Source organism: Schistosoma mansoni, chromosome 4 (genome assembly GCF_000237925.1).
Source record: "Schistosoma mansoni strain Puerto Rico chromosome 4, complete genome".
Lineage (NCBI taxonomy): Eukaryota > Metazoa > Platyhelminthes > Trematoda > Strigeidida > Schistosomatidae > Schistosoma > Schistosoma mansoni.
Genome location: NC_031498.1, coordinates 19,291,439 through 19,418,874, shown reverse-complemented (window position 1 = coordinate 19,418,874; position 127,436 = coordinate 19,291,439). Strand labels below are relative to the sequence as shown.

At 36.1% G+C, this 127,436-nt stretch overlaps 6 protein-coding genes and 1 non-coding gene across 7 annotated transcripts; 4 read left to right on the top strand and 3 right to left on the bottom strand.

The window, feature by feature from the left end:
* The first annotated feature begins 130 nt into the window (after positions 1-130).
* On the top strand, positions 131-197 carry Smp_tRNA_00726_Gln_TTG.1.1. The gene has a single exon. It is a non-coding gene (tRNA).
* A 13,703-nt stretch (positions 198-13,900) lies between these two features.
* Smp_169610 (putative zinc finger protein) lies at positions 13,901-38,660 on the bottom strand. The gene is made up of 9 exons (XM_018797100.1): positions 38,450-38,660; positions 38,385-38,411; positions 38,260-38,354; positions 36,718-36,917; positions 34,578-34,610; positions 31,775-31,895; positions 29,763-29,895; positions 26,833-26,962; positions 13,901-14,592 (listed from the first exon to the last, which is right to left on the bottom strand). Exons 1-9 carry the CDS (start codon positions 38,574-38,576, stop codon positions 14,454-14,456), a joined length of 1,005 nt encoding a protein of 334 aa, XP_018652175.1. The 5' UTR covers positions 38,577-38,660; the 3' UTR covers positions 13,901-14,453.
* A 14,037-nt stretch (positions 38,661-52,697) lies between these two features.
* Smp_087220 (hypothetical protein) lies at positions 52,698-76,339 on the top strand (the record flags this gene model as incomplete). Its single annotated transcript, XM_018797099.1, has 11 exons — positions 52,698-52,736; positions 52,778-52,925; positions 56,164-56,396; positions 58,614-59,076; positions 60,856-61,094; positions 64,771-64,869; positions 70,465-70,537; positions 72,233-72,433; positions 72,738-73,036; positions 73,956-74,195; positions 76,178-76,339. The coding sequence occupies 11 exons, from the start codon at positions 52,698-52,700 to the stop codon at positions 76,337-76,339; spliced, it is 2,196 nt and encodes a 731-aa protein (XP_018652174.1).
* Positions 76,340-86,919: 10,580 nt separating this feature from the next.
* Smp_087230 (putative 5-formyltetrahydrofolate cyclo-ligase) lies at positions 86,920-88,875 on the bottom strand (the record flags this gene model as incomplete). The annotated part of the gene is made up of 3 exons (XM_018797097.1): positions 86,920-87,149; positions 88,507-88,789; positions 88,843-88,875. The coding sequence occupies 3 exons, from the start codon at positions 88,873-88,875 to the stop codon at positions 86,920-86,922; spliced, it is 546 nt and encodes a 181-aa protein (XP_018652173.1).
* Positions 88,876-89,731: 856 nt separating this feature from the next.
* On the bottom strand, positions 89,732-95,210 carry Smp_169620 (hypothetical protein; the record flags this gene model as incomplete). Its single annotated transcript, XM_018797096.1, has 5 exons — positions 89,732-90,047; positions 90,093-90,224; positions 90,285-90,347; positions 93,020-93,087; positions 95,172-95,210. The coding sequence occupies 4 exons, from the start codon at positions 95,208-95,210 to the stop codon at positions 90,098-90,100; spliced, it is 297 nt and encodes a 98-aa protein (XP_018652172.1). The 3' UTR covers positions 89,732-90,047; positions 90,093-90,097.
* Positions 95,211-96,879: 1,669 nt separating this feature from the next.
* Smp_202710 (uncharacterized protein) lies at positions 96,880-97,102 on the top strand (the record flags this gene model as incomplete). The annotated part of the gene is made up of 2 exons (XM_018797095.1): positions 96,880-96,947; positions 96,973-97,102. The coding sequence occupies 2 exons, from the start codon at positions 96,880-96,882 to the stop codon at positions 97,100-97,102; spliced, it is 198 nt and encodes a 65-aa protein (XP_018652171.1).
* Positions 97,103-110,683: 13,581 nt separating this feature from the next.
* Smp_169630 (hypothetical protein) lies at positions 110,684-119,952 on the top strand (the record flags this gene model as incomplete). The annotated part of the gene is made up of 2 exons (XM_018797094.1): positions 110,684-113,902; positions 119,899-119,952. The coding sequence occupies 2 exons, from the start codon at positions 110,684-110,686 to the stop codon at positions 119,950-119,952; spliced, it is 3,273 nt and encodes a 1,090-aa protein (XP_018652170.1).
* Between the last annotated feature and the right edge of the window lie 7,484 nt (positions 119,953-127,436).

Here is a 127,436-nt window from a genome sequence, read left to right as displayed (position 1 = left end):
GCGTACTACAAAGGAAACACTATGCAGGGTCTTCATTTGTTTTCCTAAGCACCAACGTGAATATTCACACAAACAATAGTAAGTTAATTCAAACTTCACCCCATTGCACAAGCAAGTGGCTATCAGGACTCAGTGGCCGAGTGGATAACGCGATGGCGTTTGAAGCGAAAGGTACTGGGTTCGAGTCCCAGAATGAACATCAACTCTGAGATGCAGGTACATCCAGCTGACAAGTCCCGAATAGGACGAAACGCGCGTCAAACTGGATTCCACTGCTAGCCATTATCCATCTTTGCTTACCATGAATATCATTGTTATATGATTAACAGTAGTGTTAGAGATGCCATATCCTCAGAACTCACTTGGTAGACGTCTTATTTTTTTAAAATTTTATTTTAGGGATTTGAATTTTTCGCTTTCGCCCCAAAAACGCTGATTTTTATCTTCACATTGCATTTCCCACTTGGAAAGACCCTTATTGTCATTGGTTCGTTGTCTCATTTAATATGCTATTTTGCGACATTTCTCAAGAACATTCTTATGTTATATATATACGCTTGAGTTATATTTGTTGTTTGTTCGTGCTTGTGGGATATAATTTTCTTCACCTGAACCATAAATTCTCCCTCTAGTTAGCTGGGCTGGGACGCATTGGAATAATTCAGCTTTCTTGTTATTGTGTCACTGAGTCTTCGTTTCGTTCGCTGACATAGGTGATCACGTAATCCCATCAAATATAGCACTGTGCCTAAATATACTACCCATATGTTCGGCAAGAGTAAATAAAGACAAATATGAATCTTAAATAACAATGTTTAGTAAAGTTTAATGATTTATTTGAAGTAATTATTGACAACTACCAAACTCAACTTTTAAGCTAACTACACACACTTCACTTTATTGTTTCCTATTTCTAAACATATATTATGGCTCAAAGCTAAATACATAAACCTGTTAAATGATTGGAGGTAATCAGAAGGAAACTATGATCCTAAGTCTCGTGCTAGCCACCTTACGTCATGAAAACGTATTGGTAATCTTGGGGAGATTAATGTTTCTTATGTTATTTGAACGTGCGTCACCCCCAGCTTCATATTTTCAGACGTCAATAAAATATGTTGAGGCAAGAAGACCAATATCCATATCTCAACTTGATCAACAGAATTTATTCAGTACTAAGGGCTAGATAAACATGGAATCGGTCACTGCTCAAAAATCAATTAGTGTAAGTAAACTTGTAACTGGCTATTTATTTACATTTATTATTTACTAGCTGTGGTTGAAATTATTTGCTTGACTCAGTGTAATATCATCTACAAATATTTACGTATTATTACACACGTATTATTCCATATCAAATGGCATAAAGCAGAATCTAAGCAATCATATGAGGAATTTATCAAAATCTCAGAATACTTTATTACTTTTCCATATATATTTAAACTATGATACCTTAAAATAAGTAGTTGAAGCGTATACCTTTTAAGAGTTGAATAAATCTGTTACATCCTTGATTTGTCTACTCAATAACACACAAGAGAAAACTTGCCTCTATATAGGTTAGGGTCTTGATACAACGGGCTAACTGGTTCAACCTTGAGTCTAGAAATGCGTGAGTCCGAAGTAAGACTAAAAACCATGAGTAGAGAAACGAAAACAATTCTATCACCTGATTGGTTGACAAAAGAGAGGACGAGAGAAGGTGAGTCAACTAGAACAATGCTCTATTTCTGATGCCCTATTCCTAGATTCGATTAACGTTAGTGCAAAAAGACAAATGAATAAATAGATGACTAACATGATCACAAAACAGAAAAAATTAGAAAAATACAATTGTGTCCAAACTGGGCTTTAGGATTAAAAAAAAAGAGTACCAAAGGTTACCTTTAAAATACAATAGCTTTGGAAAAGAAAAGAGTATGACAGTAACTCATACATCAAACAAAAACTTATGGTTTATAGAAAAACCTGGGGACTAAACTATATGTTAGTAATTTACAAACTATGAATTCAGTGAAATAACGTCTCCAAAAATAGCTATCGTTGTTTCTGTGTTCACATCAAATTCGATACTCAATAAGTTAGTAATACGTTTTACTATATGCAAAAATTATTAAATTATTCATTAAATATTAATAATTACTTCCATGATAGCCAATGGCAGCTTTACATAACTTGTTTGATGATGATAAATTGGATATTTTTATTTAATATAAAATTCTGTGGATTAAAGTAGTTGACCGGAACTCTTGTGTTCAAATGCTTTACTAGTCAAAAACAATAACAAGAAGTGTGTAAATTTGAAGCAACTGACTATGTACGAGCGAATTTTAAGTCAAATCCTATCAAAATCCGGTCATTACGACTTAATCTCATGAATAACTAATTCCATCTGGTAATCAATTGTTTTTATTTGTTAACAATATTGAGCTGTCCTCAATAGCGAGTAGTCAGTTTTGCAACGCGACTCGACAACGTGATGCATTTGTAAGACATTAAATAGGAAGAAGGAATATATCTTTGTAAAATCTCAGCGAAGTGAATTTGAAATAAATCCAACGTTTCGCCCTGGCAATCTGGTTCAAGCTTTCACATTCATTTCCCTCCTATTCAGTTGAAGTTATAAGCAAAGATGGATAATGGCTAGCAGTGGAATCCAGTTTGACGCGCGTTTCGTCCTATTCGGGACTTGTCAGCTGGATGTACCTGCATCTCAGAGTTGATGTTCATTCTGGGACTCGAACCCAGTACCTTTCGCTTCAAACGCCATCGCGTTATCCACTCGGCCACTGAGTCCTGATAGCCACTTGCTTGTGCAATGGGGTGAAGTTTGAATTAACTTAGTATTGTTTGTTTGAATCTTCACATTGATGCTTAGGACTGCAACTGGTCAGTCTCTTATTGGCACATTTGCATACTGTGCGTATTGCCTTTTTTTTTGTTTGTCTCAGTTTTGTTGTTGTTATTAGTTCAATTTTGGTTAATATTCAGTTTTTTTTTATTATACCAAATTCTTAAACCACCCTTTCTCTCACACATTTCCGCTCATTTGTCTCTCCTAATTATATGAACTATCCAAATCTTATTCAATTATTACGTAACCCACCCTAATTGTTTTCAACTACCTCTATAAATTATTCAATTATTACGTAACCCACCCTAATTGTTTTCAACTACCTCTAAAATAATCACATTTTTGATTTTATCTGTCTCTGAACTCCACTCAACTATTACGCCACCCTTGATTTCAATACCTAATAACCTCTGACCTTTCCTTGCCCATATATATAGTTATCATCGATGACTTTTGTTATTTCAATCCTTTACATTCAATTATGTCAATTGTTCCACATTATTTATAACCCCAATGATAAAACTCTAATGCATATTTGGTTGTAAGCAGCTGATGAGAAACCACGAAATATAATGAATTCATATTATTCTGCATCAATATTTTTTCTGTCTTTATTTAAATTCATAAAGGGAACTAACTGCATGAATGCCTTAATATAGCCTTGATTCACAAGCATTATAAATAAATAGGACGAAACGCGCGTCAAACTGGATTCCACTGCTAGCCACTATCCATCTCTGCTTACCATGCTTGTGAATTATAGAAATATCGAGGCAATACGCACAGTGTGCACATATGCCAATAAGAGACTGACCAGTTGCAGTCCGAAACATCAACGGGAAGATTCAAACAAACAATACTAAGTGACTTCATAGTTGAAGTTAGTTCGAATAATGATTAGATCATGAATAGTGTGTAAATGGAAATGTTTTATGTGAAACACAAATTATTCCAATTAAAAAAGAGTAAATGCTATTGTCTGTCTAATAAGAGTAAATGTAGTTTCTTAAACCTCTCCAGAACTAATTAAGTCACAAATGATTCCGATGTGTATGATGTTAAACATTTACTTTTGTATAAAAGTATTAAGTCGTTTATTGTTTTTAACTTGATTTTTGGACACTAGAAAACATTTCGCTAGTTGAAAAGAACTTGCATATTCATTGTCTTAATTTAGTTACGCTAATAGCTACTTGTAAAAGACGAATTCCCAAAAAAATTTTAAAAAATCTGAGTATTTTTGGAATTTGTTTTGTCATATTTAGTTACGAACAAAAGTGTAATTAATGTACTTGTCAACTGTTAAGAAGGATTGATTATATAACTCAATAAATTAGTAATATTTATTGATTCTAACAGTTTAATCTTAGTGTATTGTTAAATTGTGTTTATAAATTGTGCCACTGATCATTTAAAGCCCAATAATACTCAGTCAGTTTATTCAAGCTTGATTATTGACTAGTTTAAATCAAACATAAAGCTCAATGTATTCACACTATACTTTTGATTTATTTATAATGTGCAACAAATTTTGATCTATATTCTTTACCTGCTTTCTTGTGTTGAGTTATATCAGTTTTCATTCAATCATTTACCCATTTTCGCATCGTAATACTTGGTAAATACAATCATGCTGACACTTATTAGGGCAAAAGACTTACTTATTTACGCCTGTTACTCCCAATGAAGCATAGGTCACCAACCAGCATTCTCCGACCCACTCTGTCATGGGCCTTCCTTCCTAGTTCTAGCCAATTCTTGTTCATTCTTCTCATGTGTGTATCCACTTCTCAGCGTAATGTGTTTTTTGGTCTTCCTCTTCTCCTTCGGCATTCAGGATTCCATTGAGGGCTTGTCTTGTGACGCATTTAGGTGATTTCCTCAATATGTGTCCTATCCACTTCCAGGAAATTACCCAACTGCGTTACAAGACAAATCCTCACATGGAATCCTGAAGGCCAAAGGAGAAGAGGAAGACCAAAGAACACATTACGCCGAGAAGTGGATACAGACATGAGAAGAATGAACAAGAATTGGGTAGAACTAGGAAGGAATGCCCAGGACGCTGGCCATGGCAAAGAACACTAAGTATTTTAATAATCGCTGTCATTGTTACACCCTTCAAAATAAATACATATTACTTTTGTATTGGGTTAGAAATATGTGTTTACTACACAAATGATAGTTTTGAGCACTTTTAAACAATTAGAAAAGTATCAATAATTTAATCCGACAATCAAAATAATGAAGTAAGCAATTACAGGTTACAGGTCAACAATAACCACTCAAGATCGAAGTCCATAGAACAAGCCGTGTATCATATGTGGAGAAATTCGAACACTTCACTTCTACTTGAAGTTTGTGCTGATGATGTTGCTCACAAGAATAATGAAAGCTTCGTGACCAAATCATCCAGTTGTGAGAACAAAACTTCACTAAAATCGTATTGTATATTACATCATTCATTAAGAAAAATATCAGATCGGCAATATTTTGGCACCATAGAAGACACCATAATTTAATTACACACAGTATAACTTTCATAAATTATTTTGATAGGCATAGACATAGTAAACAGTGATTATTGATTACTAACGAAAAAAAGACCAAAATAAGAATAACACCAAGTAAACTGAAGAAGCTCAAAACTCGCTTTCAAATCCACTTGTTAACTACTTCACGTGATTTTAAAACCGCTTAAATCACTTGATTCGATTAAAAAAGTATTCACTTGTAAAAAGTTTTTTCTCATTCCTCATAAAGTATGGTTCATGTGTATGACGAAAGTCATTGTAGTTTATTTGTAGGTTTATAGTGGAGTATAGAAATGTTTCTTCACTTAAACATGTGAAATAGCTCTCAAAGAAAAGTATTAACTATTTTCACTGTTGAAATCATGAGTCAATTGAAGCTAGACCACCATCGAAAACCTGGAAGCACTATTTATCAAGAAATGGAACCATTTTGTTATGGAACAGAAAACATTTCTTTTAATATTTGTACTACATTTCATTACTTGAAATCAATCTCTGAAAATACAAGAGATAGGGGTATACTGGATTCTGCTTATTTCGACTGTCAAGTAGATACATGAAATACAGATTATTAGTTACCATTTGTACCAATCAAATATTTTTAGGATTGTTTGGAACAACTGCAATCAAAATGAGAAATATTTATCAAATAAGTTTGTAATTGTTATTCAATAGACTGTAATATTGGACAAAACTATATTTTTTTGATTAATGTATTGACAGATTAGGTGCATTTCCAATTAAGAAAGCTTACTACTAAAATATCTGATTTTTAATGCTTGTTAAATTATTTTCAGATTAGCTATAGAAACTAAATAAGTATATGTTAGGTTGAAAGAAATAGTTGACGGAGTGAGTATCACCTTTTCATACGTGGTAGTTGGAGGAGATCTGCAGGATGCCTTGTGCCCAAGTTTCGCGACACCTATCTAGTGCCAATATATCACGTGGGGTTCCTAACTCATCACAGGGTAGTATCACTCCATTCGATATTGTAGATATGCATAACTAACGAATGTAAAGCAGCACCAAACTCAAGTCCATGACTTTCTATCGGTGGGTTTTTACCACCTAGTCCAATTTGTATAAATATCACTAGACTACAAGGTATCCTGTACTTGGATAGATTGTGTGCATTACGTCTACAAAATATCGAAATATCCGAGGTTTTGCTCCGTATTATCTTTCCTAACATCCTCCAACACCAGCAAACATAATGTTAAGGTATACAGTAGTTACGTATACATATTACATTTCATAAACCACATCAGTTGATGAGGACCTTTTGGTATAATTTTATTTTATTTTAAATCACTTTAGCAGTATGTATGCTAGTGTAAAAATACAAGTTGACAGTTCATCGGTTTCCACAATAGTTCTAAAGATTAAAAAACAAACTAACCTTCAAATAAACAACTTTCTTTTCATTGGTCAGATAAAAATATTATTTGATTAAGTTTCTTTTATAGTGAAGGGGTACAAAGCTTAAGAAGTCTGTGTACCGGCTTGATGAAGAACTTTTCCTAATGACAATATTAAGATTATAAACAGTTAACAAACTCTTAGTATATACACTTAATAAATGGATTTCAATCCTATCAAACTTCAAATTATGTTGATAATCTGATTTACATTTTAATCAATATATAATTAGAAGGTATTTATTAATATTATTTATAAAAGTATTCTGTAATATACATATAAACTAAGTTTACTTAATGTATTCATAACAATTTCGATAATACATAATTATATTGTCATGCGACTTATAATAAAACTACAATATCATTGTTGCTATGCAAAAACACATTCCATCTCTGCTTATCTTGTTCTGTTTTTTTCTTTCTTTTTTTTGTTTTTTTTTCAAAGTAAAATTCCGAAAGAGCATTCATTAATTTGTAATTGATTATTTTCAATAAGAAGGCAAAAGTAAATTCAATTGTTTTCCTTTAGCTTATAGAAGAAAATAAAAGATAGTAAAAGAACAGTACTAGAAAAATTGTATCAGACTAGATAAACTAATTTGTGGGTTTGAGGGTTAATTTAAATAAATGGGAACAAATATTACTTTATAATATATGAAACGGGTAGTACAAGTGTGGTATGGGTTACTGATATCCACATAAGTAGTATATGGTGATGGTCAGACATAGAATGTATTTTGGCAGAAGATCGATAAGACGAGAAAGGGAACGGCAAGCAGGTGGTACGAAAATGCATAAACAATTATAATCGGAGACTATAGACGGATATTTGCAGAAGAAACAGTCAAATTGAGACAATTGATTTTCGTTTTGTAAATTAACTGTTCACTATATGGTTCTCATATTTTAATGAAATATTCTGTAATGTTGTGCTGAAATACATTTGATTGTCCCCACTCGTGTTTTGTTCACTACACAAGTATCTTTGTATTGAACTTAAAGAATTTAAATGATATTGAAAAATTATTGTCTGCCATTACAGAATAAAAATGATAGTGTTGAATGTATCAAATATTCAATTTTTTGTCATGCAGATAGTGTATAACATATGAGTCAGTTCTATCACCTACACTCTTGATTCTGACCCAAACCTAACCTTAGACCTTCAATCCTAATCCTCAGTTACTAATCAAGAACAATGTTAGAACTCCTTCATATGAGGGTTCAAGAAGATGGGCAACCTATATCCTTGTGGAAGAAATTATATATCGTCACTGTTTCGATTAACAGACGTAATCGCCTGTAGAAAACTTCAACAGATTACTAATTTATGTAAAATAAGTTTACTTTTAGTGATATTATTGCTTTTTTTCCATGAACTATTCATTAGCAATGGTTGTTTTCTGTTTGGATAACAATAGGCTGAAATTCGTCACGGTTGTATTAAACTCATACTTATGCTATCGTATACTCTTGCCATAAAAAAATACGGATGCTTAATAGGCAAAACATATTCATCATGATTTATTTTCTTAGTATACAAGCTATACACGTCCTACTAGTCTATTTTTATTTGAAATGTTTGGCAAATGGAGAAGTACTGTTTTTTCCTAATTTTATTTATATGATTATCAACACATACATGGAATTGTCAGCTGTTTGGGCTACATAATCTTCTTTTGATTGTTCTTGATGAAATGAGTTAAACCTTTTGCATTAAAGGAATCACAGTATGAGATGATAAACACAACACATATGTATCACTTCAAATGAGTATTGACTGTTAAACCGGTAAGAAAGTTTTGTTATGCCTTTAAAATACTTAATTGGCTTGTACTATTTACTGGGACCGTGAATCCGACGACGAGTAATGAGAACACAAAGACTAGTGATATTGATTTGTTTGACTACAAAAATAAATCAAAGTAACACTTGAATGTACTAATTTTTCTACGATCTATTTATATATATCTTTATCCCTTTATAAGTTCAAATAAAACAAGAATAAGGTTCACAGAATAGCATGAATTCATCATATTTCTAGACTTCTCATCATCTGCAAACAGATTGAATTCATTTTATTAATATTATTGAAAAAACTTTTTGTTACATACATTAATCAATGAAGTTTAGTTCAAAACGACTTAAGAAACAAATGGAAGAAATATATTTAACATAACAGTTAAGATTGACCAATATTTATATGCTGAATATAAGATTATAAAAAAGGAGAACGATTCATTTCTTATAGGGGTGCTTCTTGAGACCCAGAACCTCCGGACACATTGAAATTAGTGATTCTTTTATCCCTTTCCAGTTGTCCTTCATAATAGTTTCTTCTTCTGAGAGTAGATCTTGTAAGGCTTGGAACCTGTTGTTGAGAGATATCTTGATTTCGTTCAGTTTGTCAGTATCTTGGATGAAGGCTGTATTAAACCATTATAATGCTGTTTCTCCGGTTGTCTATTAATTCTTTAGCTTCAGTTTGATCTCGACAACCACCAGCTAGTGGTGATCTGAATTTATGTCAACTTCTTTCTTTGTTCCCACGCCTTCCACTTACCTTCTGAACTTTTTAGTGTTTCAAATATGACCGGTCTATTTCTCTGTAGTGTGATCCGGTGAGGCTCATGTAGCTTTTTGTATGCACTTGTGGGGGAATATAGTGCCATCTATAACCATTTTGTTGAATGTATATAATTTTGTAAATCTGTCACCATTCTTGTTCCTTTCTTCCAGTCAGTCCATGTTGTCCTATGATATCTTCATACGAGGTGTTGTCTATTCAGATTTTGGCGTTTAGGTCTCCCATCAGGATGATCAGGTCCTTTCCTGAAGAATTCACTATGATTTATTTCAGCCCCTCATAAAACTGACCTTTATCGTCATTGCTATCATTGTTGATTGCTTAACATTGGATTACATTCATTGTGATTCCCTTCTCCTTTGTTTTGAAAGACGCTTTGATGATCCTGGGTCCTTTAGATATTCATCGTATGAGTGCTTTTCATGTTTCATTGGAAAGCATCAGTGCAACTCCTCGTGTATACGAAACATCCTTAGTTCATGACCAGAATACAACAGCATCTTTCCAAAACCGAATCTTTCTTGTCCAGATTGGGTCCAATAGGTTTCACTGATTCCGAGCGCCATCAAGTTGTATCTCCTCATTTCCGAAGCTATTTAAATGGTCCTCCCAGTCTTCCGAATTGTCGGGATATTCTGTGTACATATATTAATTGTAGATCTGACTGTCAGAAGGGGCATCGGCCTCGCGATTTTCGAAAAGTCTCGGCTTTCACTATGAGGCGTCATAATTCCTTTGAAAGATCCTTCAACCCGGAGAGCAGAGTTCAAAGTGTTTAATTTATCTATTCTGGATAGTGTTTTTTAGCAAGGTCGCTGACCCCATGCCCAATTATCCTCTTTTATCCAGGCTCGGGACCGACAGTAATCTTAAAAGGGCTACCGGTGGTGTTTTGTAAATGATAATAAGGAGATAATAAATAAAAACATATTGTGAACAAATGAGTGATGATCAAGGCCTCTATTTAGTATGAAATTAAAGCTAAAGTCATGGGCAAACGTCAAAGGGGTATTTTACTATAAGTTATAAAACGTAATATACAGATAATGTAACCGACAAGTGTTATAACGATATTACTATCTTACAGTGGTAATGAGAGATTTGCCACACTTTCTTTCTGTATACAAAGGTCAGATCGGAAGCACCTGATGGAAATGACCACTGCAAAGCTGAATAAAAGTAGTTTATATTGCCTGTTATTGATTTTAAAACCTTTTGAAATATGCATTTTGTGTCCACCATACACTAAATGTTTATAGATCAACTTATTTCATTCCTTCCTATATACTTAATTCCACAAGTACATGTGAATTCGTAAATACACTCGTCAGTGACCTCAGAAAGAATCGATCTGCCTTTAATTGATTTAAGGAACATCTGGTGTAATACACCGAAAATAGCTGGGAAGCTTCTCCATTAAGTTGCCTCAATTCCTTTATCGATCCTGCTTGAAATCTCCTTACTTTTGAAAGCAAAACAGATGAAGACAAGTTTTCGGTTAACAGTTGTTTGGTTTTTCCGTACCTCATAATAAATTTTTTTGGATATCCGTTTTTCATAACACACTCTTCAATTTATGCTGTTTTGTCCTGTATTTTCTTGGTCAAATACAACTTTCTAACGCTATGAAATAAGGTTTTGAAAAAACATTTGGAACTAACAGGACAACTGTTTTCTTTACTGGATATGAACTCGGTTCTTCCATTGTTTTCTCTTCAGATCTAGCTAGTTGAATTTATTATTATGTTCATACTCCATCATGAATTTCATGTTAATATATGGTGTATCAAACTGGTGGAACAACTGTGAGGGATAACTCTTACAATTACAAACAACAAATGCATCGTCAACATACCTTCTGTAGGATTTTATATATCTTCGATTTCTCATTTAAGTTTCGTTTGTTCAAGATTAACCACAAAGATTTCAGCCAAAATAGGCCCTAGTGGTAATTCCATAGCCAACTCAACTTATCCGAATAACTGATTATCGAATTTGAATTGAACACTTTTCGTGCATAGTAGTAGTAATTTTCCTCAACTTCTTTTGGAGCAAAGGAGGTAATTCAGAATGCTAGCATTTCTTATTAATATTTTCGCCTATTGGTAAATTTGTAAATAATGAACAAACATCAAATGATATCACAAATTTATCTGATATATCCACATGATCAATTTCTTCAGAGAATTAAAATGTGCCTTGTAAAGCATGAGTTGCCATTTTTCTGCAAACAGGTTCCAATAATTTCGCTAACCATCGAGCCAGATTATGATACAGTCAGTCAGCTACAACGTAGGACCAGGCACACATATGCATCAGTCCAAGTTGCCATACCTAATTAACATAACCAGATGAACACCAAATTCATAATAGTTGATTTAGTGGTGTTAATATATCGAAGAAAGGTTGTTTATAAGGATATAGTACAGGAAGAAAGACAGATATCAAGCAGTTTTAATCTCAAGGTTTAAGGGAAGATAAAGAGTGTATACACCTGCGTCATTTTGATCAATTCTGAGCCATATAACACATAGCCTCCAACCATTGGTTATGATAGTCACGCGGACCCCAATCAACTAGTCTGCATCTACTAACATGGCTCACACTAGAAGTTAGTGACTTCAAGAACTGATGCCACGTTTTCGTTTGGCCACCACTAACTATCTTCCAACCCTCTCCAATACTAGTCAGCATAGCACGTAGTGGTAATCGGCGTTCGGGTATACGTAACATGTGGCCCGACCATCTCAGTCGGTGAAGATTTACAACCCCACCAACTGGTTTGACATCATTCCCTAATACCCTGTGTCTAACCTCACTATTACTTACCCAGTGATCCCAGCAGATGCGAGCAATATTTCTAAGAAATCTGTGGTCAAATACTAGTAACTTGCGACTATCTTCTACTCTTAATGGCCATGTTTCACAGCCGTAAAGTAGAACAGAGCGAACTGCTGCGCAGTATACTCGTCCCCTAATTGATAGAGGGATATCTCGCCTTCGCCATAGGTGACGTAAGTTGGTGAAACGAGCTTTTCGAATCCATGTTGAGATTTCGTCAGACACCAACCCATTATAGTTGATCAGACTTGCAAGTTAAGTGAAGTCGTCGACGCGTTCGACTACTTCACTCCCTATCCTTAGTTCAGGTGTTGACGTAAGCCAGTCCTGGAGTAAAAATAAACATTTAGAGGGGGAGAAATGCATCCCAAAGATCCTGGCATTATTACTTAGTTCTAACAGAAGACTGAATTTTGTCAGCGTCTTCACCAAACAGGACTATGTCATCTGCGTATTCTAAGTCGATAAATGGATATCCTGATAGATCAATTCCTGAAAATTCAGTCGATGAGAGTGTTATTTACAGCAATAGGTCTATAATGAAGTTAAATAAGAATGGGGATAGTGAACAGTCTTGTCGGACACCATTTGAGGTTGCAAAATCAATATTATGATACGGTGAATTAATCATTGAAATAACCGGTCGTAAGGAGATATTTGATTTGTGGACTTTAGAAAGACCATACATGAAAGGCAAGCACGCTCCTTTAGCTTTAAGCTTGATCATCAATTAACTTCTTTCTTAAGTCGCCACAGTGAAATCTTTCTTAGATATATCAACATGAAATCTCCATAAATCATTTAAAACCTGAAGCATATTCTGCACGTAGTCATTTCGACTCAGTATGACGACATCCGAACTTTTGTCTGGTCTTAATACAACCTTATCATTCTTTTGCAAATATTTCAGTACTGACTTGTACTGCTTAGTCAAAGTCTTTGAATGTAGCATTGAAGAAATTACATACTACATCTAAAATATCAACTAGCTTGCATTCAAACCAATCGAGTGGTATTTATCACCAATTAATCAATAGTTTACTGTGTAAACACATTTACAATATCATATAATTAGGAATCTATAACAAACAGATATAACTCATTGAGTAAGTCCATACAATCATGCCTTCGCAAACTGTAACTATATATCATATATCAATCGCGCTACAATCGATTAAGTCAACGCTCACCATATGAAGTTACGCACTGAACTCCGTGTTATTCACAAACATACACATACTCCATGTTCCCTGATCTGAAAGCTTTTATTGAAAACATATACTTATCAGGACAAAAGTGCAGTAACATCCAGATAAATCATCTCAAAGACGATTAGACGCACCTAATCAACCATCAACGGTGGAGAAGCGGCTTAGTGATTAAGGCGTTTGACGTGCAACCAATAAATCTCAGGTTCAAACGTCAGTCCACCTCCTTCAGTTTAGTTAACCGGGTAGTATCACCAATCTTTACATTTAAAGTGTGGCTCATAGACAATTTTAAAGAGCATAATACGGTGAATTTGTGGAATTACTCAAACTACAAGCTAACACTTATAAAAGGGATAGATATGATAAGAGTCTTGTAATCTAATAATTGAAACTATGAAATCTAAATAAAAATCCAACTAATACAAATAATCCTTGTAAGAAAACCAAGTAGAGATATAAGATTATATATATTTAATAACTTCTCATGAAATATTAGGGTTGATTTATATGAGCCAAAATAGTTTATAATAATTTAGGCACATAGGATCTTAAATAAATGTTTATTCTCATAAAAAATATAAATGTATACAAAAAGAATAATGAAGCTGAAGCCAACAATAATCCATCTGTATCAGATGTAATATCAGCCAGATTATTGAAGAAATGAATTCAAAACAAGGAAGATACAAAAAATATGTGCAATGAATAATAAAAGAAATTGATTGGTTAGATAACATTAATCATGATTTTGATGTAGAATGATAATGAATAGAATAAAGGGTAAGATTTAAAGAAGAAACAGAATAATTATTTTCAAGAAGCTAAAATAATGAAAAAGACCTTAGTTACTATTACAATCTAATTGGGTAATTAAAGAGAAGATCTTCACAATGAGAGTTTATAGGTGAAGAGAAAAATAAAGACACAAAAAAAACAACTAAGTATAACAAAGTTACACAATTTTTTTCTTCAGCAGTATTATATTAAAATTACTTTGTTTATTTACTCGTCCCGATTACTACTATTATTATTTGTTATTTTTGATGTCAACAGTACAGATGAATTTGTATGACCAACTTCTAAATTATTATTTTGTAAATCCTGATCCACTCGATAACGCCAATTTACACCATCTCCAGGACTAAAGGGTGAAAGAAGAGGACATGTTTTTAAATGAAAATTAATCAATACTATATATATATATATATATATATATATATATATATTTCATCGCGCCGGCGTCCCGACCGTTGCTGCTACCTTGACGTGGTGGTCGGGCTTGCCTATCGTGATGAACCAAACGAGCTATACTGGCTGGAACAATCGTTCCTCAAGGTCCTACCATGCCAGACAGGTCGGTTGAAGAGCGGTAAGAATAAAAGCAGCAAACCCAAGGTCCGAAGGCGAAGTCGTACTGCTGACTGTACAGAGGTGTGACAGCAGTAAGGTGTTTCCTTCAGACAACCAGCATGACAGCGATGCTGCATTCCCACAAGGAGGAGTGGGGTTAGAAAAGGTCGACCCTAAAAATGAACACCTCGCCTTATCCCACGGAATTCCGTCTCCGGTGGTAAGGTCCTTTAAAGAACGGAGCTAACACAAAAAGTTCGTGTGTGACCGACCTCAAGCAGTTGTCCCTTGGGCACTGCAACTGCTTCATTTTTAAATGCTATTTCGATCTAATATAGTTTGCAAATTATTTATTATACAAACGATTTGTATAAACATAAACGAACACAGTAAAAACTCTCTTGAAAAAGGTCAACTTTCCATTCTTTTTACAATCCAATTGGATGGAGAACAACTTAAGTGTTGTTACAAACACTGTTATTTCACATTAGCTTAGCAAAAGTCGTACAGCTTGAAAGTAATGTCAATCTCTCATAAATACAAAGTATAACAGATTAAACAAATCCACAGTTGGAAGAAATGTGACTAGGTTCATTATGTAAAAGTATACTATCTGGTAGGTTCGAAGCCAGAGTTATCTACTCTAGTTTGAGAAGTACGGCAGTACCGTTAGCTCACATATGAACAATGTGGCTCAAAGTCGAGTTACATAAAATTATACATAGTAAATGAGTAACTTTACTTATGTGACTGTCTCAAAGAGTAAAGGTTTTATTCTCAATGGTTTTCGTCCAAAAGCCTTTGGTAAGAATACACATAAATACATGGCATTATACTGAAGTCGAACAAAAGAATGAGTACAAAAAAGCGTGTAATACAACTATCGAAAAAGATGAGTTTGAAAACAAAACTAGTGAGTCAGTAATGTAAGAAACTTTAAGTATATTTGTCAACAAAAAGATACAAGTATTATCCCTAACATTGTCACTTACGTAGTTAAGCCTATATTATACGTTACATAACAGTAAAACCATTTTAGCGGTTAGAAACTAACTACAAGATAATTGATCTGCCTAAGATGTGTATTAACAAAAGTTAGCTATGCTCAGCTGATTGGTCAACGAGAAATTGATCAATTATAGATGTTAAATATTATAATATAATTGAATTAGATACTGTAGCCATGGTTACACTGCATGACCATCGATATATTCGTTTACCAACCAAGTGGATAAAACTGAGTTCATTTATTTCAAGTGAATTATTACACACCATAAAACTCCTAGAGAATGAGCTTATTTAGACAGGTACACACACATAAGAATAGAATAAAAAAATTTAATTAACAATACAATTAAGATACACTAATCTTTTACAGTGATATACAAATGACAAAATATGGGATTTGGACAGGAGATATTGGCAACTGCTTGTTATGGAAAGGTTAAATGTAAGGCAACCCAACCAAATAGGATAAAATTACAACTATAGTCCAATTTAAGGGTTGGAATGAAACCTTTAGTGAAAATTACATTCTAATATTCAACAACAACTAAATGAATGGAAAAATAATCGAAAACAAAGGATACAATAAACTCAACGAATATAAGAACCTTTCGGATAAACTCAATGGAAATTTAAGAGCATGACAGTGATAAGTTTTCAAATCAAATGAATTTACCTACACAATTATAACTAAGTTCTTATCTATTATCAATCCCTCAATAAGTGGTTTATAATGTGCATCAAATTGCTTATTTACGTTAATTCTGGTTGCAATTTGAAATCTACTACAATGTACAATAACCAAGTATTCATTTTCTAATGGACTTCTAAATACGGATGAAACACAAATTTTCATCAACGAAATAAAAGTGATTATCATTCATCACCTACCTAACAGATCGAAAATTAAATTATATCCAGTATATACTTCACAGTTTACTGAAAACTGTATTCTAATACTTTTACAAACTATTCACTTTTCTTAAAATTGAGTTCTTTAAGCTGGGTGTTAGTTTAGTCGTGGAACATTTATTGACCTTTTCGATAACATCACCGCCAAAAACTTAAGATAGTAGTGAGTTATCATAATTTCTCCACAAGTAAATAACCACTTATTTTGTCGACGCGTAAATTAACTTGACGTTGTCAACACTGTAGATTATCTGATTGTTTATCATTAACATTTTACTCTCCTGAAATGCTAACTTTCATCCTTTTTTCAAGGACATTGTAATCTTTCGTATTGTTAATGGAAAGCACTTATACTGTTTAACAACAGAGTTGGTATTAATCTACTTGTTTTAATTAAAAGTCTTAAAAACTATATAGCGCGTGAAAGATTTATAAATCATAAAATATGAATAACGATCAAATTCTACCAATTTTTTATCGATGAATTAGTGACTAACTTGACCTACTTATTACTTTTATTGACCTTTTTTATTACGTGATCACTATCTATTAACACTTGATTACTGTGTAGAAATGATTACTCTCTAGGTGAAACTTAAAAAATCAAGCGAACCACAAGTTGAGGTAAAAAAAAATAGAAACCTATTTACAAATATTAGTAAATCTGAGTAACAGGCATTCTCGAATTAGGTTATATGACCTTTGACATTCAACATGGAGAGGACTCAATATAAAAATTGGATTCCCTAAGAGATTGTGCAAAAGTTACCAATAGGGGCCGAAAAAAGTCTGTTTTGTTCTAATGTACCGGATTACATAATTACTTAATTAATCGATTGTTACGTTGATAAATGATGTTAGTTCAGTGATGCCTACAAACAACAGTACAAACTATTGTCTAAACCAAGTGGAATTTTGCTTTTCATAAAAAAACTAAATTACCATTGTAGTCCGGATTCTTCAATTCCACGAAACGCATGTGCTTGTAAGCATGAATGAGATAATTTTACGGAAATTTGCTGATATGAATAAATTGAAGCGCATCCACGACCACGCCTCGCGAGATTCGAATCCAGGATGCGCACTGCTGAGGAGTCCCACAATAGGACGAAATGGCCGTCCAGTGCTTCCAGGTTTTCCCTGGTGGTCTAGCTTCAATTGACTCACGCTTTCAACTATGAAAATACTAAATCTCCACAAAAACCTCTTCTAATAATGATATGAATAAATGTTTGACTAATGAAAATTCAAAACTCTAATTGATGAATTGTTTAATAAACTCTTTATTTTACGGAACATTCGAAGGTATCTTTTGTTATACATCTAGTTTGTCAGCTGTTAACCAACTGTATCCTATCATCAATGTGAAAATACAACAATAAACTCGTTAGATTAAACGTTTTTAAACTCATATTTGACTTATGGATTAACCTTGTATATGTTCACTAGTTCTCAACTTTCACGTGTAGTTATACTAAAAGAAATCTTAATGTCAATATCAAATATAATGTCAATCAAGAATGAGTTAATTTTCTGGGTGTGTATATTAATAATACAACAAACCGCAAAAAGTTGACCATAGTAGGTATCAAACTTCAATGACTAATAATTACATGGTTGATTTAGGATAGCTGTTTCTTTTTATTGGTTCAAATCTATTAAAAAGCGCCGAATTAAAAGTAAGTGAATAAACCCGAAACAAATAGTTCCAACAAATTTAAAGCTTAAATTATTGTCATCAAGATGTGATAAGTTTGAAAACATTCATTTATTGTCAACATATCCATATTTAATGTCCAACTGGTTACAACTGAATACATGCCAATCACTCTTTTATTTAAAACAGCTTGATTATTCTATATCGAAGCAAATAAATCATAACTTTATGTTAAATTTGCTACAAACAAGGTTAGATTATTTACTTTCTACGCATCAGTCTCACTGTTGTTTTAAAATAATTATAAGTTAATTATGATACAATTGTTCAACAACAACTACTACCAATGTGGTGTACGCTACTTATGTTAACAGATATAAATATTATGTAGCATCGATCGGAGATGGAATGCCTGCCAATAGAAGCTTGAATTGAGAAGAACAGGAAGGGGAACAGAGAACAATTGGGATGGCAACAGAACTGGAACAATCATGAAGCATGTAAACGACAACTGAAGGAAGATATGCAAATAATGTATTTGATGTATGGTTTTCATATTTAACCATGATATTGTGTAATTTCACATGAAGAAATAAATTGGTTGACCCTAACAAGTCTTCGTTCACTACATCACTACTGAATGAATGAAAATATTTCGCTTTCAAAAGTGTTCCACTAATCACTTATTACTTAAAAGTATTTAATAATTTACATGAATTTTCTAAAAATGTACCATACATATATATAACAATGAATTAAAACTTGATCGTTTCGAATTGTCAATTCATCAATTTCATCATAAATATTACCTTTACAATAAATTGTGTACAATTAGTTTAAATTAAATAATGAATAAAAATGTATAGTTACTAGTAAATATCGAATTGTAATACAATTCTCAGCAAGGAATACTCAATACAACTGAAAATCATAATATCACCTTGTTATTTAAAAGAAAACGTATATAATGTTTTATTTACAGTCGGTTAACGGATTCTTTACCAAATTTGCCAAGTATTCAAATGTAACAACTGAGCACAACATATTAAGCGATTGCATTTCATTATATTTATCTTAATTCTATAATAAGTAGTACATGAATAAATAAACAAGTCATTTGCTAGAAAAAAACACTAAATACATAGAAAAGATGAAAGAACTATTACGTAGAATTACGCATCAAAGAATAGATCACTTGTGTATATGTATGGAAATAATTCTTTATAACTATCATCAGTATTCAGTGTATTGAAGAGAAAATATTGAAAATAAGGCAAATATCTAACTATACATATGTTCAGTCAGTCAGCTACAACGTAGGACGAGGCACATATATGTATAGGTCCAAGTTGCCATACCTCATTAGCAAAACAAGATGAACACCGAATTCATAGTAGTTAATTTAATGGTGGTAATATATAAAAGAAAAATTGAATATAAGGATATAGTACAGGAAGAAAGATAGATATTAAGCTATTTTAACCTCACGGTTGAGGGGAAAACAAAGAGTGTATACACCTGCACCACTGTGACCGATTCTGAGCCATGCAATACAAATATTACAATAACACGCACTCCCTATTTGTACTACTTCGGGATTTGATCTAGCTGTGCTAATGAGATGTGACAAGTTGAAAAGATAATCATATGTGCCAGGTTCCACACTAAGTATGATTAACTGACTAACAGAAGTTGATCAACCATCTACTGCGATGTATAATGATGGTTAACAAGGAAGCAGTTTAAAAGAATACTGGTGGTGCCCAAGTTAAGATGTGATACTAGTTGGTGAAGCCATTGACTGCTTTTGGCAAGTGTATTGGAAAGCGAAAAGTTTCTGGTGATATATATATATATATATATATATATATATATCAATTTACGGTCAGTGCTAAGACAAAATCTGCCAGATTTCACATTGCTTATATTAGGCTGACTGATACAGAATAAATGTTATGATAGTAGTGACAATAAAACGTACAATTCGTCAATACATAGTAATTAAGGTCGTTTCCATCTATGAGTAATGCTAACTGATACATCTCAATTAGCACAAGGGGGTTTTGTGGAGATTTTAGTAATTTTATATAGTTAAGATCAGGAGTCAGTTGAAGCTCCACAAACCCCCCTTGTGATAATGATCATATGCTCACTAGTGACTGGCTCCATGAGGTAATTCCTGGAGTTCTAGTGAGAAGTCGTGGCCAGTGGAGCAAATCCATGTCAGGTAGAGACAGGTATCTACCTCAGTACAATGGAAGTTGGCCGCGCAATTTCGTGGATTGGTTGAGGTTAGACATTAACACCGCTGGATGCCGGCTCAGTGGTCTATCGGTTAAGGGCTCTCGCTCGAGATTGGTAGGTCCTGGGTCCGAATCTCGCGAGAGCGGGATCGTGGATGCGCACTGCTGAGGAGTTCCATAATAGGACGAAACGACCGTCCAGTGCTTCCAGGTTTTCGATGGTGGTCTAGCTTCAACTGACTCCTGATCTTAACTATATAAAACATCTCAATGAGACTTAGTATTCATATCCTTATAGAAGAGTCTACCGACAGAAAACCTTCAATCTACACTCCATAACTACAAAAAAATAAGTAAACTGCATATAAAACTCTAAAGAAATGGTAATCCATTTTGTTTCACTTCATTTTTTATCATCACTGATTTTTCATTTACTAACTGGCAGGCCCCCAAATGCCCTGGTACGGCCGAGAGTGGGGAGAGTCCGCTCTCCCTCTCCAAATGCTCTCACATGGCCACGCGTATACAGCCACTGCCACACAAGTCCTACTCACTGCCTTCTCGTGCCACAGGTGTTGTTTACGAAATTGAGAGGACGAAAAGCGAATGTCCGGCGCTTTAACCGGGTTGGTGGACACGGAGGGTTCACCTAGGGGAGTTGGAAAACCCTGATTCCAAACCAATGGTGTACATGGGCTCCAGGATCCTGAAGGAACAAATGGCGTACGAACCAATCGTTGGTCACCGGCTACCATGGGACTGCATCTCCCCACGATGCTCCACTGCCTTGTGGGTCAGACCTTAGGTCAAAGGCTCGGGGTGTGGCCCCCTAAGAGAACCACCTGCTTCGGTTTGGGCACCCGGGCAGTACCACAGCCCACACACAAATGAAATGAAATGACGCACTCCACTGTCTACACTGCTCTCGCTCCTAATAGAAGAAAGACGAATTACATTATCATTATTATTATTACTATTATTATTATTACTATTATTACTATTATTTACTACGTCGCTTTTTCACTCCCTTTATTCCCAAATTGTGTATCCTTCCTTTCCAACTTATGCAGTAGCTCGCCCACGGTGGAAACTCTGTCCTATCTAAACGATCTCCAGTCACTGTCTGGTTGAAAGTGAATGCTTCCACCGATTATGAATACTGAAGCAGTCTTTCTGAAACCACGTACACCGTTCAAGCTGGCTTCCTTCAACGTTCGCACACTAATGCAGATCGGACAACAGATGGGGCTGGCTATATCTTTAGAAAGTCTTAATGTCGATGTCTGTTGTCTATCCGAGACCCGTATTCAAGACTCTAGTGAAGTACTACAAATTCGCTCTCCATCTGTCACCTCGAAAAGCTTGTTTCACGTGCGCTTATCCGGGGACTCTGTGGCATCTTCGTCCGGTCTTGCTGGCGTTGGTGTTGCACTAAGCGCTAGAGCTGAGGCAGCACTAATCGATTGGATTCCCATTAACAGTCGGTTATGTGCTGTTAGATTAGAAAGTTCCATCAAAGTGAGAAATCGGCGTGAGAAACGGTGTCTTTTCGTCATCTCCGCCTATGCCCCGACAGATTGCAGCCCGGATGCAATCAAGGACGAGTTCTACCACCAGTTAACTGTTCTTCTCCAGAAAGCGCGTTCGACAGATATTGTAGTATTAGCCGGAGACTTGAATGCACAGGTTGGGCGTCTAGGCACAGAAGAGAGTCGTTTAGGTGGCCGATGGGGACTTGTTGGTCGCAGGACAGATAACGGGGATTGTTTGCTGCAACTGTGCATAGACCACAACCTGTTTCTGGCCAGCACTAACTTCCGGCACAGTCATCGCCGGTGTGCCACCTGGCGTCCTCCCTCTGCATCCCAAGCCTGGACTCAGATTGATCACATCGCGATCAGCTACCGCTGGCGTGGTTGTGTACAAGACTGCCGCTCCTTTTGGAGTTCCTATCTGGAGTCTGATCATGCCCTGGTCTGCGCCAATCTCACCTTACTTTTCAGTGGCCGAAGGATTGATCACCACCAACGGGTCGACGTTAGTAAACTGGCTGCAACTTCTGTTGCAAGCAAGTATCGAGCGGAGCTAGCTTCTAGGCTAGCTACCATCCCACCGAAAAGTATAGATGAGCATTGGTTGCATCTTCACGACGCCATGAAAATGGCGAGTAAAACCGCTTGCGGCTTCGCGAAACGTCCCGCTTACAAGCACTGGTTTTCTTCTGGCGCCTAACAACTGATGGAAGCCCGTCGGTCTACTCCGGGTGACCGTGAGTTTGACCACAAACGAAGGCTGTTACGTAGTGAAATTGGGCAAAGCTTGCGTAAGGACCGAGAAGCCTGGTGGTCGGAGCGTGCTAATGAGATGGAAGCAGCAGCTGCATCTGGTAACTGCCGGAAGCTCTTCCAACTCATCCGAGCCACTGGCAGCAAGAAGTCCGGTGTGAATGAAACAATCTACGAGGATGACGGGATGCCAATCACTAACATCTGTCGACGTCTTGGACGATGGGCGGAATTTTTCGAAGGGCAGTTCAACTGGCCTGCTGCTCCGGCAACATCAACCAGTTTGTCCTGCCCCCCATGGCCGGTGACGACTGATCCGCCAAACGAGGCGGAAGTCCGCAAAGAACTCCAAATCCTGAAGCGCTACAAATCACTGGGCCCAGTTGACTTACCTCCAGCTCTTTTTAAAGATGGTGGTGACTTTCTGACTAAGGAATTGACTATGTTGTTTACAAGGGTTTGGGAGCAAGAAAGTGTTCCAACATCATGGAATGAGTCGATAGTCGTCCCTATCTTTAAAAAGAGTTCACTTTGTTCCTGTAACAACTATCGGGGGATAAGTCTACTTCCGATTGCGTCCAAATTATTGGCTTCTGTCATTCTTCGTAGGTTGTTTAAAACCCGAGAACGATTGACTCGCGAGGAGCAGGCTGGTTTTTGTTCTGGTCGAGGATGCATTGATCACATCTTCACCCTCCGCCAAATGTTAGAACACCGTCATACTTATCGCAGGCCAACAATCGTAGTGTTTCTTGATATCAGGGCCGCCTTCGATTCGTTGGACAGGACTGTTCTCTGGGATTGTCTATTGAAGAAGGGTGTGCCTGAGAAGTTCATTAACATCTTAAAGGCCCTGTATACGAACACCTCAGGCAGAGTGAGGGCATACAACCACCTTTCTCCCTTGTTCCATTCAAGCAATGGGGTTAGGCAGGGTTGCCCAATCTCACCATTCCTCTTCAACTTTGCCATCGACGACATCCTGGAAACAGCTCTGATGAATGTAAGTAATGGCGGTGTGGATCTGCTGCCTGGAGAACGACTTCTCGACCTCGAACATGCGGATGATATTGTCTTACTGTGCGATAATGCCCAAGGCATGTAATCCGCACTTAATCAGTTGGCAATCAGTGTCCGCAGGTACGGCATGTGCTTTGCACCCTCCAAATGCAACGTACTCCTACAAGACTGGCAGGATTCTCATCCTGTACTCACCCTAGATGGTGAGCAGATTGAAGTAGTTGAGAAGTTCGTGTATCTAGGTAGCTACACAAGTGCTGGTGGTGGCGTGAGTGATGAGATTGATGCAGGTATAATGAAAGCCAGAGCGGCTTATACCAATCTGGGCCATCTTTGGCGCCTTCGTGATGTTAGTCTGGCTGTAAAAGGTCGGATCTACAACGCGTCGGTGAGAGCAGTTCTGCTCTATGCTTGTGAAACCTGGCCTCTCCGAGTTGAGGATGTTAGACGACTCTCCGTGTTCGATCATCGTTGTCTCCGAAGGATTACTGACATTCAGTGGCAACACCATGTTAGTAATGCAGAGGTTCGGCATCGTGTGTTCGGGCGCAGAGACGATAATTCAATTGGTGTCACCATCTTGAAACACCGACTTTGGTGGCTTGGACATGTTTTACGAATGTCGTCCAAGAGAATTCCACGTCGTGCATTATTTGCCGACTCTGGGACTGGTTGGAAAAAGCGGAGAGGTGGTCAGTGTATGACATGGTATCGTGGTATGAAAGAAAGTTGCAAAGGGCTAGCTTCTGTTGGACCTTCACGACTCCCTGGCTGGGGTCCGAGAGATGGTGCAACACAGTGGCTAGGGACGTTATCAGATATGGCTCAGAATAGAAGCCAGTGGCGATCCTGCTGTAACCTTCTTTTACTTTCTTCATAAAGAGTGGTTCTAACTTTCTTAGCTGAAAGAGTCTTCCGGTTGTACAGTTCAGTCCTCCTTATCTTTTCATCCTTTCTCTTCCTATTTTCATTATTTTGTGTGGCGCATATATATCTGGTGCCCTTATGTACCAATATGTAAATAAATAAATAAATAAATAAATAAATAAACTAATTATAGTTTTTAGGTTGGATATTTCATTCTAATCATTTATAAGTTTAATTTCCTAATATATATTCAAATGCCCAACCATTTGTTAGTGATTTCATCTTTTAAAATCTATTTGACTAAGATATAGGGATCAGTTATGCTAATGAACCAGCAACTGAAGGTAACTACTTCAGTTGTACAAATAATTTAATTAATTAACTAAGCCGCTACATTTCCGAATTTCAGTATGTTGTAATAACCATCTGACTATTTGAGAAATGACCAACCGAATTAACTGTGAAAGAATGTGTTCATAAAATGAATACATAAATTAAACAAACGTTACACTGTAGCAAGCCCATTCAACTACTGTATTTTTTGTGTGCTCTCTGTAATCCCAACATTAATCCACTTTGTAAATTTATGTGTAGATGCGCACTGCTGAGGAGTCCCATAATAGGACGAAACGGCCGTCCAGTGTTTCCAGGTTTTCCATGGTGGTCTAGCTTCAATTGACTCACGCTTTCAACTATGAAAAATTTATGTGTGAGTCTGATTGAGCGCATGCTGCACATCAATCTTAATCTGTTCTCTCATTGGTTACAAACAAGGACAATCAATAATTTATCCACAACCATTAACACTCATAAATATACATGGATTTTCAACACTCACACACACACACACTCGTTTTCCCGGTGTGCTTGCTATCTGTACGCTTGCGGATTTTACCGAGCTTCAACAATAAACTATCTCTATAACTGGTGTTCAGGCTTTTGAATAATCTCGAGTAAACCCGTAATTCTACTAGGAGATTTAGCCTGCAGTAAATATTCAGTTAGCGGGATATTATTTATCTATTGGAGTCAGATATAGAGGAATTAATCCTCTACAACACAATAAAGATATACTGACGAGCTGGATGCGAGACTTTCTGATAACAAACATAAATAGTACTTGTAAACACTTGATAACTATAACAGCGAACTACAGTCAAATAGTATTGTATGATTAAACCAAACTTGATATTCAATGTTTACTAGCATATCGACTTAAGAATCAAATGAAAATGAATTGTTTCAAAGATTTGTTTAACTTTTAATGAAGTCTTTACAATTGGTTGATCACTCAGTGAGTAGTGACCACTTTTATGTAGTTTTTTTACTGCAGATCGATAGAATTCAACATACAGGAAGTAATCGACATAAAACATCAGACCTACGTTTTATCCTGGTTGGCATTCATCAGTAGTGTGAACTTGTAATTTTGCTCCCTAGCGTACTCGATCCCGTGTCACCCAGCTTCACAGTCAGAGACATTACACTAAGCTAGTCGGACCGTGACTAACTGTTATATCCCGATAACAATAGTGAATGGTAACTTTGGGATCCATTTATGGACGGAGATGTATTTACAGTTGACTGATCACTGGGTAATGAATAACATCACGCTGTTTAAACGGCCATTAGAGACCAGGAAGCATTCGAAAGCTGTTTCGTCCTAGTGTGGGGCTCATAAGGAGTGAGCATCCACAGCACCACTTAAGACCGAACCTAAGACCTTCAGGTCTCACGGCAAGTGCTTAACATCGAGATCACTGCGTTAAAATCCAGTACTTCAAATTTAATTACTTTCCTTAATTGTAGACAAATAGTTTAAATATATAAAATAATATTGAGAACGAATAGTTGATATAGTTTTTGAACTGAACATAACCCATGAAAAATAATGCATAACGAATAACAAGTTTCAATCTTTTTTCATTCCTAACAAAAATTCAGTTTCAGATCAAATAACTGAGACAACAGTATTCCCGATAAACATACTAAGACTATGGTAAAGAACTTTGAATAATCCAACAAGAAGAATATCAACTCACGTAGTGAATACTGGTAGTATAGCTAACTGAAAAGGAGATCCGAAAGTTTCACGGAAATTTTCTCTTATCCCCAAATTGAATAAAGTTTTATCAGGTTGACCGCCACGTAATCTTGGATAGTGGAAAGTTTCTATTGGATAGTAAGAAAAATGTAGTGTTACAGAATCAATGACCAACTATATTGAATAACAGCAAAAAACATACAGTTTAAGAACCATCTACTTCAACCGAATATTCACAGATAAACAAAAAACATGCTACTAAGACATTCAGAGATATTAAATAGAAACTTAAAAGGCAAGAACAACACACTTTGTGGAATGAATACGCAATTCATTTCATCTTCCACATACACATTGATTTGAATAAATCAATAAAATGTTTCATAAAGGGTAATTAGTTCACTAATCAAAAATAATTATCACTACGCTTTATATTCACATCAGTTAATCTGTAAACTGAACTTGTATAAATATCTTATGATGTTTGTTCGTTTTGCCTTATAAACGTTAAAATGTTCATTGAGCTGATTACTTAAACAAACAATCAAATAAAAAAAGTCAATTAACATAGAGTATTCAAACAAGCTTGTATCTTTATCCTTGAAATTAAACACAAAGTATGAATGTTAATAGTTTACTTTTCTTCAAAAATATTTTCTTATTGTATATAAAGTCATTTCTGGTCACAACTTTGTGAATCACCTTAGTTAAAATCAATGTTTTAAAATTATCTTAATGAAAAGAAACAAACAACGTAATCCTTATGTCTTTTTTTCTTGGCATCATCTTAGACCTCGCCGAACAAAAACTTGATTGAGTATTACATGTAAACTAACAGCTGTATATCTATGTTCATTTAGAGGAAATCATTAAACTGCTCAATGAGCTAATGATCTATACTTAACACACATTAGTTTGATTTATGTTTATCAAGGTCGTTCGATTACTTTTCTTTCTAGTGTCAAAAAAAAGCTTATTGATGTCTTATACATTTTCTATCGGTTACCACATTATGTTTACACATATTTGGTTTAAATGGAAAAGAAGTAAACACAAATAAAGATAGTAGATGTTAAGCATTAGTTTTGATTATTAACCAATTCCATGTAAATTTGTATTTTGTTTCTTCACAATTAGAAATACGATTTACAGATTCGCATTCTTTTTGCGAACCTATTACCATAACTGTCATACAATGTTTAATTGGATAAACAAGAAAACAAGTGATCCGTTCAGGATTATCTAATTATAGAATCACGTTTCACTTCAAACAATAGCACAAAAGGCAACAGTAACCGTATACCACAAAAACAGTCTTACTAACAATACATTTAATGTGACGATAATCTAATTTATCAATACAATACTTGAGAAGAGCTCATTTTCAGGCGTTTATTTATTTAAACACATATATATTGGTACAAAAGGGCACCAGGTACATATGCGCCACACTATTTGTGTGTGTGGGCTGTGATACTGCCCGGGTGCCCAAACCGAAGCAGGCGTAAAACAATCCTGCAGAATAAACACTGCGCTTCTTTGAGCTACTCCCCTAATTTCTGACTGACGATATATATATCGTGAAGTATTCCTCATAAGTTTAACACAATACAACTAAAATGGATTTAAAAGATCAAAACCTCCTATATTGTAGATGAAAACAACTCATGTAAAAGAACAATCTTGTTATTAATTAAATTCTCACCACATTTTACTCTAATATACAATAATAGTTATATTCATATATGAAAGATGGATTAACATAGCTAGTCGTAAAAGCAAATTATCAATCAATAACGAATTAGTTGTGTGCAAGATGAAAGAAATTAAAGATTAAAATTTTAAGAGTAGGTTTTTTTCATGATTGCTTAAAGTGATAGTTTTAGAATAATAAAATAATTTTCTAAGGTAATCTAACACAAAAATTTAGAAGTTTGGAAAGGAAAGAAGAATGTGTTATTGAAACGATAATCCGTTATTTCTCTGAAAACCTTTTTCTAACAAAAAACAAGTAGATTTGTCTATGATATATATGATCCATTCTTCATGGTAGGGTGTACCCAATGCTCGACATCCCATTTTAGTTGCATGACACCATGTAATGATTACAGTGCGTCAACGATGGGACTTGGAATAAATTTGAGATAATCACTTATAAAAGGAATAAACTTAACATGCACTAATATCAACATAATAATCTACTTGAGCAGAAAAAAGACAGCTATCAAATGAAGAACAAAAAATAAAGAAAACTGAGCGAAATTATGGTATATTTTAATTAAGAAATCGAACAGTCTACTGTTTTTCAATAAATCATAAATATATGAATAAGTTTCCACACTGGGATGTTTATTGTAAAGACAATTCTACATAATATATTCAAATACTGGACGTGGTTAGAAGATTGGAAGTATATGAATGAGGAAATCTGACATGATTTCAAAATAAATCAATCACAATATACTCAGGGAGTATAACTGTAGCTTATAGGTTAAAGCACCCGATTATTAACCAATCAAGAGCAAAAGTTCGAATCCGGCCTCAACTAATTTAGTTCGGATAGTTGGTTAATAGCATTATAACCTTCACATATACAGTATGGCTTAAAAATAAGTAAACAAATGTATACTCCGTAATTGAGTTACATTAAATGAGCCAAATCACATGTTTTTGAATTAAAGCTAAATTACTCACTAGTGATGCGAATTTTAGCACACAGATTCTAGTTTAATCAATAACCTAATTGAACAACTTGATTAAGTTTTCAGTGAGTACCTTTTTCTTTGTTAAATTATCCGAAGTTTCTTAAGTGAATGGAATATTTTCATTGTCTTGAATGAGAAACAAAATCTTAAAGGATTTTATTTTGAACAAATAAAAATATAACACTTAATTGCATTGTATAGTTTGCACAAATTAACTACTTACCTAAGGTTGATAGATTTATTCCAACTAAATACATATGATATGAAGCTAAGCCGAGTTGACAAAGACCAAACATAGCAGCCACAATAAAAAGGAATAACACTTGAAATCGATCAACTGAGATATTATTTGGATACTGAAAACAAAAAATAATCAAAACATCAACAAATTAACTTACTACTAATTAAAATTTACGGAAGTAATTATATGAACAGATAGCTACGACATACAAGTCTCTCAATCGGAGACTTGGTACAGACGAACATCTGTTTAAGTTGCTACACTGTAAAATATCAAAGTAAGAAGGAATTAGCAAGATGCAAAGTAAAGGAATCTAATTTGTATGAACTAAATATATAAATTATAGTTTGGAAGGAAAGAATGAAATGTAATGTTGAAAAAAAAGTTATGTAATAACAGTTATAATGACAAAAAGAATTCAAAATTTAGAGTAAGATAAAGAATAAGTACATAGTCATCACTGCTACCAGTTATGAGGCATTTTGATGAATTATTTAACCGGCTTTCAGTTATACTGTTTATAATGAGGATCTACTAATGCTACTTGGTTGCTGAAGCTGAAGTAGGTGGTACAGAGTTTAAACCAACTACCTCAATAGTTGGAAGTTAAATAGCTTAACCACTATATAAAATGTAGTTCATTTAAAAAACAGAAATAATTTCCAACTCTTTATTTACATGAACACCAAAGATGTTTAATAAGTCTATACAAAGAATCTGTCGCCGCATTTATGAAGACCAAAATTACTATCAAAATAATGGAGATAATTGCCAACTCAAATCGTCTTCTGATATGAGGAGAGGAATAAAGAAGCAATGACGAACGATGGAAGCCATTTTCTCGAGAAAATGTCTCACTTAATTCAAAGTCGGTAAAATACTAACATTTAGTTTCCATCTCTTTTTTATTCCATGACAAGATGATCTCGGGTAATGTCAGAGTTACACGGGTATGAGTGGTGATAATTTAAAAAAATTATGGTTAGTTAAAACCTTATGTCCACGCGGCTACCAGTACCTGATTCCATTTGTTTCAAAAAAAGGCAAAGAAAACTAACCAATAAAAATAGAATATAAAGTCGATGTTTTTTTCAAAATGAGTATGAAATTAATGAACTATAGAAAAAAAGGATGAAACAAAATAAATGTTGATCCACATGCATTTGCACATACACCTTTCTATTTCCATGACTTTAAAATATTCCGTCTGATACTTCATAAACGAGCACTAATTCTAACAATGATCTGTGACTTCTCCCTCTTTCTCATTTTCTATCTCTGTATTATCTTACACGAATCACCAACTGCCTGTTACATCAAATAGATTTTTTTCTATTAAATGTACATCGTTTATCTATTTTTTTTTTTCTTTAAAAGTTTTTATAACTGCTTTTATTTAAAACAAATTCAGATCGTAATAAAAATTATTTCTAAGACAGTTTTGTAAAACCATGTATCAGTAAGATAACCGGTAAATATATACATACGATATTTATATTTAAATATGAATGAAGAGTATGATTTTTAATAAATTCTCATTAGGCTCTAGAAATGTAAATCTAAATTAGTATTCCAAAACGAAACCCAAGTTCAAGGTAAAAACATTGTATGAAACTATCGAACATGAATTCGATTTGAGAATACGAATATTTAAACCCTCTTTATGTGTTTAAAAGCAGCTTGCTGCCACCATAAACCTGCTCTGGTAATATCGTTTTGTTATCCAGAGTAGCGAGTTTCACTTTGTTTTATTTTCCTTTTTATCCTTGTTTCCTCTTACCTTCCGTGTTTCTAGCTGATCTTCTAATTTTTCATACACGAATGTTCTTAACAAGTATATGTGTGATTACATTATTCAAAATGCATTGCGTTAATATATCACACACATCTGATAATCTTATTACACTATCTAAATGATGAAAGGACAAAAATGATATAAATCACCTAAAAGCAAATCATACACAGTGAAAATGAAGCTAATTTCAATAACTTACTCTCCAAAACTCTGCAAAATACGACGCTGACGTACAAATAATAAAAAAACAGTATACGACACCCCATGATAGAAAGACAATAAAGTATTTGTGATTATGAAATCCAATACAATTATTCGTCCTGGAGTAAGAAGTAAACAGAAAAGACATAAAATAAAGAAACATACATATGAAGAGAAAGAACAATAACTGGGTAATAACCATGTAAACCATTGGCATTTGGTTTAAGACATTTCTTTTTGTTAGAGCTGGTGATACTACCTGACGGCCTAGACCTTAGTAGATAAAGCGTGTCCATCATGATCTCTATCGACTTTTATTCTGAGCCATTCCTATCAAAACGGTATAACCAGGGAAAATTAATAAAATTCTTACTGTTTAGGCAACAGGTTACTGTATCTTTCAGTATATTAAACGATCATGATTTTTTTATCATAAGGAAAATCCTATTCTGTAAACTTAATACACTCTAAACAGAGGATGAAATAACGAATAAGATCTTCGTTACAGCTCTTAATAAACACGGATAGACAATCAAAAAACTCCAATTTACACTACCAGTTATTCGGTAAGTGAATTAAATGTCACAATTGTGGTGCGAGGCATTAAATGCTCAACTTATTTGTCACTTAACATAATTTTTTCCAAGTAATACTAACTATCGTCAACCCTTACGTAACGCAAAATTTCGGATGTTCATTGAGCTTCAATAGTAAGAATAATACTATAAGACCATTTACAATGGTATTTATTGATTTTGTAACTGCACTAAGATAACTAGTGAAATTGTGTTGACAAAAGGCAATGCATAAAAGAAAGGCATATTATTATACTACCACGAGTTATTGAAAACAAATCTGCTCGGGAAAATAATCAGAAAACCAACTTTTTAGAAGATAACTTCATTAATTATAATCTCCCAGTAGTCTCATCATTTAATCCTAACAAGTATAGTCAGGCATGCTTAAATATTAAGGAACTTTAATTGTCAATTTTCAGTTGATAAGTAATCGCTTATATTCTACTGGCTACAATCAATCGGCTGACAATATGATATACAGATAACTACTGGCAACCGTTTCTAGGCGATGTGAATGTCAAGAATTCAAGAAATCCAAGTGAAATACAATATGGATTCATCGAGCTACTCCAAAATACGTATTAATAAATAAGTAAATCAGCCTTCATTATCATACATACGTATTTAGCATATAATTATCTCAATCATCACCGATCTGTAAAAAATTGGTACAACTACTAAACACATGAATTCTAGGACTAGCACCACAGTAAACAAAAAATATTTTTTTAAGACTGAAGAATACATACGCATTTATTTAATAAGCCAATCCACAGGTTTTTGTATACAAAACTTTAAATATAATATAGGAAATGTGATTCATGTCTTTTCACTTCGATATAAAATATTATACAGTACGGATATGAAGAGTTAGTGAAAACAAACTATTGAAGTCTGCGGAGCACAAAAGCCGATATAACTGCATCAACAAGTATAAACCACAGATTTATCACCGATTTACCTAGTCTCGAAGACCCCATTGTACATTCTACAGTTGACATATATCCAGAAAAACTATAAACGCTATATTTTCATTAACTTCATAAGACCTCATTGAACCTAATCACTGACATGAATATCCCTTGTGATAGATGGGGATATGTGAGCGAATTAGCTACTATTCTCAATGACGGAAGTTAATTACTTTGTCTGATGATTTGCTCACTTAGCCTTATATTTGGCTAAGCAAAACTGTTCATTCGACAACGCTAACAGATCTCAGCAGTTCTTCAAAGAGATAACTGTCAAGCAAAAATACTAATTTCACATCCTCAGTGCGCGTAGTATTTCATAACCACCTGACACTAAACACTGAGTCAATAAACCGAAAATAAATGAAAGTTCGGGTAAGATTTATTCTTAGCTTTCTTGCGTGTCAATAAAAAATAAAATGTAAAAACTCGGTAGTTTTGACAATATAGTGAATCATAATCCTTGAATATATATATCATGGTTGAAAATTAAGACTGAGGCATTCAGTGTTAAAATAACACTATCGGATAATCATAAACACATGTCAATGTTACACAATGGCAACTGCTGACCAACAAATCAAAACACGGTCCCATCTATACTATTTTGTTTAGATTCCTCTCCAATTACTTTAAATTTAGCATTAAAACCTATCTCTGATAGTTGGTTGATAATAATCAATCAACATAAACTTTACTCATATATACTTTTAATTGTACAATAAACAAAATGATGCTTCATTTATCTTTAGCCGTAGCCAGTGGCCCCTTCCGGTCCCTGAATTTTGATAACAGTAGTATATATCATGCATATATATGTCACATTCTGAATGTCTAATATGCTTACTTTTCACAAAATTAAAACTTGAACAAGATTGGACGAGTGTTCACATAGACTTGTTGTAAAGATAAATTTTTGATATTTAGATTTCAAACATTTTTCCGAAGGAGCCCGGACCTGTTTGCCGGGCGAAACGTTAAAACTAACTTCGATATAATCACTGAGATTATTTCAAACATAGTTTTTACATCTAATGTCTTGTATGTACTTATTACCCGATTTCTGTCAATTTGTTAGTTCAAATGTTGACGAATTTTCATGTAAGTATACACTTGATTAAAAAGTGCCAAGTAAAATTTGCCTACAATCTATGATAACTTAAAAATTTACATTGCCTTGAAACGTAATATCTAGGATAACCATTGAAAACACTTTGAAGACACGAAAATTATTACTACAGAAGTTACTTACCATGGACAATGATGATCCATTTTTAATAAGCATCTAAAATAGGAAAAACGGAGGACACAAAATAAAAAATCACTGACAGAAATCTGGATTTACTTTTGAATAGTAAAAGGATAGTTTCAAAACGTAACCTAACTTATTCAGGCTTTTGTTTACTCAGCATAGATGATCAAGGATGCTATTCCACACAAATGTTTGAAATTACCTAAAATATCAGGTATAACTGAATTCGGTCAATTCATTTTAAGATGTCTAGCATTTTTTATTAATCATATTATTTTGTTATGACCCTTTCATGATAACTCCCAGAAATGCGAAAATAACCTAATTGCAAATACGTCCTTTTACTTTTAATATAACTCAAATATCGAACACAAGTTTGTGTATCCTGCCTTATGTGTGAACCCTGCCGACCTAGTTGTGTGAAATGGGTTTTCAAACTGTGATAAACATATCCATCTTCCAAGTACAAAAATTTAACAATAATAATGTATAAATTGAAGTCCAAAAAGTTATTTTATAGACCAACTGGTCCAGATGGATTGGCTCCAGAGGTCTTTAAGGATGGTGGTCCGGTTTTAGTGATGAGGTCAACTAATATTTTAGCTAAAATCTGGGAACTGAATGTAATCACATCTGACGGGTCGCAATCGCTGACTGTCCCAATATATCGACATCATCCTATGATAACCATAGAGGGATTAGTTTGACTAGTATAGCGTCTAAAATACTAGCCTCAGTAACTATCGGGCGCCTAACTAAGACTCGTGAAATGCAAACATGAGAAAATCAAACTGGTCTCAGACTTGGTCGTGGCTGTATCGACCACATATTCACTATTCGTCAGGTTTTAGAACACAGGCATGCTTATTGGCGTCCAACAAAGATAGTTTTTCTTGACTTAAAAGTAGCATTTGACTCTGTAGACCGAGAGGTTCTGTGGCAGTGTCTGTCATTGGAAGGTGTACCTCAGAAGTACATAAACCTTGTGAAGGCTCTTTACTCGGTCATTACCAGTCGAGTGAGAGCTTATGGAGAACTTTCATCTGATCTTGCAATCTCAGGTTCTGTCCGACAAGGTTATCCACTTTCTCCATATTTGTTTAATTTCATTGTGAACCTATTGATGGAAATGACACTCGTCGACTGAATTTTCAGGAATTGATCTCCTACCAGGATGTCCACTTATCGACTTAGATACGCAGATGACATAGTCTTGTTTGGTGAAGATGCTGATAAAATGCTGAGTCTTTTGGTAGCACTGAGTAACAATGCAAAGATGTTTTGGATGCTCTTCTTCCCTTGCAAATGTAAATTGTTGCTTCAGGACTGGCCTGCGTCAACATATGAACTAAGGATAAGGAGTGAAGTAGTCGAGCACATAAAGGACACTCGTAAGTTACTAGTATTTGACCACAGATGTCTTAGAAATATTGCTCATATCTGCTGTGGTCACCGGGTAAGTAATAGTAAGGTTAGACATAGGGTTTCAGGGAATGATGGTAAATCAGTTGATGATGTTGTAAATCTTCATCGACTGAGATGGTTGGGTCACGTATTACGCATGCCCAACCACCGACTGCTACTGTGTGCAATGCTGACTAGTTATGGAGATGGCTAGAAGAAAATTAGGGGCGACCAAACCAAAATGTGGCATCAGTGCTTGAAGTCACTAACTTCTTGTCCGAGCCATGTTAGTAGATGCAGACTAGTTGGTTGGAGTCCGTGCGACTATCATAGTCAATGGTTGGAGACCGTGGGTGACATGGCTCAGAATCGATCACAATGGCGTAGGTGCATGCGCTCTTTGTTTTCCCCTAAACCGTGAGATTAAAACTGTTTCATACCTTTCTTTCTACGAACCAATTTTTTATTCTGTACTATATCCTTATACTTAATCTTTCTTTTATATATTACTAACATTGAAGTAACTGCTTCTATGAATTTGGTGTTCATCTGATTATGCTAATGAGGTGTGGCAACTTGTGCCGATGCATGTATGTGCCTGGTCCTACGTTGTAGGTGACTAACTATAAAAGGAACTAAACCGACGGTGTTGTGTTGACATGAGTTCAGCATAGCGCACATACGATAGATGTCTCATAACCTATAGAAAATAGACGTTATCAAATACTAAACTCACACTCCACAGGTAGAACAGTGATGTGAACGATCGGGTTTTATTAGGGCACATACGTTGCACACACGAATCTTCCCATCGGAACCGGAAAGATAAACTGGTAGGTTTCGTTCTGTTACTATGGCTTCTAATATTGCATTTTGTTCAGATTCCTTCCCGACAGCAGCATTCAATGACTCCCATTCACTACTTGTTAGGTGGAACTATAGTAAGCAAACAAAACAAGTGGACAGAAATTTAACGAAAAACGGAGTTTCTAACCACCACATAAAAGAACAGACAGGACGACACCAAAGAAACTTATCTAATGAAATTCTGTTAAGGTTAATGTGTGTAAGCTTTATCTAGAAATATAAGATGACACTCACGAATCAAATTCCCAGTCGAGCTGTCCACTACCTATGAATTCCTTAAACAAACACTACACATTACTATTATCAAGCAACTTTCGTATTTCATAACTAAAAATATAAGCAATTGGATAGAAATGAGAGAAAACTGTCACTAAGCAACCAAACTGACGAGTCGTAGTCCAGTACTATAGGTATTTGACGTTAAGAGAATATGTCGTGAGTTTTAATACGTCCTACCCAACTAGGTGTCGAGTCTTGCAGTATTGATGGAGTATGAGTGGGTTGAGAGAAAATGGTCAAGCCAAAACAATCCCAATCCATAAAATCCCTAACAACTGGATGAGCCGTGTTGGCAGATATAGACTATTTGACTAAGGTTTTAGCAATGATCGTGGGAAAGTTAAACTTGGAGAAATTGCTTTAATGCATGAGATATTTGTAAAGGACTTTAAAAATACTGCTGACTTCACTGGGCAATTGGCATGGAAGAAAGCCGCAAATGACTGGCTTCTTTTAGTCCTTCATGACTCCCTGGCTGGGGTCCAAGAGATGGTGCAATACAGTGGCTACAGACGTTATCAGAAATGGCCCAGAATAGAAGCCAGAGGCGATCCTGCTGTAACCTCCTCTTACTTTCTTCATAAAGTGATCATCTTACCTCTTTTCTCTTTTCATTTTCATTGTTTTGTGTGGTGCATGTATATCTGGTGCCCGTTGTACCAATATTTATGTTTAAATAAATAAATAAAATCTGGGCAATTAAACTACAACCGTGTTTCGTAACAAAGAGTCAGGGTGAAAACTTATTAACACACTCAGATAACTGGCAGAAATTCAGATTCCAAAATTAAAGTCCTTTTTCTCAGTTTTTGATTACCAAATATAAGTAAAATATTTACTGAAAACCTTAATACGAAATGCATTCAGTCTAATCAGCTGACTGACACTATTAAAGCAAGATTTACAGTCAAAATAAGACATAGAGTTAGGGTGTTAAAAATGACTAATAAATTAGTAAAATCTACCAAAGCAATCCTAATCCGGCAAACAATATAATTTGTGCGTCTACAATGATGGGAACACATGTAGCCCTACCGAATTACCAACGCATAAATCGGCAGTTTACAGATATAAAGTACATTAAATCAAACCTTGGTTGGAAAGGCACAAAAGGGGTGTGATAGACACTGACCTGTTTCGGAGGCTGAATAGGAGGCACTAGGATAGCCTTTAAGTATGACCAGCAAAACAATATCAGGAACAAGTGAAAAAATATCAGAAAAAACACTAAAAGTAGAACTCAGCGTATTAAATTACCTTTTTCTACCACGGAAGTAACCTGTACTAAATTAAAGTAGTGAAATATAGCTTAGGCGAGTTACCTATACAAAGTGAATACACATACGCATAATACGACCACCCAGCAACTAAAAGTATAAACACCACAGGGACCCATCCGAAAATCTTTTGGCATTTGTTAATAGCGCCTTTATTGTTACAACATGCCATCTCTAGACCGATAGATAACTAGAAAACCCAATCCCTTGCATTGGCACTCAAGGTCATATATTTCAAATAGCACTCGAAAACAAGTGACCTATTGAGTTCATAAAATCAGTATCAAATCTCAAAATTTTCTTTTAGAAAAGTCAGAAACCTTTCCGTCGCTTGAAGTCTGTTACTGAGTAGTAGGAGAGAAATCCTAGTTACCGAGAGGCACAATTCCTCTTATGCCTCATTTGAAGATCTAGATTTGTATCGTAAGAACAGAAGGCCTAGGGCCTACGTTAATCCTTTTCTAGTAAGCTTCAATGAGTAACTAGTCTTTTCTTGAATTAGTAAGTTGAAGGTACGGACACCATTGCTTCGAGTTCACATTCCAAGAATTAGTTACTCGGTGTAAAATCTGTATGTCACGGGTATTTTTTTCGTTCTCGATTCTCCTATTCGCCTGCTATGTCCTCTGAGTCGTCCCACTCTGGTAGAAAGAAAAAGAGGAGATATATTAGGTTCAAAATCACTTATTAGTACTCTGTTAACCAGAATCAGATTACCTCTTAATTCGCGGTATGACAGAGTGAGGACGTTGACCTTTTCAAGCCGCTCTTTGTATGGTAAATCCCAGAGTTCATAAATTGCACGGATGGCTGCCCACTGTATGTTTTCCAGGATATCTGAGTCACCTTTCAAACAGGGGCTTGCAGCCTTAACTTAGTTTCCAAGTTCTAATCTCATTAGGGTTGTGTATACTGTAGTGAATAAAGTAGTATCTAACTTGGTAAATGTCCATCTTGAAGCCAATAGAGTTCCATACGACGATTTGACTGGTTAGTTATAGACATAACTAACGTGTTGTCCGCTTTTTAACGAGTTGTCTTTCGTAAAATGTCATTTTGGTCTTTTTGACTATCTTTTCCAGTATTTTAACCATGAAACTTGTGAGGATGACAGTACTGTAGCTTGATGGAAGTTGTCTTGATCCTGTTTTATGTATTGGAGTGACAATTGCATCCTTCCAGTACGTAGGCAACTCGCCTCGGTCAAGTGACATATTTAATTTCACTGTCAATGAGACATCAATATATTGTGCAATTAGTCTCAAAACTTTATAGTGCAGTCCATCCAGTTCTGCTGATTTTTCTGTATCAAACGTGATAACAGCCTTAAATACATCGTGTCAAACAATGTTCACAGTGAGCAGACGTCTTATAGACTTTGTATTTGGGTCTAGGTTTTCGTCTAGAAGAGACTCCTGAGTGAAAAAGTTTCCCATAGCCCCTGCTTTCTCCTGATCATCCTCCATCTTTTAAGATCCACTCCCGTAATTAGGTCGGAAAGCCAATGCTGTTTCTTTGTCCTGTAATTTGTGTGCGATAACAGTCACTTAGATCTCTCGACTACAGGTTGGACCAATTGCTTTTCATATTTTCGCTGAGCTTCCTGAATTGTAATTATATACTTATTTCTTACCGACCTGCAGCGTTCCATCGTACATGCCGTGCCAAGGCTTATGATGACGTTCCAACATTTCTTCTATCATCTTAATAAACGTCGAATATCCAGATCTATCCACGGATGACCGTGCTGCTCCTTCTTTGGGACTATTCAGGGTATAAATGGTTGGATAACTTGATTGTACAACTGATGGAAATGGGCCCATGCCTCTTCTGATGACGCCTTTGAGTCGACCATCCAGTTTTCAGCCGAGGTTGCAGAGTTGACCGCCTTTATGTCCGCCTTCTTTACGTTAGGATGGGCCAGCGCAACTGTTTTACAGGCCATCTCAGTCATGAACTTGAATAAGATGACCTAAAAGTGGGAGGAGACTTATTCGACTAACTTATGTGTGAAGATTAGGTTCAAGAGAGATGAGGATTTTCGCAGGTCAAATCTAGTTGGATTGTAGTTGTATTGATCCCTAACCACATGGTCTTCGAGACTGAACATATAAACACTTAGAAGATTCACTTTCAACATGCAACACTAAGAGAAGGTCAACAATCATGAACACGAGGATAATTAAATTAATCGGAAGGCATGGCTCAGTCTTGTAGGCGTGGTCATCCTTGTGTAACATATCTCTTATTCATATCAAATATATTGGCATATCTCCAACCTGAACGTGTTCTTTAGAAACGTTTAACATTGTATTACTGTTTGTTATGATACGACGAATCAGAATAGACAATGATTTGACTTCAGGGTAAGATTTTATAGATTGAGTTTTCACATCATGACAAACCTACAATTTCAGGATTAGGTCTATTCTAATAGAAGGACTAATAACGAACTAGACAATAGTTCTACATGGTCTCTAATGTGTTGGGACAAAAATGGGACGATCGTGGTTAATAACGACTCGCAATCAAGTGATGTTGTTGATGACCTTACTTCAAGGCCTTTCCAATTTAAAGACGGTGCATTGAAGTTGCTTACCATAGGGCTTTTCCCCTATTACACCGGAATTTAAGTTGACTTAGGAGGAAGTCATCGAATACAGACTCTGGAAAGCGGTATACTACAACTATTTCCATGTCTTGTTTACTAGACTTCAGCCGGAGACGCGCCAGTTTACATTTTCTTGAGTTCTATGCCACTATCTCTACAGTTAGCATAGTTAGAGTGCTTTTCATGTACAGGATAAAACCACCACCCCTAAGGTTTATTCTGTCAGCCCTACTATACAAGAACTCAAGCAATGTGATTTCACTGTCATACAATGCTGGCGTGAACCATGTTTCTGAGATGGCGATGAAATCAGGGTTCCCCGTGTCCACCAATGTTTTGATCTCCGCTGTTTCATTGGACGAACTGTGAGCATTGGCAAAGCATAACTTTAACTCTGTGGGAACTTCTCCTTACCACCCAGAGTGATTTGGAGATCATTTTACTCCGAACTTTTACGACTTAAAAACTCTTAAGTACGAGATTTCGTCAGCATTCCGGTGGCGCTCATTTACTCCTACCTCTGCCGATCGTCTTTTAATACGATGAACCAGGCTGAGAGCATCACGGACGGATATTCCGGATCCTATTAGTTGGTGTGAGTTTCTGAGTATTATATTGCTTTCTTCAGCTGAAGAAAAGATAACAATTTAAAGGCAGCTCTTCTGAGTACCGTGAGAATCCAATTTCTCTCGTATTCTTTGCAGCTTGTAGATCTCAAACTCCTGCTACTGTTTCTGGGGGCAGCTTGCTTATTGTAGTTTTAATGTGGCTGGGGTCTTGTTTAAATCTAGCCGTCTGTTCCTGTTCGGAAGATTCTCTTAGCTTATGAAAGATAACGCACCTGTCACACAGGTCCATTTTAACAAGCTGTAAACTTGTCTCCTGAAATCTCATTCCTGCAGTCCGACTTTACGCCGGATGAGAAGGTCCCACTCTGATTCCTTTCTTTTCTGAGAGAAACAGTGAGCCAAACGTCAGTCTCGATTTGTCTCTTGATCACATCATTCACACCTCCCAAGCTTTACTCCACCATAGTCTGTTTTGCGTTGACATATGAATCTGGAGCTGAAATCGTAGATTCACGTGTCTCAGTACTGCCCATAACTTGTTTCTTTTTAACTTACTTTTTTTACCCTTAAATCACGCCTACATCTTTGTGTTTGTTGTCCGTTGGGGTCCACCTTCATGGTCTCATTTAAATCTAGAGCTTGACTCAGGATAGCTCCACCTGCTTACCTGGGGACTGAAAGCTGCTCACCAGCTGCTGTCTGTTCATCTGAAGACTGCTTTATAATTATGTTCATCAGCCCAATATCTTCGAGAACTAGCAGAGATTTGTGTTACATTGTGCTCTGAGTAACCAACGCTACAGCGGCACGTAGCACCTTTAATTTGCAGCCGGCGTGAGTCCAGTACACACGTTATGATACCACGTGTTGCAGTTGTCACATTGCATTCCATTGTCGACCGATAAAGGGATGCTGGTCTACCACGATGATGTTATACCTGCGCCACTAAAGGTGTTGAGTGAGAGAACAGCCAAAAAACTAATCTCTAGAATAAGTGCTGTTTGAGGCCTCAAGGTGATCGACACTGAACACAAAACGCTAAGGATATATTTGCTGTGACTGAAACGAAAAAACCGAAGTTGGAAGTAAGATAGTTATTCATGTAATTTTAAAAGAACTGCAACAATTTAGCGCGTCCAATGATTTTTCAACTTCATAGTATTCATGTTTTAAAAATCAATCTAAACTAGTTCTTCAAATATCCTGGGCTAATACATAATTCATCATCAAATAGCCTAATTGGGACGACATCAGTCTTTATTCTTCTTCACTTCAAACGACGTGAATCAGCCTCTACCTATGCAAGACATGTTGAAGCTAGTTTTCCATGGTTAGGCTAATTAGCCATCCCTGACATTCCTACTTCATAATAATTATAAACTCGCCGTGGCTATTGATTGCCGTTTTTCCATGAATTATTTGCTCCTTGGTGCCAGCAAGCAATGTATGAAAACATTTCGAATAAGAACGTTGCTAATTGATAGGCGACTAAAACACGGCTTTTGTGTAGGTCACATATCAAAGCACTATTCGACAGTAAATAACCACTGAATAACTTTGTGCTCTTTGTAAAGGTTATTCGTAGGTAGTCGTAAAAACTTCTTACTAATTGTATACTTATTATCAGAGCAAGTAGAATTACTTTCTTCTGGCTAGGTATTATATGGTTTTCACCGGAGTCCAGATCGACCACATCTCCATCAGTGAAATTCTCATAAGGTCCATCAAAGACGTACGAACAAAGAGAATAGCTGACGTAGCTTCAGATCACCACATGATGGTGATCAGGAGGGAAACAAAGTTACAGAAGAACTGTATGAGTGGACAAACGCCATTTCAAAAGTTCAGTACAACCTTCTTCGAGATACTGAAAGACTTAACGAATTTAAAATAGCTCTCAGAAACACGTTCTAAACCTTATAGGGACTATTTCAACCACTATGGAGAACAACCGTAAAGGGATAAGAAAAGCATTCACTTTAATATGAGAGGACATGCTGGACCGTAAGAAGCACTATCACGAAGAATTGACCACTGCTGATGCCCTGGACAAGAAAGGAAGAACAATAAGACGGGGATTAACAAGTCTAAAAGAACAGAAAAAGCCAAGGCATAGACAGAATACACTGAGGCAGACAAGAGTGTGAAGATAAGCATTGCAACCGAAAAGAGCTCTATGTGAAACACTTGTTGTTTCTAATATCACAACAGGACAGGTTAATGTAGACAGTGATGAGAATTACAGGTAAGATCGAATAGATCAGACAGTCACATAATGACAAGCCATCAATTCCGGGATGAGGTCAATTATTATAGTAGTAAAAATAAACTAGACGATAATTCTATACACCTAGCAGTGCCAGCGGAAGAAACTGAAACAGGAGAAATATGAAACGACTATATGACACAACGAAGGAACTGGCAGGGAAATATGGTAAACCAGGAAGACCAGTCAAGGATAGATAAGGTAAGCCAATCACTGAAATTCAAGAACAGAGGGACAGATGGGTAGAACACATTGAGGAACTCTTCAATAGACCAGCTCCATTGAATCTACCGGACATCGAAGCAGCACACACAGACCTTCCTAGAGATGTCACTACTCCACCAACGATCAAAGAAATCAGGATGACTATCAGACAAATCAAGAGGGAAAAAGCAGCAGGACCTGACAACACACCAGCTGAAGCACTGAAGTCAGACATAAAAATAACCTCAAGTACGCTTCACATTCAGTTCAGGAAGATTTGGGAGAAAGAACAAGTGCCAACGGCACACTGGAAAGAATAATACCTCATCGAGATACCAAAGAAGGGAGATCTGATAAATGTGAGAACTACAGAGGCATCACACTAATGACAGAACTGGGAAAAGTTTTCAACAGTGTTGCTGAACCGGATGAAAGACACAGTAGACGCCCAACCTCGAGATCAACAAGGCGGATCCCGTAGTGATCGGTCGTGCACAGACCACATCACAACACCACGGATCATTGTTGAACAATCAGTTAAATGGAACTCGTCACTATGCACCAACTTCCTTAACTATGCGAAAGCATTTGACAATGTGGATAGGAGGATATTGTGGAACCTTATTCGACACTATGGAGTGAGTAGCTGAGGAAATCATCAATTAATTAACGCTTGCGTTTAAAAAATGGTCAAAATATATTTTTATTTAACGGACAAAGATAATAGTGGTACAGCACCAGTGGCGGAATCAGACGTCTTCCTATCTGAAGTGAATTTATATCGACACTGGCAAAGCAATACCTAGCGAATGTATAAGAATGAAGCAAATCAAGAATTACATTCGGTTTGTCTGATCTGCATCTAACTGAAGTGTATCCTGACTGTCACATGTCTTCAATGTTTATAGATCACTATAATGATGGAATATAAATGACTGGTTAATAAATAGATAAGCACCAAAGCTAAAGCATATTATTGGGATTCATACATAAGCCATTCAAAATAGTTACATGTCTGAGCATAAGTTAACCGATAGCATTGGATTAATGCATTTTACAGTTACATGCTCGGCTTCTGAAATTAGTATGGTTGTGTGAACTGAATATATTTATACTATTTACCGTAGAGATCTGTTATTCACCATTTGTATTCTATGTCAGTCGGTGTTGGGAAAAAGGACCTTTCATATGAAATAATATATCACATTCATTCTAGAAATTATACAGAGCTGGTATCTCCCTTCAAATCCCCAAATAGTACTCTTGATATGCGTAAAGACTTTGAATAAAACTTACCAAAAAGACTTGAACCAGACTGCCAAATAAAACATTGGATTTATTTCACGATCGATCGCTCACATCTTTACAAAAATAATTTCATCTCTAACTCCCTAGACTCATAATTTCATTAAGATATCATCGTTGCTTTGCTGGGACAAGACGACAAGTTTTTGCCTTACCACTCCCTTTCTGATATTATTTGTCAACTCTCTTACTTAGGACACACTTCGTTTGCCCCAAAGACTAAGATGTGAAAAATGTTCTCCTTATACACACTCGAATGATCGTTTATACAATATACAGTGATGATTTGCCTAGAATTCTTCTTCATATAGACACAATGCTCTTTAGTCTAAGTGTATTTCTAGACGACAAACGCTGATCCATTCTTTCGACTTCAACCTAAAATCCTTAAACGATTTACATATCCGGTCGAAACATTTTTAGTAGTATATGAAGATTATTGGAACTATTAAGTGAAATTCAGTGTGTGATAAGACTCCAGAGCTTTCTTCCTCAACAACTACACGCGAACAAGTTGTTCTTGAACTATGATAACCTTGATGTGATTGCTACTAACCCTCATTTTTCGGGGATCATGCGTAGGATGATGCTCATTGGTTATCGGAGGAGAGTATAATCCTCAACTGTGGCCCACAATCACAGCAATTTTAGATTTATCAGGTGCTTATCTGGCGTATCTTTCAAATATAGGAACACCTTCGATTATATTAGTGTGAGTTACTTTTAGCCTTATTTCGGGATGATGAGGCTTTACGTTGTCTAAATTACAAAATCCGGCGACCAATTACTCATAGTTTACTGCTGCGACTTCTAAACAAAAATGAGATGACTGGGACTAGTTCTCCCATCATGTTACATTATATCACTCTAAGTAGGAAGCGGCTTTTTTTATGTCGATTGGAAATTTATAGCTTTCTAAGATATATATTTCAGTATTGCTTAATCACGTTTGCAACAGTGAATACAAAGGGAAACCATTTGTTAAACCCCAGACCCAGTGCTAAAGCCCTTGGTCCAAAAGCGCCAATCTTTACTCTATTGGCTGCATGGAGAGTAACTGTGTTTGTAGTCCTAGTTCAGTCAATAATACCAAGCTCTGCGTTTGTATCCGCAAGGACACTCATCCCCAAACTTTTGTCTCTATAGTAAAACGAGTGACGGCCTAGACACCTCTCCTTAGTCCTCACCACTAACAGAGGGGTTTATTTCCCGTATGTTTCACAGCCTATTCATATCAAGTGCGTGGTTGATGACACTTGTCGGATTCGGCACTCAACTTCCAGCGTCACCATAAAAATTATCATGCTGTCAGAACATTAGTGAACTGCACTATCTTTTACCACCTGTTTACATTTGAGTGGCAGTCTCTGAAGGCTTCTAAAACAAGCAATAGGTTCTGCTGTGGTTAAGTCTATCGATTAATCTAAGTTTTGTGTAATGTGCTTTTTGAGAACCGGCCGAAAGACCTCTCTTCATAATCCTGTCCACAAAGTGTTGAGTGAGCTGAGCAGCTGTTCATGTTTTATGCATATACACTGAGTTGAAAGTAGTTTGGTAGAGTTCGTACAGTGCCATGCAGTGCCTGCGAGAAACAGTAACTAAAACCGTCTGAATAAATTTAGTAGGATTTCGTCACGCAACTCTTTATTTTCAGCGTGAACTACGATGCCATTCTGACACGGTTCAACATCATCAAGACCTGTAATAATCTAATTTATAACATTCTGCAATCGTTCAGGCGGAACATTTAATCTGGACGATGTGAATTCTCATCCGAACAGTTCGAATGCTTTATTAATAGTAGTTGGCTCACCAGAAATTACATCCACTGGAATTTTAAATAATCATCTTTCAGGACTATTTTATAAAATACCTTGACCGTCGCTATTTATATAGCATGTCTTTAGTTTTTTCAATGGTACAACTCTGTTGAAATGGCCGAGTATTTAATGTCAAGTAATAGTAACACAATTTCCAGGTATTTTTTCATCTGTCAGAATAGGAGTGAACGAACTGGATGACTTAACTGAGGTCATTGTTTTTTCCTTACCAGTTTATCTAACTCATACTTCATAGTGTTTCTTAAACCATACGGACTTCGGCGATGCTCAACGAAAACGGGCTGCTCTTTCACTTCTAAATATACGGGTTGAATTTTCATGCTTATCACAGCATACGAACTTTCATTTGTACTCCTACTACTTGCCTCCTCATTGTCCTCATATAGGACATTCTCATCTGCGTTCGAATAAAATAATCCCGTTTCAACGTAATTTCCATTCCTCTTCACCTATTTCCCACGTTACACTTACAAAAGAAGAGGATCCGATACACAGGAAAATACCACATTTGTCACATCTGTCTAACGGTAGCAGCAGAGACAGTATCATCTGTTGCATCCCATGATAACCAAAATGTGTCGTGATCGATTTACTTACTTGTTTTACTGCTTACTCACCTAACGAAACGCTTGCTTACTCAACCACCCACCATCAGTAGATCGGAAAGTACTTTAAACCTAAGTACAGATGGGCCACTCACTAACTAGGAAAGGAAGACTGACACAAATGCCTTTTTCTTTGTTCAAAGGAATATTAACTGCACTACTTGTAGGTTTTAAATAGACATTAGTACAATGGTACGAAAAGATTCTCTCATAAATAATTGACTCTATGTTACCAATATCAACAACGAAAGGGTGATGCTTGCCTGTGTTTGCAATTAATTTTTGGATTAAATCCGAAACACCTCCGCAGATAGTTTTAGGCGACCACGAACCTATCCTTCCCTCCAAATAAGCTGGTCTTAATCCATAATCACTCGGTGTTTTGGTAGTAAATGTCTTTGAGCTTTTATGGACTTTTTGTATACGTCCAACCTTCCGACATTTACAGCAACGTACATTGAAATAGCTACATGAATTATAAAGATGCAGTTTGCTACATAGAGGTCAGGATGAGGCACCGAAACACAGATTAAAAGGCTTTCTAAATTATTTATTCTCCTGAATGAATTGGGACTATTCGTGTTATAAGAAATCTGAGATTTCTGTCGAATGTTAGATTTACTGATATTTGACATCATCCTGTCTCGTAACGGCATCTCGAGGATCACCAGTGATATCATAAGTAAAGTAAACGCATTATACTGTTTAACAATTGCAGAAAGGAGTTTTCATAAGCTTCTTTTCTAGTTTCGGATCATTTATACGAGCGATCAGGGGGTCTCGAGGTTGGGTGTGCAGTTGTTCACCGAAATTTTCCTTTAATGCTCGTTTGATGCTGTAGTATAAAACGTCTGGTGGTTTGGTTAGTCTCACGGAATAATTTTTTGAACTGTGCTCTTCAACGTATCTCGAGTTATGTTACGTGAAAACGATCGCTTTATGGTGATATGCAGGATTCTGTGACAAATTATTTTCTTCCCTGCCAATAACAGTTACAAAATGAAATGAAACACTATTTTCCCTGGAGTTATGTAACAGACACCAAGCATCAAAACACTTAGAAACTACCCACCACCCACAGTGACGCGTTGCCAGTATAAGGTCACCTAGCGTCCTACGATAAGACAAGGGGAAACGGTTTAGACGTTTCAAACGCTCACCATAAGGGAGTTTAGAAAGACCCTTCACTAATTTCGTCCCTACACGCTGGACACACTCAGGTGAGTTAGTATCCTTTTTTGGACATGGGCTAGCTGCTTGGATACAGTACTCTAATTGTGGTCTTACGTAGGTGGGATATAAAACTCAAAACATCTCCTCATCAAAGCATTTGAATGCTCCACGAAGTGACCATAACGGACGATAACCTTTGGAAGCAGCTGCGTTGTAGTGCGTAAATGTTTTCAAGCCGTGACTTATTATTTCTCCTAAGTCTTTAGGTTCTTAAACTCGTGGAAGAGATGTACTATCAATAATATTATGGTAACTATTACCGTGACCGTTATGCATGAGCACGCTCTTCCTGGAATTGACTTCCAAGCCCCAATCATGAGCCTATCTAACTAAGTCGTCTAAGTCAGCTTGGAGATAAAAACCATCAGCCTCACTTCTTATTGTTCTCTAGATTTTGACATCATCCACAAACAATGATGTCGACATCTTAAGCAATAGCGGTAGTTCATTAACATACAGAAGGAAAAGTAGAGGTCCTAAGATGGTGCCTTGGGGTAGACCACTTTTGACCGGTTTCCATTCGGATAGCGTTTCATTGATCCTTACTCTCTGTCTGCAGTCACATATGAAGTTTCCTATCCATTCCTGTGTAGCACCTGCTATTCCAAAGCTCGAGAGCTTCTGGATAAGATCTAAGTGTGAGTACTTGTCAAACGCTTCGCTAAAATCTATGAATATCACGTCGACAGACAGGCCGTTGTCTAGGGCTACTGTTCAATCCTCTCTCGCAATAAGTAAGTTAGTTACGAAACCCATGTTGCTCGGGAGTTAACAGATTGTACGAATCTGTGGTGGTCAGGCTGACAGGCCGGTAGTTAGATACGATCTGCCACTGACCATCCTTAAATATAGGACTGACTATAGCGTCTTTCCAGTCTCTAGGTAGTTGAGGTCTGAGAAACCCTCCACCGCAGTTAGGAAAAGAGGTTCTCACTCTTCCCCGTAGGAGAAGAATGTGGGGGAGATTTAGACTACTGCTCACTGTAGAGACCAAATCTCAATATCGGGAAATTTGAATCGGATGTTCCATCATGGTTCCCATCTTCTAAAGCATAGAATTTACGAGAACACTAAAATGTTCACAAGCCGAGAACAAATTACGTATCAGTTGACGGTCGACTTTCTCATAGAATCATCAACTAATGGAACTCGTAACATTAACATACTGTTGAAGCTCTATAGATCGACTCTGAAGGTTGGATCTACTGAAATATTGTCATCTCCAAGACATACATAGCCCACTCGGACTCATATCCTTTTCAAACTGAGATCAAAATGGCAACAGCTACAATGACTTCGTAAAAACAGCAAAACACAATCAATAAGTGAGACGCTTAGTCCGCAATACCCTATAGAGATAAATGAACTACGAAATCCAGTCATCGCAAAGCATTGGGATTGAACATATACTCACAGATGCTTGACCTTAGTGCATCACTCAAAATATTTGATAGCTAAGTGGGACGATTCTGGTTGGTCACTTTTGGGATAGCCCAAGGACGAGACTCATAACCTGAAAAGTCGGTAAGTCTAAGCGTAGCTGTTGGCGTGGTGATATTTCTTTATTATTTATACCTTTATTTCACTTTAGGGTCATATCCATTCTAAGAAAACTCAGAAAGTCTTTCCTTCACTAACGAAGATATTTTAAAGTTTATGGAATCCATATCACCAAATACTTGGTGTTATGGGCATAAATTAAGTTCTAAAACATATGGATACAGTGGATGATTACAATTTATGAGCATTTCTGGATGTTTTCAGACATGCTAACGTTATAACTAAGTTTTGCGAAATAAGGGAAAAGGCACCATCCAGTTTGATCGTAGAATTTTGACATATTAAGAAAAATTTAGGACGGAAAAAGGGGAGTATATAATATAAATGGTCTGTATTTAGATCAAAAATCCAATGAACTAGTACACAACTTTATCCTAGTCGGCCACAAAGATGAATTAAAAGGCTTCTGTATGCAGTGTACACACGAAAACCAATATTCTAATTGTTGCATCACCATTAATGCCAGGGAGGAATTTAAATCGCGAAACCCGTCAAATTGATTCTTATTTAGTTTGCTGAGATCCACTAAGCTATGGGAAAGTTAGGAAAACTAAGAATTTTCTCTATGGTAACTACAATGTCGTTCATGGCCTGTCATCTCACCTAACATGTATTTCTAGTAAAACTGAGTGGAAATAGCGCTAGTTGTAACATGAAAATCTTTCCGACACTTCTTGATTGGCCGTGGAAGGCATGTATGTTAATATGGAGAATTAGTTAAGTAAGGGATTTAAAAGTCCTAATTTCATTGAATGAGACTAATTTATGGACGACCTTTGGGCGACGCTAGACTGATCTTAAGAGTGTTCATCTAATAACTAGGACCAAATAAGGTTTATAAACCTGTGTGAGAAATTCGAATTATGATTTACAGTTGATGGTTAAGGTTAGCAATTACATTTAGGGTTTTCATCACTAACTGACATCAGCTATAATGTTAAAACTCTGTTTAGCTAAATGGATGAGTGAATTTTGCTCCAAAATCAAAAACCTGTTATTTTATGTCATTGGCTCGTCCATAAATTATAGTCTCTCCTTTTTTTCTTTTAAGATGACGATATATAATGTCTTGAGGAATCCCCACGGGAATTACTGTGATAGTTGAAGGTATTTTAATTATTGTACGAACTAGGAATCCCAGTAATAACGCAATTTAAACAAAAAAACTAGATGACCACCAATAAACGTATTGTATTTGGAATTCGAAGTCAGGCTGATATCAAATACGAAAGAATCGTTAGTTCATACAAATACCACATCTTAAATGAAAATCTGAATTTCTGCAATCAATTGTACCTCTTCTCCTTAGGTTCATCATGTGTCTGTCCGACCGGGTATTGGGTGTAGACTTTATGATCTAGAATATACTCATCAGTACTAGGATTAACAACTGAAATTGGAACGGACTCACCTGGGTCCTAGAATTGTATACAATCACCATGTCGGTTGTGTACTGAAACCACTGATATCTAGGATTTGAACCATAGATTTTCCAACACTATCCTGCCCCACGAAATAATGTTGGATTTTCATATCCCCAAGTTATAAATAATGTGGCTTCATTTAAAACATATTTCTGACATTGACTAATGTAGTCATTAGAAGTGATTTCATGATAAGGATGAACAACAGTTGATATGAAATCATCTTAATTGTAATCAAAATTGAGCTCATTTAGGACTCGTACTTCTCATCGAACAAGTTTCCCACAAGAAACAAATGCATTATGAGGACAAATAACATTTTATATGATATCAGGATTTGATTTTTTCCCCCGAGTGTGCAAGCTTACGTAAATTTCGAGTGAAATTTACATAAAGAATTGGATTTAAGTTCAGATATACCTATCTTTTGACCATTTCGTCAATTCATATCCATGTATCTAGACAGGTATTTCTACATAGTTTCAATCACTAAAAGACAGAAACATTTCGGGGGAAAGTCGTATGAATGTGTGAGTTTACGAAGTGAGCTTCAGACTGCTACGTTTTTTCCATTTCAGAAAGAACTTCAGTGACGTACATTTTATAATACGACAACACGTAAACTGCAAACTACTTAGTGAATACCACTATTATAATTAACTGTTAAATGATATTATGGACGTGCAATTGTGGGATGGTTCATTGGATGATGAGGTAATACATTGTTTTTATCATCTGAAGATTGTAAAATATAGAAAGATGGTGCAAACCCTTCGGGAACTATAGTTGAAGAAGATTTTAATCGAGACATTCCAAATGTGAATTCAAATATAAATGTACGTGATGGTATGGAGTACAAGCGAAAGCGATCCGTTATAAAAGAGAGGCGTTTTGTAATAAATGGTTAGTATATTTGTTATTTACATTTATATGTACATTTTTATGTAATAAGTTTGGGGCAACATATGTTACAAATGCACTTCACACAAAAAGTTACCACTTGCAGTTTTTAATGGAATACTAACTGGGTTCATGTAACTTAGCGGTTTCCACAGAATGTAATTTTAATTCTTGGTCTCATTATTTCTCCAGTAAAATAAAACTTGGTATTCCGGTCTCGTAATCGACAATGATTTCAATGTGTTTTGCATGTTCAGGTTGACCATAATTTCATTCAACTAGTGTTGTAAAGGATATGCGAACAATTTAGCTTGTTGTTCCACATACACACATCCTGAAACAATTCCTAACCTAGTTCCTCTCTTCTAACGATCGAAATAGAAAACTGGTACAAGTCACTCAGCCATTAGTGAGATTGAAAAGTCTAAAGCAAGGAAGAGTAACGGGCCCTAATGGGTGGTTGTGGTTCACTCTTAGTGGCTAAGTTAACTGAAATAATGGTTAGGGTTCGGAAGCTGGACATAGTCCCATCTCATTGGTCTCGACCCCTATTCGTTCCAGTTAATAAGAAATGATATATATCCGCTTGTGATAACCACGGAGGAATCCGTTTAATTAGCGTAGCATTTAAAATACTAACCCCAAGGATCACTTTGTCGATATAAAACATGGTCTATGAAAGTAAAAGACATACATAGGCTGCAGGGTTTTGATCATAGATGTATTCGAAACATTGCTCCTGTATCGTAGGACGATCTAGTGAGCAACATTGAGGTTAGACATAGTGTGGTAAACAAAGGTGGCAAATCGGTTGAAGTTATAAATCCTAATCTGGTTAGGTAGTTAGGGTATCTGTTATGTATGACTAACTACCGCTTACCTCGACGAACAATACTAACTGGTGTAGAAGTATGTTGGAAGAAAGTGTGAAGCGGCGAAGCCAGAAAGCGATATCAGTTTATGAAGTCAATGACTTTCATGCAATTAGTTCCCTTTATGAATTTAAATAAACCCAGAAGAAATATTGATGCAGAATAATATGAATTCATTAGATTTCGTAGCTTCTCGTCAGCTACTTACAACCAAATATGTATTAGAATTTTAGCATTAAGGTAATAAATAGTGTAGAACGATTGACATAGGTGAATGTAAAGGATTGGAATGACAAAAGATTATCAATGATAACTATATATATATATATATATATATATATATATATATATATAAGCGGCTGACGAGAAACTACGAAATATAATGAATTCATATTATTGTGCATCAATATTTCTTCTGGCTTCATTTAAAGTCAGTGACTGTTGTTATGATATATGTTTGCGAATTCAGACTACCTGGTTGGGGTTCACATGGTTACCGCAACCAATGGTTTGAGGGTTTGGGTCACATGATTTGGAACCGTCCAGATGCACTCACTCCTCATCTTTCGATCTCGTATTCAAATATTCCTTCATAAACCTCTCTTCACTCTATCTTTCTGAACCATATTCTCAATGGTTAGTCTTTTTCATCGTCATTGACACCGCATTATTTTGATTTTATTTATTCATCTTGTCATTTCCATCCCGCCACGATAATATGGTATGGTAACTTGTGCCAACACACATCTATATCAGGTTCTGTCTTGACGGTGACTAACTCACCCCTATCTGGGTCGTAAGGAAAAACTTTTCAGTCGTTTGATATTGCAGATTACCTATTTAGTAGTGGTTATAATTTGCATCATGAAACTATTGTTACTACATTTTTATTTGTAATATATTTACATCTCTCTAATAAATGGATCTGAATTAATATAATCGTAATTATTCAGAATCACGGTTTGCAAACAACCATAATTAAACGGTTATGATATAGTAGTTAGAATATTGTTATGGCAGCTAAGTAACTACACGTTGTTTCCCATTTAAGGATGTAAACCACAGCTTTTTAGTGTGGGAGGTAATTCTGTTCAACCACGGATAAATGACTACTACAAAGGTCTTTTGTGTTCATAACTCACTGTTTCAGTATGTATGGATGAAAAATTGCATTTATTGTTACTTTCGTAAGATGGTTTATGCATACGATCATTTTTAAATTTATTATCTTTGCATAAGTTTTATTTATTATGAATAAGACATAATTGCTTGTGCCACTTTAAACATCCTTCATTTTCTTAACAGTTTCCATAGTACACAGTCTATATGTAAGGAGGATATTTAGAAATAAGTATACAGATTGAGATGTTATTAATTATCTACACCCCAGTAAGTTAGAATAAACATTATTGCACACCAACCCTAAAGTAATATTCCGAACTCGGAGATAGGGGAACGTATTTCAAACATTTTCTCATCTGAATACAAATAAATTCACGGAGTTTGAATAGATATCTGTTCCTTATTGAATGTAAAAGCGCTAATAACGATTTCGGAAAGATGGAGTTTGTCCCGGGTTTTGTGAAGAAAAGCAAAAATATCATGGAATCTGAATAAAATCCTTTATAATCATCAAACTAGGCAAAAAGGATACGCAGGAAATATTCCACATATTCATTTAATTTGGTGTGACATAAGTAATTATATTTAACAAGACTCGTTTAGACTTGTTTAGATATGTAGTGGTGGAATTTAAAGATTTGAGTGTCTGGAGACTAGATAAAGTATCCAGTCTAGTAAGACAAAATTCAAGAACTTAAGATAATCTACGTCATTATAATCAAAACATTTGGTAACCATCTGATTATAGTTTTCTTCGTAAATCGACATCAGCTAATGGATCACTGATTACTAGTTTACACCACTCATGTTTAAAAAAACAGGTTTCCTTTGCCGAAATTCTTATTCTGTTATGTACATCATCCACACATCAAAACAAATATTCTCGAGATTTTCTTGTTGCACAGCTTTACAATTTTCTTTATTCGATCTCAAAGTGGGTTATGCGCGTGTGTTTCCGAGATATTCTACAATAAGATATGTTCTACCTAATTCTTCCTGACCCTTTACTGAAATCGATGTGATGAAAATCACTTAAAATGTCATGAAGAATATCTAAGTCAGTGAGTTGATTCTGATTCTTGCATAAAATGTTGCTTTTTCTGAAAATGAAGTAGTACTTTTCTTTTTGAAAAATTTTCACTTCGTATCATTGACATTTGAATACACAGTTGGAACCTAAGTAACCTCATTTATATTAGTGTGTATAGATTAATTTTACAATAAGTTTTTTTCCTAAACAACAATAGATATGGTTGAAACAGTTGATTTTGGTCTCCTACCTGAGGGTTGGCTCCAACTACGTCATATTTCTGGACTTAATGTATATTTACACAGATCAAGCCGAGTGGTGACACTTTCAAGACCATATTCTATTGGACCGAGTAGTGTACGTCACCATCGGATTCCTGTATCGGCTATTCCATGTTTAGCTTATCGTAAAGCTAGTGGAAAAAATTTTTATCCGACTGAATCTCATAAGGTAAATTTTCAGCCTTTTTTTGATGTATTTTGGTGGGTGATCATTCTTTTTACCTTGGATTAAGAAATCGTACGAAATTAATCTTTTCCAATGACCTTTATCATGTAATGTTTTAATTTATTAAGATTCTTTCAACAATGATTCATAACTTTCCACACAACTGTCCATTCGAAACTGATAAGTTCATTTTTACTTCGTAATTTATGAGTTCCCCTTAGTTATGGCACTCACCATCAGACTGAGTATTTATTTTACTCCTCTCTTAGTTACACCCTCCTTCATCTTTGAGCAGAAAATTATTTTGTCGTTGTATCTGTACAGATATTTGTCCATAATATCAAGATTTTTATCGTTAGCTAAACAAATACGTTTGTAACTTTCATCATACTGTTTCCGGTGGTCTGTAGTCACATTAAAAATAAGTGAGTATATATGGTTGTATTTCCTGAATTCACATTCAGTATGTTGACTTTCATTTAAACTTGAAATCAAAGTTTCCACAGAGTCGTTTAAGGATTTTTTTACTTAAAGACAATCACTAGTTACCAGCCATATTATAACAATAATAATACGAAGCTGTAAGTTGCACCTGCGTAGGTACTTAAAATCAAGTCCATCGAAAGTATACAGCCCCGGTCTTGATTTAAACACTTAGCTTACTATGCTATACTTATTCTTACCATGTCTCTTAGACTCATTTTGATATTTTTACTGTGTTGCTACGAAGATTGTTGTCTATCCTTCTTTCTCAATCGTTCACTTATATCAACGTAGAACCTTGGACATGTCAGATAAAATTAAGAAGATGAATAAAAAAGAATTTTAAATGATTTTAGCAGAAATGACGGTGATAAAAATTAAACACTGAAAATAGAATTTTCAAAGATGGAATGAAAAAGTATTTGTAAAGCAACACGAGGACTTAAGATCTAGAAAAAGATAAAAAGCAAATTTATTTTTGCCATTGTGAACAATTTTGAGCCAAGTTGCTCTCAGTCTCCAACGACTGGTCGCTGTTATCAAATGAACCTCAATAAGGTAGTCTGAATCTACCAGTATGGCGCAGATCAACAATCTATGACTGGGACTGATGTCACCCTTTAGTTTGACCGCCAAATGTAAATATAATAAGTAATAATATTAAATTTAGTGTGGGATAAACAAACTCTTGGGTCTGTCCAAAAAATGCTCCACCGTCTACGAACGGACTAGTTCACAAAAATAGGAAGAAGACTATGAATGCATGTGGTAGTGTAATGGAATCAGAACAAGATGCTCATTTATGTACGAAGCAATTGTTGCTTCATACGAACACCACATTTACTACAGGTTAAATACAGGTATGGATTTTTATGGTTTACCGTACGTTTTCTACGAAGGTTTGTTGTATGTATAACGGACTCTGAATGGGTGATGGTTTTTTTATTATCTGGAATAGAGTCATTAGTTACAGAATTAAAATTAGGAATCGAAACGGACTTAGTTGGGCCTTTTAAACGTGTTTCATCAACAAAGCGGTTATGTGTACGAAGGTTATAATATTTTTTGTACGGAAACCGTAGACTTGGTAATGTCATTGAGTAAAATTCCACTGGATAGTTAGAAATCATTATCACAATAATACATAAACGTTTCAGACTGCAATTACCTCATATTTTGATGGAGAGCATTTGCTTTTTTTGGTAATTTTGCTGGAGTTTTTGTCTCAGAATGCTTGGCATTTCTGTGTCTACTTTTGTCTCCAGTTTGTTCAGTGTTATAGTAAAAAACGAAATTAACATTAGTTTTCTAATTTTCGACAAGATTTTCTTCTTGACCATTGAAACAAAGATGTTTGGCAGTAGGGTACGAATTTTTACTATCTATACTGTTCAGCCGAGTACTAACTGAGTATGTCGCAACACCCATATTAGTTTATTTGGTTAATTCCAGGTTAAATTACTTCCCAAATTAAACTTGTCATATCTACGATCAAATTAGTCAATTGCGAATAGTGAAAGTGAATTAATGATAGGATATTTATGTATGCGTGTAAATATGGTACTTTTGACTACACTATATATATATGTAGTAGTCATAACACCAAAAAGTATCATCATTAACTCTATTCAGTTTTACCTAGTAAGCCAAACAGTAATCTTATTTTTTTATTTTCGTTTTCATTTTTTTGTTGTCTTCTTCCAAATAATTAATTCATCAATTATGATATATATGAAGGTCCCTTCAAAATTCACTAGTCCAGTAAATGAATTAAATAATAAAACAGTATGTTGTCCTTTTGAAAAATCACCAACAAATATCCCATCTGAAGATATACAAACAATTCAAAAATTAGACCTATCTCATGAATCGTTAGAAGATGAAGTGTCAGTGATAAATAACAAACATGAGGATAAGCTACCAATTACTGATGATATTTCAGTATCATTCACTTCTAGTAGAAATAACTTGTTTTCATTACCTGAAGATAACAATAATCACGATTTTGTTGATGTAATGAAAAGTAAAAATTCTGATAAAGAAGAAGGTGAATTATCTTCTGGTGATGATGAAAGAGAGAATTCATTTGAAGATGATAGTCGAGCTAAAAAACCACATTTGAACAATGATAACGATGTTAGTGGTGGTGTTGGCGAAGATTCAATCAACTGTTCATCCAACGAAACATTATCTTTACGAGGTAAGAAATTTTTCATTATTTTTTGTTTATTAGAATTTTCCTAATTAAATATTTAAAAATACCCATAGATTTTAAGACTAACCAATTTGTGATTTCGAAAGGAAATCAAAGATTTAACACTCACCAAATACAAGTTGGTGTACTTGACTGCTGGCCGCACTCCAAAAATGAGAGCCGAAGATACTTCCCGGCTGTCCAAACTGAAATCGTTGGGGCAGGGTTTGAACCTACTATATAGTGGGTGTGTTAAACCCTTTGATCATTGAACCACCCCTTAACGAGTATTTATAAAATAATCAGGTGATTGCTCCTTATCATGAAATGAATAGTAAGAATGAGAAAATAACACTACTTAAAATAACTTAACTCTTTCTTTACTTAACGTAATCGTCTCATGACTTTGGTTTCTTAAGGCCAGGTAGAGGTCAGTTTCGTAAAACTAATTTAAGTATACTATATATATAGATTGGTTATAGAGATTTGTTTGATTTGATTATAGTTTTCACCACTGACTGTCGCTATATTGTTGTTTCGCGTTTCAGTTCAGCCACTAATGCACGCTCCTACTTTCAACCTGTCTAACTATACAGGTGAAAAGGCTTAAAACTGTACAGGAGGTTTTATTTTCGAAAGTGGAATGGCAATGTTTATAACTCATGATTATATTTATAGGTTATGAGATTAACAGGAGTATGTTGTCTGTAGTGACCTTTGCCGATGAACGATTCATTTATTCGTTCGAGTTTCCATTCATCTGCCCTTTTTTACTCGTTGTCTTAAGATAGCATGAAGTTTGTCATGGTTTATCCGACGTACAACTTATGATGAGCTATTGAAAAGCAGGTTCTGTTTACTGGTTGATTTATCATAGAGGTTGAGATCCCTGAGCAATATCCATTAAATGTATTTTGCGACGTGGATTTCTGGACGTCTGTTTCCCATATTAAGCACAAGATTTTCTTAAACCTGTTATTTGGAGCTGGAAGTTCCACATTTCTAACTTCGTTCATTTATTTGATTTTTAGCAGTTCTCCAGCGTATATCAGTCTGTAATGAATAGATTTACTCAACACGTGTTATTATCTCTCTTATGACGACTCAGATAGTCTTACTGCTTAGTATTTATTCGAACACTACTTCACTCAACTAGTCCCTGATTCGGGACACAGTTGGACGGGAATGTGATTATGTTCCAAATAAACAAGGTTGACTGAAAGTGAAATTCACAATAAGAAGGATATGAGTATAAGTACAATTTTACACGGAAAGATTCTAGAGTCTTCTCAAATTGTCCTCTATCTCTGGCTAATAAGTGACCAGTCAGCGTACTCCAACACAATTCTGCATGGAACATGCTTTAATCTAATTTATATCCCGCCAGCAATATGACTCTAGTTACTATTGTCCTTAATGATTTTATCAGAAGAGATTTTGTGGAGATTTTAGTAATTTTATAGTTGAATTCATGAAACAATTGAAGCTAGACCATCGTGGAAAACCTGGAAGCACTGGACGGCCGTTTCGTTCCAGTGTGGGACTCCTCAGCAATGCGCATCCACGACCCCGCCCCGCGAGATGTAATGATAAAAAGCACTTTTCTGGTTTGCCTCTGACGACTCTTGATTATGTAATCAAAGTCTTAGCGATTTCAACCAATTCCCATGGTGTTACCGATGATAATAAACTTTTATAGCTTAGCGTTTACAATATTTTCAAGTTGGTTTTTAAATCGTTTGTTTTTTACAATTCTTATCATTGTTTCCATTATATTTACTGTAGATTCGTTACCTAAACTAGTTGAAGAAGTGCCAAGTACTTGTAATAACGTTGTATATAATAAACCAACTCATTTTGGAAATAGATATCGTAAATTTAGACGTGGTAACCTAACCAAAAGATCTTGTTTAACATCATCAAATATTCAACTGTCAGAATCTGATCATATATCCAACCTGTCTGCCAATACACAAAATGAGGCACCCACTGGAACTCAAGAAATTGTTGCTGTTAAAACTCAGGTTAGATGTGAAGAAATATGAAATTGATTATTACTTACTTACTTACGCCTGTTACCCCTCGTCGAGGAGCATAGGCCGCTCACCAGCATTCTCCATTGAACTCTGTCCTGAGCCTTCCTTTCCAGTTCTTTCCAGTTACTATTCATCCTTTTCATATCGGCTTCTATTTCCCGGCGTAGTGTGTTCTTTGGCCTTCCTCTTTTCCGCTTCCCGTCCGGATTCCAAGTTAGGGATTGAGTCGTGATGCACATTGGTGATTTCCTTAATGTATGTCCAATCCACTTCCAACGTCTTTTCCTAATTTCCTCTTCAGCTGGAAGCTGGTTTGTCCTCTCCCATAAGACGCTGTTGCTGATAGTATCCGGCCAATGGATGTTGAGTATTTTGCGTAGACAACTGTTTATAAATACTTGTACCTTCCTGATGATGGCCGTAGTAGTTCTCCACGTTTCAGCTCCATACAGTAGGACTGTCTTGACGTTCGTATTAAAGATTCTGACCTTGAAATTGGTTGAGAGTTGTTTTGAGTTCCATATGTTCTTCAATTGTAGAAATGCTGCCCTTGCTTTGCCAATCCTCGCCTTTACATCTGCATCCGATCCTCCTTGTTTATCAACGATGCTCCCCAGGTACTTGAATGTTTCCACCTCTTCCAGAGTTTCGCCATCAAGTGTGATTGGGTTGGTGTTCTCCGTGTTGCATTTGAGAATCTTGCTTTTTCCTTTGTGAATGTGGAGGTATATCGATGTGGAGGCTGCTGCTACATTCGCGGTCTTCATCTGCATTTGTTCGTGTGTATGAGAGAGGAGGGCTAAGTCATCTGCGAAGTCCAAATCATCTAATTGATTCTGAGCTGTCCATTGTATTCCGTATTTCCCTTCGGATGTCGAATTCTTCATAATCCAGTCAATCACTAGAAGGAAGAGGAATGGGGAGAGTAAACAGCCTTGTCTGACTCCGGTCCTTACTGGAAATGCATCTGTCAGCTGTCCTCCATGCATGACTTTGCACTGTAGTCCATCGTATGAGTTTTGGATAATGTTGACAATCTTTTCAGGAACTCCATAGTGTCGAAGAAGTTTCCATAATGTTCTCCTGTCCACGCTGTCAAACGCCTTCTCATAGTCAATGAAGTTGACGTATAGTGATGAGTTCCACTCAACTGATTGTTCAACGATGATCCGTAGTGTCGCAATCAGGTCTGCACACGACCTATCCTTACGGAATCCCCTGTTGATCCCTAAGTTCGGCGTCTACTGCGTCTTTCATCCGATTCAGCAGCACTCTGTTGAAAACTTTTCCTGGTACTGATAACAAACTGATGCCTCTGTAATTCTCGCATTTGCTCAGATCTCCTTTCTTTGGTATCTTCATGAGATATTCTTCTTTCCAGTCAATTGGCACTTGTTCCTCTTCCCAAATCTTCTTGAATAGAAGGTGAAGCATGTTTGCAGTTATTTCAATGTCTGACTTCAGTGCTTCTGCTGGTATATTGTCAGGTCCTGCCGCCTTCCCACTTTTGATTTGTCTGATGGCCATCTTGACTTCTTCGATCGTTGGTGGAGTGACATCTATAGGAAGGTCAATGTGTGCTGCTTCGATGTTCGGTGGATTCAATGGGACTGGTCTATTCAGCAGTTCCTCGAAGTATTCTGCCCATCTTTTCCTCTGTTCTTGAATCTCAGTGATTGTCTTTCCTTCTTTGTCCTTGACTGGTCTCTCTGGTTTGCTATATCTCCCTGCCAATTTCTTCGTTGTATCATATAGTTATTTCATATTCCCTTCTCTTGCAGCTTTTTGCGCCGCCGTTGCTAGTTCTCCCATGTATTTCTGCTTGTCGGCTTTAATGCTTTTCTTCACTTCCCTGTTTGCTTCTGCGTAGTCTGCTTGTGCTTTGACTTTCTCTGCTCGTGTTCGGCTGTTGTTAATTGCTAGTTTCTTGTTCTTCCCTTCTTGAATTTTGTCCAGGGTTCCCATAGAGATCCATTCCTTGTGATAATGCTTCTTAGGACCAAGAACCTCCTGACACGTTGAAGTTAGTGCTTCTTTTATCCCTTTCCAGTTGTCCTCTAAAGTAGTTTCTTGTTCTTTCAGTAGATCCTGTAGAGCCTGGAACCTGTTGTTGAGAGTTATCTTGAATTCATTGAGCTTGTCAGTATCTCGAAGGAAGGCTGTATTGAACCTTTGTAGTGCTGTTTGTCCAGTTGTCCAGTGTTTCTTTAGCTTCAGTCTCATCTTGGCCACAACCAGGTGGTGATCTGAAGATATGTCAGCTCCTCTCCGGGTTCTCACATCTTCCATTGATCTTCGGAATTTTTTGTTGATACAGATGTGATCTATCTGGTTCTCTGTGGTGTGGTCCGGTGAGATCCATGTAACTTTGTGTATGCGCTTGTGTGGGAATATTGTGCCGCCTATAACCAATTTGTTGAATGCACATAGGTTTGCAAGTCTCTCCCCATTTTCATTTCTCTCTCCTAATCCATGTCGTCCAATTACATCTTCATATCCTGTGTTGTCCACTCCAACTTTAGCATTTAGATCTCCCATCAGGATGGTGAGGTCCTTTCGTGAGCACTTCTCTATAATTGATTGCAGCCTTTCATAGGACTGATCTTTATCATCGTCGTTGCTATCATTGGTGGGTGCATAACATTGGATAACGTTCATTGTGATCCCTTGCTTCTTTGTTCTGAATGATGCTTTGATTATCCTGGGTCCATGAGATTCTCATCCCACAAGTGCGTTTCTTTGGACAGCATCAGAGCAACTCCCTGAGTGTGTGGAGCATTTTCCCCTTCGTGACCGGAGTACAGCAGCATCTCTCCTGTACCTAGCCTTTGTTGTCCAGTTTGTGTCCAATGGGTTTCGCTGATTCTGAGTACTGCCAAGTTGTATCTCCTCATTTCCATTGCTATTTGGCTGGTCTTTCCTGTCTCCCACATTGTCCGGACGTTCCATGTACCTATAAAGAGTGTTGCTCTGGTTGTTAGAAGGTGCATCGGTCTCGTGACTTCCGAAGAATTTCGGCTTTCATCATGAGACGTCATAATTATTCCTTTAACTCCCAGGGCAGAGTTTAAATGGTCTGAATTATTTTTTCTGGTTAGCGTTTTTTTAGCGAGTTAGCTTTTCTACGGGATGGGGTCGCTAACCCCATGCCCAACCCTCCTCCTTTACCTGGGCTTGGGACCGGCAGTAACTCTAGAAGAGCTACAGGCGGAGTTATGAAATTGATTATTGTCTGCTAAATATTTTTCTTCTGTCTTTAGTTTTGTTCAAAGTATGTTTTAACACCTTACTGATTTAGAAAAAAACAGGCTTGAAATTTTAGGTATTGTTAGACGTGCTGGAAAACTTACCCAAGACTGATGGACTCAAAAGAGTATCTTAACTTTAACAGAGACAATGTTAAAAGTGACCAATTCAAATGGCAGAGCTAAAAATTAATACATTCACCAATGAGAAGGGTACCGGTTTACAACTAACCTATAATGCACGAGCAAGGAAATCGTACAGTTAACTAGTTGCTCATAAATACTATAATTAATATATATATATAGGCTTTGAAAAAAATGTAACAGAACTACGTTTAACGTTTAAATTGATTACGGTCAAAGTAGTTTCCCTTCTGGTTAAGATTATTTTCACACTGCATTTAATCTTATTTTTCAAGGTGTTTTCTATTAAAGACAAAGAAAAAGAATCCCTGTTGACACCTGATGATATTCGTGAATATTGTGGACGTCTTTTTGAAATCAGAGTAGAAGATACAGTATTTAAAAGGTATCCAAATGATTGTTTAAATTGTAGTTTTTAGTTTAATTATATTCATCCAATTTTACTTTAGATTGTTTTTTTACTACACTGTTTTAATCTGTACAAAGGAAGCTGTTAAATCTGCACTTGAAACAATTGATGTGGATGATGATTTGTAATAGAATGAGAACACTATGATTCCCATAACGTCGACACAAATAGTTTATAACAAAACGAATTCTGGTGCGAACCGAATGTACTTTTCCAACAACAATAACAGACTTGATAAAATATCCACAAACAACCTTATATCGATAGTATTAGGTGATTAAAACCTGAGAATACAATACAGAAAGGTTCAATTTACTTCTAATTTTTTTTTCATACCATCCACACGAAACCACATCAACGCTTGCAAAAATAATATCTTCCTCGAGAACAAGCAATGGCTGTTGCGTGAACGGAATTAAATGTAACCAAAACGGTCAAGGTTATTGATAGCATTAATGATACAGGGTTTAATTAAAGTTAGGGACAACTTTCTATGAATAACTGGGGAATAGTTAATGAAGTAAACGGTAAAATACTTCTTCGGAACCTCAAGTTTTCAAATAAAACTTTTATTTCTCTGTTAAGCTTCAATTTTATTATACTCGAAGTTCCCCTGAATCATGAAATAGTTTAAATCATGAACTTATTTTATCTGAAAACATATTGGAAATCAAGGAGTACTATAAACCTGTTTCAAACTCGCCTAGAGCTTTCTACCTTTTTGCAACCACAATCACACTAAAGATCTAAAACATTACCTTCAGATTATGTAGCGAAATTCAAACGCAATCGTTCACATTTATAAGTAAAACCGATTTGTGATGTATCATTACGATTATCCAGCTTTTACCGTATAGCAGCTCACGTACAATTGAGTTTGTTCATATCTAATTTGGTTCAGCTCTTTAGTTAACTTCGTACAATAACAACCTATTTTACTATTGTACTTTTATCATGTACGCTTGAGCATTGTTTACTGCATACGCATATATTCATTTTGCTAGCCTAATCGCTTAATTGATTCGGTGATTCATTCATTTCACTATGTATATATATGTACATCTTAATCCTGTTCACTTACTCGCTTACTCATTAACTCACACACTGACTCACTTGCTCAGCGGCACTACTCTTTCATGCTTGCTTAATGTGCCTGTAATATGGGACATCTGTGCGTGGTTCAATAATAAACACAGTCAACACTTCGTTTTCGCCTTCTGATTTATACACCGTTGGGGCGTTATCGCGTAACAGTTATCAGGACGAACAAATTACGAGGTTTAAGGATAATATCAAATATCGACCACCACAACCGGTTATACCTATTTGATATTGATGCTCTTCACCAGTTCCAATCATATTTGCTACTTCTTCCCAGTGTTTGAGCTTGCTTACCACAGTAATGCAGTGATCTATATTAATTAGCACACTTATTCATTCTTGTTCCACTATCCTAAACAGGCTTGTTGAATATCGGGAAAACCAAAATTGACAAAATTAAGGTTCAAATGAGAAGTTAAATAACTATTTGGCTGCAGCAAGCTGTTTCTCGTAAATCACCACAAACTTCTGTGATATTAACTTTCTACAATGGAAGAAAAGGTCACAAAAGTCTGAACCTTAAAATAGTTTATCTTATCCTACAGATTTATAGTGCATTCAGTAAGGTTCGATAATTATACGGTCAGCTCAATAAAACCTATTCACGATGAAGTTGCTTCGCCTCAAGTAGTTTACCCCTAAACTGTGCGATAACCCTCTCATATCATCAAGTCCATCTATGCTAATCTAATTTTTTTACAGGTCCCTCAAACACAAATATTTTGAAACTTAGTTTATGGGGGCACATGCTTAAATGTTTAATCGTTCACCTTCACAGATATGTTCCATGTTTAACGCTAGACAATCAGCTATTACTTCGAGTCATACACATTTATTACTATATCGAATTTCTTTAGTTTTCTACTGTTTGCAAGTAGTTTAACTGTGTTCAAATTTGAAGTGACTTACTGTAGAAATTTGATTTTCCGTACAAGTTAAACAATTTTACTGTTTTTTTTCAAATTCTTGTTCACTATAACTATCAAAATAATTTTTTAACTACAATCTAGTGTTTAAAGTATTCACTAAGTTTTCTAACCTAATCTCTGTGGAGCTGTGATTAAAATTGTTCTCTCTACACTTCATCCCATACAACTTTTAGATGGTTTCCAACTCTTCTGTAGTATATTTTACCCATGATTTAGCACGCTAAATTGCATTTCCTGTCACTATGTTATTATGTGGTGTGGGTTACTTATATCTACACAAGTAGTATATAACGATGGTCGGGCATTGAATGTATTTCAGTAGAAGATCGATAAGGGGAGAACGGGAACGGGATGCAATTAGTATGAAAATGCATGAACAATAATAATCGGACACTATGGACTGATATTTGTAGAAGGAATAGTCAAGAGTGAGACAATTGATTGGTTGTCAGATTTTAGTGAGATAGTCTGTAATTTTCGTGTCAAATACATTCGATTGTCCCCACTCGCCTTCTCGTTCGCTACAATTATACTACGCTGTATTCTGTCTGGCTTTTGTTGCAGAGTAAAGCAACTCAGATGCACAAAAATGTTGATTCATTTTGTACCTTTCCCACTCGTACATACAGTACTTATATATATATATTACTGTGAAGTTGTATCTCACAAACAATACTCTTTCATCATTGGAATCGAATCTGTTATTGTTCGTTTAAACTGTTAACTAAGTTATTAAAATTTATGTCATCAATGTTTTCTTTACTGGAGTAGATTTTTGATTACGTGTCTGAGATTAATTAGTCAAACTTTTCAATAGCCAGTAGTGGTAGTAGTAGTAGTAATAGTAGAGATGTGTCAGCATGAACTTGCCAGTGTAGTTTATGCACAGATTTTCTTTAAATCAATATATATTTCATGCCGATACGAAACTTTTTTTTAATTTATACTATTTGTTTTTTTTTTAAACGAAGAAATCGTGAACATCATTGTCCAACAGATCTTACTACCAAAGAATCAGAAGACACACAGAAACCATTACTGATGATGGTAAATATAAAAAACTTTTATTTCTCCGTAGCGTTGATTTTTTTGTTTTCATTTCTGAGCTGTATGTGAATGAAAACGATAACGAATAGCATTCTCACTTTCGTTGATTATGTTTTACTGTCTAACATCCCTTGAACACTTATATTTCAATTGACTCTTCCGAAATCAAACCAAGAACTGGAAAGTAGTAATGTATGTTCCAGTAAACTTGAACAGCAAAGTATAACATTTCAGTTCTCTGGTTTATTGATTGAAAATGGACCAATTAGTGTATTCTGATTTGTGCCTGACCAGAAAATATAATAGCCATGACTCTATCCTGCAAACACGTAATTTAGTCACTTTATGCTCTTGTTATGTTGAAATTTACACTGTTGTAACTTAATTTGATAAACACACTAAGTTCTACTTATTTTTGTTAGTGAGATATGAATCTATTATAGATTTCTCAAACAAGAATATACTGTCCAATTTTGTGTTTAGCATCAGTAACCGCACTTAAGTGTTTGTTTTAGGTAGAATTATATTTATAGAAATCTTTGTCCCTACACATCTACAGAGGCTTGACAGGATCTTATAAATTAATCATTCTTAATGTTGTATGTAATCTGTAATGTTCTTAAGGCAGTTTTAAAGAAAGTTTATGACTAAGACTTGAATCAGTTAGCTGAAGCTAGTTTCCGTTGTGGACGATGTAGCTTTACCGTATGATATGATGACTTGAAATCATTCGGTAACCATCATTTAAACGTGCAAATGAAGTATACGTACAACCTCGGTAATAAACTTTTTTTACATAATTGAAAATTCTATGTATCTAAGCTGTTGAAAGGGATGTAGCAAAAAAATGTTTGTATCATCGAATTTCTGAATACAGATCAGCATACACTTAATGTGTGGTAGTGAAAGTAAATATGATTGACCACTGAGTGTGAAAAATCTGACGTTCAACTTACCGACTATTAAATTTATGATTTCTTTTCCTGTTATCGGTTCCCACTCTGGTCTCATTAGACGTGACTGCTTGTAACTACGTTAAATTAAGTATTGTCTAGAGTATATTCTGTCTCCCTCTTGCTGATCATGAGTCGTGTACTTAGTATAACTGGATCCAGTGTATCAATAGCTTATCGTTTTAGTATTCGATCTAGTGATAACAAAATCTCTATCCCCAATCCTATTATCGTATAACAGTAGTATATCGCAGAAACAGGAAATATTTTTATTCTTCCGTTTTGTCAAAACTGTTATTTATAAACTCACAGTGTCCGTTATTTAAATGGTCGAATGCACAGCATTTCAATCCATAAAGTTTGGCTTTACAACCGTGGTGATGGCGTTTCACGCTGTCTTTGAGCACGGTTGACTACATAGAATCGCTATACGTAGACAACAACAGTTTTGGTTGAATAAATTTTATTATTATTTCGTGCTGAGAATTCCATATTGTACCAGATTATAATATTGGATAAAGCCATTAATAATAATAATAATAATAATAATGTCACTTACCAGGTGCAGGTTCATGTCATTGGTTTTAAGAGACACTAAAAAATGTGACGGCTAGTGATAATACGCAGATGCCTATACCAAATATAGTAAGGCAAAGTTCGAACCTTGGACGATAACTTCTTCGGTTTTCTAATGACTACAGAAATATTCAGACAACTCTAATAATTTTAGTGACGACCATTAAAGCATTTGTTATCTGATTAGGAAATAAATTTACAATGATTAGCTAACATTGCAAAGGATGAAAATTCTCAATACGTTTTGTTAGACAATGTCGTTTACTTGACTCTCACAAATTAGTCAAGAATCTAAAAACTTAATAATCCAAGTTTCAACATGGGAAAGATTACTTTAATGTTTATCAATGTTCGTTCTGCTGCACAATTATTGACTATGAAATTTCATAGACACAGTCATGAAACATTGATGATCATTCACTTAGTAGTGTTACCCCACGTCTTATTTAGTTATTGTGAATATATCCCATTTTTACTGGTGTTGATGAAAACAGTTTGATTACTTACGCAAGGAAATTCGACATCGATTTAGCGGATCGACTATTTTATATATGTTTTCTTAAACACACGCATAATCACATCATATGTATATATGTAAACAGAAAAGGATTTTTTTGTACGTTTTTATACCATATATACCCCTTAAAATCTGTTGTATATCCATTGTTAATCAAAAGTTGTGATGTATAGTGTACTATATCTCTAGCCTGAGAGGATTGTATTGATATGTATTACGTAAAATACAATCAAAAGTGTCTACTATGCGAGTCATAAATTCTTGCTAGTTTTTGTATTCCACCTTCTTCATATTACATACTCATTAGTTGATTATCAATGTTTTAGTAAATCAAATTAAATAATCTATCTTTTGAAAGTATTTTCTCTTACAGTTTTCTTATTTTTGTGTCTAAACATCCTACATTAATGTCTTTATTTTTATGTCTATAATTTAAGTCAGAACAGGCAAAAGTTATTCGATATCAAATACCATCGACTGACGGAAACATTTCGCAAAAGCAGCCTAAAGGTAGATGTTACTTTATATTAGAGTTGTCATGGAATTCATTGTTCATGCTAAATATGTCTGTCTTTATCTAGGTCAAGTAATCACACTCGAGGGATTTCAAACGCGAGCACATCCAGTTGATATTTAATTAAAGTTAAATGCAAAGTACTGAAACCAGCACTCTAAACGATACAAAATGCCCTACTATGATAGACATACAAACAAAATGATGAATATCAAACTCCAGTTTGTAGTTTTATGAATACAGTGGATCGAAAGTTACTCAAGTGCACCAATAAGGACCGATAAGCACCTAAAACAAACCATACTATTGAATAACACTATAAGATGATACTAGCTTGAAGAACTGGTCAGCTAATATGGCGATTTATGGGAAGTCCCCTCTCAAATATAAGAAGTCAAGTTTAAAAAGAACATTCTTCTGATTAACTAACTTGGTAGTGATGGCTAATGTCTGGTGAATATTTATCAGTCAATATTTAGAAATCCATAAAGGCTTGGACGACGACTGTTGTTGATGTTCTGACCGACTACGATCTGACTTATTTTTATTCATACATTATATCCTTTGTGCTCTATTTTTTTTAGAGCAGATGAAATGTATCTAGCAGTAAAATCCATGACGCACGTTTTATCCTATTTTGGACCTGTCAGTTGGGTGCATCTAAATCCTAGAGTTGATGTTCACTGCGGGACGAACCTATCACCGTTTGCTTCAAGCGCCAACATGCTGTCCACTTAACTACTGAGTCCAGATAATCAATCACTTATGCAACGGACACGGATTTTAATTTAATGTGTAATGATGTGAAGTGGACAGTATTGTGCTCGATTCCCAGAGTTAACATCGACAACTTTGTAGATCCTTAACTATCACAATTTTATAGATTCGGAACATAATTTCAAGCTAATAATGTTTATATCATAAACTGTTTGCTGTTTAAATGATTATCGTAATAACACCAAAAGCTGCGAAAGTTTGTTTGATCGTATTTTTGTACTATTCTCGTGTTACAACAATCTTTCTGAAATACCTTCGAAACACTTTTTAATGTATCAAACGTATGATATTCACTTTGTTGTTTATGAAGGTCTGTTTTTAGTTTGAGCCTACTTTACACTGCAGATCGTCATCATCTCCATAACCACTAAGGATATCTACACAGTTATCTTTTACAAGTTATGGACTCTTCGTCAGTCTTCGCCATATTTTCACTTTAGATAACTTTTCACCGGAACCCAATTCGAATAACAATCAGGTATTCATCACTGACTTGCTTCAAGAAGAATTCGCAAAACTCGATAATTTGGAGTTGTGACTTATGAAGTCAAACGCTGTCTGTGATAAGATGGATGTACATCGATAACACTAAATGTCGATTGATGCTAATAACTAGAGAATATTGGACCTTAACTAGGGTGGCCTATTCATGACATGCTGTATTTGATTCGCGGGTGTTTTTATATCCGCTCTCGTGTGACGTAATGATTACATGTTTCTGAGAAGCCCCAAACTTAGACAAGTTTGTTCCGTTATGTTGTATGATTTTTAATAGTTCTCTAACTTACAGCAATCTGTATCACGTGGATATTATGTGGTAAGTAGAAGAATTAAACTGTATGGTTGATCAGATCCCTGATTCATCTAACTTTTATTTTCGTCTTTTTACATTTACCACTTGATATATTTTCTAGAGGGTATGATCAATATGACTGGTAAATCATATGTTTGCATTCTTCATGAATATTGCCAAAATGTCATACGTCGTCCGCCGACATATCAGACAACAGTTCTTGAAAATGAAAAAAATCCCTATCAAATGACTGTTTTTATTAACGGTAATCCATATGGAACTGGTGCAGGACAAAGTAAAAAGTGTGCAAGATTAGAAGCGGGTATGTATATTCTTGACTGTTGAAAATGTTAAATGTCTCAAAAGTTATTGTTAGAATAAATTGAATTCAGTAGAGAATAAAGGATATTCAGAGTCATGGATAATTTCGATGATTTTATGTACAGACTTAATAACTATCCCGAAACTTTTCGTTTGGCTTGTTAAAATATAGTTTGTAAGTATTAGTCATGGTCAGAATATTAATATCTTATTTGATAACTTTAAACTTTCTATGTTCTCACTCTTCACAATTATACATTCACTTAAAATAATATCTTATGTTTGCTTTATTTTATCTTGTGAAGCTCGTAAGGCGCTTGAAGTTTTAATTCCGGATTTTCAAAAGATTGTATGTAATGATTCACATCAAACAGGTCCAGTGGTAGCTTCTGATCGTGATATGCAGTTGTTCGATTCCATTTCAGTGACTGATCCACGTTTATATGAATTATCTGTGCGTATGGCATTACCTACTCCATATAATCTACTTGTTGAATGTTTAAATCGAAGTTGTGTTCCTGAGTCTGATTTGAAGTCAAATATGATATCTCAAGGACGCAGTAAACACTTTTTCACTTTACAACTGAGAGAACATACTGTTAAGGTAGGCTTAACTATTCCTATAATTATAATGATAGTATTAGTTGTAATTTACTTATAACTTTGAAAAGGCCAATACAAATGAAATGGCATTACATCTACACTCTGAACGTGATAGCCATTAGGAAAAGATGTAAAGAGTGTTTATAGTAAGATAGCAATGTTTATCTATGTATCACATTTGTTAAACTCGTTGACTAAATATTATTCGAATATTCTACACTACACTATTTGTAAACGTTTGTTATAACAACCTGTTGTCCAGTTTTATGAGTCCTAAGCAAACCATACAATGTCAAAAAATAAGACCTTTTTGGCTTTAAACATTCACAAGTTGATTCGTTTATTGTTTTCTCTTTTATAACCGGACTACAAGTCTTATTAGCTCTTAAAGTCTTATCTTTGTTCTGTTTGTTTACAGGGAAGTGTTTGGTATCATTTAGTTATTTACTTATTTCTAAATGGTATTCTTGCTTATTTAAAACAGCTGTGCTGGAACCTTTATGAGGTCTGTAATGAATATAAAGAGGTTGATTGTGTGATAAAATAACGGTTTACTAAACTCACAAACTTGATACTGAATCAACCCTTTCTGTCTTTCAAATAGGCTTTCGATCAGACAACTAATTATACATGCATGTTACCTACAAAATTACACTTTTAAAAATTAATTTCACTGTATTAAATTAGTACGTATGTGAAAGAAATAAAACATACGGAATAAAATGAATCCATTTCGTTCTACAATGTTTGTTACTCTTGGTTTACAGCAGTAGATGATATCTTATAGAATTACCTTACTGGTATAAATGTATCAACTTTTTATAATTATTTCTTTCATTATTTTGAAACCTCCTTAGTAAATTCACTATTATTAGTCACTAAATAATTCTGATTGAAATTAACCATCTCAATAATCATAGGTTAGATGTAAAAACAAAAGAGAAGGTCGTCATTTGTCTGCTCAACATCTTTTAGCCCGTCTACATCCTGAAGTTAATACCTGGAGTGGTCTTTTGCGTATGTATGGTCCGGGGAGTAAACCAGACAAGCGAAATGAACTGGAAACAATACAAGATGCACAGACTCAACAGAAGTCTGCTGTAAAAGCCAGTTTAATTCGTTTATTGAAAGCGAAAATGAGTGAATTAGCTGACCAATGGGTAAGTAACTGTTTTCAATAAAAGATTTTGTTGTAATATGTGGAGTTGAAATAATCTCATCTATCTTGAACTCCGAACTTTTCTATTTTAACTGTTAGGTTGTTGAAGTGGTTTTTACCTAAAGTTTACCAGCTTGCATAGTACGATCATTCTTATGACGTTATTTCTATCCGTTTATCTGTTGAGTTCTTTTTGATAGAACACCCAAGTCTCTCTTTTGATATCACACTCTTATCTAGCTCACAATGTTAATTATCTGAAAAATATGGAACACTAGTCAGTATATGTGTTATGAATTTAAAAAAATAATATAGCTGTCTCCAATTCGTTATGTCCGGATTTTTATCACGTGATTTATTCATCAATCGAAATGCGACTTTTCCAATCTTGACACTGTGCCAGATCAATGACGTTCGACCAGTATGAGCATTCTAGCGTCCTTATTAGCCCTTGTCCGCCTAGCCCTTCCAATTGAGTCCAAAAACACTAATTGCATCTTCTGCTATGCGAATCCTTTATTTCAAGCATACTCGGTTTATATACCAGACAGACAGACAGACCGCATCATATCATAAAATAAAAAATAATATTTGTACAAGATCAAGCTAATTGCGGCTGTGGACATGGGAGACAATAATCAATAAACTGAGTATAATTTAGGAACAGTAATTCCTATAATAATGATTCATAGGTCAGAATGAAGCTTATAATAAGATAAATATAGATATACACAATTTAGTTACTCAATAGTTAAGCAATAAGAATATATATAGAATAATAGTCCATTAATAGGTCCTGGGAATTACCCGTACTTCTGTCTTCACCAGGATATAACAATATGTTGTTTAAGATTTAGATTACTATTGTTATTTATTTCGTTATATAGAATTTCTCAGTTATAACCAATCCCGAATGAATGGATTTATTCAAGGAAAATCATTTGTTTATTTCATGTAAATATACTTTCTTTTATAATGTCTACGTCTTAGATATTTCCCCTCTCCCTAAAATGGTTTGATAAAGTTTCGTAATCAAATATCACTTTATTGATGCATGTTTTTAACAAAGAACACGTATAACATTCTGTGGTAATTACCAAAATGTATCAGATGTGTACAAAACATCTACTGTTTAAAATATATGAATGAGGCTTTTAACCACTGATTAGTTGCTAATCGATAGCCAAGATGATGTTCAGTTACTCACTTGTTCTGGATTTTCATAAACCCAGTACTATAGTTGGTAACTTTTATTTATTTAATTACATGTAACTCAGTAACGAAGTTTAAATTTGTATACTTAGGTTTCAGCTACACTTTTTGTGAAAGTTATTGCCACTAACTACCCTTAGCTTCACTAAACAGCGGGGTTTAAACTTTCAGAATCGACTGTTCAAATCTGAGCGCTTTAGCCATTGAGTTATTACTTCATTATAAACATTTTTCATGTGATCATAACATTCGATTTCATTTACTTCCGGTATAGATTTTTTGTTTATAAAGCAACCAGTAGAAAACCCCGAACTATTTAGTTACAATTTGAGTATTTTGATGATGACTTTGCTACTGGTGTTGAATGATGTGTTTACAAGTATTCTTACTTATGTATGTTACCAAGCAACCACTCATACTCCATGTCTTTGGGAAATTCGATACATTATCCAATTGGTATTTATAGTAGTGGTCCTGCGCTTCCACATTACCTTTTGTTTCCATGATCAATCCCAAAGTTGACGGTATTTCCTAGAATTTTTCATTATAGTTCTATCACATTTGAACATGTGAACACATTATATTACGTATGTCTTATTAATAAATAACTAGTTTTGTGTCTTTCCATGAATACTTCCTGTTGACACAGCATCATTGTTTGCTTCCCTAGTAACATTTATTCTTTCTTGACTTTTAATATCAATTTTGTGACCAGCCCAATGTAATTATTCGAATCTCCCTGAATTCCTTGATACTTTGTTTTGAATTTAGGAAAAGTCTGGCGGGAGTTTGAATCCGAAAGGGAAGTTTTTTGTTTCACCCTACAACCTTCCTGTGGTCGCTTTCCATCCCGACTCTGAGGGTGACTTGTACAGTTCTGCACCAATTGCATCTTCTTCCTCACCAACCATACAACCCTCAACATCAGATTAGTCGATTTTGTGTAAAGTAATTTTCATTTCCCATAATAAAACATTATTTCCATTATTCTTCCGGTACTGTTTGTTGATTTTGCTGTATTTACTTTCTTACTGTATTGAATACAAGTCATAATACATAACACATGACCGGTTGAACATTTTAGCTTGATTGTCGTTCAGGTGGAAAGTTGGATAGTGAGGTAGTTGGTTGTCTAGATTTTTCCCTTTCAGTAATAATTATTTAATGCAAGACATATATTTGACTTGCTGTTACTTAGCACTTCGTTATTCGATTTGTGCGAGAGCTGGAATACTGTCCGGATGCGCAAACTGAAAGCAGATAGTTTTCTTAAATGGCCACTCCCCAAGCCTTCGACCTAGAAGTCTGATCCACAAGGCAGTGCAGCAAAGTCAGGAGATACAGTCCGATGGTAGCCGGTGACTAACAGTAGGTTCATACGCCATTTGTTCCTTCAGGATTCTGGAGCCCATGTGCACCACTGATTTGGAATCAGGGTTTTCAAACTCTCTGAAGTGAATTCTCCATATCCACCAACAACCTCTCCACGAAAAGGCAGTGAGTAGGACGTCCCTAGCAATGTCTATATACTCGTGGACGTTTGAGAGCATTTCAAGCCAGAGAGGGGACTCTCCCCCACCCCTAGCTATAACAGAGCATTTTTGGAGCCACCTAATTCACTTAATATGTAAATGTTAGAGATGGGTTTCAAGTATGATATGCCTTGATCTTAATTGGCTTGACGAGATGGTATGATCCTATATGATTTCAGGATGGTTAATACCTTCGAATCCTTTAGGTTTCAATTTGTTCCGTAAGGTCACCAACAGGAATCGAACAGACGAGAATAGTAATTTCTTTTTAAGTTAGCTCCAAATTACATTAAGCATGCAATTTTACGCACAATGTCAAACTGTTACAATTATTTTACAGGAGTTACTATGGGCAATTATGCGGCTTAGTTGTTGTGTTATGACATACATTGATATTTTGTAACATGGAAACAATTTTAGAACGTAAGTCTAAATGAAAACTCGGCATACACGATACATATTGTGGTGAAACTGAAGTGCACAATTTGATAGTTATCTGCATAATTGGGATCATGTAAGTGTTAACGCGTGTTATAGCTGTTGTGTTGACCAAAGTGCATTACTTTGCTGATTGCAATTGTCGCTGAAATTCATGTGGGTTTTTATGTTCCATTACTAGTCTGTTATTATCAACTCTTTTTACCGTGAGTTATTTGTAATGACCAGAAATTATCAAATTAGCTTTGCTATCTGGTAACTCCCAGAGCTGTCTAATTCGTGCTCTGATAGTCACGTATAGACCAGTATCGAAGTCAAAGGGAAAATCGTAAGCACAATCGAATGTATTGTATTTTAAATTCGAATCTGGCTCAGAATAACGTATAAAAGAATTATCATTTAGTTAAATAACCATAGCTTTTCTTCATATGTTGGGAGTAATGACATTCACTCGTCGCTAACAAAAATAATCTGCAAATTGAAAAGAATATTACATCCTATTCAGCTTCAACACAAATATCAAACATTATACTTTCAAGGAAATAAGCAAAATTAGTTTTTGTATGGTGTAAATATATAAAGAAATTACAGGGGACAGGCAGACTAGAAGCGATAACCAGCCGAATGTTTGTGACTTAAATAAGTCCTTTATACGTCAGTCATCTGAGATAATGCTCCCTATATCCAAGGGTCTGAAGAATAATTGTGTTTCCAGTTTCACTGAAAGTGATGTCCGAAATGTCTCCAGTCACTTAATTCATCCCCATGTTTAGGACCTGATGGTATCCCAAACCTCCTTTTTAAAAAATGTGCTGATGTTTTATGTTATCCATTAACGAATATCTTTAACAGATCCTTCTCAACTAATGTCTTACCGAAAATGTGGAGAAAGATAAAGACAATCCCTATATTAAAGAAAGCTTCTGGTGATAAAAATGCGAAACTTAGACCCATTGCAATAACTTCACCTTTCCTCAAAATAATGGAAAAATTACTGATACAACCACTTCAACCTGCAATAAAAGAGCACTGTGATCCATATCAGTTTGCTTACAAATGCAAAAGAAGCACTTTAGATGCCGTTGCTGTTCTGCATCACACTATAGTGTTCGGGTTGGAAAGGGGTAGGTGTGCCACAAGGAGCTGTTCTTTCACCTCTACTCTTCTCTTTTTTTTGGCAAGATTGGCCATTTCCCACAGAAGACACTTGTAAAATATGCGGACGACCTCACTGTATGTATGCCAATTTCTACCTCCTTACATCCCATAGAAATGAATGAGTTCTTATCTCGTATTGAAAGGTGGTCTGTTGGTAATGGTCTCTTACTCAATCCATCTAAATGTCAAGCTGTTCATTTTAGCTTGAGACATGGACAGAACCTATACTCTATTTTGGGATCTCGTAATGCTTGTGCCATTGGAGACTCTTTAATAAACACAGTGTCGAAGGTCAAATATCTTGGTGTCATTTTTTCCTCTGATCTTTCTTGGTCTTCTCATGTTTTACTGCTATCGAAAAAAGTTTACCGTTTGACATACTACATAAAGAGGCTGCATGCTTTTGGGATTACTCGCCATTTACTCTTACAATTTGTAAATTCCTGCATATTACCTATTATTCTATATTGTTCTCCATTATTCTTTCCCGGGCTTTTGAGAAAAGACTTTGCTGTTTCGCGTAGAGTGCTGAAGGCGGTTTGCAAGGTATGTGGTGAATCTTTTGAAGTCATTATTAATATGCTTGTGGACAGACATCTTAAGTCTTGCAAACTCTTGGCAGGTGTTATCTTATCAGATACTAACCATCCGCTTCATTCATATCTTTCTTCTTGTATATCTTCTGGTAGAACGAGACGTAAATACATTAAAATCCATACACGCAAACAAGTCTATAAAAGTTCTGTAATACCTTACCTAGCAAATTTACTTTGTGACGAACAGGCTGTTAGAGTTGACCTAGTAAATAACCTGTATTCTTAAGCATGTCTCAAATTCGATAATTTGTATAAACGCAGTTTTCTTAAAACGTTTTTTAATCCGTTTTCTGTTTTTTTTGTTTTTTTTTTGGTAAAAAACTTGTTGAAATAACTCATGCTGAGAATTCTATATTGTACCAGATTATAATATTGAATAAAGCCATTAATAATAATAATAATAATAATAATAAAGTTCACGCAATAGTGAAAAGAATCTTAGACCATTTACGAACTTCTTGAAAAAAGATTAGGAAACATGCTGTCCGCACATCAGATTACTATAAATTAGATGTTCACAATTGTTGAGAATAAACTTTTTAAACATCTTTAGAATTTGAATGTGTCTTTCCAAACTTAATAATTCCTTTGTAAATCAATCAGGATCCTACCAAATAAATCTGTCTTAGCATTTGAATATCAATTTTTCGTAAAGATCTTTTTTGCGACCTTACCGAATGCAGTCTTTATCAATGTCCGCAAACTGTGAAGAACTCATTTCTGAAGTTTATTCGTATGTTTTGTTCCTTACACGCTCGTTTCAATTGTGATATGCCTCTAAAGTTTTCTTCCGACAAGTCCTCCCATTGTATCTTTATATTCTGCTAGAAATTTTTCCACTCTACGTTTACAATTGTAGTGTTACTATAAGCATAACTTTTACGCCATTATTTGTAGAGGTTATTTCCTCTATATCTGACTTCAATAAGTAATATTCTGTCAACTGAGTATTTACGCAGGCTAAATATCATAGCAGTATTATGAATTTACTCGAGATTATTCCGAAACCAGAACACCAGCTATAGAAATAGTTTATTGTTAATGATTAGTAGAAATTCGCGAGAGCGCAGAGAGCAAGCACACTGGCAAACCAGTGAGTATATATATATATTAATCGATTGTGGAAAAGTTAATTATTGTTTGTGTTTTCAACCAATGGGAGGATTCCATGTGAGGGCTTGCCTTGTGATTTCCTCAATGTGTGTCCTATCCACTTTCAGCACTTCTTCCTGATTTCTATCTCCACTGGATGGAATTTAGTTTGTTCTCTCCCACAGTAGAATGTTGCTGATAGTGTCTGGCCAACGGATCCGAAGTATTTTGCGCTAAAAACTATTAATCAACACCTGTATCTTCTGGATGATGGCTTTCGTAGTTCTCCAAGTTTCCGTCCCATACGGTAGAACTGTCTTAACATTTGTATTGAAAATTCTGGTCTTTGTGTTGGTTGACAATTGTTTTGAGTTCCAGATGTTCTTCAGTTGTAAATATTCTGCTCTTGCTTTGCCGATCCACGTCTTCACATCTATACCAGATCCACCGTCTTCATCAATGATGCTGCCTAGTTATGTAAAGTTTTCACATCCTCTAAAGCCTCTCCGTCAAGTGCATTTTGGTTGTTGCATGCTGTGTTGTGTCGGAGAATCTTTTTTTCCCTCTTTGTGTATTGAGACCTACTGCTGCTGAGGCTGCTGCTACACTGGTCGAATTCTCTGGCATTTGTTGTTGCGTGTGTGACAGATGAGCCAGATCATCTGCGAAGTGTAAATCGTCCAGCTTCATCCTAGCTATCCATTGTATCCCGTGCTTCCCTCCAGATGTTGACGCCTTCATGATCCATTCGATCACCAGGAGAAAGAGAAAGGGTGAGAGTAAGCAACCTTGCCTGACACCGGTCTTTACCTCGAACGAGTTAGCGAATTCCGTATGATATTGACTATCTTCTCAGGCACGCTGTAGTGTCGAAGAAGCCTCCATAGTGTTGTCCTATCCATTAAATCAAATGCTTTTTGGTAGTCAATAAAGTTGATATAGAGTGATGAATTCCATTCAATTGATTGTTCCACAATGGTCTGTAGAGTTGCGATCAGGTCACTACACGATCGATGCTTACGGAATCCAGCATGTTGGTCTCAAGTTCGTGCGTCTACAGAGTCCCCCAATCCTTGTCACAGTACCTTGTTGAAGACTTTTTATGGTATTGAGAGAAGAGTGATACCCCTGCAGTTATCACACCTGCTGAGATTGCCTATCTTTGGCATTTTGATCAGAAGTCCTTCTTTCCAGTCTGTTGGTATTTATTCTTCATCCCAAATCTTGCTGAAGTGAATGTGAAGTATCTGGGCACTTACTACTATACCTGCTTTCAGTGCTACTTCTGGAATGTCGTATGGTCCTGCTGCTTTGTCGCTCTTGATTTGTCTGACGTCCATGCTCATCTCTTCGAATGTCGGTGATCCAAGATCGATTGAAAGGTCCATAAATGCTGCTTCGATGTCGGGTGCGTTCAATGGGGCTTGTCGATTCAAGAGTTCCTTAAAATGTTCTACCCACCTGTTTCCTTGTTCTTCAATGTTAGTGGTTATCTTGCCTTCCTTGCTTTTCACTGGTCGTTCTGGTTTACGGCAATTTCCAGCGAGTTTCTTTGTTGTATCATACAATTGTCTCATGTCTCTTTCTTTTGCAGCCTTTTCCGCCGTCATTGCTAAGTCTTCCACATACTTACGCTTGTCGGTTCCGATGCTCCTCTTCACTTGCTTATTTACTTCTCTGAATTCGGCTTGTAGTAGTAGTCCCCTCTCCATTGAGTAGATCATAAAGCGCTCGGAACTTATTATTGAAGGTTATCTTGAATTTATTGAGTTTGTCAGTAACCCAAAGAAAGGCCGTATTAAACTTTTGTGGTGTTGTCCGATCCGTTGTCCAGTGCTCCTTGAGTCTCAGTTCCATCCTTGCAACCGGCTAGTGATGATCGGAGGCCATATCTGATATTTCTTGGTTCTCACATCCTCCATCGTCCTCCTGAACTTTGCGTTCATGCATGTATGGTCGATCTCGACCGTAGCTGCTACCTTGACGTGGTGGTCGAGCTTGCCTATCTTGATGACCCAATCGAGCTATATAGGCTGAAACATATGTTCCTGTAGGTTCTACTATGCCAGCCATGTCAATTGAAGAACGGTAAAACTAAAGGCAGCAAATCAATGTCTGAGGGCGAAATCGTGCTGCTGACTGTACAGAGGTGTGACGGCAGTAAGGTGTTTTCTTCGAACAACCAGCAGCGATGCCGCCTTCTCACAAGGAAGGAAGGGGTTAGAAAAGGTCGACCCTAAAAATGTCACGCCTCACCTTACCTCATGGATTTCCGTCTCCGGCGGCAAGGCCCTATGAAGAACGGAGCTAACACGTGAAAAAAAACCTCCCACAAAAAGGCCTAGCGACCGCGCCCGAATTTGTCCAAACGTTGAGCCCAACTAGACCACATCGCTCTCAGCCACAGATGGAGGGGCTCGATAGAAGACTGTCGCTCATTCTGGAGTAAGTGTTTAGATTCAGATCATGCTGCAGTGCGAGCATGTTTCTGTCTACATCTAACTAGACGTAGAGAAAACGCTTCAAGGAAACCGCACTGATAGATGCTCGAAAACTCATCCCACCTGTCTCTGAACATAACGAAAAGCGGAGTCAACTTAGGCGCAGGCTGATAAAAAGCAGGGCAAACGCAGGTTTAATGCAGCCGCGTCCCTGTTAATACCATACTTGGTACCACGTAGACCGAATTATAGTCTAGCATGGATAAATAAACAAGTCAAAAAACTTCTTAAACATAGGAAAAAGCACTGGGATATGTTCATCTCTACTGGTTTGGAACAGTACTGATCCAGTTATCGTAAGATTAGGAATACTTGTGAAGCGTTAATGAGTAAGACTAGACAGTCATATGAAAAACAATTGATTAGGGATTGTAAATATGGTCCAAAACGGTTATTCTCGTATAATGGAGTCGAACTCAGATAAGTGATGGAGTCCCATCACTTTTGGTACAGAAAAATCCGTTAATATTGGCAAGGATTGATATCGAAAAAGCTGAGGCTTTATCGGAATATTTTAGTAAAGCTTTTTCTATCCATAATGAGGAACGACCACCCATTCATTGTGATTGTGGAGTCTTGTTCATGGACCCTGTAGTTATTGAGAAAGATACTGCCTTAAGACTACTTCAGCATCTCAAACCTGATAAATCCAGTGGTCCTAATGATATTCATCCTACAATTAAGAAAGCCCCGTCAGATGTAATTTTTGAACCTTTAACGATACTGTTTGATATGTCCCTGAAGCAGTCCAGATTGCCCAGAAACTGGAAAGACGCGATAATTAGTACGGTGTATAAGGCTGCGAGTAGAGATTTAGTTAGTAACTATCGACCCGTCAGTTTAATTAGTGCAGTTGTAAAACTGATGGAAAAAATAATTCGGATGGCTGTTATAAACCATGTGGAAGGACAGGATCTTTTATCCAGGGAATAACAGGGTTTTCGGAAGGGCCCATGATGTTTGACAAATCTTCTCATTGCAAGAGAAGATTGGGCTGAGGCAAAAGATCGCAATATTCCTGTAGATGTGATTTTTACAGATCTAAGTAAAACCTTTGATAAGGTTTCACATTCTGGTCTTTAATTAAACCTGGAAAGTTTTGGGATTCATTAGGCAGTCATAGACTGGATAAGTGACTTTCTTCATGACAGGAGACAAAGCGTAAGAATAAATATAGCTCTCTCATTGTGGGAACCAGTAAAAAGTGGAATCCCTGAAGGCACAATCCTTGGTCCTCTTCTTTTTTTACTTTATGTAAATGAATTACCAACTGCAGCTAGTTCATCCGTCCTATTCTTCGCCGATGACATAAAGATTTGGAGACCCATATACAGCCATCAGGCAGAATAGTATTACAGGATGATCTCAACTCATTAGCGGCACGGATGGATGGGTGATCGCTGGAAGTGAATCCTAACAAGAGTGTGGCGATGCAACTAAATGACTAAGATGATTCGTATCACTACACAATATGTGGATTTGTGTTACCCAAAATAAAAAACTATAATGACTTGGAAGTCATACTAAGCAATGATCTCAAAACAACAAGCCATTGTAAGGCTTCTGCTGCAAAAGGCTATAGGGTATTATGGCCTATTCGTAGATCATTCCAGTATTTGGATGAGGACATGTTTCGATTATTATACCCAACTTTCGTACGACCACATTTGGAATATGGAATTCAAGCAGCGAGTCCTTGTTTCAAATATGAGGCGGATATGCTGGAACGAGTCCGACGTCAAAAGACTAAAATGGTAGAAGGTCTATCTTATGAAGACAGACTGAGACACCAACTTATATCCGTTATCTTACCGTAGAATACGGGGTGATCTAATATTGGAATATCGTATCCAGAACGGTAACTTTAATACTAACATGTCCTAACTTTTCCTTTCATCTAGGACTGATCATTTGAGAGGACATTCGAAGAAAGTCCAAAAACTGAGATCAAATCGTCTGGAGTTTCGTTACTCGCAACGAGTAGTAAATTACTGGAATTCTCTACCAGAACACGTAATATCAGCACCTTCTGTTGATATATTCAAAACGAGATTGGACCTCCATAGTGTAACAAACTGCAAGGATTAAAATAGGTCAATAGACCTCCTATCCTTATTACTGAGGTCTTATGGCCTTGAAACTCACGGACTTATTGCGCGTCGGATTAGAAATTTGCGCTTCACGGTCCTTACCAACATCCTCCTGATGTTTCAGTTTCCTCCAGAGTATAGTAGAGTATCAGCCGTTGAAATAGAAAGGATGGCAGTTCAACACTTCCGCAGAGAACTTGCCAGTTTCGCAATCTCGGTCGCAGCTATTTTCATAGGTAATATAACCTAAAATTATATAAGTTTGCTTATTCTTATAGTGGGTTTGGTTTTCACGGACAAATAGTTCTCTAATCTTTAGAACGCATATACAAATAAAATAATGCTTCCAAGTTACTGATTTTTTGTCCACTGTGAGGTTAACTTCGGGGATATGTTTGGTTTCCAGGTCAATGGAAAAAGAGAATGTGTGTTGCCTTACTGTTCTTGACATCATCCTCCTTATCATCTAAATCTTGTATCTCATACATATTCTACTTATTCGGAATCAAGGATGTCAGTCTAATGAGTAATACTTATAAGCTGTCCTAAAATGTTTGGACAAATCAGAGGACACTTGCGCTTACCGACTCTGTTTCTTCTAGCTAAGGATGATTGATACCTCCAAAAACAAACCTGGTTTCTTCAAACCAGGCCTCAGTAACAGCATGTTTGGTAGAATAATGTGAGATGCACTTTCTTGTGTCTTGAATCAGATACATAATCTTACAAGTCCTTATTTTTCTTCGCTCATCGATAAGGAATAGAAATTTTTAATGCGTCTTCAACATTTCAAGCTTGGCTCTCAGTGAAATTTGAATATACTCACTCAACACTGATTCCTTGTTTTTAGTTGTTATGGGAAATACTTCACCAGTTAATGCAATCGTACATTCGAAGTCCTACGGAAATAGTTCCTGTCATTTTCTCAAGTTCTGCATCTAGCTTGTGAATTAAAGATTACCAAAATGACTCAATGTTTTTATCGTTGAGGCGTCCGTTTGACAACCTAGTGTGAGGTAAATTAATGACAAAAAAGACTCATTTTACCTGCATCTATATAGTCGTCAAATATAGCCCCTTATGAGCTATTGTCGCCAGTTGGCTTCTGAACCGCGTCGTTTTAAGTGCAGAAAGCCTATTTCAAACCATGCCAACTCTATGTATTCAGCGACCAGTTCTTTATGCGTAAGATTTTTGCTCATCTGTCAACTGATCTCCGACCTTATGGTTGATTAGCTCCACTGGTCGGCACAGCAGTTCAGGTTCATGTCTCTATCTGTTGTCTAACGACCAATGCCTTCCATGTCTGCCCTCATTGTATTACTGGTATCGGTGACAACATATTTCCATAACTATTTAATGTTATCATATGAGTAGGCTAGACGGTCACTGAAAGGAAGATTCGCCCTCCTATCAATTAGTGACTGATTAAACTACTTAGTTAAGAGAATCAACAAAATACGGAAACACTGCGCATATACCACACTGCTGGCTCTGGACGTCGCATCGGATCCTCGGGTTGGTTATGTGATTGCACTGAAGACGATGATTTACTGTGCTTCCCCACTCTGAGAGGCATACCACCCAAATCAGATGACGTTGTTGTGATCGTTAGTATACTATCATGTATTAAATATTGCATTTGCTCGAACATACCGTAAACACTGCGAAGAAGTGTTCCTCATTACTGTTTGTTCCTTTTCCAAATATATCCAATCATTGCGTGCATACATTTTCGAAAATATTAACTCATATGATTTGGTCCTTAGCTGTTTGCTGGCATCCCTTAGTTAACAAGTACTATGGAAAGACATCAAGTTACTTAACTTGTAGTCGAAGTATGTTTACCTGTGTCTAACATTGTGGTACTGTTAGCATATTGTGACATGAGATCTTAGATTTGGAGTAGCTAAATGTTTCCCACAGATGAATGTCTTTTATACCAAGGGATATTGACTAGTGATAAGTGAATATCTCTTATAGTACTGGAACCCTGCCAGCAGTGTTTTGACATCTTATCATAAACTTTAAACTTCAGTCATAAAGGCTCAAAAACCATAGGTGGTCATTTTTGCAGTATATTTCTTTGAATACACACGTACATAACTATGCAACAAACAGCTGGTCAATAATCAAATCATGAGTTTCCGAAGGGATATAGTCTACTATTTGTTCCTCAAATGCGAAGGCGACTAATTTAGCTCTTTGAAAAACCCCTAAATGACACTGTCCGGTGTACCATTGAATGTAACGGTCGTAATATCCGCCACCTCGACCAAGACGATGTCCACTTCTTGTGAAGGCCAATCCAGGTACAACAAATAAATCCAATCCACCTGTAAAAGAAACAGTTAGAATATGAACGGTGTGCTCTAAACGGGTAGAAACAGTGACCGCGAAAATAACACCAAGCTTCCCTCGATAAAACCTCACTGGAAAGACTTATTTCGGAATAAACTAATGTACAAAATCACATTTTTGTTAAGGGATAACAACATCAATCGGTCTTTCAAAATGCTGTTATTTGTGAGTGTAAGGTTTGAAGTTGTTAATATACTGTGCTAATGAAGACTGGGAAAATGACGGCAAGTAATATGTGAATTTCCTACACGTCAGTGAATTACTATGTGTTATATCCCGATAACAATAGTGAATGGTAACTTTGGGGTCCATTTATGGACCAATATTATGCATATAATTTTTATCGTATATTTGCTAAATAATTAAACTACTCATATTCATGTTCCTTTCATTGTGAGCTTTATTTTGACCCTTGGACTATTATTGTACGATTTACCATTCCTGAGTTATACCCAGTCTATTAATTGCTGTTCCCCCTATTCACAGCCACATTTGGCTGACTCTTGTACAAATGTTATTTTCCATTTTATTGGTACGATGTGGTCAGTCTGTTTGGTATGTAAACTCAGTATGTTTGAAATACAGTGGTTCATACCACAGAGGCTGTTATTGGTTTTCTGGACTTAACTGGTTGGGCTAGGCAGAAGCAGGATCGATAAGCGCTCTAGACTGCTCGTACGGTTTTCGTGTGTCACTGTTCCAATCGACTGTTCGCTGCTCTCTGATTGGCGGTCTTATTACGTCATACATTAACTAGGCATCCACTCGGCCACAAGATATAACACTATGGCACTGAGTCAGTGTATCCTGATTCATCTACTCTGATAAATAAACTGAATCTGAACTCAACTATCAAACTTTACAACACATAGTTAAAATATCGAACGGTTTGATGTTTAGACAAGCCGTTCGGCCACCGGAAGTCAGTAGTCTGTTTCTTATCATTTACGAAATGTCTGGAGCGTAGACAAGACTTCTAAATACTAGTTAGATTCCTTAATTACTATGAATATTTGTAGATCCGCTTATCTCGAAACCGAAATATTGCTTCATTTTCTGGTTAGAAGTTTTATCACTGTCATGTATATAAACCAAACTTGCTGTTATTCTATGATTTAGAACCACTGTCGTTTTGGTTGATGCCCATCCATTTATACAAGCTTAACAGGAAACTACTAATCCATTGATTCCATCTATATATCCTTACTCGAACTGACGAAACTCTTGGTTTACGAGGTCTGTTTCTTGGTAGCTTCTATCGATCAACATAACTGATAATTCAAGGAAAAGTTGTTATAACCTTAGCAATATACAATTGTACACAATATTTACCCTGTTTTGTAATTTCATCCAGCTGTTCAACATACGAAACTGGTTCAGGTTCTTTAATTCCCCATTTATTAGACTTCCAGGATTCAATCTCTTTTAGTGATTTAACATGACGCATAGACATAGGAGGATAATCGTCTGACGCAGAAAACATAATTTGTGGAACAAATATACTCTTTCCATCAAGAAGTGCTTTTTCAATTAATGGTATTGTGTCGGGTTCTTCAGGAAGGCTAATATAAACAGCTAATCTTCGCGAAGCACAATATTCAGGACTACTTAAAAACTAGAAAAATATTAAGCTAAAAATGTGGTTGAGTTTTTACAAGATAAACTTACGCACAAGAAATGGAATCCAGAGGGTGGTTGCATTATGATTCAGGATGAACTTCCTCACCGAAAACACTGAGAAACTATCACCAACTAATCATTAATTACAAAAATTAATTCAAAAATAGTCATCGGTTAGTAGTGGTAAGCTTTTAATAATTGATATTGTGGATCTTGTTAAGCCCTAATCTGGAAAAGTTATGGTTTGGTTGGCAGCTGAACCTGTAACTTTAAGCTTAGAGTCGGAGAAAACTGCAAAACATTCTCGGACTATAATATTCCCAGTATAATGGGATTCGCACGGAAGAAACATTGTAAACAGAAATAGTTTTGCTTGTCGGAACAAAAGCCTGACCATATTGTTGTACACATGCTGTAATGATAATTGCTGGTAGTGTTTTATGATAAACGGATCTTAACGGTTATTTTTTGTTAGACTATACTGAGAACGATTATATTCAAAGTTTTATAACAGAGTAGTTAATGTACTGAACAAATTAGACAGGTGAGCATGTACTATGTATTCAATCATAGGAAATATAAATGACAATTAGAGCAGTAATGGGGTGGATACCTCTACCTACTATGTGGCACATATATATCTGGTTTCCCCTTGCACCAGTAGTGATGCGTTCAAATAAATAAATCCCTACTGTGATTAGAAAATTTGTAAGCAAAAATCACATGACTTTCTCGCAAAAACCAGTCAATGTTTAGACCGACAAAGTTATATAACCTAGATAAATGTACTGTTACAGATCTTATTGAAGAATTTAAAACTAAACAATTTAATACAATCAAATCTTCATTCACCAATTTCTCCTTTACTAAGTAGAAGTGAACTAATTAGTTGACATTGTTATTTAATGATGCAGTTAGGAAGTTATTCCATTGTTCAATTACATGGCCTGCTTCAACCATTATGAAAATTGAGATAATCCATGTGTAATTCATTATATGTTAGAGTAACGTGTTAATCAAAAAATGTAGGTATGTGTAATATACTTTCAAATTATTACCTTACCTGTCTTAAGAGATATTCTGATTTCTTCATGTGTACTGATGGTGATATATGTTTCAGTATTTTTCGCATTCTTTGTCTGATTGCACTTTTACTAGTCATAAAAATTACTGAAACAGCAAAAAATACGGACTAAATTAATAGTTAGAATTCACTGATATCTATAAAAGAAAAACGGTGAAGTCAACTGGAACTATATTTGGAAAATTATACTTTCGTAAAAAGATACTGTACATACATAAATTAGCATAAAGATGACATAAATGTTGCAAATGTATTAACAGATGACATCGGCTTAGTTTTGATAGGCATCGTCGTTGTATGAAAAGTCTCTGCCTTGACAATATTCATTTTAGATTTCTTCTTCTTCCTATTAAAAATAATATTGATTAATGAGTAGAAATAGGAAAAAACAGAAATATGAACCAACTTTGTTTTTTTCTTTGTTTCTGTAACAGACGTTTCTTGCGAAGTATTTGTCTTCTTCACTGGGCTAAGGTTTTAAATAAGAATGAGGGAGTTTTTTAAAAATTAAGTGTTAAATGAAACAAAGTATCAGTTACACAAATATAATATAGCTAAAGTTGGTTTGTGAAGATTATTGATATAACGAGCCGACCTAAGCTAAACATGGCCCCCAAATGCCCTGGTATGGCCGAAAGTGGGGAGAGTCCGCTCTCCCTCTCGAAATGCTCTCACATGGCCACGCGTATACAGCCTCTGCCACAGAAGCCCACTCACTGCCTTCTCGTGGCGGGGGTGTTGTTTACGAAATTGAGAGGACGAATGTTCGGCGCTTTAACCCGGCCACTGGACACAGTGAGTCCACCTAGGGGAGTTGGGTAACCCCGATTCCAAACCAATGGTGCACATGGGCTCCAGTATCCTGGTCGAACAAATGGCGTATGAACCAATTGTTGGTCACTAGCTACCATGGGACTGCATCTCCTCACGATGCTCCACTACCTTGTGGGCCAGACCTTTAAGTCAAAGGCTCGGAGTGTGGCCCCCTAAGAAAACCACCTGCTTCGGTCTGGGCACCCAGGCAGTATCATAGCCCTCACACAATTAAATAAAATGACAATTTTTGTGTGGTGCATATATATATATATATCTGGTGCCCCCTTGTATCAATATTTATGTCTTCAAATAAAATAAGCTAAACATTCATTAAAGGCGATGGGAGACGGTTGCAAAATATCACAGATTAGTGGACTTTAGATATGTACAGCATTCAACCCCGGTTCAATAGTCTAGAAGTTAATCATTTGCCGCGGGGCCAGGGGTTTTGGGTTCGATCCCTGGCGAGGTTGTAGAAGTGCGATGCTGAGGAATACCATACTGTGACGGAGCAGCTGTTCAGTGTTTCCTGGTTTTCGTTGGATCGCTAATTTAGGTAAGTTTATGATACTGAAAGATGATATGGTTTGAGGGAAGATATCATCATGAAATGATAGCAACTTTAGAGCCATTAAAAACCAGAGTAAATTGGGCAACAGCTTCATACTAGTTCGAGGTTCCTAATAAGTATGTCCACACAACCCGAAACTTGATCGATCTCAGGTCTTACAGTGAGTGAGAACTATCGGCCTAAGGGTATCAGTTCATGGCGAAGATAATTTTAGACAGATGTAAGACTCTGCACAAGACATTTTAGTCAGTTTAATATCACACTAACTATTGAAATAGTAATCTTGAGGTTATTCCATTGGGTTTATCTTGATATCTCAATATACAGTTACAGAATACTTGAACCAGTGAAAATTCCGGTTTTTCTGGCTTCAATATACAAATTAAATGTATCGAGTTCGAGTTATACGACTTGTTGTTGCATTATAAACACCTATTTATTATTTTAAACTGTTATCGAGGTTATTTTACTCGGATTCCTTGGTTCTCTCTCTAGTTCTAAAGATAAATTTTTTAAACCATTTGATTTACAACAGAAGATAATGTTTATTTACTTATTTTTCTTCTCTTTAGTTATAAGCATCCACTAGACGGTATGAAATTTTACTTTACACTTTCTTTATCATTTGAATTTTACAAATTATTACTGATACTATTATGATAATAGTTTGTTACTGAAATTCTGCAAGGAACTTGGAATTTTAAATCTTATATATATACGTGGGAATGTGCAACTTAAAAATGGATCTGTTTCGTGAGTAGTCAAAAACCATTTTTCCTATCAAAACACTGGCAAAACCAAACCTTTGAAGTTTTCGCCAGGAAACTTTTGCTCACAACTTACCTTCATGTAATAGGAGGATTTTCACAACAGCTGAAGACCGGTATGCTACCTAATATCTTCTCTTCCCCTCCTTGAGTGAATAGGCGCAAACATACGTCTTGAGGATTAAAATAACCCATCGTGTCATTGAATTTTCTTTATTTTTATACGACTTGAGTTTATTACTCTACTAAATGCCGAATACTTCTTCACAATTTATTTTTCATGATCCCCAAGTTTAACTGCAGAGAGCGGTTTGATTAAAAGCATCTACCATTCCATTTATTTGAAGAGTGACAGCAACAATGACGTGTTCGTAATTAACATAACCACACAACATATACAAAAAAGGAATACTCCCAGTACCACTTGCACAAACGAGATGCTTATCTCCTTAACATAAAATGCGCATACTGCTCAGTAATCTACAGTCAAATAATATATTTTCAAATGCAGAGAACACCCAATGTTCTTTGTGAAAATAGTATAACTGAAATCTCAACCATCCGCCTTAAAAAATAAGCTACATTGCCTGTACCCGAATCTGATTCACATTTTAATCAATTATCTTGCTTGCAACCCTGTTATCATGCCTTAAAAAAGAAGTAAATCATAACTGGCCATGTCATGTAATTATGTAAGGTTTTTAGTTTATTGAACTGACTGGAACAACACTACATAAATCACAGAGTTGTGAGAAAAATGTGTCTGATTACTGACGTTATACAGTTACTACAAAGTACAAGTAGGATTACTATATTGTAGATAAAGAGAACTGAAAAAACAAAGCTCAGGAGAATCGTTACTAATTAAAAAATGTGATACTTATTAAGTGTATCTGTAGACCACAAGTAGCCTTAGTAACCCTACCCCGAAAAAAACTAGTTAAAATATTATTAGCTAACCACATAAATAAATTTCACATCACCTACCCCTTATGTTCTTTAGGTACAAATCCACGAGACACTTCTTTCGCACCACACAGTTTGCAGATGAATACCTAACAGTTAAGTACTATTTTGTTTTCATGTTACTTGATCAATTTGAAACGATGAGCGACGACGAGCGACTCTCTTTTTAATTCGAATAGTTTTTTCAGTAATATTGTGTGAATGGAAGCAACGCAAGCATACTGTGCGGCAACATGGAGGTTCTACATAGCACGAAAAGGGTAATTTGTCAAGTGACCCATGAAATTATTAAGTAATTGTGGATAAATACAGTACAGTATTTTGGGTTGCTTTATACAATAGGCAAAGTCTTTACTTGTTTATTTAAAAATATGAATATTGGTATAAAGGAGCACCAAATACATATGTGCCACACAAGTCACTTGATTTGTGTGCGGGATGTGATACTGCCCGAGCGTCCAGACCCGAGAACGATTGACTCGCGAGGAGCAGGCTGGTTTTCGTTATGGTCGAGGATGCATTGATCACATCTTCACCCTCCGCCAAATGTTAGAACACCGTCATACTTATCGCAGGCCAACAATCGTAATGTTTCTTGATATCAGGGCTGCCTTCGATTCGTTGGACAGGACTGTTCTCTGGGATTGTCTATTGAAGAAGGGTGTGCCTGAGAAGTTCATTAACATCTTAAAGGCCCTGTATACGAACACCTCAGGCAGAGTGAGGGCATACAACCACCTTTCTCCCTTGTTCCATTCGAGCAGTGGGGTTAGGCAGGGTTGCCCAATCTCACCATTCCTCTTCAACTTTGCCATCGACGACATCCTGGAAACAGCTCTGATGGATGTAAGTAATGGCGGTGTGGATCTGCTGCCTGGAGAGCGACTTCTCGACCTCGAGTATGCGGATGATATTGTCTTACTGTGCGATAATGCCCAAGGCGTGCAATCCGCACTTAATCAGTTGGCAATCAGTGTCCGCAGGTACGGCATGTGCATTGCACCCTCCAAGTGCAAGGTACTCCTACAAGACTGGCAGGATTCTCATCCTGTACTCACCCTAGATGGTGAGCAGATTGAAGTAGTTGAGAAGTTCGTGTATCTAGGTAGCTACATAAGTGCTGGTGGTGGCGTGAGTGATGAGATTGATGCAGGTATAATGAAAGCCAGAGCGGCTTATACCAATCTGGGCCATCTTTGGCGCCTTCGTGATGTTAGTCTGGCTGTAAAAGGTCGGATCTACAACGCGTCAGTGAGAGCAGTTTCGCTCTATGCTTGTGAAACCTGGCCTCTCCGAGTTGAGGATGTTAGACGTCTCTCTGTGTTCGATCATCGTTGTCTCCGAAGGATTGCTGACATTCAGTGGCAACACCATGTTAGTAATGCAGAGGTTCAGCATCGTGTGTTTTGGCGCAAAGACGATAATTCAATTGGTGTCACCATCTTGAAACACCGACTTCGGTGGCTTGGACATGTTTTACGAATGTCGTCCAAGAGAATTCCACGTCGTGCATTATTTGCCGACTCTGGGACTGGTTGGAAAAAGCGGAGAGGTCAGTGTATGACATGATGTCGTGGTATGAAAGAAAGCTGCAAAGGGCTAGCTTCTGTTGGTCCTTCACGACTCCCTGGTTGGGGTCCGAGAGATGGTCCAACACAGTGGCTAGAGACGTTATCAGATATGGCTCAGAATAGAAGCCAGTGGCGTGCCTGCTGTAACCTTCTTTTACTTTCTTCATAAAGAGTGGCTATAACTTTCCTAACTGAGAGAGTTCTTCTGGTTGTACATTTCAGTTCCCTCCATCATTACTCTTCTCTTTTTTTCCTTCTTTTATATATACACATCTTCCTTCTCCTCTCATTCTCATTATTTTGTGTGGCGTATATGTATCCGGTGCCCTTTGTACCACTATGTATGTGATTAAATAAATTGCAAAAGACGACGTATATAGGATCATTAAAATAAAAACGAAAGTTATTATTTCCTAAAATGTAATCGGGAATGAGTGACACCCTACAGGTACTATGGTAACACGATGTTTGAACACCTAAAGGACAATACAAGTTTTATGACCAGTTCCACTGCCATATTTGAAAAATCTTTTTATAAGCCATGAGAACAAATAAATAGCTAATAAGTATACTTAGTATCAGACAGAAAATTTGAAACTAACTTTTGAGTACTTCACATTCTTTAATTTTGGAGAATTCATACAACAATCTATAAGTTGCAACAAGTTGAATAATTTAAACCAGTTACCGATTATGATAATGAGACAGAGCTGTGTCTTTTGTAACTTGACAAATCTTTTGAGTAAATATTAAGTTCCGTTTTCCCATATAACGCCGCTTCTTATGTTCCTGGCTATACACAAGTTCAGAAAAGACACTTCGGTAATAGAAAAACAAATTGCAAATAAACTATATTCAAAGAAACAACACATTTAATCAGTTTTTGACTAATTTAGTTTAATTGCTATTGAATCTTTAGAAATTATTAAATCTTATAAACCAATATGTTATATGATGGGAGTATTTAACTTTAAAAACGTACTGACATTTTATTTACAGTAGGATGCATTTGTTTGCGCTATCTCAAGCTTTCACGTGAATGACAAGGAGCTGAACGTAAGTAGAGAAATTACAACCAATGAAGAAACAACCTTTTAACACCATTTAAATCCATACAACTTCAGATGCAGAAGTGCTGTGAAACTAAGTATTTTCGAAGAATTTCCAACCCGGAACATGAAATGTATTCAAAACTTCACACAATAGTATGTGAATGGTGGAATGGTAACAGAGCACTGGTTGACTATTTAGTTAATGTCTTGGAAAATCACGGTTAGTAAAAGCAACCAAGGATAGATAGATAGAAAAATACAGCAAAACCCACTATTTCATAACTTAAAACTGACGACTTGGTAACTACTGCCATAGAGGATTGAACTATACTGGTCACGGCTTCTCACGAGAACTCCGGGATTTGAATCTAGAAGCTAGTCACTAGTGGGCATATGGTTATTATTAGTATAGGGATTTTGTGGAGATTGTAGTTTTCTCATGGTTCAGTGTTTAAACTGAAAAATTTACAATCTCCACAAAATCCCTATACTAGTAATAATGATGTGCTCACTAGTGACTACCAGATTCAAACCCTGGAGTTCTGGTGAGAAGCCGTGACCAGTGGAATTTAATAATTGTCGTGTGTCACTTACGAAAAGAAATGGATGAGAGCTGCGCAATATCGTGCATCAATTGAAGTTATACATCGATATCATTGATTGCCGGCTCAGTGGTTTATATATTAAGCGTCCGTACGCGAGGCCTTGAATTTGATTTCAAAATGCAGGGTCATGAGTGAGTTCTCTAATTCAGATTGAATCAGTGAATGAGTATAAAGTTTGCGTTAACTAATTTTACTGGATACATAAAAGATGAAAAGCTTCATTGTACGCTCGCTCACTGGAATCACAGTTAGCCACGATGACCCATGCAATCGTCTTCTTATTTCTATGAGGACTAACACCGTATGAATATTTCATGCACTTTCATTTACGTTTTAGAGGCAGAAAAGTCCATTTCGAAAAAAGTCTCACGATACAACTTAATATTATTATGGTAGGTATTTCTGTTAAACACTATTTTTGGTGAAAATACCTACTGACAGATTTTCCCTCTTGTACTAAATGTATATTCAAGTGCTCCATTGTAACCCAAGAGTGTACGTGGGTTACACCGACGTATACTTTGCAAGTGCATCTGTATCCCCACACAACATTATTAGGTAATCATTCTCCTTTTGCACACATTTCCATAGATAGGATGACACTATTCCTTAAGGTCTATCGCAAATATAATAGTTTGGTGTAGCAGGTCTGTATGTTGGTTAGTGCTTTGGCATCGTTCACCGGGAACTTATTACGAATGTTTTGGTTTATGAACGTAATAATTTGTAAATTTTCTAACACTTACATTGATTTATAGCATCAATCCGGACAGTATATCCTCGTTAACGACAAGGAAAGAAAGCAAGTTTTGGTCATCCCGAGAAAATAGCTGCCGAACAAACAATTTTTTCTCTACATGTATAGTGTTACTGTAACCGATATTCTTGGTCGTATTGATTACAATAGTTGCCTTTCCTTGAGAAAATACACAGTATTGCATCCTTGTAGAAAGTTGTCATCATTTTAAAATCATTGCTTTCAGATGACCACCATATTCCCAAGGGACTAAAAGTACCATTCACTGGAGTACTCAGTTACAAAAGCATAAATGCACATGATGACACTCTGCCGTATGGAACAAAGAAGTCGAGGAGGTAAGTTGATAAACATACACAATTCATTTATTGTTAGAGCTTTCAAACGTACATTGAAGGACTACTTGTGCACCTATGAAGAACTATAGGTTGCTGAAACGGAAGCTGCATGAGTTTCAGTCGACTTTCCAGTTGTCAACATTTTATCTGGCAACTTTTCCTTTATAGCTAAGTATCTACTGAGTAAATGCTTATAAAGCAGTTCATCGAAAACAGGTGTTCTGACCACCAATTCCGTCGACTTCAAAGGCAGTTAGTAACCCGTAAATTTAAGCATTTGTAAACATGATAGCGAAAGGTTGCACAATCATGATACCAAAATTATTCTGCGAGCAATCAGTGATCTGTCTGGTAAGATGGACAAACTAACTGCTTACATTAAAAGATCATCCATGGATGTGAAGGACAGGTATAGAGACAACACAGACACTTCAAGTTACTCATTCCCTTAGAAAACACCCGAGGAAAATATCGCGGATACATTGGGGAAGACCCACCCCAACCCAAAAAATTCCAACGATTCCCCCACGTCTAGATAATATTTAGGTTTGTAGCAAAAAAAACACCAAAATTTGCAATGGTGGCTCCACCAAAATCTACCCAAAATGGACAAACTTTTCCCCGAAATCGGGAGATAGGGGACTGATACACAACTTATGATATAGTTCACCAACACGTCAATAACTGAAAAATTTCTAGCAACTAAAACCCTACTAAATTAAAGCAAATGAAAAACACGATCTACAGAAAAATACAAAAATCTCGCAAATATAAAACCGGCGAGACTACTACTACCGCTGTGTCAAATAAGCTGATATTTTGTGTACGTTATAACATTGAATAACTACAAAGAAAAACTGATGTATGCATAGCTTCATAACCAGCTATACTACGCTAAAAATTAAATTCCTGAAAGTACTCACACATTCATTTTGCGCTCCAGCCACCAAGGTCACATAACAGTAGCGCCTTATTTGTAAACGCCACCTAGATTTATGTTCGAATAAAAAAATAGTGAACTTGTTACTTTTTCATTAAAGTTATTACTCATATGTACTGAAAACACATTTGAGATACTATACTGTGAAATCTTTATACACAATCGTTGGTTCATCTACTAGCATATTGATATTAAGTTCAGTCTTCAGTAATAAGGATAGTAGGTTGATGAACCTGTGTTAATCCAGACAGATTTCCTTCCAGTGAAGGTCCAGCTTCTTCTTGAAAATGTTCACTGATGGTGCTGATACCATTTGTTCTGGTAAAGCCTTCCAGTCATTGACCACTCGATGAGAAAAACGGGACCCCACCTTTAGTTTATTAGATCGCGGTTTCTGAACCTTCTTGCTATGACCTCGGAGATTATTAGTGCTGGAGGGAGCAAAAAGATAAGACATATTAACACCCAGATCATAATTAAAGATACGAAATGCCAGTATAAGGTCACCTCGCGTCCTACGATAAGATAAGGGGAAAAGATTGAGACGTTTTGAACGCTCATCGTAAAGGAGTTTAGAAAGACCCTTTCCTAATTTTGTCCCTACACGCTGGACACGCTCAAGCGATTTAGTATCCTTTATCAGACAAGGGCTAGCTGCTTGGATACAGTATTCTAAGTGTGGCCTTACATAGGTGAGATATAAAATTCGAAACATATCCTCGTCGAAGCATTTAAATGCTCTGCGAAGCGACCATAGCGCGCGATAGCCTTTGGAAGCAACCGCATTACAGTGTGTAGTAGTTTTTAAGTCGTGACTTATAGTTACTCCTAAGTCTTTGTGCTCTTGAAAGCGTGGAAGAGATGTACCATTAGTGGTATAGTGGTAACTAATATCGTGCCCGATGTGCATGAACACGCTCTTCCTGGAATTAACTTCCAGGCCCCAATCATGAGCCCACCTAACTAATTCGTCTAAATCCGCTTGCAGATAACAACGATCAGTCTCATTTCTTATTGTTCTCTAGATTTTAACATCATCCGTAAACAATAACATCGACGACTTAAGTAATAAAGGTAGTTCATTAATATACAGAAGGAAAAGTAAAGAGCCTAAGATGGTGCCTTGGGGTTCACCACTTTTGACCGGTTTCCGTTCGGATAGTGTTCCATTGACCCTCACTCTCTGTCTGCGGTCACATAAGAAGCTTCCTATCCATTCCTGTATAGCACCTGTCATTCCAAAGCTCAAGAACTTTTGCATAAGACCTAAGTGTGAAACCTTACCAAACGCTTTGCTAAAATCTATGAATATCACGTCGACAGACAGGCCGTTGTCTAATGCTACTGTTCAATCCTCTCTCGCAATAAGTAAGTTAGTTAGGCATGAACGCTTGTTACGAAACCCATATTGCTCGGGAGTTAACAGATTGTACGAATCTATGTGACTTGGTAACTTAACCCGAACTATCTTTTCAAGTAACTTAACGACTATGCTGGTCAGGCTAACTGGCCGGTAGCTAGATACAATCCGTCTCTGACCATCCTTAAATATAGGACTGACTATGGCGTTTTTCCAGTCTCCAGGTAGTTGAGCCTGTGAAAGGGACATGTTGAAGGGCATCGTGAGCGGTCTTGAGATAATGTCCGCAAGCGATGACAGCAGACGTGGGTGTAACCCATCGGGGCCCGGTATCTTACAAGGTTTGAGGTTAGTTATCAAAGGAAGAACAATATCCTCTGTCACGTGTAAAGGTCCTATGGCTGGTATCTCGTTGTCAACGGGACAGGTATTTGTAACACTACACGTAGAGTAGACTTCACTGAAATAGTTAGCAAATGTCTCCGCTTTCGCTAGATCAGATTCGGCCAATAAATCTGAATTTTCGCTTAACAGTAACGGGGGGATACCATCACTACGTTTCGTCCATCTTTTAACGTACGAAAACAGTCGCTTCGGACAGGTACGGCTATCGTATGCCAACTGTCGTTCGTAAGCGGTACGGGATTTAGCTATGGTCTTTTTACATATATTTCGGGGTTTTTTTTTATGTTCACACTTAAATGATGCCTGACCTGTTGACAAGAATAAATCCCAGAAGTGTTTCCTACGCTTCAACAGCTTCCGGGTTTCCTTATTAATCCATGGACGGCAATGTGATAGCTTACGTGCTGACCATGGGATAAACGGTTGAGTTACGGATTCGAACGTAGACTTAAACCTATTCCATGCATCATCGATCGATCCATCAACATCGACCGACCAGTCAACCGAGGTAGCATAGTTCCTGATTGCCGGAATATTAGCTCTCCAGATATTAGGACGGGATGGAGCAGATTCAAATTCTATACCATGTATCCGGAACTTAAAGGAAAGTACGGCATGGTCACTATTCACCAGTGGGGGAAGGTGTTGGATGTCGACGATATCTTCACAGTGGTGTGTGAGGACAAGGTCTATCAATGACGGATTATGTTCCAAGTCAATATGTGTCGGCTTAACGATACATTGTACAAGTGCACATTGAATAATTGATGACAGAAGGACGCTATCAAAACCCCCACCTGGAGCTGTGAGCTCTATCCAGTTTATGTGGGGTGCATTGAAGTCTCCAACGATGAGACAACATTCTGCCTTACTCCAAGGACAGACGTGTTTTAGGATAAAGTCGACAGCGAGACAACACGGACTATGATATATTCCTCCTATAGTCACTAACCCGTTTCTAGACCTAATTGTACAACGTACTACCTCACACGTACCACTTACATGCGCCTCCGATATGATCGAGTTTATGCGAAAGTGGTCCATAACATATAATATTATGCCTCCTCCCTTGCGACTTATAACTCTATCACTTCTGATACAGATGTAGCCTGAAATGCCTGGAGAACAGTCTATATCTACAGTGAGCCAAGTTTCGGTGACAACAATTATATCCGGATTTAATTCGTCTACCATCAAACTTAGCTCAGATATCTTATTCCGAAAACTACGGGCATTCGTGTAACACACATTTAAGGGGTTTTTGGAGACATGCGTTCTACCCACACAGGTTTCGGAAGCATTGGAGATATGTACCCCTGGGGCCTCATCGGGCAGTACATTTCTGATGAGAGATCCCACTAACTGCAGGTCGTGGGCATGTCTCTTAGCAGGATCGGTGTCTTTTGATTCTTCCAAGTTCCAGATGATTACACTAGGGACCTGTTTAACTTCCTTAAAAGTCATGTTCACGGCTTTCGACCGTGATGTCAGATCCTGCCGGTTAGCTACTGGCTTCTTACTGTTAGCTTTCTTTATAACAGTGTCGTGTGAGTCGAGCGAGTGACTCACAACAACATTTGGTGAACTCAAAATGTTCCCATCCACAACAGTACTAAATATTTTCTTACATCTGGACTTAAGCGGAGTTGCCTGATGCGCAGGACGTGAGTCCAACAAGGAGTTGTCGACTGTACGCGCGCTTTCTTTGGGTATTTTTCCTTCTCTTTTACGTTTCCGCATAATCCATTTCCCACTAGTCTCAGCATCCAGATTGGAACTACTCTGGACGATAGTGGTTCTAGCCGGGTCATCAGTCGCTGCTAAAGCAACTTGTCCCTCAATACTTAATAGCGTGTCTTTCATTAGTTGTATCGGAGTAGAAAGTTCTGTTCCGTGTTGTAAAATTGGGTGTCTGGTACCTGCCATGGCAGCATTTACGACACTAATACAATCTTCGTTATCAGTATCCATGTTGCCGGCACGGCCTACGTCGACCTTCTTAGCTAACGCTAGAAGGCTAATGGCTTCCTGAATGAGTAACGTTTTGCTTGAACAACAAAACATACAGAGCCAATGAGAATTGGGTTTCGAACACCTTTTATAAGCAGTAGCGCTTAAGAGGGTGAACATTTTATGAAACCACTTCTTACATTCGTCACATTGCATCCCTTCTTCCACGGAGAATAAGCAATATGGCTGTCCACACTTGTGTGCAGAGCCGACCATCTTAGAATGAAGCAAAATGATAGGCTAGGTAGATATGTAAGACAAATCACAACCTTGATCAAATAATCAAGCCGCAGTCGACCAAGAATGCTTTGATGCAGTAAGTACACAAAAGCAGGATCAAAACACACAAATATAATGTCACGTTGACTGAAATAAATTCAATTAAAGTGTAAACAGTACTTTTGATACGTAATTTACGACCAAAACAGTGAATTTAACTCGACGAGAAACAATACCACTGTCCTTTTAAATAGCGCGAAGATCAGTTACTCTGATCTTTTTATTATTTAGTGAGGTTAGTCTGACCGATAATTAATAAAAGGTATGTTTATTCACTTTTTGCTCAGTAACAGAAAATGTCTGAAACTTATATCATATACAGTTAAAAGACCATTATTGTAACTCCTAATTATACACACATTACTTTATCAAGCTTCACACACTAGATATTGTGAAGGTAATGAACATGAACTTATTTTGCGAGTAATTTTCGTTATTATTCGCGGATTTAGACTCTGCTCTCCGGGTTGAATGATTTTCTTTCAGAAGTATGATGCTGAATTCCGAATGTCGAAATTCTCCGGAAGTCACGAGACCGATGCTTCTTCTAGCAACCAGAGCAACAAGTAATATAGGTAGACGGAATGTTCGGACAAGGTGAGAGACCAAGAGAACAACCAAATAACTGCGGAACTAAGCACGTGCATACTTATAGGATGAGAAGCTCACGGATCCAGAATCATCGAAATACCATTCAAGAGAAAGAGGGTGCGAGTCACAATGAAAGCTATCTAATGTTATGCACCCACCAATGATAGCAACGACGAAAATAAAGAATAGTTTTACGAAAGGCTCTAATCGACCATGAAGATATCCCCCATGAAGAACTTAACCATCTTGATAGAAGACGGAATAGACAACAAAATTTATGAAGATATCATGGGACGAGAAGGACTGACTGAGAGAACGGACGAGAATGGCGAGAGATTCATAAACCTATGTGCATTCAACAAAATGGTTGAAGGTGGAACAATATTCCTTCACAAACGCATATACAAACCTTCATTTTTCTCACTGGATCACACTATACAGAATCAGATCGTTCATATTTGCACCAGTAAAAAATTCACAAGGTCAATGGAAGATGTGAGAAACTGAAGAGGAGCTGATATAGCTTCTGATCACACCTCGTAGTTGCCGAGATGAAACTTAAGCTAAAGAGGCATTGAAAGACTGAACAAACGGCATTACAAAGGTTCAATAAAGTCTTCCTTCAACATGCAACTAATTCAAGATAACAACAGGTTTAGAGACCAACAAGATCTCTCAGAATAATAAACTGCTATGGAGGGCGATTGGAGGAACCAAAGAGGCACTAACTTCAAAGTGTTGGAACGTTCTTGATCGCAGCAAGCATCATCATCAATAGTGAATCTCTGCCGAAACCCTGGATAAGATTCGAGAAAGGAAGGACAAGAAGGCAGCAATTAACGACAGTCGAAAAATAACAGGGGAAGTCAAGGCGCAAGTTCAATAGACTGGAACAAACAAACGAATGAAGAGGAGCATTAGAGATGACAAGCGGAAATATGTGGAAGACCTAGCAACGACGGTGGAAGAAACTTATAGAGAAGTAAATATGAAACAACTATATTGCACAAAGAAGAAACTGGCCTGGAAGTATGGTAAACCAGAGAGACTAGTCAAGAACAAAGAAGGCAGGCCAATCACTGAAATTCAAGAAAGGGAACTGATGAGTAGAACACATCAAGGAACTCTTCAATAGACCAGATTCATTGAATCCACCGGACATCGAAGCTGCACCTACAGTCCCTCCTATAGATGTCACTTCATCAACAACCGAAGAAATCTGCATGGTCATCAGGCTACTCAAGAATGGGAAAGCAGTAGGACCTGAAAAAGTACCGGTCAATGCACTGAAGTCAGACCTAAAAGCAACTTCAAACATGCTTCACGCTCTATTCAGGAAGTTTGGGGAGGAAGAACAAAGTGCCAACAGATCGGAAGGAAGGGTATCTCATCAAGATACCAAAGAAAGGAGATCCGAGCAAATGTGAAAAATACAGAGGCACCACATTACTATTGGTACCAGGAAATATTTTAAAACAGCGTCGGTGGATTGGATGAAAGATTCAGTAGACACCAAGTTCCAAGACCAACAGACCGGATTTCGTAAGGATCGGTAGTACACTAACCAAATCGTGGCACTACGGACCATCATTGAACAATCAATCGAATGGGACTCGTCACTATGTATCAACTTCCTTAACTATGAGAAAGCATTTGACAGTGTAGATGGGAGAACATTATAGAAACTACGTCAACGCTATGGAGGACCTGAGAAAATCGTCAACATCATCTGGAATTCATACGACGGACTTCATTGTGAAGCGGTGCATGAAGGACAGATAACAGACGCATTCTGAGTGAGGACCAGAGTCAGACAAATCTACACATTCTCTCCCTTTCTCTTTCTTCTGGTATTTGACCACATTATGAAGACCTCGACATCTGAGAAGAAGCATGGAATACAATAGACAGGTTGGATGCAAGTGAATGATTTGGACTATGCAGATGACCTGACCCTTCTATTCTATACATAAGAACGAATGCAGATGAAGACAGTAGGTCTTAACAGACACAAAGGAATGAGCGAAATCCTCAAATGCAACACCCAGTGCACCAACCAACCCATTCACATTTGATGGATCAGCTCTGGAAGATGTGAAATATTTCGCGTACCTGGGAAGCGTCATTGATGAACGAGGAGGATCCTATGTAGACGTAAAGGCAAGGATCAGAAAAGAAATCACATTCCTACAGTTGCAGAACATAATGAACTTAAAACAACTGTCTGTCAACCAATATCAAAGTCAGGATATTCAATATGAATATCAATACAGTTCTACGGTACGGAAGAGAAACTTGGAGAACTACCACAATTATTATCAAAAGAGTACAGGTATTTTCAAACAATCGCCTACGGAAGACACTCAGTGTCCTTTGGTCAGATAACGTCAGCAACAACCTTCTGTGAAATGGCGTTGGGAGTTTTGGAAGAGCCTAAGGGACATTTGCTGTTTCTAATCACCTGAAATTTCTGACAATTTACACAGGAGTGTGCTCACTCGCTCACATCTTTATTAACACCAGGCCAGAAAAATCGTTCTGCTATGAGCTTGATGGTTGCACGAACACCTGGATGAGGAAGTTTGTACAACGTATTGAGGACGATGCGCCGATATTGTTTCTGCACAAATAAAGTATATCTACCCATGGATGTCTCACATAACAAAGTTTCTTTACTTGTTTCCATCGGTTTGATACGTAGTTTTAGGGCTGTGGAAGAAAACTGGTGGTGAAGATCAGTGTCTTTTTTGAAGCTGGGTGAGTTAAAGAAGGTCGATTCCTTGGAAAATGCTCAAAAAAGTTAGACGACACAAGGCGTCTCCAACCACATTGTTGGCCCTAGAAATGCACTGTATATCTGAAGTGAACTTCGAAATTTAATCCAGTCGTTGAGACTCATGAGAAGAATACTTGTCTGAAGACGAACTGAAAATGAACGTAAGTGGTGTACGGTCGGTAAACAAGGTGAAAGTGCTGCACGGCACCATATGCTGCTTGAAATTCCCTACCGAATGTGTTATGCCTCGATTGAGTGTTTTGCAACCGTCTATTGAAAAATGCTAAACGTTGCCTTTTAATGTTTACCCATTGTTGAAGAACTCTGATTATCGAGCTGGATGTGTTTAAGGCGCTACTGATGGTTGCTTTGATGCCATGGCGTGCGAGCATAGATGCCTATGAGACAACTTCCATAAATGTTGAGGGTGCGTGTGCCACTCAAGTCGGTTTGTTGAGGGTCTCGTGGGGGACACGGAATCCGGCATAAACCATCGATGAGAACGTACCAGCCTGTTAAACTTGTGTGAATGCTTGACTGAGGTCGGTTCTGGGCAGACCGGACTGGCTATCAGCTTGTTTTATAGAAAGCGAACACCTTAGGGTCAATGGTGTACCCGATACAGTCGAGGAAGTCAGCACCGCCTCGACATTTGTAAATGTTCACAGTAGTGTCATGTTTCGGAGTCAACTGAAAACAAAGTTCGCTTGATGGGGCTAAAATTCTTTGTCCTAACTTGTAACCGCGCAGTCACCAACTTGCGCGTGCACGAAATCAAAATCTTTGGATAGGTCATCGATGAATCTTTAAGAAGTTTGTGCAGCATTTCTCAAACCTGATGATATACCTAGGAATTCATGATCCGAAAGGAGTGGTGATATCTGTTTTAAAAAAGTGGCCTGGAGTTATAGGAATTCGGTCGTAAACTTTAACTAGATCGATTTTCGAGAAAACGATTGTACCGTTTATTAGTAGCTGCCAGGTCGTGGATGTGCAGTAAGGAGTAGTGATCGGGATTAGTTTTCTTATTTAGTCACCGATAGTCATCAGCTGGATGCCAATCGTTGCTGTCCTTTTGAGAGACCATATGCAAAGAAGATGGCCATGAGTTGTCTGATGGTCAGATAATTCTCAAGTCTATCATACGCTTAAACTCAATATCACCCAAGCTTAGCTTTGCAAGAGCTAGTCGGAGCGCTTTCGAAAATATAGGTGGTCCTGTAGCCGTGATGTGGTGTTTAACATTACTGGTTAAGTACGTAGGTTTTGATAGCGTTTTGTTGAATTTACGGTACATATCGAGAGTCTGTCGGAGGAACGGATCGTCCATCAGCTTAAAAACGGCTGAGCATAACGTAAAACCAGAAAATCGAGTTCTACAAACGGACATTCTAGTACTTCCGCTTTCTAATCTCTGTTTGCCTGTGTTGACATGTAGATTATGGTGTTGTACCAGGTCTATACTAATGCTTGCCATAAAAACGTCTGGAACAACGAAAATCCGGTGAATGGGTTCACGCAAAGCCATTCTATCATGGACATATCTCCCACCATGTGTGGTGATCGGTTTTTTACTTGGCTCCAGTAAGTTAAAAACTGGTTACTGTGGACGGTCATTATTATTCGCGGGAAAAACATGTAAATTTATGTCCGTGTCCACAAAATGACAGACTTTCGTAATATATCGGTGGTGTACAACAAACGGCTTTATTAGCCAGCTGAAGTTGCCGTTAACACATCCCGGAGGTGAAGCTTCCCGAAACGTTCGTCGTGGCGGAACTCTTAGGGTCTGAGGAACTAAAGGATTTCCTGAGACTTCTATATTTTTTGTGGTGCAATAACAATCAGAGTTATCTGCCTATTGTCGTCTAAAGAAAGATATTTGTAGTGAAGGGCTTCTTCGGGATATTTCGGTGTGTCTGCGATTATAATGAATGTCAAGAAAACTAGTAAGAGTATGACATAGATCCATGATGTCATTTTAGTGCGTTTGAGGCTTTCCTTCTGCAGAACACGCCTCGGTGCTAGGTTCCTTGAAGATCTGCAAAATATGGTTGGCAGATATAGCTAGTTTGTCTACGTTGTTATTTATGGACGAGCCGAGAACCACTTGAACGTGTCGGGAATGCTTAAATAAGAAGGGTTGTCTAAGAGGCCTTTATCGAACGTCCCTTGACAAATGACCTTCAGCATACCCAGAAACATATCTGTTGCTAAACCATGTAGCAATTTTATATTGTAGAAAGCTGGTCTGACATTCGTCCATTGGGTTGGTCACCCCGTTTAAGGATAGCCATTTCTGAAGCATCTTAGGGCTCGGAAACAGCACTAGTAAGCATATCAGGTGCAGCTTGCCTGTTAAAATCGCGTGACAGTGAAATAACTGCTGCGAGGAACTGTTTACGTGGGTCTATCACGCCGTGGTCGCAGAAGTTAGTTTCCGTGCAGCGGAACCAGGCTTCGATAGTATCGGGCCTGAATGGCATAAATTGAAAGGCGGGGAGCGCAATAGCCTTTGCTCTGAACAGCTTGGGTGTCTATTTCGTTATATTAAGGATGAAATATATAAGTAACCGTGAAAAAATCCGAGGATACAAAAATAATATCATGATATGCAAAAATTAAAGAAGACATGATTTTACGACAAGGGACAGACTCACAACTAATCGTTTGGTGTACCAGGTCAAGTTAGGCTTAACCTCTACAAATGCCACACATATTCAGGACTTAGGAACGCTTTCGTCCGTAACACTGAAGGAGACCAGCCCAGTCAAATCAGAAGCCAGGGATGAATGAGTTCGAAGATATATTTGAAAGTTACCCGTATGTCGAGAAGCGTTTGATTGAAGCTGGCTAGTATTTGCCAGGCATATGTAGTACGATGCACCTACTCATGATGTGATAAGGGTGCGCAACCGGGCGCCTTCAGCTACAGTGCGGCTGGTAAATCTAATGAGGTCAGTTTCAATGTCGAAGATCTAAAGAACTATTTATTTTGGTAAATTATTTACCGCTACAAGTTTAGCTATAGAGTGACAAAATGATTTGGAGGTATGAGTGCCTTATACAGGAGGATTGAAGACTAATAAGTCGGAAACCTTCAATCCTCGTTCAACAGAAATTTATCCGGTATAGAAGTTACTCTGTCTGGTCCCCATTGAGTGTATTGATCTGTGTTCCAAGTTCAAATGGTTCAAATGGTTGAGGACGGAATAGAAGAAGCTTTCGCTTAACGGGCTTCCGTGTCTGATAGCAGTGGATCACCAATACCTCCAGGCAAGAACCTAGGTATATGAACGATAATAGAGGGAAAAAAAGTTGAGCTCAATTATCTTGTCAAACCCTTGTTATCAGTGTTCAGCCTGAAACTCTATCTGAAAAGAGAATAATTTTCAATGTTCGGATAGGACAGTATTAAATAACAATCTTGGAGAAGCCACGACTTAAGGGCATCGGTCACCCGTTCCTACTGTACTACTGCATAAGGAGTATCTTATGTTTAGTGCGGTACTTCTGATTTTAGTGAGTGGTTCAAGGTCGGTTGGGGCTCTGCTACTGTTGGACCAGCTTCCTATTGGATCTCATTAAAATTGAATAACTTCTCTTGCTCATAAAGTCCTACACAATATTATTTTCAAGACTGATCACATATATTCATTTGTAGGATATACGCATTATTAAACAAGAATATAGGATGTATATACCATACAAAAGACAAGGCCTATATATATATATTTATATATATTGTGTATTTCAATCACTGAAGGTCAAAAAATTTAAGAATATTAGGATACTATTCTTATCCTTTCCACTTAGCCTAAAATGCCAGTAATCTACTATGTTTTCCAGTTAAATTCAGGTAAATGCACTTACAAGTAATAATATGGCATGTATACCGAACGAGAAACATTATGAGGACTTGGCCTTAGTAGTAAAGTTTTCACTATACAGCTGCGCACTTAATGGAGTTCGAAGTCACTGATTTTAGTTTGCCAAAACGTAGAACAAATAGAGAGATCAAAGACCAGCTAGAAAAGAAGACGCTGCATTCCCCGGTCATCATAGTATTGTGTAGGACAAACTAAAAAACTCAGTGTAAGCTCCGCGACAATAAATATGCTGTGCACTAGCATTGTCAGAACATTGACTTCGTTTACGTTTTAAGGAATTCCCAAACTGTTAAGGATTGAACCCCTCAACAAAGTCAGGAAACTGTCTCCAGCATTTCCAGTGCGTAATCATACTAGAGTTGCCTAATTTTCTCATTATATCTAAAAAGCCGTGGTATGTCAACATGATTGTCAAATCCTGTAGTCATGAATCGTTAAACTTATCTCCTCAACTATGTGATAATTCGGTTTGATACCTGGTAGGCAACCTAATTCCTGTTAGTTTTATCTTCAAGAATAACACGATGATATACACAAGTTGTTTGCCGTTAGTTATGAAGTTTTGTGTCGTATTCAGGACAGATAGTCTAAGCATTTGTGGTGATAGCTTAGTGTCCGTTGCACTCATCATGTTTCAAGCAAGAAAATAGCAAATTTCTTGACAGGAGATATTTAGCTTACAGCTTAATGGATACGTTTGTATATGGCTTTCCAGTTCCCTTTATCTATGAACATGTTTCGTAATTGACACGAGGACAGATATGGCATGTAGAGAGCCGTGATATATTATCGGGTTTCGGCAATAGTATTTAATTTCATATATATGACTGCACTCTCTGAAAACTGCTCAAAAGAATTTCCAAAAAACGGAAGAAAAATCTTACCAGTTTCACATTCAACGTAATGGGGTTCATCTTTACACAGCTTTGTTCTCACTACATAGAGTTATATCATTATTAGTACACCCTTCGGTAGCCAATACTTAAGTCATCAGGGTTTAGATTTAATAATTTAATTCTTATGTCTTACAGAAAGCGTTTAGTATCTTTATTTTCTGTCTTTCGTTAGATTTCCCATAACGACATCCATTCACGATTTTTTGATCTAATTTATGGCCTCAAATGAAGCTTCAATCGAGGATTTAACAAAATTGTTGGCGGAATTCCATAGTTCTTCAACCAGTTCAACTCGACGTCAGGAAATACAGATTTTATTAGTAAATTTTGAAAACTCTCCTAATGCCTGGTATCATGCAATATGTTATTTATCCATGTCTAGAAACCAGTATGTTGTTCTCTATTGTCTAGGCGTTATTGAGACAACTATTATTCACCAATGGCCACTTCTTTCGAAAGATGATAAGTTAAGAATGCGTTCATTTTTGAAAGATTATCTTAATAAAAACTGTTTGGATCAACTTAACTTCCTATTAAAAAAGACCGCAAAATTACTATCACTGACTGCTTGCTTTGATTGGCCTGATCAGTACATTGATTATATGGAATTTATCAAGTCTCATATCTTCATTGATTCATCTAGCAATTTAACTGATATCAAAACGTCGTTGATGGGTTGGTATTGTCTCAAGTCCATGTATGAATCTTTTCTAAATCCACCAGAAATGATAAGTTATTCAAAGAGGACTGAACTTCAAAATTTTTTGCGTAAAGAAACTACTACATTCTGTGGATTATTGTGTTCATTTACTTCAAATTTATGCGGCGGTGTTGATTGCGGAAATCTAATAAATCTATCTCAGTCTTATTTATTGGGACAAAATTCTCAGTTGAATCAAAATAGTCAGCATTCTCTTTGGCAACCACTTCTGGTCTTCTTAGAATCTCTAGCCAGTGATTGTTTAACAAATTCTGGGACTAAATGTTACACACTGATTGAATGTTTTGAATGCTTACACGAAGTATTAAAGTTATGGCCCGGTCAACCTGATCTCCTGGTAGAAATTTTGATACTGATTTTTATTTTCTCATTGATAGGATCTCCTCAATGTTTATCAGCCTGTGTAGAAGCAGAGATAGCTCTTGCATTATCATCTCACGACTGTGATCTCCTCAGGTTGATTGGTTTGACTGCTTTGACTTGTTTACATGAGTTGGTTGAGAAACGAAACGTAGACAGTTTGATGACACATCAATCTAGCTTTGTATTTCAGCTTATCACTTGTCATCTTAACCTAACTAGTGGTCGTATTGTACTCAACAAGATTTCTACACAGAATGGTGGAAACAAGTTCAACAATAATAATCATGACATTTCTAGTGCTCTTGCAATGGATAGACAAAAACAGGCTAAGTGTGACGATTATGAGATGAAGTTAGTGGAGATTATTCGGTGTATACTACCAAGTTGTCTTAAATTTGTTTATACAAGTAATAATTCAGATAGCAACTTTTCAATGGATGGTTTAATGACATTTTTACAAGCTTTCCGTGAATTCACCTTTTTCACGTCGAATTTCGAAACATATTTATCTTGCATTAATATTTGGTCTGGTGTATTCGAATCTCTTCAGTTTTCTACGCATCAGTCATCTGATTACTTATTATCTAATTCAAATGTACATAGAATACTCACTGAATTTGGGAATGCTTTATTTTCTAGGCTTTTTTATAGTGAATCCTCGGCCTATTTAGATACATTGGATTACGATATATTTGAAAATGAAATGTTATATATGTCTTATCCCACTAACGATGAGAATAGTTTGTTGTCCATTGTTTTCCCAGAGGAATTCCGTACAAATAATTACCGAAACAATGAACCGTGTGAATATGTAATATTTATTCGTGAAAGTTTATCAACATTTCATCATTTAGTGGGTCTATTACCCCACGATTTTACTGTACTACTTTTTCAACGGTTTCAATGCATTTTAAATGAATATACTTTATTGGTGAATTCAACTGGTCTATTGTCAGGTGTATTTAATTACCCTAAAGGTCAACCAGTCTATCGTGTCCATTGGATCTTAAGAGATTTTGCTTCAATTGTACAGGTGGTTGGTTTTATGTCAGAAAAGTTTTGCTGTGAAAAATATCAAGAACTTGGTCAACAAATTCTACGTGCTCTTATGTATTGTTTACGTCTAAATAGTTTGATTTTTCCCGCTCTTCACAATATTAACGAGCGTCTTATACGACTGAGTTTTGTTGAAGTTATTGTTCAGGTATTGCTTGTCTGGCGTGCTTTAATCGTTTCCGGTTCTATTGGATTTATTACAGACTGTAATAATTTGTCATATAATAAAATTTATCTCTTATCTACTGAATGTGAACATTTCTACTCAGAACTCATGGAAATCTTTCAATCTTTCTTCAAACCACTTAAAGATACCAACTTGTCGTCTTCCCCTTCCTCTTCCTCCTCCACTCTAATATCTTCAAGAATTATATATAGTTGTGCTCAATTATTTAACTGTTTATTTACTTCATCTTTTCGTGATATACGTCCCCCGAGCTCAATTATATTCAATGTAAATTCTAGGACATTTACCATATTTAACAGTATATTTGACTCGGTCTGTGAACAAAAGTGTCAAACATCTATCAATTATAATATATTAAACTCCTTAGTGTCTTCATTTCTATTTTATTTAACTTCTGAAAATGAATCAATATCTCATTTATCTAACTATAATAATACTGATGATGAACAAAACAAATTGACCTCTATCCGGGATTCATTACTTAATCGATTAATTGTACAATTATTTTTACCTAATTTAAATCAGAACAATTTTGAAATTGCTCAAAAACAACATATTACCTATTTAAGTTTACTTAATCATTCTATATTATCTCTTGAAAATGCTAAAAATTCCACTCGTCAACTTGTCTATACAAAACTGGTAAACTCAGGTCTAATGGATAATCTAGTCAATTGTTTATTAAATAAAATTTTATCCAATAACTCTTCTTATCCAACAAACTTAAATTCAGAATTAAAAATAAAACTATGTACAGCTTATTTAATATTTTTAGCTACATTTGTTCGTATTTTATCGATTTCTAATAATTCTTTATCATCAATTCCACAATTAATTGGTCAAATTATTCATTCATTATGTACAACTTCATCCTTAACAACAACAACCACAACGACGACGTCGGTATCCAATTCTTTTCCAATGAATTTAATTAGTCCAATTATTGATATATTACTGTTGCTAACCCATCATAAAATATTTTTACCAATTTTAAAAGATACATTTGAATTATGTATTTGTGTTTTTCTACCTATTTTATCAACTATTCCAAATGTAGTCTATACTGATGATGTACAAACTATACATCAATTAATCATGAATGCTTGTGTAAATAATGGCCAATTAATACAACAATTATTTGAATTAATATTTACAATTTTCTCAAATAATTTTTCTTTTTTTTTTATTCGTAATAATAATAATAATTCTCTTAGTAACACAACTATCACATCATCAGTAATCAATAAATCAATGATATTAACACCAATTATGCAACGTTATTCTTTGAATAATTCAGATATATTTCATCGTCTTATGTTTATCTTTTCTATTGTATTACATCCAGATCAAGTTAATTCGAGTTCAGTGAAATTTATTATTGAAAAATTAGTTCATTTAAATACATCACATAAGCTGTTTGATTTATATGATTTTAATAAAACATGGTTATCTGTATTTACTACATCTATATTGAATTTATTAATTGATAATAAACATAATTCATGTAAAGATATACTAACTGAAAGTGTATATTATTTTGCTGCCTCATTTACACATTTATCTTGTCCTCAAAACAGTTGTGACTCTAGCGGAGATAACAATAGTTCTAATGATCATTTTACTATCAATAATAATAGTAATAATAATAATAACGAACATCAATCTAACGCTTTATTTCACTTTGTGCAACATTTCCTTCCATCATATTTGAATACTGTAGGAAATTTAGACAATAGTCAACGTAGCTCAGTTTTATCCTGTTTCTATGATACAAATCAAAAGGCATTATATACTAAAGATATAACAGTATTTAATCATTCCATAGAATTACTAGTTTACAATATACGATATTATCGTACTATTAATTTGGGGATGACAACAGTTTCACTGGCAAACTCTCATACGTAGATTTTCCATTGGATATCCCAGTAAGTTTTATTATTTCGAGGTATTTGATTTGTGTATAATTATTTGTATGATAACGCTCTCACATTTTTTTAGTTCTTTATGACATTAATGTTTTTGAAGTCGTATGTGCATACATGATATTAGAAGGTTACCTTATTATGAGTGAAGTAAATGCCCGTTTACTAATATATGAACCATGTTTTTCTTTTTAATAAGCCCAAATGATGCTAACCATTTTCCGCTTGTGAATTGGGTGAAGATAACTAAAATATATGACCATATAAGATGTAATTTGATTTACGAACAATTGAATCACAGCTCCTAACAAAAACCAGAAAGCAAATAACTCGATAAGACTGAACTACGTCTGTTTCGCCTGATTCTGATTTGTAGTCGTCCTATTAAAGTTTTGCCAAGTATGTAGTACGAATACCTCTAGTGAAAAGTGTAACTAATACTGTGGTGGACGCTACTCACAAGATTCCTTGTACGTAATGTGTAGCGGGACGTGGCCTTGAATCTGTCACAGTCATCAGACGAAGCAAAGAGTTTCAGTACATCAAAAGCACAGCGTAGGTAGAACATATCGCAAGATGCAAATGGATGGACAGTCATATATATATATATATATATATATATATATATATATATATATATATATATTACGTAAACACTTTATGATTCCTCACAATAAACATTCATTCGTTTCTTCTACCCATTGTCTCAATCTGCACTATTACATGAAGCTGCACATGGTCAATAACATTTACGTATCAGTAACTTTAGTTGGCATTTTAAAAAAATGGTGAAATAATATTTACGGTTTACAAAACAATAGTAATCCGTTTATTTACTGGAATAAATCACTATTATGAATGGCCCCCAAATGCTCTGGTACGGCCGAGAGTGGGGAGAGTCCGCTCTCCCTCTCGAAATGCTCTCACATGGCCACGCGTATATAGCCTCTGCCAGGGAAGTCCTACTCACTGCCTTCTCGTGGTATTACTGTTGTTTACGAAATTGAGAGGACGAATGTCCGGCACTTTAACAGGCCCAGTTGACACAGTGAGTCCACCTAGGGGAGTTGGGTAACCCCGATTCCAAACCAATGGTGCACATGGGCTCCAGTATCTCGAGGGAACAAATGGCGTATGAACTAATTGTTGGTCACCAGCTACCATGCGACTGCATCTCCTTACGGTGCTCCACTGCCTTGTGGATCAAACCTTTAGGTCTAAGGCCCCGGGTGTGGCCCCCTAAGAAAACCACCTGCTTCAATTTGGGCACCTAGGCAGTATCACAGCCCTCACACAAATCAAATGAGATTTGTGCGGTGCATATATATATGGTGCCCCTTGTACCAACATTTATATGTTTAAATAAATAAATAAATAAGTTACTTTACTATACCATCTAATTCTCATTTCTAATTTGTGTTTTTCTTCATAACAGACAATCTATTGTATGCTTCAATCATGGAGAATTACACTCATTTAGTGCTATCAGTGAGCACACTATCGAATTTCTCTATCATTCATGTGTTGTTGATCACCAATCATTTGTTATTTGTCCTGTGAGTACAATATTCTTCAGTGTTTATGAGTTATCTTATTATTATTATTTTTCTCTTTGAAAACTTCAGTTTATAGTCTTTACATTTTAATAATGCATTTCCTGAACACACAAAAATATATACATACACACACACACACTTCTAATTGTATTTTTCTATTGTTAGTTATTTACATATTTTGGTCTTGACAAAAAACAAAAAAAATTGCCTTTGATTTTGTTCTATTCTGATCATATTTTTTTTCTTTTTATCTAATCTTTATCTTATTATTATTATTATTATCGTTATCATTATTACTACTATTATTGTTTTCATCGACCAATTTGGTTGTTTATGTTTTCTGTGACCTGAGTCTTGCAACATTGTTAGTCAATTAGTCAAGTTGTTTTTTGCTTATATACTCAGTGTAATAATCGGAAAAATAATTTTTAAAAACTCAGCAACTAAGACCACAACTGAAACCATAATTGCGTATTTACCTTCCTTTTTTCTTAATTCTGTATTTTATGATTTGCTTGTTTGTTTGCTTGATTTTTTTTTCATTACATAAAATAATTTTTTTTCATAAAACCTTGTTTAGTTTCACTATTATTATTGTTTCAACATAATTTAGCATTCCATGTGCATAGGATTTGTACAGTTTTTTGAACATAGTAATAATAATACGATTGACTGAGTGATTAGATGAGTTCTCATCATACATAATAAATAAGTTGATTGATCTATTAAATAATAACCAGTGTCATATCTTTCTAGTCTTTAATGACACATGTTCGAATCTCATAGACATCATCATTTCCCTTAAGATTGTAGGAATCTCTTGCTGTGATAAAAATCAACTATCATTACATCTAAGTGAAGTTGGATTTCCTCCTTACTACTCTCAACCACTGAATATCAGATAATGGTTTAACATACTTAGACTGTCTAAATATAAGTGACGATTCAAAGTGTATAATTCATCGATGAACTGACCAACCGCCGTATTCAAAACTACAATAAAACAAAAAATATTACAAGTTCACTTATATACCGTTGCTACTACCTTGACGTGGTGGTCAGGCTTGCCTATCGTGATGAACCAATCGACCTATACTGGCTGAAACAATCGTTCCTCAAAGTCCTACCATGCCAAACACGTCGGTTGAAGAGCGGTAAGACTAAAAGCAGCAATCCCAAGGTCCGAAGGCGAAGTCGTACTGCCGACTGTACAGAGGTGTGACGGCAGTAAGGTGTTTCTTTCAGACAACCAGCATGACAGCGATGCTGCCTTCTCACAATGAGGGGTGAGGTTAGAAAAGTTCGACCCTAAAAATGCACACCTCGCCTTATCCCACGGATTTCTGTCTCCGGCGGTAAGGCCTTTTGAAGAACGGAGCTAACACGTCAAAAATCCCCCACAAAAAGGCCGTGCGTGACCGGTTCCAAGCAGTTGTCCCTTGGGCACTGCGGTCACGCTCCCAGGTCGTTAAGACCAACACTAATCCAACTTCCTTTTCAGGCCCCTCAAGAAATACCCTTCCACGGTGTGGGCAGCCGGGAAGTGATATTAACCCTCATACCTGTAACTGCACGCGAGACCAAGTTAGTCACGTTCAAATCCTTCCTACACCTAATACTATAATTATACTCAGTAATCTAATAGTTGTAAGTTAATTATTTACGCTACTGAGCCACCACTTCAGCACAGAGGCCGGGAATATTATGATGGTATTGTGTTCTTTGAGTTAGATGATTCAGTTGAGAAACTTTAATTATCGTATTTGACGACATCATCAGTTCCCACTTCAAGTAGATGTGAGCTTTTCAGTTGTTCCATAAGTGTTATATCAGTTCGCTATAATTCCCATTTTTATAACATTGGTTTTCTTAATAGGTTTAGTTTTATCCGTTTACTTTTTCATTCCTATTGACTTTTGTTCGGTTGACCTGATCATGCAATTGACTGGTATCTCTCATCGATTGGTATATTGTATCTACTTCGATGTGTTACAAACTATATTACAGGTTGTGTGTAGCTATGAAAACCTAGTGAAGTAAATTAAACTCATTTTGATTCTGTTCATATCTCTGTTTTCTCGTTTCAAGTTAATAAAGGGTAGCGTGTATGTGGAACTAACATTTGATTCGATTTTATCTTTTCAGCGATGAAAGACGTTCGTAAAGTAGTATACCGTGGACTACCGAAGTAGTGACTTGACTATTATTATTAACACGGTTCTGTCAAGTGATATGAATTAATAGTCCAATGTGTTTTATGTTGCATAGTTGAAAACATTACAAAAGAATAAATCCGTTGAGTTTTCTATGCTGTTAATCAGTTACAAACTCAGGGAGTATCTTGCACTTCAAAATATCACATAATCTCGTTTAAATTCCAGCCAACAATATTATACCTAAATAAATTAGGACTTGACACGCATGACATTGATCATCATCCAGTGATCAATCAATTGTGATTACATTAGTACTCAGCTAATCACGAACGTTTCGTCATGAAGCCTGATAATAGCCATGAATTATTTACTGAATACGGCAATTCATAATGTGGATTTACAAATCATATGAAATATTAGTAAATATCCAGTCTCAGAAACGTCTTGGGGTTTTGTGTGGACAAAAACAAAGTTTTGTTTGAGGAATCCTAGTTAATCCACTTTATAACATCCTTTTCACAATTCCGTTATATATATATATATATATGATTTCTATTTCCTTAATTTTTAAAAGGAGGTAAATTGCATCACGTGGATCTTAGTTTTTGAATAGCCATTTTTCACGTGTACTAACCAAAAATGGAAATACACCATGCGACAATTGAATTTCATTTCAAGAAGTTATACAAGTAGTAACATGTGACCAACGAATAATTAGTTCTTGTTGAGATTTAGGTTATTTCATAACATAAACACTAAATAAAAGAAAATCCATCTGGATTTAGAGTTTTTTGTGAAACAATAAATTACAGTTTTGATAGTTTAGGAAATCGAAAGTTGACATTTCTGGGATTTTTACTTACTGTTTTTGGATCCAAATTCAGATGTAGTTTTCATTTTTTTACCGATATCTGCTGAATGAATTTTGAAACAGAAGCCACTATATAGTCATATTCTGGAACTCGGAAGTGCGAGCTCACGACCCCACCAGCAATTGAAACCTCAGACCCCGTAGAAAACTATTTTGCTCTTTAAAAATACTCGTAAGTTGTTGCCTAAGGTAATTTCCTTAAACAAGTACCTTTTTACTCAGCTTCTACCTACTTTAGAAGACTAATGGACTCCTAGTGAGACGAATTCTATTTGATTATTCCCCAATGAATAGTATTCAACAATACACGAAAACTCGATCGAAAAGGTGAATAAAAAATAACTGGAATATCTAGGTTATCACACATAAACTATGTAACTTGTCGGCTAAATCACTTGTTTCTCAATTACTGACTTACGGGTCTTAATCCTGCTCCAATAACTACTCCTTACGTTTCAGATTACCGTTCGACTTAAAGTTGACTAAGTAAACATGTAAATGATAAATGAATTACATTGATATTAATATGTAAGCCTCGAATTGTTTATTTGTAGAACAATGTAGTGATCTGCTACAACCTTTTTGTTTTCATTAGCTAGCGGGGGAATTTTTCTGTTTACATCCAATTGAAATGAATGGTTGTCGATAAATAAAACCGAAAACAAATAGCTGTGTCATATTTATGACGATAGTTTACAAATAGGCCAAAGTGTTTTTTATAAACTTACACTTACTTGTCAGACTTATCAATATTGGTTTCCGGGGATTTAAACACGAAGATTATATTCGGATGCTTCACCGACGTTTACTAGTCCTCTTAAAATAATTATACAGAAGATTCACACTACTTACAGTAGTTAAATTTTAAAACTAAAAATATTTATTCCAATACATTTAACCCCTTTCTTTGGATAGATTGATCAATCTGATGGAAATTGCTTCTTCGGTAGTAAGTTTTAAAGAAATGATTGACTGATAAGGACATCAATATTATGCAACAAAAACCCCAACAATTGCTTTCTGGGTTCTTATTATGTCATATGACCTGTTCTGTCGTTAGAAAAAAGATGGCAAATTTCAGATCTAAAGTCCCCACAAATCATAATGAATATATTTTAGTATCAATGACAGAATAGAGCGAAGTTAGTTGTCCTTCAAAGTTGTTTCTTTTAAGACAAATATCTCATTTTGATGACTGTATACGTAATCTGAAATCTTTCCAAAAAAGATCTAAGAGCCTGCACAGTTTTTAAGCTTGTTTAGTAATAAGGCTGTATGGACAGTAATGAAGGTATCACTTCGTATATCTTGCCTATCATACATATTTTTGTGCATCGTTCATCTGCAAACTGACAACTAAAGATTTTGCTTATCCAATGAATACGTACTACTCAATTATCTTCAAAAAAGTAACATCTACTTCAAATATTCCCTATTACTTGAATACCAATGATTGATCAAAAAAATTACCGGATTTCACTACAATAGCCTACAAACTATTTGCAGATTTTGTTTGAAGATCTGACTCAATCATCAAGTTGTGCATAAACGTTTTGGAGGTAATATTACTCTTAAAGTACAGTTTTAATAAACTGAGAAGAAATTAAATTTCATATTTACTAATCCCAACACATGATGTATTCCAGCGTTAGTCACATGAATGAACGATTGAAATGTTTCTAAGTAAACAGATAAGAACAAAGTTATCAGAAAAATCTTTACATGTTTATATTGAGTGTGGTAGGGAACAGTGACTAATTGTGTACCACTATAATAACAAGCATATCAACTAAAATAAACAAGTGAATAGAAAAGAAGAAAACACCGAGAAGAAGGAATAAATGGTAGCATAGGTGTAAAAGATGAAAATAAAATGGTAAATTTGACAGACAGATGTCCATTTAGTTGGGTTTATCAAAAAAATCCACATTACTCGTCAGAATTATGAAGCCATTTGAGTGATCAAAATCATAAGATCTACATCAAATTAGTAGAAAGTAATATAAAATGGAAATCCAAAATAATGATGAACGTAGATAAAATGAAGTTTAAGGTTACATGAATTTATCAGTGAAGTACAAACTTGTATGAGATTTCAACCCACGTATTCATCTAAACGGTCTTTATTTATTGAGAAATAACTTGTAACAAACTGTGAAGTCATTGATCTAACGACCTTTTCTGATTATTTTAATATGTAAATTTTAATCATTACAGTGTGCTAAATAAACTACTTGTAGTTATCATTAGTCTATGTGTGTCATATACTTTAACTCACCTTTTCTACACTGAAATTTAAAAACTAACGGGATATTCATGTTTGATAATGACATGTAAAAGCAACGTTTATTTAAGTACATTCCATCACAGTATTTTCAGCTTTATTGTTCAAATCCTATATTGTAATCAATAATTGGATGCCGGCTCAGTGGTCTAGTGGTTAAGCGCTTGCGCGCGAAACTGATAGGTCCTGGGTTTGAATCTGGCGAGGCGGGATTGTGGATGCACACTGCTGAGGAGTCTCATAAATGGACGAAACGGCCGTCCAGTGCTTCCAGGTTTTTCATGATGGTCTAGCTTCAATTGATTCATGATCTCAACTATTAAAAAATAATCAATAATTAATAGATCTCTACTGGTTCCCATTTTTACTTCCACGTCTAATACTACACTTTTGAATTATTTGCACCAAAATTATTCACGTATAACTTTGGCAGAATTTAATCCTAGCCCAGTGATTTGATATGGAGTAAAATCAGAACTTCGAAGTTATGTAATCATTAAACCAAAGAATTAAAATTCGGTGAATTGTGTATTTTGTCTTTTAACTGTGAATATAACTATAATAAATAAAATTATAATCTATGTTCAGGCATTCATAAGTGGTTTATTTTTAAGGGGCTGAAATTACATTCAAATTGTGCTAACATCTTGTTTCTTCAAACCTGTTGTCTCAGTTGTTTTTTTTACAATGGAAGTACATTGTTTTGATTTATTTATATGGGTTAATTTTGAATTATTATGTAAGTGCTCGTGCGCGAAACTGATAGGTCCTGGGATCGAATCTCGCGAGGTGGGATCGTGGATGCGCACTGCCGAAGAGTCCCACAATAGGACGAAACGGTCGTCCAAGTTTTCCATGGTGGTCTAGCTTCAATTGGCTCATGATTTCAACTTTATAATATGTAACTGTTTGTAGTTTATTTAATAATAAATGTTATAGGAAATATATATTTATCTAAGGCTTTTCTGATTGGCCGTTCTCAAGGTCACCATAGGCACTATAATTACACCATTAATTGTGTACTTTAATAATGGAAAATAAAAACTAAACAAACAAATTGATAAAATGAAAGTACTTTTCATGTATAAACAAATAATTTTGTAAAATATATTTAAAAAGTTATTTTAATTTGAAGTTCCTGTTTTTTTAATTAAGATGAAGAGTAAATAACAACAAATCTGACCATATTGTGAAAGTGAAGATAAAAGACAATGAACATTAGATATTAAAAAACAAACTATATTCTATGTGATATTACCAATTTGATTATAGCTAATGCACTCTTAGTCTCTAACCAGCTAACGTTTATTATCATGTGGTTAAAGGAGAGGTTTTTTAAAAAAATAAAGTTTTCTTAATTCGAAACCAAAACAGGAACTTATTCGTTGTTTTAAATTTATTAATAACAAGACAGATTGATGTTATGATAGATACTGATAAATTTCAAATCATTGGAAGAACTCTCTTCTTAATATGGAGTAGTATCATTTAATGACAGTTAAATATTAACTTTATATAAGTATTTTCATGCTTCTGTAACCTCTGAATTAGAGGTCAGCTTATCAAATGATATTAAAAATCACCTATCGAATTGGTCTCTTATTTAAGAATGAATCTATAATTGTCCTTTATGATACTAGTTGTAGATAAAAGTACTTACTTATTTACTTAATTACGCCTGTTACTTCCAATGGAGCATAGGCCGCCGACCAGCATTCTCTAACCCACTCCGTCCTGGACCTTCCTTTCTAGTTATATCCAATTATTGTTCATTCTTCTCATGTCTGTCTGCATTTCTCGGCGTAATGTGTTCTTTGGTCTTCCTTTTCTTCTTTGGCCTTCAGGATTCCATGTGAGGGCTTGCCTTTTGACGCACGTGGGTGGTTTCCTCAAAGTGTGTCCTATCCATTTCCAGCGCTTCTTCCTGATTTCTTCCTCCACTGGAATCTGGTTTGTTCTCTCCCACAGTAGGTTGTTGCTCATAGTGTCTGGCCAACGGATCCGAAGTATTTTGCGTAGACAACTGTTAATAAACACCTGAATCTTCTGGATGATGGCTTTCGTAGTTTTCCAAGTTTCCGCCCCATACAGTATAACTGTCTTGACATTTGTATTGAAAATTCTGATTTTGGTGTTGTTTGATGTAGATAAAAGTAGTTTGATAATACAATACCAAAGCTTCAATAATCGTCTCAGCAATAATTGTAAACGAAAATGAATCCTTAGAATAGTAAAATAAAATCATCTTGATAAAGTGAAAAAAGGATTTGCTTCAAACTCAAAGGCTACCATCGTATATAAAGTATTTGGCAATTTAACATAATTTTAACCTACAATCACGAGCAAACGTAATTAAGATGTTTCGAAGTAGTAGCATTATTGAATGGTCTGGTAATTCCTAGGGTTAACCAGTACATACTCGTCTAGTTACGACTGTAATAACGCAAGTAAGAAATAAGATTTTACATACAAGTAGTTTCATTGTATTAAAATTAAACAGTTAAGTATGTACAAAATAATTTTTACTTAAAAGAAATATTATAGTACTCTGCCTATGTTTTAGTAGCCAGACGAAACAAAGTTTATTTAGTCCGTTAAACAGTTTAAGTAAGCGACTCATAACTTCATCAAAATGCTCGTTGACATTGGATGTTTGTGAGTAAAATTACTCAACATACTATCTTTGTATTTCCAATTCCTAGCATAATATGTATAAATAGAGAAATATCCTACGACAAGTGGATGAACAATTTTTATGTATATATGACATAGTAGAATTATGAGCATGTTCCCCGAGAATAATTGATTGTTCTGCAATCGAGGAGTCCTACTAAACACAAATGGAAGTGTATGTTCAATACAGTTATATTTTACATTCAAAAAGACAATAGCTTATTAATGATTATAAGTAAAAATCATCTTATTTTATACCACATAGTTGATTACAGTAAAGAATTACCATCACAAGTATCCATCATTTCAGAAAGTTTATGTCTTTAATCTATTTTACACTAGAGAATGTTCCAAGAAAATTTGTAAAAATCGTTTCAAATATCAATTAATGATCGCTCATTTGCATCAGAAAATACTTTTGATCATTTTAATATGGATCAAAATTTTCCCATCGTATAATATATTTACGGGATGAATTATATTCTAATTGCCTCTTGATTCTTTAAAAAAACGAATAAAGAGGTTAATATGTCTGTAGCACGTTATATCATGACGTTCACTTGGGAGCAGGAGCGACCTCAAACAACTACACAACATTCATGACCGATAAGTGCCTCTGAAGTGAGAACACGGTGTACTGGCACAACAGATATATTTTTGAAATTGAAAGACACGATTCGTGTAGAAAAAGTGAAAGTTATTACAAAATAGTTTTACTCGTTGTTCTGCAGGTTCAGATCGTGTAGGGCTTGTTCCTCTTCTTCCAGTGCATTTACTCTTTGTTGCCATGCAATAAGAAAAACAAACTCGCATTAGTAACATTGCATGTAATGATTTTTAATACCGTTACATGTCAATTACTATGTAGATTTCTCTTAAATTTCACAGTAATTAGCTTTGTAATGAGTTATTGGCTTTTTCTAATAACGCGTAAATTCAAATATTTACCAAATATTATCTAAACAATTAAAATAAATCTCCAATAAGAAAATTTATGAAGATATCTGTACATATAGAAGATAAATACCACAGAAGTTTGAACAGACTCTTATTGAATGAAAACTTAATACATCTTAGTAATAGTCAAATCTAATATCTTATTATTTACACTAATTTTTCGGATACTTTCGTCAACTAAAACCTTCTGAGTAAAGATAGGGATCTTTGGATTAAACATCTGAAGTTGAAAAGTTATTAAATCATACATTTTTTTTATAAATTATTACGAATTCTACTTTCTATTTATTATTTGCACAAACCATTTCTACAATTTTTTCATCCAAGTTATATATATATATATATTACATAATATAAATAACTCTGCCTCTAGCTCCTCTGGGGGCTACTGCCGGTCCCAAGCCCGTGTAAAGGAGGAGGGTTGGGCATGGAGTTAGCGACCCCATTCCGTAGAAAACCAACTCACTAAAAAATTGCTAACCAGAAAAAATTATTCAAGTAACATAATATAAATGTTTAAGGGACTATCGAAAAACTGATACGATTTAGATTTTCTGAATTTTAGAATTAATTTACCAAATACAAAGTAAATAAATATTATCAGAAGGGGGTTTTGTGGAGATTTTAGTAATTTAATATAGTTGAGATCATGAGTTAATTGAAGCTAGACCACCATGGAAAACCTGGAAGCACTGGACTGCTGTTTCGTTCTATTTCCTGGAGTTCTAGTGAGAAGCAGTAACCAGTGGAGTTCAACCAGGTCTGTTGAGAGATATAAAACTCAATGAAGACATTGGTGAATAATTGCTCAATTTCGTAGATTGGTTGAAGTTAGACATTAACAGCGTTGGATTCCGGCTCAGTGGTCTAGTGGTTAAGCACTCGCGCGCGAGACTGTTAGGTCCTGGGTTCGAATCTCGCGAGGCGCGATAGTGGATGCACACTGCCGAGGAGTCCCACAATAGGACGAGTTGGCCGTCCAGTGCTTCCAGGTTTTTCATGGTGGTCTAGCTGTAGTATCAGTTTATATGTTCAGCCCATATACTTTATTCTAGCTACTGGCCAAGCCAATTCACCCATATATTATGAGTCATATTTTGATCTTGTTAATTATTCACTTATTAACCTCGACTATATTTTTATATGAGCGCATATGTATGCACACTTCGTATCTTATTCATTATGTCTGTCATTCATTTTTGTCTGACTATAAATGTTGATTAACGCTTGCTTAAAATGAGTTGGCTTCTCCGCCATCTCCAATACGCATTATTTTCGCTTCACTCTCGAGTTGGCTTCCCAGCCATCTCCACAATGCATCATCTTTGCTTCACTCGCTTACACTTGCTCCTGTGCTCACAACTTTCTGGTCTGCATCAGTTATCAATAAAAATGTAGTTGCCGCTTCTCTTTGCCTTCTGATATTATACACCGTTAAGATTGGTATAATGACGGTTATCAAAGTAAACTGCCTGCTATAAATACTGATTAACGCTTGCTTAAAATGAGTTGGCTTCCCCGCCATCTCCAATACGCATTATTTTCGCTTCACTCTCAAGTTGGCTTACCAGCCATCTCCAATGCATGTCTCTTATGTTTCGCTCGCTATCATTTGCTCATGTGCTCACAACCTTCTGGTTTGCATCAATTATCAATAAAAATGTAGTTGCCGCTTCTCTTTGTCTTCTGATATTATGCACCGTTAAGACTTGTATTATAAAGGTTATCAGGGTGAATGATTAAAGAAGCACGGCACTACATAGCTCCAATTGGCTCATGATCTCAACTATATAAAACTAAATATTATTTTAATCAAACTTAATACATCATTTTCAATGATGATAAACTTTCTCTTGTTATTTGTCTTAGCATAAATTAACTCATCTCTACAATTCGATGAAGTTATCTGAACTCAGTGATTTAATCGCGAATTATTTATTTCAATTTATTTTTTTTGATTAAGTAAACTGTTAGTCATTTATGGAGAAATCTTAATAACTCATTTTTATTTACAAACAATGAAAGGTTGGCACATTAGATGACTCTACGTTTGTTACATATTTTGAAGTTCAGATAGATTAAATTTCTTAAGGTAAGTGATAGGTGAAAAGTATAATCGACATAGGCCATTGTTGTAATTATATTATTCAGTTGGCATAGGTTACTAGACACTCATCTTTGGTTGTATCAGTACTAAATATAGACATATTAACTGAGTA

Excerpts from the sequence above, each read along its gene's own strand:
- Smp_169610 (XM_018797100.1), bottom strand. The coding sequence starts at position 38,576 with ATGGCATGTTGTAACAATAAAGGCGCTATTAACAAATGCCAAAAGATT. Across the intron at positions 38,412-38,449 it reads TGTGTATTCACTTTGTATAG|TACAGGTTACTTCCGTGGTA; the intron begins GTAACTCGCCTA and ends ACTTTAATTTAG. Across the intron at positions 14,593-26,832 it reads ATACTACCAGTATTCACTAC|TCCTGGAGATGGTGTAAATT; the intron begins GTGAGTTGATAT and ends TTCACCCTTTAG.